This window comes from Sipha flava, unplaced genomic scaffold (assembly GCF_003268045.1).
Source record: "Sipha flava isolate LNK unplaced genomic scaffold, YSA_version1 293_pilon_pilon, whole genome shotgun sequence".
Taxonomy (NCBI): Eukaryota; Metazoa; Arthropoda; class Insecta; order Hemiptera; family Aphididae; genus Sipha; species Sipha flava.
The window spans coordinates 1,448-145,626 of record NW_020272964.1 but is presented as its reverse complement, the minus strand read 5'-3'; the positions used below and the strand labels follow the sequence as shown (position 1 = coordinate 145,626).

Genomic DNA, 144,179 nt, shown 5'->3' with positions numbered 1-144,179 from the left:
ACGAGAAAGATAAACAATCGACAGATTCGTGTAATCCCAAGTCAGAGTTCCATGTCCCTTGTTGTGTAGAACCACGTGTGCATGTTATTACTATTAATGCAATGGGATCGGAACCGTGTGAGTCAACAGAATCGCGGAGAAATCTTCGAAAATAACGGTTTAAAACGTTTTCCGAAGATTACGTCGTTGCACATCACCACACACCCGCCCGCGTTCAATGATAATTTCACGAAAACCTAAGTGCGAATCAGTTTCCGTTTGTTTGTCTTAGTGAGTTTAAAATGTTTGCTCGACAAAAAGTATAAATTATTTATTAGTAAGTCAACCTCGATCGGAATAGTTTTTGACAGGCTATGCACACGTTATCGTCAGTTTAAAATGTTTTAACCTCCATCACGCCCCCGACCACCCTCCCAAAATAGAGTTACTTATACGAAACCACGGAAAACTCCACTTATCATACTCTTATTACATAACTTAATATTATATTGAACTCACGCGACGTACTTCGTTTTTTTTCTTTCTTTTCTTTGAACAAATGTCTTATTTGTACGCATACAATAGTCGTATTATAAACGATACACACCGATAACACTCGGTACGCTTGACACGACGGTAAAACGGTCTAAATAATCGAAACGTCTACGATTTAGCCATTTGTAATGAATTAGTAAATAAACGGTATATAATGGCGTTATAATAAATAATAGACAGTGGTGTGTTCATAATTTTTTACTAGGGTATACGCTCAGCACATAAGCGTTTATTGGTGGGAGGAGGGGTAAACCCCATAAAAACAATCTTCTACCTACCTTAACTCAAAATTACATAATATGATGGGAACGTGGGATATACCCCCTCCAGATTTTTTTCCTAAAAGGGGAAGAGTGTACAAAATTTCAACGAAAGTATTTTTGGGATATTTGAAGAGGGCGCGCGCCCCCTTAGTCCCCTTGGATCTATGCCTGCTATATAGGTTTACATTTTAAACTTATCTTTAATTAACTCATAGGTATAAATCATATATGAAACATAATATTTGTGTAAATATTTATTTTCATGAAACCTAATGTTTTATTATGTGTAATAATATTTTAGTATTAATTTAAAATAATTTGCACAAACATGCAACAAATAAATACTGACTAAGTGACAAACTGACAACAATATAATAATTAATAATCACAATCTATCGAAAACATCATAGATAGATCGGTTAATATTGTGATAAATTTATAAAAATAACTTTTTGACTGTTGATCTATTTTTAACAATTATAATATCCGCTCGACAATACAATATCGTACACGTCTACCGATAATGTTTAAATTCTGATGTTACAGTATGTAAACACTCGGCAGTTTCCGACCGTCTTCGCAAATACCCGAAGTTGGGGAAAATTTAATCGAAGCTTATGCGGCCACGATGCTATTTTTGGATAGTGGCTATAGCATATAATAATAATAATAATAAATTCTATACTGTTGTTGTTGTATAATGTATGCCTTATGTTGATGAAAAATTAGAAGCTTGCATATACCATTATGCACGAATGATTAGTTAGTATTGCTGCCTTCAGCTCTTATAATAAAAATAAATAAGGGTGCCTTAACAGCTATATGAAAATAAAAACATACATAATTTTCATAATAATCAACTATAATAAATAAAATTTATAAATCATATGTGCCACATACAGCACACAATAATTATCAGAATATGGTCTGTTTGACCCAATAAATTAAATAATAATAATACAGTATAAATACAATATATGATAAAATTGATAAATAAATATGTTATATACTGGCCCTTCAGCAGCATAGTTAATACACTAAAATAATAATAAACAAGGTGGCCCACATGTCACACAATAAATAATAATAATACTATAATAATAATTTGCCCTTGACGGCTAGGCCCGTCGGCCTTTACACAAGTATACGAAACAAATATGGTCGACCAATACTTACATGTGACTGTGATTGATGGCGTATTTTATCCCAACGCGACCGCACCAGCACTGTGACTTTACAAATGCCAGAGGATGAACACAACACGGCGGCAACGAAATTATCGGCCATTTTAATTGAGGTACTTTTGTTATCAAATTATAATCAATGATAACTGATATTCGTTATTAATTGTAATTTCAATTATGGTAATTGTTCAATATGTGATCTACCAAACAGTGTGAAACATGGTGACCTACTGGGTACCAATAAGTTTTTACTTGTAGATTATTTTTTAGATAGTATGTCTACCATAATACAGGCCCATGAGCAGGATTTCAGAATGGGAAGTGTTTAAAAAAAAAAATGTATAAAATAGATTCATCGATGATTAAATAGTATTATAAAGGTATATATAAATTTTTTAAGTATATTAAAAACGTTTATATCGATATAATACTATAAAATGCAAATAATTGTTGTAGTAAATTTACAATTACAATTGTAATACATTTACAAAAACACAATTTATATTTTTTTTGTAATGATGGGAGGTTGGGGGTTGACCCATGGTCATACCATAGTACAATACTTATAAGCCCCCCAAATCTCAAACTCTTATTGCACCTAATACCTTGAAAAATAATACTACTATTAGAAACATTTGAAAATGCGCAGTAGCTTATAAAGAATATTACTACCATTTCATGATGGAATAAAATGTTACTAACTTCCTACTGTACCTCAAATAAAATGGCTGACTGATTTCATTATTGTCCTATGCTGCCCATATAATTTGTTATCTGTGTCCATTCTGTTTTATTCTGTGCAAATGTCTACGACGACACACCGCAGTTCATGAAAAAAATAAGTTACAGAGCTTGGTATGTACGACCACCCAAGCACAGTCACCAACGAAGATGGAGGTTCTTCAGCTCAGACAAGACAATACGAATAAAAACCACGTTAATCACGGTAAGTGACCATCCTACAAAACGGTGATTATAAATGAAGGCAATACTATTTGCGCAGAACGACACTTACCAGACAGCCGACACGAAAGAAACGAAAACACAGAAAACGCGGTTTGACAAAAATGGCTTTAGACCAACGAACGAACACTTGAATATAACACAATTGATGTGCACATTACGACGAATACGAACAGAGCGAGACGGTGCCGACGACATTCACTACGAAGGCTCTGGCCGCCGGACTAGGGCTGTGCGATTAATTGAATTAATCGAATATTTTAATCAATTATTAATTGAAATATCCGAAAATAATCAAATAATTGAATAATCGAATAATCGAATAACCGAATAATCAAATAATCGAAGAAAAAAGTTTATTATTAAATTAATTATAATGAAAAACATGGCTATTTTCGATTTAATCTTTGCTATATGTAGTATAGCCGTTTTAATCTGTCATTATTCAATGAAATGTCTTCATTTAAAAGTTGTATTTGGATTTTGTTTTCGTTTATTTTTAGTAATGGTTATTCTTTTTCTGGAAACCGTCGATGAAGGCGACCTGCCGCGATGATGTATTTTTAGTTAAAGTGGCTGTGTATTAACTGACCATAGATCGTCGGTAACAAATCAACATGCAAGCCAGCTAATTTTTCTATCCGCGAATAAAGATGACATAGCAAAACCAGCGTTTTAAATATGTATAATATTAATTTTAGATTTAAGTCGAGACCCAAAACTGAATTTTAAGGTAAACAGTTATTTTTTGTACACAAGATGTTATTTTATTTGTTATATTTTTTATTTTTTTTTTTTTTTAATAAAACTTTTAAATCAGGATAATTATTTAATTATTACTATTATTAAATAACTCAATAGTAAGATTATTCTATTCTAAATGAAATTATGATTATTCTATCAATAAACAATTATTCGATTATTCGATTATAATCGAATATTATTTAAATAATCGCACAGTCCTACGCCGGACACTACAAAATGAAGATAAATATCTCAGTGCCACCACACTAACTCATAAAACATGAGAACTTACGGAACTTTGTGGAACTGAGAACACGACTTTAACTTTTACAAAAACATAACCGGAAAACTCTGAAAACGTGCAATAATAACGAACATTAGCGCGCGATGATAACAATGTGATTACGTACCCGCCGGTCGTACACGGAGGCTTATCACCGCCGCCGACGATGGCTGCGGATACGCAACGCACCGCTATGCATCGCACGAAAATGGTAACATTCATTACAACAATCACGGATAGTAACGATCTCACGCGCGTACTGGGCAGTCAGCCCGCGAAAGCAGTTACTATCGTCGACCGCACGGCAATACGCGTGATAAGAATCGATACGAAAACAAATTTTATATATTATATATAAATAATATAATAATATTTTTATTTATATATTTACATTTAATATAAACACGTGCAATTGAAAAGGCCATATTGACACGAGCAGTTAGCGCATACCCATGATGGACGAATTTTCTTAAAGGAATTCGCAGAAATCCAAAAATTGGGATCCGGGTATACAGCGTATACCCGCGTATACCCTCCAATACATCACTTTTATTATTAATAGAATGCTATATTCTATATATTACTTCCTTGTGGTGTTGTCACACACTTCGTTGCAGTATAGATCCTTGAAATACTAGCAAAAAAAAAAATATATATATTCCTTTCCTATGTGTTTTATAATAATGTTATCACGCAAATGATATTTTGTTTGCACAAGTGTGATACATCAACACGTGCACCTCATCCACTCCTACTACTATTTTTAATTATCCCAAAAGTTGGGCGTATCGTTTAAGATGCAAGGTAAACCTTACACTCCAAGTGCTTCTCAAACTGTGGTCCGTGGCTTTATTACCGGAGGACTGTGAAATATTTATTTTATTTTAACTATTTTTTTTTAGCCTTAATTTATTTGTATTTATGCAAGTTTCATATAATTATAAAGTTTTTTTTGAAAAGTATAAAACATTTATGTACAATACGAGTACATTTTAATCAGTGGGGGTTCTTAGGGTTTTTTCCGGGTGGGATCCTTTGATATTATCTTATAATATATTAATACACATAAATATTTAACCCATTAATAATTTATTACTTAAAATGTAATTCTTATATAAACGAAAAAACATAACATAACATCTCAAACCCAAGCGTCCCCAGCGAACAATATATCACAGTTTAAACTCTAAACCCCTGGACCACTTTCCTCCTCCCACAAAATCACCACTGATTTTAATAATTTAATTGTGTGAAATAGTACATGTAACTTTAGTATATAATCGAGTAAAAATAATTAATGATTTTTATTAAGGAGGCCTTGACAGTTTTACATTGAATTTAAAGAGGGACCATGACAAAAAAGTTTGAGCATAACTGCCCTGGAGCATGTTTGAAAAACGATGAGTTTACTCGTTAAGTTATTGATGAAAATTCATTGTACCTACATTTTTTAATTAACTAACGATTGTTATTAATTATATTTTAGAGCCTCGTGCCCCGTCGCACTGTATAATGAAGACTAGGTGTATTATTTAAATATTAATTATTCTACTATACTTTACCTTTATCCAAGTAATTAGATAAAAGCTCAAGCACATTCTCGAGTTTTACTATTTAACTTCATTCAATTCAATTTTGTTTCATTTTAAATATTCATTGACCTGAATTTCCCCATTGCAAAAACACCATATTTTGCCTTATTGTTATACATAAATGTTCTACAACTCGAATGGGTTTGTGTGTACGTGCTATGCGCAAATATTACTATAATGTACGTATAATACACCGATCGTTTTATTCGGTAAACCATGAAGAAGTAAAAAAAAACAACCTGTTTTAAAGTTTAAAAAATTATTTCGGGCGCACGACGTGCGGAAAGAAATCGTATACCGTACAGAATCGAACTCGACTTTGAAAATTCCTGTAGTACGAACGTTTCGATCCAGATAACGAAAGATGAACGGACAAATTTATTGTATCGACGAGTTTCGACGACCGCGTTCACCGGTGCAGCTCTTGCAATACGATTATTATTATTTACACCGAAATCCTTTTCCCCGTATTCTTCACGAGTCCTATGCGCGATGAACCGCGTCAAAACGAGATTAATCTTATCCTCGCATAACGTTGTGCGCCCATTGCACGTTGTTTTCGTGAAATGTATTTTCCGTTCCCCCGGATCGTTCGGTACTGTGTTACGGCCGTTGTTCCCGAGCCAAGCGATTCGGCCTCGAAGCACTGAACAAATCACGGGACACTTTGTACGTGAAAGTTTAAGTACAGGAATTAGTCGATCCCGGCGCGCGCGGGTCTACAACTCGTCTAAACTATTCCATTAAAATCGTTCTAAAAACGATCAAACGAGCAGTAGTAAATTTACGGAATTCCGTTCTTTCCCGGCGCACCCGGTGAAATCTACGGGGCTCTGTCGAAAAGACTTTGATCCGAAAAAAAAACCCGCAAAAGACTTCACGGCGACGTTCAGACCGGACGCCGTTGAACCGAAAAATTCGGTCGCGCACATGCCACTGGCTATGCATGATTGCCAAAAGCATTTCCCCGTCGTTCGTTCTTATTCGCTGTGTTGACGATTAAACTATGTAAGAATTTCCTTTAGCACAAAGTGTTGACGTATGTGTTTAGTTTAATCGTTGTACCACCTCGTTATTCGTCGGATAAAAATAACGCGAATTACTAAAAGCTCTGCGCGTGTGTAAAAGCTAAGCTCGTCGGAAATAGAATACCGACGAGAAGATTTATACGGTTTTGTAAACCTCCGTAAAGTACATTTCATTGAAATACATTTCAGCGAACCGCGTGACCGTGGGCAATTGGAAGTTGAGATATGATGACATTCATTATGGTGATTTATCACCGCGAAACTCTGCTTGAGCTTACAAGACTAATCGATTTGAAAGTTTGCAGTGGGACAGTAACACATAGCCGGACCACAGATTTGAATGACCAAACGGATTTGTAAATTAGGATTCTGCGAGTAAATGGAGTTTTGCATGAGCTTATACAAGGCCGGATTAAGCACCTATTGGGCCCCGTATTGGAGGAGGGGATATATAAATGTTTTTTTCAGTTTATTGCAAGTTATCAATAATCGAGTAAGACCAACAATAGTTAAAAAACTTATAAAAAGAGATTTTAGATAAGAATGCGGTGAGATGATTTTTTTGTCCAAGTTCCGCCGTAATGAGATCCAGTTTTTGGGACCCAATTAGATGAAGTAGTGCTTGAGGTGGTAGATGAAGAACCATCTATATTAGCATGAGACGGCCGATAAGTTTAGTAAAGTAAATATCTTATTCCAGGTGGCATTAAATATTTACACAAAGATAAACTCGTTTAACTGAAGTTAAAATAAAATCTGTTGCATAAACCATATTCTTAAAAATATACTTTATCGCGAGTTAAAATAGAGGCCCGTTTACCACCGTATGAAATTTCACGGTATTGTAATATTGTATAATACACGGTTATTCAAAATGATTCATCTGATTTCAAATGCTTGAATAATTTTATTTTTTAGTCCTAGAACAATATGTTAGAGTTGGCGGTATGTGAAATTTTCCCAACGGTATTCGGTATGTTTTTACATACCGGTTTTAAACGGTACACCGGTATTTCGGCATATATCAATAAATACCATGTAGACGATAAATACAGCTCGTTTGGTATATATCGCTTGAACAGTAATTACCGCTCGCTCGGCATATACCACTTGCTCGGTATATTCTGCTCGCTCTGAATATACCACCCACTCGGTAAATGCCTTTCAAACAATAAATAACTCTAATACCATTTTTAAGCGACAAATTGATAAAATATAGTTGAGATTTAAGAATATATATAATTTTATTATTATTTATGCTCCCAAGAATAAGAGCCCTCATTATGTGTCCAATTGTATTTTCAGTGATTTATCTTATGATAAACAGATAATATAATTTAAGATGAGCTGGTGGAGTTTAGTGTACTACTCTCATTGTTTATAGTAGTTTTTTCATTCCTTAGCACCAGGATAATTTCAAATAAAATATATTGACTTTTAAAGAGTGCAACCCACAAAGAAGTATACATATTATTTTATGTGTTTACCAGAAACATATTAATTAAAGATAATAAGGGTTAAAAGTAAAAAGTGTTATATTAATTATAAACAATAAAAACGGTCTTAACTCAAAATTTGTAATTTAATTGTATTTTTTTTTTTTTTTGTATTACTTTCTACAAGCAGTTGAAAAAAATTAAGAAAATTGTAATTTAATTGATTAAATGTATAGTACTACAGTTTATACAACTGATTAGTAATAACTAGGGCCCGGATTTCAATGCAAAGTACATAGTTTTTTGGTTGATCATACACAATGCTCTCTATGAATATAATTCGTTTCATGTAATGAGGATTTCAAAACTACAAATTTAATTTTGCATTTTTTTGCATATTTCTACGTTTTTTTATTTTTAGAGCATTTTTAGTATTATTGAGTCATTTTGTTGGTTTTCAATGTATATTTTACATACTAAACAAATTTAGTCTATTCAAAATAAAATCAAAAAACAAATTATTTTCTTGAAATTTAAGTGGGTTTATCGGGTTTTTCCATACACATTATCAATCTTTATTTTTCAATTCAGTTTTTATCTTATTTTAATTTATTATTGACTATGAAACGTCACCAGTATTTGGTCAAATAACAAAAAATCACTGAGTTCGTATTACATCGCAGACGTTACTCGTATTACGTGTGTTTGTGATTTTAATTTATTAAATAGTGTGTTAAATAATGCCTAAAATAAAAAAAAATGTATGTCATTTTTGTGATAAAATGCATTTTTTAAGGACATTTTTGGCTATTTTTTAGAGCATATTTGTATGGATTTAAATGCATTTAAATCCGAACCCTAGTAATAGCTAATACGTTATTCTAGTATATCTATCACCTATGGTCTCTACTTATTACGTCTACTGGTCTACACGAATAGTTCATAAGTACTGTTAAAGTATAAAATATAATTATGTTTAATAAACGTTTTATTCATTTTGCGCTATCGACTGTCCTCTAAATATATATTTATTATATGTCATACCCGCTTGCGGCTTGCTGTGTAAATAGTGTATTAAATTGTCATATTTATTATTTTTGAATTTTGTTTTTCGATAATAATTACCGATCTACAGTAAACACCGATAAAACGGTAAATACCGCACATTCGGTGTATATACTTTATCCTACATTCGGTATATATATAGTATATACCGAATATTCAATAAATACCGAAAGATCTTTATACCGGTTAATATAAGATGCCGATATTTATAAATACCGGTGTTTCACCGGTATACCGAAAATACCGTCAACTCTACAATGTGTTATACATTAAATAAAAGAGAAATATATTAAGTTTAATTAATTTTACCTATAAATGTTCATAAGAATTCCTCTGGTCACACGAACAACATCTAGCCAATTGTCAATCTCATTCCATACTTCTTTCTTATAGCATATCTTTTGTCATTGATTCCAAAAGATACACGGATACACGCAGGGCCGTGGAGAGCGAGCAAGGGCCCCAGGGAAAAATTAATCCAAGCGCTTTTCGCATGAGGTATTAAACTTGCCACTGACATCCAGTGACATCTTTCAAAATGTGTATACTAAAGACAGGGATGGATAAGTAGTTTTTTTTGTTACAGGGAAATATTATTATTTTAATGGGGCCACCAAAATAAAAATAAAAATTTAATCGTTTCGCTCGCATAACACATTCATTATAATAAGATTTAAAAATAGAACATTACAACAATATACAGAAGTATCTTTTAGTACAGAATCTAATACAAGTCATAATTTATTAATATTTTATTTTAAAACAAGAAAATATTTATTAACACTTTACTTTTGGTGGCCACTTTGTCAATTATTTCATCTGCGTCAACTCCATTTAACAATTCTTTCTCAATACTTATGAGCATAAAACTTTCCAAACGGTCTAGTGACAATGTACTTCTCAAATATGATTTGACGTATTTTAGTTTAGAAAAACCTCGCTCGCAACTTACTTGAGTAACGGATAGAGAAAGTAGTAATTTGTAGCAAATATAAAGGGCAGGATAAACGTTAGTATATAAATTGTATTATGACCGAGACGTAGTGAACTTGGTCAGGCCCCGGGCCCTTTTTGAAGCCCGGGCCCCTAGGCTACAACCCCAGCTTCCCCCCCCCCTCTCGTCGGCCCTGGATACATGATGTCAACCTGTGCTTTTGCCTTTGTCCAAACACCCTGTTTCTTCAAACTGTTTATACCATCGACGTATATTCTGAGAAGTCGGTGCATCGATCCTGTAAAGGTGGGTATCGACTGCGTGCGGCTGCCTCGCGCGCCATGTTCGTCTGCGGTAAATCAGACATTTGACGCGAGAGCCATATTTAGATACTATACTTTTAAAGAGCGCGGCAGCCTCGCGCGGCAAGTGATCCAGTTGTTCGCCGAGCGATACCAAGACCCGTTCAGAGATCCATGATCAACCATGGACGTATCACGTGCCTGTGCTGCTGCCGCTTTCATCGTGATACATCAAATTATTAAAAAAAAGCCTAAACGAAAACCACGTTGGTGGATGAAGAAATTGTATTCAAATTGAATGCAGTGTGGGGTGAAACTTATGGAAGACATGAGACATGAAGCCATTGAAGATACAATAAAAATGTTTACAAGATTGACAACTATAGAGTTTGAGCGCCTGAAATCATTAATTGAGGCACAGGTGAAGAAAATGGATACACAATTCCGAGAGGTAATTTCAGTAACGGAAATATTGGCTATAACTTTAAGATTTTTAGCAACTGGTGACTCGTATACAAGCTTGCAATGTCTTTTTTGAGTATCAAAACAATCGATTTCACGAATAGTTCCAGAAATTTGTGAGGCACTATGTAAAGTTAAATTTAATTCCACGCATCTTCCCTTAATCTTTTATTGTGGTAATGTGGAGATTTACTATTCCATAAAAAATCTTTAGCGCCATACAAATGTATTAAAACAAGACACATTTCATTGTCCATGATGTTGCGAACGACAAAACCGTCCCAACTGCTCGCGAACAATTAACTGAAATTCCTTTGCCGCGTGCCTAAATACCGATGCTATTTGGCTCGCCGCACGGCAACTTTTGAGTTGGCTCGCGCGGCAATGTGGTATCCATTTGTCGCGGCTGCCGCGCGAGCCAATGTTCGAGGGTTTCTGCGCGTAGTCGATACCCACCTTAACGACGGCGAAAATCGTGTTGCACGGTTATTACCAATTCACATTTTGAAAATCGCAACACACAGAACGTTTTCTGCTGTTCGGTCGACATATTTGCACAAAATAACTTATCGCTTAAAAGCAATAATTGTAAAACAAACAATCAATGACATTATAAAACTTAGGTATACCCTCTATTAATTGGTATATAATTTGATAAGGTAAAAATTAAAATTAACCATTTTATAACTATTTGAAATCGGATGAATCATTTTAAATAGCCCTGTATTATGGTTAAATATAGTTTACAATGTTTTGTAGTCATTATTTAATATGAATAATTATTTGTTATATTATTCCACATTATGTTGTAAATTAGATTTTTAATAAGTTTTTTTTTGTGTTTCAAACTTGCACTAAACAATCATGGATAGAATTATCTTTAACAACTTATACTGCGGTATCATTTTTTTTAATTACCAGTATAATGATAATAACCTGAATATAAAACCAAGATTAAGAAACACTCTTAAATTTAACACTTGTTTATTATAAAAATGTTAGTTTATCAATAGATAAAAATTTAACAGTAGAAAAAATAATACACTAATAGATAACGACAAGTTTGGTGGAATCTGGTATTAATTAATGTTACCTAGCTGTCCACGATTGGAAGATTCTTGGTAAATTTGACACCTTGGTACCTAGTTTAAAATTTGATTTTCGATACATGGTTAATTACTTCGCAATACATTTTTGAATTGTTTATTTATTACTTTAATGATTGTCACGCGATTATTGATTTCCATTTTGTTTTTGTGTATGGAAACGAGACGTGTCAAACGAATGCGTAAAGGTAAATATTAATCGGTTCACGGGTGGTTTATTGATTGAAAATATTTTCTCCCGATTTATTTTTAGGCAATTAACAGTTTACAAAGTCGTACCCGGATTCACGGAATATTAAACCTATTTAATTATATGAAATCGTAATTCGTAGGCTCGCAACACCTACCACAAAAAAGCTGCGATTTGTGTTGGTTTTATTTAAAAAAAAAAAATACATAAAAACATAAAAATTTGTTTGGATGTAAGAAAAAATTAAGTATAGCGAAAATATACGCATAATATGCAGTGTAACACAATGCATAGTGTTCTTTAACTAACCAATCATGAATATGAATAAGATATTTAAGAAATTTTTACCGTGTACGGTAGGTCAAAAACAAATTAGTATAAGGAAAATAACAATTCATAATAGTAATTATAATAATTCTATAAATATTAGTTAAATAATAACTATGTAGAATTTTGTAAGATAGTAACTAATTATCTTATTCAAACTACTGAATATATTTAACACTAACCAAACATAATATTATAATAAAATCGAAATATTTTTCCCGTCCGTGTTGTGGTCTTGTATATAAGACTTATACTCGTAAATATACAAAGATTTAAAATATTCAAAGAACAAAAAATAATTCCACGAATAAATTATAATTTCTGAAGAAAATCGTGTTACATTTCACTGAAATATTAAGAATAGCCAAATTAATCCCTCGAAAAAAAAAATATTTGAAACATAAATAAATAAATATATATTTATAAATCTACACATCGTATCCAAACATTATTTGAATAATAAACATACGAGTATAATAAAAAATCAGATTAAAATAAAAACTTATAATAACTTCGATGTTGCCTTTCACGTAATTAAATTAAATGTAAATGATCATTGATAAACCAAACATTAATTCAATTTAACCAAATTTGAATAATTTTTATTTGTTTACTCAGTTCAAGTTCTTTATTATTAAATTTTTTTATTTTTAGATAAAGTTATTCTGTACACACTCAATGCGTTTTTACCCAATTAATAATATCAAGAAAATTGATTATTTATATATTTCAACTGGAAACATCTAATTTTAATAATTTCATAATTCGCAAGTGATCTATTTATATTCCTTACACTTTGAACCGTATACAATAATGAATGGCAAAACAATGTTCAGAGGCTAGAATCTATCACGTTTGAACAAGTTATTAGCCGGCCAACGATTTGATAAAAAATCTACAATACTTCTAGATAGTTAATGCTTTGAGAAAAATGTTGAAGCTTACGATCACTAAGAAACGTCCATAATGTAATTATTTAATGTTTCATTGTGGCTTATATTAAACATATATAATAACTGTACAACAACAATACTAATCGATTACAGACTAAATTGTGTTAAAATACACTTTTCGGATATTAACTAGAAGATACTTACAGATTTTTTTTTATGCAAAGAAGAAAAAGCTCTTCTTATATCAATACAAATACGAGAAATACTTCAAATATTTTCTTCTATTGGAGAACTTAATTTCTATTACTGTTCTAAAAATATAATTTTAATTACTAGTCTAGTCTACTGAAAATGTCTTTTTTTTACTATGTTCATAGTTGGCAATAAAAAAAGCTGGTACATTTAATTATATTTACACGTAGACAAGAAAAATCTCATTAAAATGATTTACAGCAAATTAAAATCTAAGCAGTATACAATTTTTAAATAATATGTCCCTCTGTGTTTTAAGTTAAACATTTTCCTCTGCCCAACAACTGCGTTAACATTGTCTGACGTAATTTTTTTAATTATATTTTCATCTAATAAAATTCTAATTTAAATATTAACATTTAGGATTGGAAAAATAATTTATAATCACACAAAATAAAATTGTAAAAAGTATAATACAATATTTTCAATAATACAACAACAATACAATTACAATATAATACAATAATTTCCTATGTTATATGCATGGTTAAATCGTAGATTAATAATATATATAATATGTGATATAGATAAAAAGTAGCAATTGTTTTTATTTCTCTGTATATATTTATAAATACACTAATTAAAAAAAAAAAAAAGGTATGGGTGCTCATAAACTTCCTTTTTAAAGGTAATGATAATGCTATTAATTATTAGTAAATTATACGTTTCATAATGTTTTGTCATTAAATTGCGTTTATTTAATTAAAAAAACTTGAATGTTTATCAATTGTTACGGTTTTTGATTCGAAGAACATTTTTTAACAACCAGTTTGATCTGAGGTACGCTTATAAATTACTAATTACGTTAAAATATCTATTTTTTCATAACAAAACTTTATATTAGACCGAAAAAAACGCCCGTATCCGTGCGTTACCAAAACGATTGAGTTGAAGCAAAGGACTGGAACCTTAAGATTACGGTTTCGGTTTGATTACTAGGAAAAAAAATATTGATTCTGATTTCGTTACTCGTTTTTAAAAAACTAAAATTTCGGTTATGTTTTTTTTATATTAAAAAGAATTAAGGTTTTGTGTTCTTATCGGTTATTAAAAAATGAAAAAATTCGTTTTAAGTGTTGGTGTTACACTTGTGCGAGAAAAATGTAGTTCTGTTTCGATTCTTTAAAAATATAATAAAATATTATTAGTGTTAATCATTACGGTCAATACAAATGTTCAACCAGAGATCTCCCCCCCCCCCCCAATAGCTTAGGACTAAAGAGAGGACTGTAAGGTTAAAAAATGAACTCATCATTGTAATATAATGAAAAACCCTCTTTCAAATAACCTTTTTTTTTATAGTTTATACATGATTATGTATCATTTTCGAATTACCACTTATTGGGGTATATCAGTATTCGGTATTTAAATATTTTAAATCACTAACAACGACAGAAATGTGTTAACCACTCAAGTGTACACCAAATACGTAGTATTCACTATCTTAAAATACCTAGTTATTTATAAACATACTTTTAGAACTTCTCGTTATTAACTAAAAGTCTATGGGTATATACTACGCAGTAAATATATATAACTTTCACGTAAAAAATATTTTATACTCAGACGTCTGAATTCTGTAGGTACTTGAATAATTATTTTTGAATGCTATAAATCCTAATAACAATAATAATAATAATAATAATAATAAAAATAATAATAATAGAACTACGTATTTGTTTAGTTTTTATTGCCTACTAATAAATAAAAATAATAATAATAGTAAGAAAACCGAAATTGGCCAAAAAACCTCTACATCAATGCATTGGTTCCAATGAGATTCTGGTTTTTAAATCAATTCTAATAAGGATTCCATGAGGATCCGATTCTTTTCGGTACGGTTCTTGTCCCTGGTCTGAGCTAAATTGCACATGTTTATCGTTCTCCGATGAAATCAATAAATACGTTGTGCTCTCGGACATTTATTTAACTATAAACTTTTTTCCGGCTATTTGGCCGTTCTTTGATAGGACCATAATTACTTTTATTGAATGCATCGCATAAGATAAAATGTATAGAAGCGAAAACCATAGGCGCAAATAGTGCTTAAGTTGTAAGAAGATGGGCTATAAGTACAAGGATAACACAGGCCCACAGGGGCTACGCCCCCTTATCCCATCTACTAATTTATATACAGATAAAATTTGTCACTATTTACTTACTATAAGTTCGGTTCAAATTTTAGCAGAAGATGAAGAAGCGCGATTTTGTGAACCAAATTTTGATTTTGAATGTTCCAAAGTAAAACGAAAACCGTAATACACTGAATAACGAGTATTGTTAAACTTAATAATTCTTTCGTGTTCTTAGGTTATGGACATAGATGATTAAATTTTATCTCAATCGCAAACACAACATTCTGAGATTCATTATTTTTATTCTGGGGGGACTATGAAAATATTTAGTGGGATAACCCCCTCAGAGTTGCCCTTCCAAGTTGCGCCTATGGCGAAAACATGTACCGTCGAAACTGTTGGGTTAGTTCGTATACATATTATGCGCTAATACATTGTGGCGATCGTAATTTTTTCTCTGGCTCGGGCTAATGTTTTACCGTCATTAACATTAACCGCTAAATCGAATGACCCATACTAAAAATGAGGTACTGCTACTAGTCTTAATGACTTTTTTATCCGTATTTTTACCGATGCACGAACACAATTATTATCTCGTGTTGTTTTTTTCGTTTCATTTCACGGGCATTTTGGCGCCGAGTTGATTAACTAATAGTTCTTGAATTCTATTATACCACATATTGGTTCCTTCGAATTGTGACGAAACCTCGATTCAATTGTCCGATAATAAGTGCCAAGTGACAACAATAACACGTGCATGACGACGAATTTCAAGTCAATGGACCGATTTTTGTGTGCTACTTTTGATGATATGGTTCCTTTTTCAAACTTCTTAAAGCCTGCACAGGGCGATACCGATTAAAACGTTAGATTAGTTGAAACTGTTTAAATGGACATTGATTAAAAATTTTAAAAAAAGGCGAGACTCCTCGGTCTGGTGAGACAGCCCGGTCAAGTATGATACAAGAACGAATGAATGATATTGCTGTATTAGTCTTATAAACTTGAAACCAATGCACCACTTATCACGAAAAAATAATTCAGAGTGAAAAAGTTAGGGTTGATATAATGTTATAATTCTATAGGTGAGTGATATTATAGAAGAATCAAATTTCTTAATAAAGTAGATTGAAATTTTAATGCTCTAACTTTAGGCCACAAAAGGCATCTACAATAAAAAAAATGAAAAATTTCAAGTTTTTAAATTTCAATTTGCAACGTTTATAAATAATTTTTTTCTCTAATCAGTAATACATTGATATATGTATTATATTTTCAAGAATTTCTGTCCAGCACAAATTATTTAGTCGATATCTTCGAAACACAGCTAAGGGAACAAAAAGTTTAAATTTTCCACGAAGAACTTAGGAAAAAAATCTTTTGAAAATCATACCAAGATTAAAATTGATTATATAACATTAAGAAAAAAGGTCATGTCTCAACAATCACTATTTTTTGAGTTACGATGAATTTTATTTAATTATGAAAAATTTTATTTTTTTTTTTTTTTGTAAACTTACGCTAATTTAATAAATATTATATTTTTATCAGATATATTTTATTTTTTAAATTTTTAAGAAAATTTCCGATAAGAGGCGATCGCAGTTTGACCGTTCTAGCACAATAATGTGCTGTGTGAACAACGCGTAGACACGAGATACGGGTGTACATTGTAATTTCGAAATTGAATCAATGTTATAACAATAACAATAATTAACATATCGTAAGGGTAATACACGCTGTCGGGCGTCGAGAAGAGTTGCACGGGTACACCGCCGAAAACCGGACGTAGATAACCACGTGTACGGTTGAACGGGATTGGTAAGAAGAGATTTTCGTTTCTCGCGCACGAAGCCAAGTCGGAACGATGAAAATGGAATAATAATAATAATAATTATAATAATGATTAATCGTGGTTAAAAACTGTTACCGCTCGCATCAGCCGCGACGTAGGCAGAGTATGACGATAACAATAACAATAAAAACGATAATAATAATTACAATATACATTGTTGCACCAACGTCGTTGAGGAGGTCAACAGTGATAAGGAACACCGCGCGCGCCGTCGAACAATAATCTCACGACGAGCACAGTTTTCTACGGTGTTATCGGCCCCCGAGATGTAAAAAAAAAAAAAAAAAATTAATGATTTACACACGTACGCTGCTGCTTATTTCGCGTCGCGCACGGATCGCACCGTTGCCCGATATTTCGGTTATCATATTATTATTACTGCGCTCCGATAGATCGTTAACATTTACATTCGATACCCGCGTCAAGCGAACGGTTCGTCGTAACGGAAGACGACGATTCGTTCATTCGTTCTTTCCGGAACGATGTAGTTGTGCACCCGTAAGCGAATTAGTTCGAATCTCGTTCGCTCGGGCTTATAGTTCAATGGTTATCAGACCGAGCCGGGGCTAGAGCGTAACTGCAACGGGTGCGCAGTCTTGCGGTGCAACGCAAATGTAGTGCGCATACCGTACGGCAACGACTTGGCGTCGAACTAATCCGAGCAATTATTATAGCGCGTGCACGACACACGTTTTCGACTGAAAGATTAAAAGTTCGCACTCGAACAATTAAAGGCAATGCAAGTAAGTTTAATATGCACTGCCCACCGAACGCTGCCAGACGAGAGCACGTTCAACGAACGTCACCTTGAACCGTCCAAGTGTGATTGAAAAAAATAAAACGAAAAGTTGAACAACAAGATTGTTAATTATTTTCGTACGTTTTGCGCGAGAGTAAATTCGTATTAAACGCGGTTCTTGGCTGTTTTTCGAAAACGGTAGCAAAATTTGTCATTATGTCTCTCCGGTCCGGGGATCTAGACGGATGCGTTCTCTAACTGCCAACACCGCTCGCTTCGGACGACTGAGTGGGGATTATAAATTACAACCAACGCACGTGCACCAGGTACGAAAGAACACCGGCGCAAACGTTGTCTGCGTACGTCCGGGGATTTAGCTTCGTTCCAGAATCGTCTGGTGCGCAACATCATACACGTAAAACGTTTGCAGCGAAAACGATGTCCGTAGTCGCGCCCGCGGTTACACCTAAATCTTCTGCGTCATATCATTTCCTTTTTTAATAACATTACACGTTATCCGTGCGTCCGTAAAAAATGTTAACGTTTTCTATTATTCGTACGTCACGGAAAACCCGTCCCGTTTTATTGCGAAATTACAATTATTCTAGATTATCGTTACCCTCGGTAACATTATCTTAGATTAATTATATCCTCTTCAGTGGGTACGATTATCCTAGAAAATTTTTACCTCCCGGTAAAAACATTCTTAGATAATCTTACCTCCCAGAAAGAATTTACTAAGAATATTGGACCTCGAGGGGGATATGATTTTCTTAGAATACGTGTGTTATAAATGCCTGGTATCTAATTATTGATCATTAGTTTCCTTAGATTGGTAATAGTACTGTGACAGCCAAATGTTTATCGATAAACAAGACCATAATTTTGTTAATTTTCTATATTTTATGATTTTCCGGTAACTGGCATAATAAATATGTAAAAAACTTCGGTGTGGTCGATAACGCCTTACAAATTATTTCCAAAAATACTATGATTTCGGTGAAATCGATAAACATCTGGCTGTCACAGTCACTATTTTTCACAGGCCTACAAGCAAAAATATGTAAAAACATCCCCTGGTTAGGAGTTCACCCGTTCTCAAAAATGTTTAACCTATTTTTGCATTAATGACAGAATTTAGATACTTAACCCTTTAAACGTCTGAAACAGTAGTTAATAAATGGGCAGTATTATAATTTATAGTTGATTGGATTAATCAACTTATTACTCGTACACTAATCCACAACGGCACCACCCCCACCTTAAAAATATGGTCTGATCATGATCAGACTTGAACCCCGAACAACTGGCGCGGAATCCTGTTAGCGAAAAACATACCTTAGCTACCGGTAAGTGGTATCGTAAACGATACGGTTCGCGCCCAAGGTCACGAAGAGCGAGCGAGGAACAGTCTCCGTCCGCGGATTGAGAAACCGACAGATGTTCATAAGTAGGTATATAAATAAACGCGTCATGACACACGTGACTTTTTTTCACGAAAACCTAGGGGGGGAATGCTTTTTATCGAAACAAGATTTTTTTCCACCAGCGCGCCCGCACTCGTTAACATTGCTTACTTAAAGACTTAAAGTTCTAGTCACATGTATACAACAAATTATAAGAAAACCTTTTTTTTCCTCCTCGAATAAATATTTCACTTGTATTGATTCAATAAACGTCTCTCTCTCTCTCTCTCTCTCTCTCTCTCTCTCTCTCTATTTATTTATTTTTTCTCTTCCGTTATAAGTGTCGAAAACCGTCGTGAGCTTTCGATATTTTACCAGGTTCAAAATTAATAAATATCATAGGAATGAAAAACTACATATTTTTATCGGCCAATAATATAAATTATTGTTTATGTGAACTATATCTGTACCGCCGTGCATCCAATGCCGTTCAATAATTATTGATTATTAACTATGTAACGTATAATTAATATAAAAATACCTTAACGGTTATGACTTCTCTCGAGACATCTCGTCGAGTTAGCGCAATAATAGACGTGTTATATAAGTGTTTAATTTCCTCATCATCTACTCATCCTCCCAACGTTCCAATTTACGTGCACACATATCGACTCCATATAGTTTTAATGCATTCGCGTTCGGCTTCTACTGGTCAATCTGATAGCGTAAAATGATTATTTATTACCTAGTCTCCTCCATAAAGTGCTTTTAGTTTTTAGACATCTTTGTCAGCAGTATCGCTTTTTCTTCTTCGCGTGCTTAAATAAATTCATGCCGTCTTTAATAATTTTTTTCTACTGACACTTATCGCACATCCCCGATCAGCATTCCTTCCGCCTCTCACACCAACAATATCAAGTATATTTCAACTTTTAAATGTTTTATAAACGGTGAGTAATTAGTACATCGTTTAAGGAATTGAAAAAAAAAAAGTGTTATTTCAATACACGTAACGGACATAAGTTAGGGGTGGATCTGAAACTTATTTAAAGGCAGGAGGGGGAAGCGAATAGGAATACATATTTATGATTGATATATAAAGTACAATGAAGACTTGACCGTAATTTTAGCGATTTATGAAAAATTAAGTACAAAGCATATAATTAAATGTAGATACCAACAATTAATAAATGAAGCAAGTATACACAAGTTGTATAATAAATTATTATACAATTTATTTATAAATATTATTAATAATATACATGAATGTTTCCGAATACCGTTTACCAAACAGTAGGTACTACGACTACTTTTCATTATTTATTATCATGAAACATGTTACCTATACGAAAATACAAGTATACGTAGTATTCTAAAGTACCTAAATATTTTTAAATATTTATTATGTTTATCTGTACGAATGTATACCTCTATCAAATATATTAAATAAATCTGTGATAAAAAAAAAAAATCCCAAGAGGGTATCACCACGTCCCCACCCCCACCATAAATTCACCACTGATTTAATTATTTAATGTATTTAATGTACCTCCTATATACTATAATGGTACATAATATTTTATAGAATAATCAATAGGAACTATTTTCAGCCGTATAATATACTGTATGACAAAAGTCATGCAAGGTGTCAACAGATTGCACATGACCTATAAAGTGTTGTAAAATTGTCGCATAATTGGTTATATTATATTATATTATAATTAATTGTATCTCCAATTATCATTAAATTCTATCTCCATTGTTTTTTTCGTTATCTCATCATTATAATCTTAATATTAGGCACAATATAGCCAAAGAATTTTAATTTTATGTAATTTACTATCCGCTTAGAAGAAAATGAGACATTTTTATAATTATTTCTAATTTATTATTTGTTGCAATTCCATAAAAATTAGATTGTTATTTGTCCGGTATTCAGCAAAGAATATCGTCTCGAACAACAGATACACGTACGTTTATTTTTTAAATGTGAAAACTTTTGGGGCATCAACGGTCCTTAAAGCTTAAAGAATAAGAAAAAAATATTTTGACATTTTATTTTTATTAATGGTTTAAGTATTTAATTATTAGAGTTTTTATACTCAATTCGAAATAACAAAAAGTAATTTATAATATAATTCAAATAAGAAAATTTAATTTCAAATTATCTTTTCTTGAATTCCTCGATGCCTAGGTAAGACGCAGGGAACGTCAACCCGTCGATCGTAACAAATATTAATTATACCATTATAAGTTTTTTTTTTTTTTAATACATTCTAAATCATTAATATTAATAAACACTTGTCGATGACCACGAACTTAAGAGTTCACTTGTTGAAAATCGTTGTCGACCCTTATATCGAACAGACGGGAGGAGGGTGCAATCGCATAAAATTGAATTTCCTCGGCCGTTAGCTCAGGCTCGATATTCGATTAAACGTCTAGGACAAAGTACAATTTTGAAAACCGTTCCGAGAAGTGGAAGCAGAAAAACAATACCGAAAAAAAAAATTAAAATAATAACGAAAAACGTTCACCCCGGCGCGACCACGTTTAATCCGTTTGGCCCGAATAGTTTAGCACGTATCACGTGGAGCCGCGAGCGCGAAAATCGCGTGTCATTTTAACCGACCGCGTCGCTTTCATCAATTATTAGCGAACGCTAATCGGCCTCTGTACGGTTATCGGTCACCTACATGGCCAGGTGTGCCCCGTCATCGTGCGAGTTCGTCCGCGCAGAGCTTATCATTTATTTACTCGTATTTCGTGCAGAGTCGCCGAAGTATGCAAATCCCTGTACGGGGTAGAGCGCCCTGCGAGCGAAATTTTATTTTATTTTTTGTCCTTTCTAGAGACGATTCCATTACAATTGTATAGGTGTTTTAAATTATTTGAGAAATCAATTTTTCCGAACACTCGGTTTTTTTGATCACGATGATCGCCCCGCTTCCGTCAACGGTGTTTTTTTCGTTCGATTCTGATAGGATATTTTTTTCCTAGTCGATGGTGCGTTTGAGATTTTTTTATTTCTCAGCAGTTGCGCGAACGACTAAGAGAAATTGACTGTACAGTTTCGACGGTCACTGACTCGGACTATTTTAATCGTAATTCGATCTGAACTGCGATCGTACACACATATGTGTATAAACAATATTATTGTTTGATAACAAAACTCTTCGTCGCGATCGTGCCACCAACTGTGATGCGCTTATAGTTATTCTTGGAGTGTAAATATTATAAACATATAAATGCAACATTGGTATTATCGATAACGTTAGAGTTTAAAACATGTGTATCAATAACTATTGACCGTAATGTATTCACGTTTCCATTTAATACAAAATTCGTTATTTGTTCGATCGTATTTGATAAAATCTTTTCCAAAAATCTACCTTCCCCCAATCGCAATAAAATCACCGCTCAATGGGTAGTAAACGCTCCATAGCTCTCGCCAAACGTGGCTCTAAGTTTGGACACCAGGCTTGCACGTTCGTCCTGTTGTACATGTTTATTTGCGTGTTTACCGGTTGAATTTAAAAATGTTTTTCAAAAAAACGCGTCTCTCCAAAATTGTTTATTCATTATGTTACACCCGTCGTCGACTTAAGTAGACCTAACCTACTGCGGAACAAATATATCGCCCCCCCCCCCCAATCCATAAAAACTAACAAATATTTTAACTGACCAGTTCTGCACAAATTTCCGCCAAGGTTATTGTAGTATTGAATAACATAAACAATACGAAACTGTGTCTGTAAACGTTTAAGCTTTTTACTTTTATTTTTCGCTACAACTATTAATAAGCCAAAGGATTCTTATGATTAAAAAGTACCCTCCGTGATTCCTTTGTTTTCAAAAGAACGCAAATGACTATGTGTATCGTATCTAGTATCTACGGTGTTCTTAAAAAAAAAAAATTGCAAACGCCATATATTAACACCGACAATATTAATCCATGCTGTTATACATACTCGTATTTTAATGAATAATTACGTGGTGTTTGGAACATGGGGTAAATTTTTTTTTCTTTATTTCTAATTTTTACAATAACTGTACAAATTATTTGTAATAGTTATTTACAATAAGTAAATTAAAATTGATAATATTTATGAAATTTATAGCATGATTGGCCTGAGTTAGGAAGTTACCAAATGATAAAACCAAACATCTAAAGATTTATTTTTATTTTTTAATTACCTAGTTTAAATATGCTTAGTATTGCTTACATTTAGTTAGATCATTGATTAAAGATTTTTAAATCTCTACGTCAACGTCGTTTCAAACGCCTCGGAGGGTCATCGAATATGTTTTGACGGGGTAAATTCATTCAAAATATAAAATATTAGACTTCGATACATGTTCATATTTTAATAAAAAATGATACAGATAATTAATTTATTTCGATTTTTTTAATAATTTTAGCGATTCACGTGACCTTTCTGGTTGTTAACAAAAGTTTTTTAAAAAAAACAACGTAAATTCATAAGTTTTTCTGGAATTAAGTCCCTTGCGAATATTTTGATTGGTGGGGTAATGTATATATAGGTACGTTACAACATTAGTATTTATTCGCCAAGGGAGTATTGTATTATTTATAAACAGGAATTGTCAAAAACAACCGAATTGCAGTACTTCCTGCACGAAATCCATTATTGTTATACTGTTTACATTAAATTAAAATTATTGTTCCGTAAATATATTTACGACAAATTTAAAATCGTGTAACGGTATAATACGAGCAATTAATTATTTCGTGTAAAATTTTCTCGTTTTGTTTTCATTTATGATCACCGTCTATTCGTGCAATTCGTTTGCGTTCACCTAAACGCTTGGTGCAGTGTTAATGTGCGGCGTAAAGGTTTTTCTCGAACAATACACAACGAACGAACGATGATGGCAATATCAATAAGTTGTTGTTATTTAAATAATACCGAAACATTAGAACAATTGCGTTATTCTTTTGATAAATATGTTAATGTGCCGATTCGTAATTAGCGAAAACGAGAGCTGCGAACCTTACGTAATAATTATACAGTGATAAATTACGTTTATAAACGCACAACACGCAGATACCGTACTATAACCGTTGCTGAACGAGCTTAATTGTCGGGGAAATTAAACCAGTGCTTATTATACATTAGTATATAACGCGGTAGCAACGCGCTTACGATCTTACGCGGCTCCCGAAGGAACAAACAACAATATTCATATCCTGGTTCTCGAACACAGCCGTTGCTCTTAGGCCACATGTGTGCATATATACTAATTGGTTCGGTCTGCGCCGTACACACGAATTAGCCGAATAACACTACGAATACGATGTCCACCGAACTCGTGTGCGGATAACATAGATCCGCCGTATGGAAGTTACGGTACCGTCTGCAAAACGTACAATGTACAATGTATACTTAAAGACGAAAGTCAATACCGCTGAATAAGTAATTTAAATTAATTTGAAATGTACCAACCCGACCAGCTATGTGTGCAACAAACTTCGTTCAGAGATTAATAATGTATTTACCGTACTTATACGTTCCTGTATTATAATAAATGTGCTTCTATGATCGCCGACCGTAATATATATAATACCGTGATTTACAGTGCGTTACGACGAATAAAACGTTTCAGACGCTTTTGTTATGTTTTTAAATTTTACAAAAAAAACTACGTGAAAAATTTACAATACTCGGTAGTATATTGTATGGTTTATTTACCAAATTAGGTATTCTGAGGCTCATTGACTTACAATTATAGCCGAACAACTAATAGACATGGAAGTGTTACATTGTTGTTAAAATATTATTGTTGTTTTTCTTTTTACACATAACAAAAAAAAAAAGAAAAAGAAATCCCGCGTTCTTTAATTATAACTTGACATTATTATCTGTAAACTGCTATGGCTTTCTTATAATATAATTTCTTTTTAAATTTTGAATTTTTTAATCAATAATTGTTGTATAAAAATGAATTACTTACTTAGTTAAGTTTCCTTTCTTGAGGTTTAAAGTTTTTTTCACGTGATGTAAATAAACTCAGATTGGTAACACTTTATTATTTTTTAATACTAATTGACATATTCTCTAAACTAGTTTTTCTCAAAGGGGTCGATATCGCCCCCCGGTGGGCGGTGAAGGAGTACCGAGGGGTGGCGAGCTCGTTTTGGGCGATTAGGGGGCGGTGAACTTTTTTTCCGTTCAAAGCAACGTACCAAGATTTATCTATAATTGTTTTTCGTTTATCGATTTCTAAAATAAATTTGTGATTATGTAATATAAACTACATATATATATGTATGTATGTATCAGAGGCAGTGCATTATTATCTAATAACGAAAAAAAGAAATCGACTATAGTCGATTTATATATTTATATATTTCTATAGACATCGTCAAAAGAGGAGACTCGCTTACGGCTTCATCTCACAAATTTTAAACCAAACGTAAAAAATTTGGCCTTGAATCACAAAGAATTTCACTGATCAATATATTTCAAAACATTTATATTATATTTAAACACAAATTTTACATTTTATTTTTATTATATTTACATTTATATTTATATTATTTATTATTCAATTATAAACATTTCATGTACATTATTTTTATTTTTATTTTATTGAAGTGAAGGGTGAGGGGCGTTGAAAAACATTTTGCTTTTTAGGAGGGCGGCAGTTTGAAAAAGATTGATAAGCACTGCTTTAAACCTTTAAATAATACCATACCTATCTCCGATATGTAAATGACCAACTAAAATCCATAAATAACCTAAGATATTCTAAGTGTACACAAATTGCATCCAGTTATATAACCCATTACGGTAATAGAAAGATGTTTAATGAAATTAAAGTTCTCGACAGCATAAAACACAAAATTATACTTAGCGTAATATTAATAAAAATTTAACTCCGTACTGTTCTCAAATTTCTATAACTGCTTAAATTAATAATATACATTTTATAATCCACACGTATAACGATGTTTTAGTACCAATGTGTATGTGTGTGTGTGTGTGTACGGGTTATACGATAGTATAATTTAAGTTCTAAACTATGTGTGTTGTAATAATTAACCAGCGATGTAATATGTTTCGGTTTTTGTTAGCTAAATAATTCATAATTAAAAGAAAGTGTAAAATACATTTAGAAAATATAAAGTGAACCGTGAACAAATAAATCTTTTATAATATTTTGTGAGAATAGCGCCCAACGAGTGTTTGTTCTCGCTTGATTAAATTAATAATTGAAACTGTTTATTGTATGAAGGGCAAACAGCTGTACTTTACTTAAATAACCAGTGAATTAAAAATACCTAGTCAGATTTTAAGTATAAATTACAAATTGCTCGATAAAATTTAAATTAAATTACACTATGATTTAATAATTTGTTAACGTTTTTTTTTTTATAATGACACGCATTTTGCAATTTTTTCTTTCTTTTTTTTTATGATATAGGTTTTAGTTTATTTTTAAAATATTTAAATATTTTACGAACTCGACTAAACAAAGATTACATGTTTACAAAAGGTTATACTGAATTTGCTCCAAGCAAAAGTAGTACTGTCATTTTTAACATACTATCAAATTTATTCAAGCTCTGCTGTAGTGCGAATACGAAATTAATTTTACCTAATTTATCGACTGGGTACCTTGGGTAAACATTTAACCGAGCCGAATGGATGAGAAAACAAAACACAACTTATTTTTAAATTACAGTGCTGTTGGAAAGAACCCACAACAATTACTATAATTTCCATACACGACTTTCGAAAGCGCTGTGTGTTCGCAAATTTTAGCAATTCCGCGCACACAAACACAAAAACGTGTGCACTTGTATTTTTCCCGAGTTATGAATTTAATGGGCTAATTTGCTAAAAGGATTAAATAGTTTTTGAACATTTAAAACTCGACTAATGCTGTTTCTAACTACACATATAAGCACACGTACGAGTACATATATACTTGTATAACTTGTTTTCACTTCGATAACATTAAACGAAAATCTAGTCATATCATAAACAAAAGCGCAACAGCATTAGACAATGTTTATTAATCAATCGGTTGGTAAAATAAATGGAACAACATAATTTAATTAAATTTGTTATAATATTGTTATAATCGAAATTTGAAAAAATATATATATATCACATATACTGTACACTGCAGTACCATATGTAGAATAAGTATTGAAAAAAGTTGACCGTCTCGTATACAGTACTCGAAATAAAAATATTTAATTCAAACGAAGTCTAGGTAAGAATATTCTGAGAAACATAAAAGTAAAAAATAAAAATAAAAATATAACGCAATAAAGTAAAGTATTAAAATATATCGAAATTAATGTAAAAGACGTATAACGTGTTGCGGGCAGTAACATTTTGCACATTTTATTTGTTTCGTACATGAATGTAATATGTAAGAGATAAGGATGTATAATATTATAAATTAGATTTTGAATAAGGGTGAAAGTGCACGATGAAAAATGTAATTTTTCTTACCTGATGAAATTATCCATAGGTTTGGTATCGCACGAAAACAACGTGAAAAAAAACACCGTTTATAAATATTATTAGTACATATATATCATGGGCGTATTTAGGGGGGGTGACGGGGTGATTACCCCCCCTGAATACATATTTTAGGAATTGATTATATGTGAGATACACAATTCAAATTTTTTTTAATGTGGATCATTTTATAACGAAATCAAATTACGCGTGGCTGTGAATACTGAATTGGGCTTTTTGTCGGATCTATACTTAATAAAAAACCAAATAAAATACAAACGTAACTTTCAAAACACAGACAGTAGTTAAAAAATAACTACACAAAAGTCGATTCTAAGTGGATTAAAAAAAAACAACAAATATTAAGAATTCACCTAATTTAAATATTACCAAAAATTTTACTTGTAAATTTTGAGCCTGAATTAAAGAAAAAATTTTAGCCTCCCCCCTTCTAGAAGTCAGTCTAAATACGCCCCTGATATATATATAAGAAATTAATTTATGCGTTTATACATACGAGTTTTAAGCGCTGCATGGGTACCAGGTAGATATTTCCATTGGTTGAATTTTTTAAAACTATGGCACGGTAAAGTAGAAAATGTAATTTTACGAAATTGCACGGGCGTCGGGCGTCTTTGCTCTAACGCGGTCTGGCTGGTTGATTCAAAGAACTCACCTACGTGACGATAGTCGATTTGATACATTTAAATAAGACTCGTCCACACACACACACACATATATATATAAATTATGTGTACCTAAGTGGTTTTTACCAAATTAATTTCGTGCACGACGTATATTTTGCGACGAAATGATGAAACGACGACGGAAGTCAACGTTGAATTTCGGTCGTCGCCACAACCAAGACAATAATTGCGCATTGACGTCGTGCAAAATAACCTAATGGTATTACCGCAGAAACCGTATACGCGCGCGCGAGTATTATATTGCGTATCGGGTACCCGGGTGCCTGCAGTCGTTCTTTCATTGTTCAGCGATTACCTCGTGATTGGGATACGCAACTTCATTTCCGGTAACGCGCACGTAACCACCATTTTTCTGCTACGAGGTTGTAGAATAAAATCGAATTTTCCCAATAAAAGGATACTTTTTATAATGACAAAACGTGTCGTTTTAAAAAATATACGACGCATCGTGTATATACGTATATATTTTTCATCAATCGGTACCACATCTGCTAAATGCATTTCTTTTACGAGGCGTTCTCGATCAACGGGTCGAGACCGCCAACTCCTATAATGGCTTCTTTTTCTTACCTAGAACAAAAATACCGATAAGACTTTCCGAACGTTATCGAAACGTAATTACAATATATCATTATTATGATAATATTCGGTGCCCTTTTTCCGAATAATGAATGGGGAACGGTCGGCAAGCGAAGATGACTTCTTCTCGATATTCTAGACGTTTTTATTATTTTATTATAATAGTTGTGGTCTGAACATGATATATTGTACACAAACACACACACGCATGTACAATCAATTTTTAATCCGTAGAAATAAAATCAGGCGAATAAATAAAACGTAATACAACATACGCGTGTTTGGATCGTATAATTTTTTAAAGGAAATAAATAATAATTACAATTGTGCCGAACAAAAACGATTTCCGCGTAACAGAATTGAATGCATCAAATTATTGTTTATCATCACAACGTACCGTTATAAAAATGTTACTAGTGTATATATAAATATAAGTAATTGTGTGATAAAAACGATTAAAAAAGGGAATGTGTATCAAAGATCAAAATGTTTGTTATGAATAGTGCTCGTTTATCGATCATTACTCTACGAACTATATAGTCCGCAATTATTATTATTCTAATAACTGTGCACAGCAATTAATTCAATAATTATAACCACAATCGTGTATTGCATTACGTTCGTATAAATACTCTTAATCGTTACTCGTATGTGTATAGAATCATGATTTGTCTCGTCGACACGCAGCTGCGTTGAAAAATAAATAATGAAGCATTATTGTAATTAACAATTTATTTATATTCGATTCGTGGTAGAGTAGTGTTAACGAAACAAGTGCACGAGCGTGGGGTACGATAAAAAAAAAGAAAAAAAACAATATAACACAAAGTGTCGTGTGGTGTTTTGAAATATCGAAAACATACTTTGTAATGTAACACACACCGTGTGCGGTAAATTGCTGTACTGTGTTCTGTGAACTTTATACATTACACTACCATATTAAAATAATGAAATATAAATATGATGTTAATTTATGTTGTTAATCGATCGCGTCCATCGTATCAACGTGACAGAAGAAAACGCAAACTCGACTCGCAAACCGAACATCAACGCGGTTCGTCAGAAGTTTTTCCGCGTGGCGTGTATAAAATAGTGATGGGCATATCCGGATTTAGAAAATCCGAATTATTCGGATCTGTTAAATCCGGATTTAGGAAATTCTAATTTCATTGATTATCCGAACTATTCGGATTATTCAATTCGATTTTGCTGTTCAATTACTCATTTTTATAATTACATAATTTAACTTATCTTCAGAAAATCTTATTCAATAACCATTCAAAGGTTATGCAATTAAGATAAGTTAATTGGGTATTCAGTTATGATATCACTGTAAGTCATAGAGGTATAAAGTAAACTCAACAATTTAATAAATTATAATTTTGGTAACTAATAATATATTATAAAAACTGTTGAAATCCTAATAAGTAAATTGAAATTCATAAAATTTAATATTATGTTAATTTTATGTTACAATAAAATAAAATAATTTATTTTACTAAAAATTAAAAATTATTATAAATTTTATAAAAAGCAAATTCATAAATCTGAATAATCCGGATACTTCGGCAAATTCGGATTTAAATATCCGGATATCCGAGTAATTCAGATATTTAGATTTCATTCCCGTACGTGTTTTAAACGTATTATTGCGTTTTGTTTCGTACGGAGGCTCTCTCGTTCCTTACCAGTCATCTAATGATCGTCCAGGAAACATCGGACAAACCAAACGCACACCGTAGATCGTTTCAAGTAAAATAATTAATGTCGTCCTTATACCGCTGCGATGTTCGGTTTTCGTCTCGAACAAAACTTAACATGCATACGTATGTTCTTGCATGGGAAATGGTATAAAATTTTACTTGAAATAAAGGTTAACCTTAGCAGACGCTTTCACTTTCCAGACACTATTTCGAGTCGCATTCAGACGGTTTCAAAAATTATTGCTTCTCTCTTAAACGTGTTGAGAAATCGCTGCACAACAGTGCCACGGGAAATAGCGCCGACGTGCCGCCGTGCAATACGTCTCGAAGGCTAGGGGTTGCAAACAATAAAAATCGCAACGAAAAAAAAATGATTGGAAAACATCGCACCACCCTATTACTTCGTCTACACCTACGAACCATATCAATATTTGATATCCCGTTTGTTTATAACGATAATGAAATGTACATAAATAATACGCACGAGTACGTCACGCGGTTTTCATTCTAGTCCGCGTTATTTTTCGACCACTGCGATACGACGCATTTATATGTGTCAAACAGAATACGTTGTTCAAAGGTCGAGAACCCATGTGTAGTTGTTCTGTACACTACAATCTAGAGTTCATAATATTATCGGTGAAACGTATGCTGTTTTACCTATTGAATAATACATTTAATACCGGCGTCTATTTAACACACACGTATCGATTGAAACCGAAATTCAGACTAGTTGATAATACATTACGGTTTTATTGTTTGAAATCGTACTTGAAAACATCGAATATCTGATCTTTGAAAAAATTCCGTAAAAAATAAATGTTCCGTTCGCGTATTAAAGTTCAACAATATGGAAATGAATATAATTATTCCATTTGAATACGATGTCATTAGTTTTTATGAAATATAGATATTAACTATTACGTACAAGGTCATCGAAACTGTTACGAAATCGTAGTGTTGCATAAGACCATCATATATTATTTTAAACACATATATTCTATTGATCTTATATAATCGATTCGTACATTATTATACAGCATAATGGTTTATGGCATATATATTACATTATTTGAACTAAACATTAAAATTTCAATATTTCAGTAGGTCATAGATAGAAGTATAAATAAAAACCAATTAATAGGAAATAAGGTTGTGTTATACAGTGTAAACGCATGTCCCTTTTGCGATCTCTAAAGTATATATTACTGACATCGTATTGCAAAAAGTCATTAAACTTAACATTATATTGGTATGTATTACGGTTTTAAATTCACTCAAAACGATCATAAACTACAGCATATTGTTTTAAATTATTTTATTGACTATTTAATATCATCATGAAATACATATTTCCTCTACAAATGCTTAATGTAGAATTCTAAGAAGAACACATTCAACGTTTTATTGACTATACGAAATGTAATTACTGAAAAAATGCATTTACACGAATATATCGAATACGCATAAATTTCAGAGTTGACTTAATTCCAAATGCCCCGGAGCTTAGTCCATGTAGTAAAACGACTAAATTCCGCGTCCAAGTTCAAATCCGATTTATCGACGTTTTATTGTTACTATATGTTTCGTAGACGCACTTTAAAATAAATAAAAACTTTCAAAAAATAAATAATCAAGCCGCCCTGCGAAACATTGTAATTTGTGTTCACTGCGGATGTTGGCTTTCCTTAGTAGTTTAATGTTGCTTTCGTATATTTTTTGGGCACTGTCTGCATGTTTTGTAACATGATAAACAGCAGTTACTGCAGAACAGGGACGCATCGTATTATTCACTTTCGTGCGACTGATCGATTGATTAATAATCTTGGCGTCTATCTTAGTGTACGGTTAACGTATTGATCCAAGATTGCGGCACAGACCTATTGTTCTGCAGTACCGTTAAAATAATATACGTTAGGCTCTCTGTATATTTTGTAATACAATATATTCACACGATCGTTTTTATTTTTAACTTGAACAAAGAGCGCTTTAATTTAAAAACAAAATAGTACTGTTGTCCTATTATAACTAATAGTTCGCCCTGCAGGATTATTTCATTGCATTGTATTATTATGGCAGTGCATCTAAAACGTGCCAGAAAAAAATAAAAAAAATAATTCAATTCTATATTTTTCTGTATGCGTTTATGAATGAAATAAAATAATCAAACACAACGCATGAGTGCGTATTCGGTTGTGACCTGTGGATAGATAATTTACATAAACAAAAACCACATTGAACACATAAATTTTAAAAACTTCTAAAGCATATATATATATATATATATATATATATATACTATACACCATATACACCATATATATTCAATACTACTACATACCATTGTAGGCAGTCGGCTTGCACACCTAAACGTATATTTCATTAATTTAACGTTCTTGTCGTTGACTCAGGAGTGCTATCCTTAATTTTCGAAAAACCCTTAGAGATGCGCTCAAAATAACCAAAACAAACGTGTGTATTTAGTTATATATATAGAACAACTGTGTTCTAGAATAAATAAGAGGTAGCCGTTTCGACGTTTTCCCGTGGGCGTCTTAAGTATCCTCAGAATTTATGAGTCTAATTACCGTCGTGGGCCATAGTATTTTGTTTGCTGACTATTTTGACAGGTGGGAAATGCGATTTTTCGTCAGGGCGGCCAGAGGTACTGACTTCCGAAATTAAAGATAAAAACATAAAACACAATGGTCTCGCCGGACGACCATGCGCGGAATGAAAAATAGAAAAATTAATATATTTAATCATCAATGGGATTAAAAAATAACCCTTTTGACGGAAAGTGATGAATATATTTTCATTGTACAAATTAAGTGTGTCACCAGTGTACCGATCACACACTCGAAATCGGAACACATTTGAATATTCATTTCAAACCATTGTGGTAGACGAGGTGTCTACATCACATTTAAAAGGGTATTTCAAACAATAATTATTAATGTACGAATTATATGATCAAACAATATAATGCACGAGAATATCTTTTCTGAATAATAATATGTTCACTCATATATTATGGAATAGCCTTTTATTATCCAGTTTATCCTAATGTACCTAATGTATTATCTAATCTATTTTTTTTTTATTTTTTTTTTTTCTAAAGAGTTAAACATTAAAAAATGTATCGAGTTATCGTGGTATAAAGTGTGCGGTGTACGCAATTATTATATCTCCACTAACGTTATGTTGTCAAAAAACAAGTTGCCTATAATAAATAATAATAACAATAATGTCTTTTAACTGCTGCATTGTGTCGAGGTGTAAAAGTTTAATAAAAAGTTAAATTATGTTCTTGTGATAACGAGTTTCAGTGCGACCCTAAGAAGCACTATAAAATATGTAATCATAACGTTATGTGCCCGTAAACATTTTAAATTATTCGTATTTATCTTGCAATACAGAAATAGTATGTATTATAATAATTAATACGCCTACAGGTATATAATCGGTGTTATTAATTCTACCACGTATTTATAAATAATTTATTTATATCTATATTGTATTTATAAATTTATATGAGAAATTTAAATAGATTTCAAAGATAAACAGTACAAAATGGAAATATTCAATCGATATGTTAATCTCGTATTTATTATATTTTTAACGTATTTTCTCGTGTACCTCTCTGACGTTTGATGTCAAGTTCATCAGTTCCATACAGAATCTGCGTTGCTCGTCTCGCTTTTATCCCGACTTAAGGTATAACAAATTGGTTTTTCTCACTGATCCCATTTTCTCCGCAAACGTTTTCACGTATCGTTTGTAGTTCATACATATCATTTGATTAAGTTATGTGGGAAATGTTCATAATTATTTCGTGAACAAGTTTATTCATCCAAAATCTTGAACTCTGCAATAGTACCTTGTGTTCGTTTCTGTTGAGCATCGTTGAAATGATGTATACTTATCAAATTGACCAGATAACTTTTTACCGATATTTTACGTACTTAAAGTGTAATATTATTTTTATTTTTATTAATAAAACGGGACGAACTCAATATAAAAATAAAGAGTAATACGGTAAATAGAGAAGTTATAAAAGAAAATGGTGACATAACTAATATATATATATATATATTTATGTTATCAATTATTATGCGAATTATGCACATTGCTAACACTGACCCATATTTTTCATTCTAATATTAGTTAGTTAAGTTACTGTACTAATTATAAATTTCAGTTGTATAGTTGAATTGTATATATAACTAAAATTTACTATGAGTAAAGAAACTTTAGTGGCTAATATTAGAAAGAAAAAGAAAGATCAGTGTTGGCAATGAGCATTATTCACATAATAGAAAAGTTGAGAAAATAATTAGATGAAGAGAAAGGTATATAAAAGGAAAGAAAAGAATGAACATGACAGCTAGGGACATTTAAAGAAATACAAGATAATACTTCTGGGCAGTCAATCTTATAAGATTGAAGGTTTTTAAGTAATGATATATTAGCCGAATGTCGGTGGTCTGCAAGATTTTCTAAAGAAATAATTCGTAGGATAGGAGAGTAATCATGAGGGTTATACTTAGGTATACTAAGTTTATGTGCAACAAGGCGTAGGAATCTTCTTTGAACCCTTTCAATCATGATCCTGACTATAGTAATGGAAGGATCACAAAGAACAGAACTATACTCGAGTAGTGATCGAACTAAGGCACAATAGAGGACTTTAAAAGGAGTGACGAGATGGAATTCAGCTAAAATACGATTAATGAAATCTAGGAATTTTAATGCTTCACAACAAATAATTTGAATATATTTAAGAGGACAAAGAGTGCGTGTAAGAGTGAAATCCAATTCTATATTTATAATTATATATTCATGTTTTTACATCTGATACCAAGGATGTGAATAGCATTGCGTTCACCATTCTAAATACATATTTCATGCAAAATGAACACATTATCATACAAAGTTCAATAGTTATTCAGCGTATTTATATACATGTAATATATATGTACATGCAGTTAGTGTCATTCTTATGGGGTGAGGGGTGGGTAATAGGGGAAATACCACCCCTCACGAGGTGGACTGGCTTAAATAATAATTGGTCAATTTTATAATTTATATTATATTTCTTGAAATTGTTTTTTAATATCTATGGAGTCCAGATATCTTGTTATCATAAATGCGTATTCGTGGTTGTAGAATATATACGTATACAATAGACTCATAGAATAATTACAGAATAAGAAGTGAAATGGGCCAAAGTAGATTATTAGGTTTGGTGCTTTTGCATATTCATAGGCAAATTACATTAGATGTAGAAAAAATAATAGACCGCTTTTCGAAGAGCGAAAGATGTAGATTTTTTCCTATAAACCAACAAAATAAATTTGTATATTATGATGACTATAATGTTTGTTTTTAATAATGTAATATTTCAGTGACACAAATATTTTTTAGAGGAGACTATTTATAAATTCCAAAAAATGAAAAATGAAATGGTTCTACACTCTGTATCTGAATCCCACGTAAATTGATATTCATTTTTTTATTATTTCGACCTTCCTCCACAGCCAAAGTCTGGAGATGCCCCTGCTTGAAATGCGTTTGGACTTAAATTGATTCGTCCGGCTCACCGCAATACTCGAACCTTGTAGCCGTCCTTGGTTGTACACCGTTTTCACATTCGTTCGTGCACACGGACAACAATCACCACGGGTATTCGTTCGAAATAATTCCGGATAGACGTGTCCGGTGGAATGGTACTTCCAATATATAATGTCAAACGGATGTCTGATCGAGTGTACGCGTAATGTGATAGTGGTTCACGGCAACGTGCGGTTTCCCAAGATAAGTTTTTCATGGTTATTTGTTTGGATTCAACAAAACTTTTGTTACCTATTTTTTTTTTTTTTCTCTTTCCCTGTCGTTGTCGATGTAATAGAGTTTGTTGGTTTCGTATGATTCATGAATGAAATTACACGCAACACCGGGCATGAGTAACTTGACCATTTCATCATGTTTTGCCCGTCCCAAATGAAATCCGTTCATTAACCTAGAGCGTACACGAGAACATCGTTTTATGTACCTATCCCATGCGCTGCGCAATGGATTTATACTACAGATAAACCTAACCGAGGTTAGGTTATATATTTCATATTAGACTCAATCAATGGCGTACACATAACTTTTTATTGGGGGGGGGGGGGGGTAATTTGCAAATAAATCATTATTTTTATTTTATCATTTTTTTTATTTTTTTGTTTTTTTACGTTTTCTAACCCCCTCACACCGAAAACGTTATTTTATAACGTTTAAAAAAGAGGCCTAGAAGGGAATCTGACCCTCACATCACCCGGCACTAAATATCAAATAAGACATTATAAATATTTTGTCTACACGCGTGTCCGGCGTTTGCTATCGGTTTAATAATTCCGATACGCTGCATGCATACAATACAACTCAAAAATATCATAACTAGCTATTAGATATAAACATAACGTACGTGTTCCGAAGTGTTTACAAAATAGATTTAATTTTCGATTTGATTATTAAGGTGCATTTACATTAAGGCTGTGAACGTGAACGAACGCGATTCGGTAAAGATTCGGCCCCACCGTGCAGACTATTCGTTCGCGTTCGTTCTTCAGCATTCGCTTGCCTTCGCTCGAAATTTAAGTTTCAAAATACTATTTAGTATAAATTCAACAAGAATTAAATTTTTTTAAACGCAAATCATTTAGAATTATATATTTCATTAGCTACAGCTCCAGAATGACCACTAGTTTCTTCTCGTTACCTCTCTCTTAAAAATGAAGCTAGTGAGCTTTCCATTTTTTTTTTTAACAGAAATCACGTCCATTCCCATTTCGCTTGCTATTTCGAGCCAAAAATCGATTTTAAGTTTTGTTAATTTATACTTAGGATTTGATGGGTTCCATAGAATAGGACGCGCTTTGTATAAATTAATTAGCGTGATACACTGATCGTCAGAGAAATCCATAATTTGTAAATTAATATTTAACTACTTATCAATTAATTTACAAATAAATCTGGCACTAAAAAATAGTTGAAGATTAATAATAATAATATTAACTATTAAATTATTTAAACCCTCAAATGCTAGTGAACACAAGCGAATCTGTTGTGACGGACCGAATGACGTTCACACTGAATGTGTGAATTACTTTTGATCGAACCGCTAACCGATCGAACAGCACCGAAGGCGAATGAATGCTACAAATGGCCGTTCGTTCGCGTTCGGCGTACTGTTTACACTTATTCGTTAGTGTACCGAATTCGCGTTCGTTCGCGTTCACAGCCGTAATGTAAACGCACCTTTAGACGAAACGTATAACATATCGATGCAAGATGGTATTCGACTACAAATTAACTATTCGTATACGATTTGCCTTCATCGTTTTAGTAAAATTAATTAACGGTAGATGTACACGTATACATCTTATAGTTTTTTTTTGTGTGCATTCAATTATTAAAATTAGATAGTTCTGTTTTTTTTTTTTTTTTTTGATAAATATGTTGTGCAGAAATATGTACTGTGTACCATAATGTTTAGATTTATTATCACCTAAGTCTTTTGATTACATGATTTCAAAAATAATTACCAGTAACTAATAATTCAATTATAATACTCAATCGAAATTATTTCGCTTCTTAGTTATTTTTAATATAAATATTTAATTAGCAAATTTCATAAATTGATTATGAATCAAATTGACAAAACGATATATGATGGTTTACGATTATAAATAGTCTAATTAATGTGTTGATGTTATTTAAAAACATGAGCTCATTAATAGCGCAACTAAATAAATATTTTTAATGAATAATTCACCAGCATCAATACAATATTACACTCAGTGCCGCATTTAGACATTTTACGCCTCAGCGCAAATAAAAATTGGCGCCCCTCTAAGGGGTATACCCATGGAAAATATAGGAGGGTTAGATCCTCATGAACTTTAAGATATTCTAAAATCAATGCTATTTTTGTGTAGTAGGCATTCCGCACGCGATAACATAATACGCCGTATTATAAATAACTTATGTTTATTAAAATGATCACAACAAATTTGGGAACTAATATTAGGTATAATTTAATATTCTGGACCGCTGATAGCTATATTCCAAATAGCATAATACATTAACATTAATTTATGATACTGTTTTTAAAAACAAAAAAAAATAATAATTTCAAAATAATTTTAAAAGTTCAATAATTCACAAGTGAGCAAATTTCTGACCACAAAATGTTGGTGCCTCCAAAAAACTGGCGCCCGGAGCAGTTGTAGCTAGTGCCCCCCCCCCCTTAAATGCGGTTCTGATTATACTCGTATTTGATATAAAAGTTGAAAGTTGGGAGTTCGTCTTTAATTTTGGCGCTGGCCAATCGCTAATCTCGGTTCTTAACAGTATTGTTTGTGTGAAATATACAGACAGTTATGCAAGATATCGTTTAGAAAATCAGAAAAACACCGTTTGGGTTTTTATACGTCTTGTTTCCAAGACCACAAGGACTATATTGCACAGTACTCGCGGTGGTGGGTACTATAAAACTGGCGTACACCGTTTTAATGCGCATTCTCATTTGCAATAAAATATAATGATAAAATCGGCCGCCGACGTTTTGCAAGTATGCGTTTATATTTTTACCGATGAATATGAGTGTTGGGAGAGGAAAAAAATGATGGAGGAAAGCGCAACCAAATGCAAACGGATATTGATTAAATAGAAGTATCCAAATGCGTGGACTATGGTGTGATAAATATATTCTCGTAGAAAATAAAACCATCTCTCGTTTATTTATTTTTTCAAACCCGCGTGCACCTAATACACACAATAATAATATTATCCATGCGTTATTGTTGCGCACGTACATATCACTATTATATACCTATATATATATATATATATATATATATATATATATATATTATTGAGCCGATACGGAAAAGACGATGACGTAATGGAACGGCTATACGTGCGAAATTGTACTGATAAACCTCAACGCGCCCACACTCGTACGTAAATACACAGTATACGGCATGCACGTATACCGCACACACACTACGTATGGATTGCCTGTGCATAGGCGTGAAAACGGGAAAAAAACGCATACGAGTTTGAGAGTAATCGTTAACGTGATCGAACAAGAGGCGAAGGTTTGAGAAAATAGAAAAAAATTGTATACATAATCATAAAAATGTTTAGGCGAACTCCGACGGTCGGCGTTGTGAATAGTTGGTGTCGCAGCGTGCTGAACGAATCGTATTTTTATTTCGGATAAAACGCACAGATTTCTAACTGGAAATATTGTCTCAGCGACGCGTACCGTCGATTTCCTCAAACGAAATTTTCAGAATTACAGCCGATGTTGGTGTTTTAATTTTTACATTTGTACATTGAACCGCGTGCTAATCGTTCGTTATCGAAGAGACCGCAATAGTTTTTGTTACTGTCCGCAATAATGAGTGCGAACATATTATTGTGTTAGTTTTTGCCGGTTTTAACCGTAACACATTGAAACGAGGCGGTTTTGATATCCGCTCGACTCTATTCCGTTCGTTTTGACACTTTTAACTGTTTTGAACTATTACGGCTGTACAATTATACTATCAGTATTATAATATTCATCCTTATCAAACGTTTATCGTATCTGCATAAGAAAATCATACAAACACTCGTTTTATTACAGTTGTGTATTCATTTTATATTTTAACGTATTATCCAACAACAAATCATCGAACATTAATATTAAATTTATGCATTTTTAGCGCTAATACTTCACTCATTTTGTATTTTAGAGGGTTCACTTGTAAGAAAAACGCTTGTAATATTATATAATGGTAAAGTAATTTTTCATCAGACTAATGTGTAATATTTTATGCAAACATTTTACATAAATGATATTTTGAAATTTAAATACCGTATAAAGTTTGAGATGATCGCGTTTTATTATCGTTGGAGAATAATTGTTATCATTTCGAAAACATTGAACGGAAGTCTTCAAATGATGCATATTCTATTTATTATACGAGCTGATACGAATTAAATGGATTTTGTCTTGAAATGTCCCGAGGAAAAACTTTCATCACATACGCGAATTGTTATTACTTTTTACTTTTTGCGTTTAACATCGCATATAATATAAATTCGCTTGCTTGTATACGTGTGCGAATAAACGACGAATGTCGCTTACCTAATTTATTGTATTCACTCAAAAAGAGGGGAGATAGAGATGTCTGTTCCCCAGACGCAAAAATGAAAAATTTACATTTTATGTTAAGAATTACAACTGTCGATGTTGTACATTTTATTTACGAAAACTTTCACGTCATTTATATATATTGACTGAAGCGACTGTCGAAAACAATAGCTTATGATTGTAAATGTTTTCGAATGAAAAACACGTAAGAGCACGTATTGAAGTTTCGCTCCGGACGCAGTGTTCGGTTGGTACGGCGCGCACTGGATCCGTTCCAGACGTTGCGGACGTACCCCGAAACGACGCGAACGGTGCAAAGCCGAAAATCCCCGGCCGCAGGATCAAAGTTAATACGAGTACACATTCAAGTGTGATTTTTAGACGTTATCCTGCACAGGATACCACTGCGGAATCCTGAAGCGATTATCGCAAGAAAACGCCTGTACGTCGGACGTGCTGCGGTCATATTTGTCACAGACATTTCGCGTACTCACGTGGACTACAGTTAATTGGACACGTCACTCGATATGTTTAACGAACGACAACAACACGCATGCGTGTACTCGTATATAATGTGTGTGTATATAAATATGATATCTCGCAATATCGATTTTTATGGTACGCGATCCAAGACTTGCTCCGACATCACGGTGCACGCAAATGTTTGTTGTTGTTTTTCTCCTCTCTATTCACATCGCTGCTCTCGCAGCATTTATTTATATTTATTTCCTCGTTATACGAGTGAATTCAACAAGAGACGCATACATATTACCGCGCGCGCGCGGCTACACGACGTTATACGTTGCAGTCGTTTCACGTTCGTCGGTATTTTCGAGCGTCTTCAAAGTCTTAAGTGAGTTTAAAAAAATAAAAAAACAAATAAAAATTAAATGTGTATTTCAATTTATGATATTTGCATTACAAACAAATAAAAACGCTGGAAATTTTGATATCTCTCAATTAGAGTGCTCGTATGTGAGGAAACATAAAATTGTTTTTTTTTTTTATATCTATATCACAGAATTATTTTTGCATTATTACCATTACTACTACTGCTACTACTACTACTACTACTACTATTACTACTACCATAACTTCTAATATAACTACTGCTACTATTAACTTCTACAATTGCGATGATCGGAGGAAGACAAACGCATTGCATTGTTTGTGTGAAGAAATTGAGAAAAATGAACTTCTTAGAAACTGTATGGTGTGCTTTGTACATGATTTTTGAACGATGGTGCAAACAACAAAAGTGGAAATTAAGAAGTGTTCAAAGCAAAAAGTTAAACTGTAAGTGCAGCGAGTCTAACAAACGAAATACAATGCACAAAATAAAAATAATAAGAATATCGTTGAAATTAAAAGCTCATTGTTTGATCTGAGACTCCGAACTGGTGGGACGTATAAACAAGGACAATACATAAAATACGAAAACGAGGAAATTTTATTCATTAAAAATATACAATGAAGTTACTTTAAGTATTATTTTTATTTATTTGTGACCCATAATACTAGTGCAGTAGGAATACTTTAATCTAACTTACGGCTCAATAAATGTATTATAATACCAAATATTAACCGATACTGATTAAGATGATTCGATTCTTTTTAATGTGATCCTATTTTTAAAACGAATCATGAATATATTAACAATGTAAATATATAGTACAACCTCGAGCTGATACTTACACATAAATATGTAGAAGAAACCGATGGTATTTGATTTTAATGAGTATTATGAGTCAGTAAATTAATTAAAACTCGTTATTAACAGTGTAAATTATAATATTAAAATCAAAAATTTATTCTCTAGTAACTTCAGTCAAGATTTAAAAAATAAAATTAAAATGTATTAATATAAAGGGCTTGATTAATCTCATTGTATAGCCCTTCGAGTTTTAACTTAATGCTTATCTTAAGAAAAATAAAATGACATTAAATATAATTGAAATGTGTTTATACAAAAATAACAAACTTAAAACATTTATTAGCTATATATTATTATATATTTATATATTATTATATATTATTATATATTTGTTTAATATTTTCTGTAAATAGATAAAAATGTATTAGTATTTTATCTCACCACATGATAACTTCTTATTAGTTTTAAATAGTTCTCAGATAAATTAAAATATTAATTATTTTAAATATTTTTGTTTAAATTAGATAAAAATGTTCATTATTATTATTTAAATAAACGGTGTATTTAAAAAAAAAATATAACTTTAATTGTACGCATAAACATTTAAAATCGAATAAAATATTTTATATATTTTGCTGTTGACCTAGTAGAATAGGTTATTACGTTGGCTAAAGTATCCCATTTTACGGCTACAACTCATTTGCGCACATTTACCTTTTTTACAACTCGTTTGCGCAAAAATACACAACTCGATTACACACATATATTTTGACTACCTGTGACGAAAATCCCTAGTATTAGAACTCGTTTGCACTCATATTTTTATTCTCACTTAAAAGGCTTAGGACTGTCTGCTAAAACATGCGTGATTAAAAATGATAAATTATCAATATTAAAACACCGTTTTCCTAGCCGAGTTTCAAAAATATTAGAAATTTCTACGTCCATATTAAAGTTTACGTCGTCAACACACTAGTCACCCACCACTGTATTGAACCATACCGTTCATACCTACTGAAACTATACTGAAAGTTGTTTGGAAAATTAAAATTTATATAATATACAGTGTACACAGTTGATTATAAGATAATATATTTGATAATTTGTACTACAGTCTGTGACGATATATATAAACACGTGTCGTGTGTGAATGTGTCATTGTGCGCAAACGAGTTATCTATTTTCAGGTAAAAAATGTTGAATGTTCGCAAACGAGTAGCAGCGCGTTATACCGGGGTTTTAGATTCTGAGGGAAACAAAAAATGTATTGGTTTTGTAGTAGTATTTTTTTGCTCTGATCAAACATTCGGATAGTTAATCTGGCCAAAAGTTTCAAGCAGCAACTTTTTAGATTGGAAGTAGGATACTGTTGATACTTTTGTAAGGTAAATTTTTCGATTTTCTTTTTAATTTTCCCAAGTGTAGGATAAAACAATTGTAACTAATGGTACATTTTGTTCCACGATGATTTTTATTTCTTTTATTAAAAAAGGTCAATTCATTTAATGTATTTAAAACTGCATGTAAGACGTTCAATCTATAAACTAGACTGTTTTGTCAGTTTTATTTTTTTTATGACTTATACAGAAAATAAAGTATACTAATACCGTACATCGTTCTAGAAATATTCGGAAATCGAATAGCATACAAATTGAAACGTAGTAATATTATTCGTAAAAGTATAGTTGTAATATAATAATTTTTTTTTTATTTATTTTCATTTTGATACAAATTTTATATTGTACTCTTCTTATATAATATCTAATTTAACCTTTCTTATCTACTCGTTCGATTACAATAACCCTACAATGATTATTCTTTATCAAATGTCATACATAGTATAGACCTTGTGTTAATTGTTACACAGAAACTATATTATGTTTATTAATATTTGACGAAAACAAATAAATCTCTTTATCCTAGCGTTATCAACAATCGAAAATAAACTGTATAAAATCCAATTATGTATCCCTATTGTTCTCTGAAATGTGCCTATGGAAATATAAGTATTTCACTCGTACGTAGCTGAATGTGTACAGTTTAATCAATACGATTTGATTTTCAAACATGACATTTCCGTTCCACTAACTCGTGTACTGTTATACGGAATACAACAAGTACAACCATTATTAATTCTGAATACTATCCGTACACAGCAACTTTCAACAGTAAATTATTTCAACAAATTAATAAAGCGGTTGTAACTGCCTCTCATGATACTAAACGACAACCGCACGCGATGCACCAGAAATGTATTTAACGTGCTGCACCACTACGTAATATATTTTATAATACGTAAATTCACATATTATCCATAATATAATATTCTACTATTGGTACTTTGGTAAGTCGTTAAAATCGTCAACGATACGTGAATAACGAACACATAACTAGTTGTTGTTTTTCTGAGCGATTCATTCATAATTGGTGTGCGTCAACAGACAATGCAAACTTCCGCATAAAGTTATATTATCAAACACTTGTAAGCAGGCGAGACGACCGTTGATACCAAGGTGAAACTGTGAGCGGTAAATAATATAATTATTATTTAAATACGAATGGCGCATACAACTAAATATAAAGAAAACGTTGTGCCTTGTATACGAGTATAAAAAATAATATAAATACCATATTTCGTTATGAAAAAAAATCTAATTCCAAAATTAATAGCACACTTATATTATACAACAAACTTAGTACCTATATTGTCGATACTATCTGATTTTACTATATTTTATTTAATTATTTATCCTTTTTATAATTAGAATAATCATTGCTTTTAATTTAGTATGAATTACCACTATTAACAATTTAACGACTATCAGAATATAATGAATAAAATGTAATAATAATAAAGATTATATAATATTAGAATATAATAATAAAATCCTTTGCATGATGGCAATAAGATATTGCCCTCAATAACCGTCAATGTTCTTTGTACGCTTTAATGCACTCTTACAACTGACCAGGTTTTCGATTCAAGTTTTCTAGAACTAATATTAAAAATCAAACAATGTGTCTGAGTATGAATAAGATGGAGAGCTTAAAAGTTCAATTAATCCTGAAAAATCGTCTGCACCGGTGCACGCGTCCGCCTCCGCAGCGAATACGGGTCCTCCCTAGCTACATCCATGCCTGCGTTTGACGAATCTTATTATAACGTCACGAGATAAAGCGGTCGTTAGCCTCGATAAAACGATGCATTAAGCAAATACCAATGGCCGTTGTTGTCGGTTAATGAGAGTATAAAAAAACATCACATGTCTCCGGTTAAATGTTAATATTATACAGACGGTAAAATATATTGTTTATTTTCCTTTCATCCTGAACTTGTTGGGCAACACGTGACATGGAGAGAAACCTGTTAATTAATAATTTTTATCAGTACGTTTTGCTCATCTGAAAATCAATTTCACTCATCGCTAAACAGCGAACAGAAACTACGTATTACTCTTGATCGGTGTCGAAAATTCTAAACAAACATTTCCGCCTGCGAATACATAAGCGTTTGGTTTTATATATTTTTTCTAGTTTTTATTTTATTTATTCGAATTCGCGTTTACAGCATTAATGAACTAAGATAATCAATTTCGTAGACAAAGCAATAATAATGATAACTGAAGAAGTTTTTATAGGCCAAGTTTTTTTTGCGTACTACTGTAATTCTTAGTGTTGTATTGTAATTTTTGCATTATATAATTCCACAGCCTCCGTCAGAATCTAAAAAACTAAAATTCAAGTTGTTTGTAATTTTTGTTAAAGTTAAGAACAAATTTTAGATGTGCTCTTTTTATTCGGTATTTAATTAAAAAATACTTTTTCTTTTAATAAATTAAAACTCCTGCAGATTTTTGTTTCGGAAATGTTCACCCTAGCTATAGCGCACCGCACTCGTAAAAAGGGATAGCTGAATTCGTTTGTATGCAGTTCAATTAGTTTTTCCCCGAAACCGCCAAAATGCGATTATTATGTACATAATTTTTAGAGCATCGAAAAAACGATTCCGTGAACGGTTGTTATGAACGCTAATGTAGGTAACAAATACGAGTTGTCACCAATTAATCATACCATGGTATGGTTTCAATACGATTTTTGTGTAAAAATATCAATTTACGGTGGCGCCAGGGTGAATGACCTAACATTCACTTTTATTCCGTACACAATAAAACGTTTCAGATGCGTATCTCTACACGGAGACATGTATAATTATTAGTCCATTGTACTGCAATATAACATATTACGGACGGCGACGAAAATAAATACAATTTGAGCCGAAGCTACGTGGGTCCGGAGTTATTGAAAATGATCGCTTTTTTTATACCGTATTACATCACAACAGAATATCGTCGAATTCGGTTAACCACTGCGGCACCGGTGGGTCGTGTGTTACACGACTTTCCGATGTTTCTCGTTCGACGCCCGTGCGCGTACGTTTTATGAACGCGAAAAGTTTTCATTTCCAATGCGGCACACGGGAAGTACCATAGATACCGCGTTTATAGTGAAACGCCGTAGAGTGCGGTTTCTCCGTTTGTAACTGCGTACAACACGCGCGGGCCGGTGTATTGTTTTTATCACTGCTGTGCGCGTTTTATTTCAGCCAGTGTTCGATTTAGTCGAGTACCTGGCCTTCAATTCAGAACGGCATCATACTTTTCGTTTGTTTGTTATTATTTGAAGATACAATTTTTATATATATATATATATATATAGAATTATAAAATAAAAAATTAAAAAAAGAATGATAAAAATTACCATTACTCATAATATCGTAACATGAAAATTATCTTTTGGATCGATGTATGAGTCACGAACCGTGGTCTACTATAGCTCTAGATAATTATTCATCAAACTATATCTATGTAATGGTTTTTTTAACGTAGCATTGAACTCAACTTTACAAAGCATTAATAGCGTTATCAAAGACTTAGAATTATTTAAGACTAATGTACCATCTACAGTTCCTCTTTATACTTCATTAATTGATTTTATTTTAGGTGTCCGGGAAGATCTTACAGTATATGAAGAAAAAGCATTTTAGACATTACTTTTATTTCAGATTATTCATTGAAAAGAAAAATTAAGTATTTGGATGATACAAACAGCCGAAGTTTCGATTTAACGTCCAAAGAAAATTTTATTTTTAATACACATTATATCATATGTGATAAATTAATTTTCGAACTTAATAAATGATATAGCGCTCACTAAAAATAGAAAAAAAATTAAACTTATTGTTTAAAAGCAACACAAAAAAGGCAAAAATTATCAAGTTTACGCTAAAAGATAGGATGTTTTTCCTTACGACTTGGATAAAAAAAATGTTGCTGATGAAGTTCCAAGAGTTAAAAACGTCAATGTTTAATAATGAGACACCGGATGATTTTCAATTTGAACTAAAATATCTAAAATCAACATACATAAAACATATTTTTCTTAAGATTAAGACGGCGCTACAAACCGTGCCTTATTCAAATTGTAGTATAGTGAACGCTCTTTCTCAGCATAAAAACGAGTAAAACTCGGTTGAGGTCGTGTTTATCCCAAGACGGGCTAGATAATCAACATTATTAAACAGTTGAACATGAAATAACAAAAAAAAATCTTTGTACGATGACATCATAGATGAGTGTACGAGAGATCCTAGAAAAAAATCGATGTTATCAAGTCTAAAAATTCTATTACTCGAATTATACATTTATGAAACAAAATAAACGTATTTGAACGAAACGACCAACAGCTTTATACGTTTTACCAAAATCCCAGGTCTCGAAATGTGTACATCGATCTCTGTAACGGCACAAATGTACCTCAGTAGGAAAACACTGCACGCGCACACGAGTTTCACGGTAATTATTATAGATTATATAGATCTAAAAAAAAAAAAACAAGATTGCTACTTTGAACTCAGGGGTGCTAAAAACCCTATTGCGCCCCCCTAATTGCGCCTATGTATGCGGCCAACACCCGTCGACGACGCGTGCGCGTTACCATTCGTTCAACGGTAAAACGATGATCATGTTTGGACGGAAATTGCGACGTACGACCGCGTGCGCTGATCGCTGGAAACCGAATGACGTGCATGAACAAAAAAATTAGAATAATTCGTGTTTGGTTAGCTCCAACGTGCACGGAAATTCAAAAAAAAAAAATCTCATTCGTCCCGGGATCGGTTAAAGTTTCCATTTTTACGGACTGTTGGGGGTCGCGAATATTAAAATGCATAATGATGGGCACCTATATTGTTTTCTCTGTTGTTTTTTTTTTTTTTATCCGACATCGGCAAGTTGAGATTTCCTTTGGCGATGTTTTGTTCTTGTATTTTTTTTTACAAACGTATAAAACAATAATACGTTATTTTTTCATTCCAGAATAATAACGATATAATTTCAAGTCTCCTGCAGATAAAAACACATTCTGCCGGTGTACCTGGAAACTTTCTGTACTTGCATGTTGTTGTGAGCATTTTTTTTTTTTTTTTTGTCTTACACGTTTAAATGTTTAACTAATTATAATAATTATCGATAAACTTCCTAGAATTGACTATATTTGAAATAAAAGTATAATATTTAATGCATAGTTCGATTGGGCAATAAAACTGTGAATAAAATATCAACAAACAATTTTTTACAACAGTAAAAACATTTTTTTCTTAGAATATTACTTCGTTAATTATATTAATCATTAGCATACAGTAAACTCTCAAAAATAGTAATTTTGAGAAATTAAATACTTCTCTTAGTGCATAGTATTCACATTCGTATATAATGTTATTCTTGCTATTTATATGTTATATCAACGTAGTAGTAACATTGAAAGTAAATCATTTTAGACATCATATTGTATAAATGCAATTATTTAATTATAAATGAGAACTTTTCAAGTATAAGAACTGTTCAACTGGAAAAATGCTATATATTGTAAACGAATGAATGGTAATTACTTATCATGAATGTTTTTTTTTCTTTTATACCAACGTATAAAAAGAAATAGAAAATGTAATTATTTCAAGTTTTGAATAACTTACCATGATATGAAATGAAATGAAATACTTCGGATTAATAACTTGTATAAAACAATATGAAATCTTATTTAATAAATTTATACCGGTATTCGTCAATTGCGCCGCATTTGGGACACTACCTGTATAGTATACATTTATTGCGCCTGTATGACAACTATACAGTACAAGTAAAAATCATTAAAAAAAAAAATTAAAATTAAAATCAAACTTATCATTTTATATACTTGGTATTCGGACACGGACATTTCGGCGCGAGGTATGTTTCAGCGCTGGATTACACTAATTTACATAATACACAAATTTACTTCTATAAAATTAATATTATAATTCACTTTTATAGATATTGTCAAAAAATTTAATCTAAATTTTCAAGAGCTCTTTTTTTCATTTTTGTGACTGCAACACTGGCCTCAATTTTTGCTGCTTCAGAGTCATGAGTCATGTGTTAATTTATTTTTTTTACAACCTTTTATATACAAAATATATCTAATATATACATATTACTGAATCGAAAAATTATCTTTTAGTTACAAATATGTGTGAATAAAGTGTATTAAATTACCTCTGATGTTTCAATTGAAGTATGTATTCTAGCTTTACATAAATCTTTATAACGACACCGCCAAAATTTATTTTTGCCGTCCGTACTTAACTTATCAAAAATATACATGTACCCATCGTGAACAAAGATTTCTCGATTGCGAAATGTTTCCATCATAAAATACAATTTACGATAAATAAACGTAAACGTAAAATAATATAACTTCACCGAAGTAGAAGGAATACTGATCAGTGATTACGTGATCACGCAATTATCTTAATATCACCGATTCCAATACAAACAAAACTAGATAATAATATGTGAAAAATCCAAGACGATAAAGCTATTGTGTTTTTATTAAAGTTATACTGTAATAAGGTAGAGCAGTATGAATGTTATAACTTATTAGTATAGTGTATACAATTTTAGAAAATAACACCTGGCGCCGAAACGTACCTCGCGCCGAAATGTTCTAGATCGCTTGGTATTTACACTAATATTATAATATATATATATATTTACACTAATCCTACGAATTTTGAAGTTTTTAAGTCTAATATTAAAATTAGTTATGTCTATATTACTATTTATTTTTTTGTCATAAATTTAGAGTTTGGTCTATTTGTGATAACTAAGAGAATACTTATAATGATTGTTGCGTTACATTATTTTTAAAACTTCATAAAAACAAAAATATTTCCTAAACGCTAAGTGAAATGCCTCATAGGCATTTTTTGTTCTTTCGCCTGATATGTTACATGATAACTAGAGCCCGGATTTATATGCATTTGCATGTTTGTACTAAGTGTATGCACGGCTATGGAGGTTTAAAATGTCCACGATTCATATCACACCGAATTTAAACACCAAATTTTATATTGCATATTTTGCATATTTTGAGGGTTGTTGCATATTTGTTCATAAATGCATATAACATGCATATTTAATGCGTTTTTAATAAATTAACTATTTTAATTTCCAGTAAATTTTGTAATCGCCTCAAATAGAGCATGAATAGACATGATAGGTATTAAGTTTCAAATATTTTATTTTAAAAGATTTGTATTTTTTATCTTTTTTTTTTTGAGTTTTCTATTAGTTTTTTGAGAGTAGATAACTACAAATGATCTAAAATAATTATAAAATTTAAAATATTTATTTTTATTTTTTTGTTATTTGTTATTTGTTTTCTCATTTTTAAGCTTCCTAAAAGTTATAGATTGATCTAAAAGATTTGAAATATAAAATAGTGGATATTATCATTTATTTTTATTTTTGATAAAATATTTAGGATTTTATTTGATATAAAAGTGTGGTTTTTTTTATAAAAAAAAAAAAACACGTTTTATAAAGTAACATAATTCATATAGTTGCATATTTAGCCACTTTTTCTTTGCATGTTTACATCATATTTGACACTTTTTAAATGCATATAAATTCGGGATCTAATGATGACCAAAGATACGAGGGAAAAGTTGCATTTTCATCAATATATATAATATAGGTAGTCGCAAACAGTGTTAGAAATAGATAATGCAAAAATCATCTAGATAAAGATGAAAGATAATATGTCAAAATTCATCTAGATAAAAATAATAGATAAAAAAATTAAAATATCTAGATAAAAATAAAAGATGATTTCATTTTTATCCAGATAAAATAAAAAATGTTATTTTTGGTCAATATTTCATATTCTAATAATATCTATGAAGACTCAATTATAATCATTATTATCAATAGATACCTAGAATTTAATGTTTATTGTACTAATGTAGTGTACCATTAAGCAGTATATATATATATAATGTACAATATGATAGTTTATATATATATATGTACAATATGATAGTTAATCACTAAAATGTTAAATAAAAAAAAAAAAAAAATGAAAATTGCTCTGTACGTATCAAGATGAAAACAAAATACATAAAAAATTATTTTAAGTTAACAATATTGGTTTCCATATAATATTAATTTGAAGATTTTTCATTATTTTAAAAGTAGTTACGACTTTACGGGTTCCAAGAGTGAAGTAATGACTATTCAGCGTATGAGTTACATGTATATACTAAAATCAAATATCTACTATATTTGAAACTTCCGTAAAAATAAGAAATTAAGTTTAAAAATACTAAAAATATTTTCCCGACATGAAAATACAAACAAAATGTCATACCAAGAAATAATAATTACTTATTAATAATACACAAATTATGATTATGAATACAAAATCTATATATATAAAAGAAAGTCAGGTTATTTACAGAATTTATAATTCAAGAACGGGTGGACCGATTTTGATGATCTCTGATTTGTTGATTCGTCTCCGTACAAGAATAAAAATAACTCTAATCTTGGTAAAAATACAGATAATTATCTAGATAAGTAAAAATGTTATCTTAGATAAGTAATTAGATAACTTAGCGTTATTTATCTAGATAAGATAAAAGATAAAAAAAAATCTATCTAGATAAATTTATCTAGATAAGTCCCAACACTGGTCGCAAAATGTATTAATTCGAATATTGACCGGTGCAATAGATGTATACCTTTTTTCCATCCCATAATTTTTCTTTCTTTATTTGCGATTTTCGGCGCAATTGATATAAAACCATTTATACTTGTTGTATTTGATATGATTTAAAATAAAATAAAGTTTAATGAGAGTCGAGATTTCGAAATAAGATTTTGTTTAGCTGGACCTTGTTTTAGATGAGGAAAAAAATTATTTTCTAAAACTGATTGAAATTAATCAATTAGCTACCGTCAAAAATTTTGTTTTGAAATAATGTTTTATATTTCATCTTTTACTGTGCAAAATTTGTCTGAATGCGTATCTAATTTCAATTTGATTACAAAACATATTAACATATAGTGTCACAGAGCTTACATTTTGAAGGGCACTATTAGTATCAATACTACACAAATTCATAGGGACTACGTCCCCATCTATTAATTTACATGCAGATAAAATGTGTCACAATTAACTAATATTGATTCAATTCAAATTTTAGTAAGATTTTAATAAAGATAAAAAAATTTAAAAACTCGATTTTGCTAACCATATTTCGATTTTGGATGTTCCATAGTATATCGAAAGCCATATACAACACTTAATAACAATTTAATAATTATTTAGTGTATTGAGATTATAGACATAGATGATTAGATTTCATTTCAATCACAAACACAAAATTTTGAGATTTATTATTTTTTATCTGGGAGGACTATAAAAATATTTAGGTGGCTAAACCCCCTAAGCCCCCTCCTATTTACGTGTACACAGAGAGTACAATTATGTAGACAAATTTACTCATAAACATATTCATTCAAAATAAATATAAATAACAATTAAATTTATTTTATTTTCTCTGCGAATAGAAAAAACAATGTCGTATTAAAAACCAATAGTTTGAGACTTGTATTAATTGAAATTATATAAACCTAATTTCTGAACACTAGATGTACTCATACAAGTACTTTTTTTATTATTTGTATTGTATAACGTTCAAACACTACCTTTTTCTCTCCTCAGATGTTTCAATTTTAAATTTCTTTTATCTTTTAAAGGTTAGTTATTGTATCTCGCTTTTATTTTTTCATTTTATATTCCTAGCCCAACGAAAAAGCTATTTTTTACAATGGTTTATCGTATACATAAAGACATATACATGTATACACTTATTTTCGGTAAACACTTTTTAGTGTGCAGTTAATGTGTTCCGAAAATCCCATGTAGTACATGTAATCAATTTAAAGTTTTACATCTAGATTATACTCTGATTTAAAAAAAATTGCGAAATTTCCATTATTCTGTAAATGGAAATCGCTAAAAATAATTGTCGTAAAATCATCCTTTTTTTTTATGTCCCTACTCAGTTTTTAGTGTATTTTGTATGTGCACCAAAAGTTGCCCGTAACGTATGTAATCCATCAACTATACACCAGTATCAAGTCTTTGATAAATGATGGATTTAATCATAATATTTCGCGTTACGTACTATACGGTCGAATCGATGTGTAATATGCTCGTTTCATATGTTATATATTTTAAAGTGTAATTGTTATAAATTTCATTAAGTTTCATTTCGAACTCGTTTATTGTGTAAATAAATCCATTTAAGTGAACGGGAATGAATTTTCAATAAATATACACTTTAAGAGCTTTTTAATGTACACATTATTACCAATATGAGTGTTCAATATATAGGTAGTGATATGATATGTTTGATGTATGCAATAATGCGTGTTTTGCCAGTCATGCAAATTGTATACAAATATACGTGTATTTTATAAAAGTATTAAAACGGTATTATATGTCTTTCGAATAGCGCAAAACTGATAATATTCATCAAAACACATAATTTTGTTTTTCATCGCGTAGTGCATTAATAATAATAATTCAATAATTTTTATTTTCTCTACGATGCTTCTGCATATCTGTACACAAACAAATATATTCATATTCATTTCAATAAAATATAATGCATAATTTATGTATAATGTATATATATAAAAAAATGATTTAATTGAAAAGTATATTATGATTTCAGGAACGATTAATATTCGACTGTATGATAACTAATTTTTTATTCGATGAAAAAATATTACGACATGTTTCTATCCTTATTTTACATTTTTTTTTTTTTTTTAAATATTTTTGAATCAGAAGTGTATCATATTTTATCTGGTTCCTTATCCCCACACACGTAGATTTTGACATTTGAGCGTTTTATTTCTGAATTTTATTATTATTCACCTTTTTCACTTATTCAACCTCATGGAATGCTGTATATATATATATTTATGGGCATTATGTTTTGTCCCGTAAAAATACGATTAATGTTTGAACATCATCCATATAATACATATACTTATATTCTTTCCTATTGATGTGATTATCATAATAATTGTCATTTTAAATATTTTTTTCAACACGTCAGATTTATTATTATTAATAATAATAATAAAATTATAGGTTGTTCTGCAAACCATAATTCATTTTATCGTACTTCAATCGAAGACTAACGTCTATGTGGTAAGCATGAAGCATAAAATAAATTATGCGGATAAAATCTTAATTGACATTTTGAATTTTTTTTTTTTTAATAATTAAATAAAACAAAATACCATTTTCTCTGTTTATGAATACTTTTATTACTATAAGGTTTGAGGGACCAGAATAAAAAATATAACAATATCCATTATTTATTTATAGAAACAATATACATTTGTGAGGTAATAAACTAAAAAATCTTTAAAACTTGTCCTAAAATATCAAAATAATAGTAAATAAACATAAAAAGCATTACATTTTTAATTTTTATACAATGAAAATTATAATAACTTGGAAAAAGATGAAAACAAGTTTGATTAAAAATATTTGTAGGTTACTTAATAGTCATTATTATTTTTTAAAATTACCAAAACTAATTTATAAGTTTAAACAATTTATTTATTAACTAGTTCCACTTTAAAAATGGTTGTCCGATTATGTATTCATTATTCAGCATATAATTTTAATTATATTTTTATACACGCATTACACCTATACAGATATTAAGTAATTTAAACAGCTAATTTAAGTAACAGTTTACACACCTTTGTGTTCTTTTTCTGTCTCTCTCTTAACTAGAGAAATAATTATTTAATAATACTTCATATGATCAACACTTTCATTAAAATAAATATATTACGAAAATATGAACTTCTCAATACCATTATAAATTTATTTGAAACAATTTATTATTGATTTTATTAATAATTTAGATGATGCAATATATATTGTATTGGTACGTTATCCTTTAAAAGTATAATTTCTTAATTATTGATTTATTTATACGATAACTATCACTGAGAAAAATATAGCGTAATATATAAATATAATATAAATAACTCACTAAACATTTTTTTTTAAAAGAAGTAAATTTAGATTTTAAAAATGTATTTACATTAGTTTGTATTTATGAAAATTTGAAATGGGTACTGATTATATAATCAAAAACACCTAATGTCTCATTATTAAAGAATCACCACTGTGTTTGTATACATTATCATCATCGTTTTAAAAATATTAATTGTTGGCAGTCATTAGCTAGTTGAAGTAAATATTATTCTTTTGTTAATATCTGTTTCTTGCTTCTTTTCACTAAATATTATTGTTACGTGTCGGAGAATGAAATTGTTTACGTTAACCGTGAAAATGCGTGTAAAATAATAATAATAAAATAATAAAAATTGAATTGGTTCAAAACTTTACAACGCGAGTAGATGAGAAAAGAATATTTGACTTTTTTTTTTTTTTTATCGAGCAAACATCCTAATGACGATTCCGTAAGAATAGGTTCTTTCGTAGTTATTTCCTATCAGCTGACAATTTGACAGTTTTATTAAATTCCACGGCATGATTTTTCACAAAATATAATCCAAAACATCTTAAACCCGTTCGGTTGTATTACCGGTAGAAAATAGTCGTTAGAAGAATGTCCTTGTTTTTGCGGTAACAATAAATTATTATTGTTTATTATAATTTATAACTGTTACTTGAACACATCGTACGCGGCGACATTGAACAGATAAATGGTACATCGATTCGTTGGTCCGTCTGTTCTTGTTCTCAACGTCCGGGGGTTAATCTAAAGATCGATAGAAATCCTACGTACAGCGGACAAGTAGTCAAAAATTCATACCGTGTCGTTTGAAAAAATATTATGGTTTTTTTTTTTTTATACTTCGTTCATTATTGTGCTCTTTCATTTCCTCGCAAAAATTTTTACATTTCGATATGTAAACAAATGTTAAACCGTCGATGAAGTTATGCGTTCGGAACGTTTCATTTTTATATTAGAAAAAAAAAAAAAACGTGAAAAATGTAAGTGAACAATTCGCGGGAAATAATGCTTTTGAGACGATACCGGTATGTTTCCGTGGCACCAACGTGAAAGCAATCGCGGTCTTTTCGTCGACGTGGCTGGAAAATAGTTCGAAAAAACAGCGTTTCTCGAGACAACGCTGGTGTGCGTGGTGGCATGACTGGGACGCGGAGTGAGCCGGTTGCCGCGTCCCAGCGTCGTGTAACATGGTCGTCCCGGCCCCACGTCGCCCTACACCGCGGTCGCGGTCCGTCGTCCGACGCGCACGCACACACGCACACGTAAACGCACCGCAGACGACGACGCCGGCGGTGGCAACCGACACCAACACCGGACGGTTACCGTTCGAGAGTGCGCGGCGGCAGTTCGTCCGGCAACATCGTCGTTTATGGTTGTGTGACGTTTGCACCGCGCCCGTCGTACGTTCGTTCGTCGTCCTTTACCGTTTTCGTGTTTTTTTTCCCTCCCGTCACGAATGCGCCCGCGCTTTCCTCCCGTCAACTTCTCGGTTTGTGGTGTTCGATGTGCCGTGCGTTCGCGAGTGATATCCATCACCGATAATTATTGCCCACGGATCATCTGCTGCTGATTTTACACTCGCACAAATCGGATACATCGATCGACCGCGGTGTTTTATTGTCGGACGTGTAAGTACCTTTTCACATATCTATTACCTATTACGCCCTGGATCGCGGGGATTGTTGGAGTTAAAATATTCCGACCGAGAAATGTGTCGTTATTCGAATGGAAATTAAATCCACCCCGGGAATAAGTAGTGACTGGACGAAATCGTGTGCCAACGGTTGTTGAAACGAGATTGGTGTTATTACCGTTCGACAGCAATAATAACGTCGTCGTCATCGCGGTACGTACGGATTAACACGATAACGAAACGGTGTGCGTCTTCGATGACTTTTACTCCGTGTTTCCGCGGCGAGGCCGAACGAGTCGTCGGTGACGGTGTATTATCGCCTAACCTTGGTACATCGGCCGCGCGCGCGATCCCCGACTATAGATTTCCAGAAATCTCAACGTCGTCGCTCCGGTTAGACGCGGTCTCGACGATAAAGTTATTATTAACGTTTCAATAGAGGACGAAAACCGTTGCCTGTATTGTCAATAACAATAATAATATCTAATGATGTTCGTGTCGGTTTACCCGCGGTCGTCTGTTGCGAGAACACCTGCTGTCCCCGATGTCGCCGTGCCGCCGCGTATGGTAGGAAATAATCGGTACCTAAACGAGGGGGAAAAATCAACAGCATATACCTTATATTTAATTCTATAACCGTTAAATTGTTTTTCGGTGTACCAGTTCACACCAGCGCGCGCGTCCAGTAAGTAGTAGGTGTTATCCGTTAGATATTCGTGTGTGATTTGTATATTTAAACGTTTTTAATTTGCGCTGTTCAACAGCCGCGTCGAGTGGAAATGATCAAAATAAATCAGGTTTTCTCAGATTGTCATTATTTACATTATTGATAAGACAAACTTCGTCGTTGTTGGAGAACATTACAATTCACAAACAATATAATCATATTTATTGGTGCGTCATACTGAAAAATAAAACGTAATTTATTTATAGCTTGAATTGCAGTTACGCATTCGTTGTATGGTGTCTGCAATGTATTTAATGTTGTTGCTATTTTTAATTTAGAAAACGTTTAACAGCATACGACAATACCACTATTGCATTAATTAATAACAAATTAAATTGCAATTATTACCTAATTTTGTTAATAATAAGACTTAACAAATATATTTTCTAAACGACTCGTTCACTGAACCTATTTTTAAAATGTATGGATGAACAAAATATAAATAATTTTTACTATCATAGGATATGAAAATGATATTGTTTTTGGATTATTCTTATTTTTTAATATGGCGTATTAAGTGGATACTTTTAACAGTATATTCTGTTTATTATACTTACATATTTATTTTTTTGTATTATTCTAATTAATTAGTTTTGCAATATTTGGTTAAATAATATTTTTAAATGTTTTAATATTTACACTAATTAATTAGTTTTCGTGTAATTTTCATTCTATGATTTATGAGTAAACAAATGGTATTTTTGGACGATACCATAGATACATCAAATTAAATTAGGATGTAACTTTCGTAAAAAAATTTTTTAATATAATAATGACAAAAAAGATTATATATAATATTTAAATATTTATATGTGCCACCGTGTTATGTCTTACGTACTTACATAATTCTGAACTGAAAGGCTTAAATGGAGAAAAAAGAATACAAATAATATTAACATTTATAGAAGCTTTAAAATAGATTAGTATCTATAATATAAAATTAAAAAAATAATGTATTCATATATTATGTATGTACCTATATAATTTTATTTATCATAAGTTTGTATTTAATAATTCAAAATTTAACAAATAAAAAGATCTGTCGTCTATAAACAATCATTTTTCTTTTATAGGTATCTTTTTTAAATTAATTATCAAACCTTATAATTTAATATTTTATAGGTATTTAATTTTTTAAAAATACCAACTATGAAATATCGGTTCATGATGAATTAAAATGAAGTGTGTAGAAATCTAGTTGCAAGTAAAAGATAATTAGGTACCAAAAGAAATTTTATACAATAGGTTGGTATTATAATAATATATAACTATTTCTAATATAAAAATATTCGTGTAATTCGTTGGAAAAATCTCCGTGTACACGTACAAATGATATACATTTAAAATTAGAAGTACATATATTTAGTTTATTAGCATGTATAGGTGTATATTATAGGTGTATAGTATATATTATATGTGTAGGCTGTTCGAAAACCAATTCAAAAGAATAGCTGACTTGAACCGTTTTGTATATGTTTTTACACTGTTATAGAATTGTTTTTTGCGTTTATTTTAACCAAAATATAATTAGTCATCCGTAAATATTATGTCTTGTGTTACGTGTTTTTAAAAACAAGTAATATTACTGTTATTTTTCATTTTCGAATATGTATATTTATATTTATGTAATCATATAATATACCTATTAGTCCGTGTGTGAAAAAATATTTTGTAAGGTCTGGTAAAAGACAATAAAAACGATTCACGAGTTACTATAATATTAAGAGAGTAGTATAATAACTTACTGTGGCAATATAATAATAATAATAAAAAACACGGTTCAGTTTTTGAATGCAATCAAACAATATTTGTTGAAGTATAGGAAAATACTATCGAGGAGTTGGTGAATCTCTTAATATATTATAAGTATGTATAATATACATTATATAATCAATTATTTTCTCTGCCAAATTAAGGTATTAAAAAATAAATACTTTCATTAAATATGACATATTTTTTTTTGTATTAAAACCTTTAATTGTTATTACATTTTCAATCTAATTTATTATAAATATTAAAACTTTTAAAGGGCTCCACACACGATCAGTTTAACTGTGCAGTTTATCTGTGTAAATTACTGAATATAAATTGTACAGTTATCTGAATTAGAGGTGTATAGGCTACTCAAAGTTTTTTCTCAATTATATCTACAATTCTCTCAGTTTTTTAGTTCAGTATAGTACGGAAATCGTTCGGTTATCACAGTATATAACATATACCAAAAATAGAAGCAGCTTTTTTTTATGTTAAAATGTGACACTCACTACTAGAAAGACAAGACAAGACAAGACTGTGTGAACTGTGTGATTCCCTGAGCTAACTGCACAGTTTATTGGTACAAAGTAGAACTTATTACACAGGTCAAAAACTTGAGTACAAACCTACCAGAACTGCACAGTTACTTCAGTTAATCGCTCAGACATGACGTCACACGTGATAAACTGCACAGTTAAACTGATCGTGTGTGAAGGCCCTTAAGTGTTGTAAAAAACATAGAACTTAGAAAATTAATTTTAAAATATAATATTTATTCTCAATACATATTAATATATACCATATTTATTTACATATTTACATATAACGTATTTTTATAAACTCATTATTTTCTATTGATAAATTGTATTATATGATAGTATTTAAATTTATTGTCCAAAATTAAGTTATTAAATGTTCTATAAAATGGGTACTAAGAAATAATATTATAATTTATTGAATAGTTATTTATTATTTTAAATTTTTTATTTTTTAACTGTATTTTTATTTATTAATTAAGCTAAACAATATTTTAGTATAACATCATGTTACTTTGCTACGTATAATAGTATATTAACTACAAACTACCTTGTTAGAAATAATGAATTTTATGATGGTTTAAACTTTGATTAATAATTTCGCCAAGATTTTACAAAAGATTGGTAAACAACAAAAACAGATTCTTTTAAGTTTTGAATTTTAGAATACAGATACTTTTTAAAGGCGTTGTTAAATTTATCATGCATTACAAATTAATAGGAATAAATAAGGAACTAAATATAAACTAAAAATTTATGAAATTACTTTTGATGAATATACGGAAAGTTTATTTACATTTATTTTAGTACATAGTTATATTTTTAGATTCTGAATAAAACGAAAGTATAATTTGATTTGTATATATAAATAGAATAATGGTATTTTTATATTTATTTTTTATGCGTGTCTAAATATTTTTCGAATAAGGTATAATAAAATAATTCTAAAAAAATAAATATTTTTTAAATTAAATTAAAATATATAAAAAAAAACCGATAAAAAATAAATCTAAACATTATTTATTTATTAGGGTATATTTACTATTGTCAGATGAAATTTAAGTATCTAATTTTATTTTTATATTATTTCTTAGTAAAGTTTATGTTATATATTGTCATATATTATGCTGATTATAATTAATTCCAATTCTAAGTAATACTAGATTGAAACAAAATACGAGGAAAAAAATCCAGATAAATATTAGGAAGTTGGACATAAATTATCTTCGGTTAAGTGAATCAATTTATTAACAATTTATTAAGTTGATTGTGACTATTTAACAATTGATTTAATTAAATTTTATCGACATCTTATATCAATCAAGTGTTTTTGTGTTTTGCCCTTTTTTTTATGGTATAAATTCGGGTATTAGTGTATACATTGATTTATTACCTACTAAATTTATCAGATTCCTATTATGTATCTACGCGTATACCTATTTCATTAAATTTTTATAAAAATTGTATTCCAACTTAAATTTTTAATATGGATGAAACAAGATATAATAATATGAAAGCCATTGTATCTATCTAGGTCTTACAATATGCATTATGTAATGATAGAGGTGTAATCCTTTCTGTAAAAACTAAACTAGTAATGTAAGAGTATAAAGTTGAAATTACTAGTTATTCCCTTAAATATAAAGGTTGGGTAGATCATATTTATTCACAAAATTTGGAAGTTCATCATTAAGTAAAAATATGATATTACTTATATTTATTTATAACTTGTACTAAAATATGTTATTAAACTAGTAAATATGCATTTGTTTTAAGTATATGTCAATACCAATAAGCATAAGTGGGATTATTCATATAAAAAAATAATACAAAATAAGCTTTAGGTAATAATAACTCCACTAATAAATTATTTTTCGTATGTATTTACTTTACTCTTAAACGGATATTCAATTCACATCTGACTTCAAAATACTTTGATGATTCTCCAAGAAAGCATATTTTACAAAACGTGTTTGAATTACAATATCTTATTAGGTTTAACAATTTCTTTGGTATTCCAAAATGTATAAGTGCTGACCATAATCGGATTCTGATGATGCTGTCATAAGCTTGCTGGAAATCAATGAAGATCAAGTGTAGATCTTTGTCATAACTTGAACAGAACTTCTCCATAACTTGTTTAAGGGTGAATATATGATCTGTAGTGGACTTACCTTTCATGAAACCACATTGGTTCTTATTTTATTATTTCTGATAAATACTTTTCAAGTCTATGTAGAATAGCTATTGACAGGACTTTATAAGCAGTGTCTAAAAGGGATATGCCCCGGTAATTTTTTACTTTCTTGGGATCTCCTTTTTTGTAAATCGGGCAGATAACAGCTGTATTCCAATCCTTCTCAATATTTTCTTCCTTCCATATAATTTAGATGGTTTTATGTAAGTTTTTCAAGAGATCCTGTCCCGCAAGTTTAAGCAATTTCGCATTTATATTGTCTTCTCCTGGTGCTGTAGTGTTCTTCAAGGACTCCACTATTGCCTTAATATCTTCTAAAGAAGGTTCTGGTACTCCTGGTTCAACTGTAACATACATTTGGTCTTCACCTTGTTTCCAAATTCCATTTGCATTACCTATATCATAGTGCGTTGGAGTGTTTAGTAAATTCTTAAAATACAATTGGAAATTATTCACGATAGTTTTAGGGTCTGACACATGATTACCTTCGTCATCAATCATAAGGTAGTTACGAGACTTAAAACCGTCTTTTACTGATTTACATTTTTCAAAAAACAATTTCGGGTCTTTCTTATATGCTTCAATATCATTTATATTGGTTTTTTCTGATGATCTTTTCTTTTTTCTGATTAATTTATTTGATTTCGTACGAGACTGTATATTCCTCTATATTTTTGGTTGAAGGGTTTTGTATCATTTTTTACTCTTGCTGCTTTTCGCTTCATTATCGCTTCTTGACATTCATCATCAAACCAGTGATTCTTACTTTTTCTTTTAGTATCTCTGAGTGTTACTGCTGCCTTATTTATTGATTCTTTTATTTGAGTCTAATTACGTTATTCATTTCGTTTTGTACTAAAGTACAGCAGTTCAAACCTTACTTAATTTTTTTTTTTTTTTTTTGGTATTTTCTGATTGCCTTTTGATATCTTAATTTACACCTATCCAATTTATGCATTGTGTTCAATTGTCGTTTCTTTTTCCAAATTGCTGATAGATTTAATGAAAGATTTGCTATTACTAAGAAGTGGTCTGAGTCCCCATCAGCGCCTCTATAACTTCTGACATTTTTTATGCATGTTCGGTAACGCTTGTCAATAATTATATGGTCAATTTGGATTTTTGGTTTACCGTCTAGGGCAGTCCACGTGTGCTTGTGAATGTTTTTTCTGGGAGAATAAGTGCTACTTATGATGAGGTTTTTAGATTCTGCCAAGCCAACTAATCTAAGCCCATTATCGTTGGATTGCAGGTGCCAGCTTTCTTGGCCTATAGTTGGTCTAAGAAAATTTTCTTTACCAACTTGCGCATTAAAGTCACCAGCAACCATTTTGATGCAGTTGTTTGGTAGAGAATCAAATAGTCTCTCTAGATCTTCGTAGAAAATATTTTCACTTCCTCATCCTGACCCTCTGTAAGAACCTAGCAATTAATTATAAATACATCGAATTTTCGTCCTGTAACTCGCAGATAGCAAAGCCATTCTTTTACTGGAATGAATAGCTTAATACTTGGCATAATCGAGTTATTAATTATGAAGCCTACTCCTTGTTCGTGTCTCCTTGTCTTTTTGTCACTAAAGAAGATAGTCGAGTTCCCAAATTGCACATTTCCATTTCCAAGCCTCCGAGTTTCCTGTATTGCGACTATTGGTACTTTGTATTTTTCAACTTCTTCCACAATATTTTTTAAAGCTTTAATCATTAATAGCTTAATCCCCAAAACTGGAGAACTTTTTTGGGCCAACTAGATTAAAGTTAGCCCACAGCTCGGGGCCCCGGGTGCGCTAAGCCCGTAGCACTAAATATGTATTTTATTTAGTGTCCCTCTGAGGGTTAATATCATAATATTAAGAAATATTAATGTGTGAATAATTTTAAAAAACGACATTAAATGTATATTATTTAACTGTATTACCTAAGTTTGAATAGTTAAATGTATTATTTTTTCTTAATCATCGCAGATCGTATGAAACATCTATTAGTTTGAGTCGGTATACACTTTATATTTTATTTATGGAATTTAGTAAACTCTTAATATTATAGGTTGTTGTTGTTTTTTTTTTTTTTTTAATCAACCACTAAGTATTATCTTGATATATTAAGCTAGATATAAGAGAAAATGAAAAACTACTAAGAATAACTCACATAATTTGATATCAATTATTATTACAAATTAAACATAAGTAATTGACTACAGCGGATCCTTAATTATTTTCAATTTTTATTCAAAAATATACTTGTTATATTATTTGTTTTATTTTGTATTAATTGCTATATGAAGTAAAACAAATTTAAAACAAGTCTTTCTTTTAAAATTTAAAAAAAAAAATCGTGAAATGGAATGAGTTTTGTGCGTTAATTGATTGTTAGATTATGAATAATTTTTTTTTTATTAAGTAACATAACTTACCCAAGTATAAATTTTTCTTAAGGATTTTTGAAGTTCTTTTGTTTGTGATATAAACCTAATAACCACGTTTTTTTTACATATATTTATACGTAGATTCAACATTCCGTGTAGTTGTTAAACATGGCTATCATGGTGTACTTCCAAACATTAATCCTGTCCAAAAGTTTGCTATTTTGTTATAAAGAATTATACCTTAAATATATTCTTATTTTTATAGGTTAAATATAATTCTGCTTATTGAACTCATTTAAAAAATATTTAACAAATAAGCTTATTTCTAAATATTTTAAATTCGAACATTTCTCTATTTTTTTTGGAAAACTTATAGCAGTGTTTAAAAATCTAAAATTGAATTATAAATACAATTTAAGAGGAATTTTTTCTATTAGATGCATCAATATTGAATAATTCCATTTTTTACAGAGAGAAATATGTTAATTTATCAGCCAACGAGTTTATAATTCCATTTTTAAGTTCCATTTTCTTCATATTATTTTTTTTCGTCCTATTTGAAATTTATTCTCTAGTTCAATAAATGGAAATGATTTATTGTTCCTGGTTTTTGATTTCATATACATTTTCGTCACTGCTGGACGAAAAAAAATATAGCATGTGTTTTTAGAGCAATGAAAGTCAAACCCATTGAAAAAACCCCCATTTCGTTTTTTTCCTACCATATAGGAGTTTATAAAGAATATTAAAAACTGTTCTATTTACAGACATACACGCAAATGTCATGTAATTGGAATAATAAAAAATTACCCAAAACATTTTTACCTAAGTCGAAGTTATTTTTTACATATAGATACAGGATGTATTTAAACTAGAATAAAATTTGGATTTATATTCCTTAGTAATTTTTCAAGGAATGTTACTTAAATATATTATAGCTGTAAAAATCATGTTTAAAATAAAAATTGAAATTATTTAAACAAATATAAGTACTATTTTAATAATTCAACATATATTTTAAAATATTTAATCCAGTTATATATTAGTTGCATAAAATTCGTATATTTCCATTGCATGTAAAAAATGTATTATTATTTTGTAAATTTTTTTTACATCACGCAAAAAATATTCATTCAAGTTTCGTATAAAACTTTTGTAATAATTCACTTTTACAGGAAAACAGCTTCGTAGAAAGTTTATTCCTACCCTTGTAACGCAGTATTTTACTAAGATAATGAAATATATTATTTCCTCTCTTAACATTTATACTGAGCTTAAACTAAGATCTTACTATCACTTATATTTTAATTTTATAATATAGATTATAAAAATAAATAAGTTAAATTTAGAGAATATAACAATCACATTTTCCAGATCTTCGTATAACTTTATTGGTCGGTTATTTTCTCATCAGTCCACTTTTAACTAGAAAATAATTATTTCAATAATTTTGAATCTAATTTAATTAATTTATTTATTTATTTATTTTTTAAATAAAACGTTTGCACTATTTATTCATGGGATATTATTTAATTTTGCCATCTGAAATTGTACTGTTACCTATTTATGAAGTTTATAGTTGAATTTATCATAAGCTGTAAAAACATTAGTATTTATGCTCATGGGATTGGTGGACAAACTACTTTATACTCTGTTGAACCATATTTTAGAGTACCAACGTCGAAACCAAAAGCATTCTTTCAAAACCCATGCAACAATTTTACCATACTTTCCCTAATTTAAACGATTTTTGGGGTTGTTGCACACAATACCAGAGAAAAGGGTTAAAGGACCAGGGAGTCCATTAAAATTCTAACGTGAGAAGGATTGTAAACCCCCCAAAAAGCATTATCACCACATATTATGTCCACTGTAAACACCAAGTGGACTCGATGAAATATGATCAAGTTTTTTTTTTTTTATTTATTTCATTTTTATTTGTAATAACAGTTTTTTAAGCATACTGGTATGAATCGGTGCCCATGGGAATGTTTGTCAGCGTCATTTGTCCCAAGTTATTTATTTCTCTTGATAATATAGTTGTATTTTCATTAATGATAAAACCTACAAGACTATTTAAAATTAAAATAAAAAGATCTTTTAAGTATATATTTAATTTTAAAAAAATGCTAAATTAATTGCATTATGTTGAAATTATTGTAGAAATATTTATGAGGTTTAATTAGGTAGTGCTAAATGCCAATATACTTAACTATTTTCGTAATTCATTTTTTTTCGCAACAAACATTTTACCAAACAAACATTTTTCAAAAATATTCATACTTAATTTTATATGTCAATATACTATTTTCTGATAACAATTTTTACTTAAATATATAGAAGTATGTAATTCAAATTAATTAGCAATTTTAAAGTGCAAACATAAAAAATTAACCCATAATAACAATCTTATTAGTTGAATTAAATTAAAATAAATTTATGATCATAAAATAAAATACATATTATTGCCTATTTAAATTTTTTTTATAAAATGTACTGTTAAATAAGATTATCTGTTTCATTATAGGTAGTTATAAATATAATTTATGTATAGTATAAGTACATAACTAACTTAACTTTATTTATTTTTTTTTTTTTTTTTATATTATTAATAAATATATCCTTTTTATTTGTAGATATTTATACGGGATTTTTGAAAATCAATCAGGAACATTTTTTGGTAAGTAGTAATAAATTATCTGTCTATATTTTTGTTTAATTTTTATTACATTCAGGCATACTTTTTTTGTATCAACTTAAAATTAAAATTAAAGTATATATATATTAATATTAATATTAATTCAAAATAAATTTTGTCCAAATTTAATAAATTTAAAACTAAGTTAGTTTCGTAATTTCTAGAAATAAAATCATTTTTTTCGAAATATCTCATAAAATAATGCATAATAAAACAGTAATGTAGTCGCAGTATATTCTTGGATGATAAAATATTGTAATTATATTTAATTAATAAAGTTGTATACAATTTTTCTGTGTATTAATGATAATAACAAATACTGCAATTATAGCAACAAATATGTGATTTCATTTCCGACTTCCTTACCCCAAACCTCGTCCTAAACGTTCTCTTATTATTCTAACTATGACGTGAATCGCTAAGAGTTGTATACCACTACAGTTAAAATATAGCTTAATCGGATAAATAGTGGGAAAACACAAGTACGTATGGAATTTGATTAGATAAACCGACAATAGTAATGAAGAAGCTTTCTCCTCTAATAATATTTTGATGCTCTCCTACCAGTATATTTAGTGTATCATGTTGTACAATATTCGGTGCGCCTGTTATATTCATTTATTGTTGTACATGCCGAAAGAGCTAGGGGGAGTCGTGATCAATAAGATCAGTGGATAATGCACAAAGCACATAAACATATGTTCTTTATATGCTTTGCCTGAGTACATATCGGACCCGCCATCGATTCTCGATACTATAATATTAAATAACCAAGGTAAACTGCATTATCAAAAAGAAAATTATTATCGTTTATCACTGAAAAATATCCCATGTAGGTACGCGTTTTAATAGTATTCTATCCGCAGTATTAGGTATCACTAATCAGTAGATTTCGGATTTTGTGGGTATTTGCTTTATTTTCTATTGGTCTATAAATGAAACTCTAATAACTATAAATCGAATTTATATTACATAGAATAAAGTAACAAAAATGTACTATTAATTTGATTTGGATTAATTTACTTGTTATTGTGTTTACATTCAGATTTTTATTTCATTATTAATTGGTTTTAAACTAATATTTGATTCAGATCAGTACCTCAACCTACCTCAATATTAGTTTGGATATTTGAAATAACTGAGGAAATAGCTAAAAGCTAAACATTTGCAAAAGTGAAAATATGATGTTGAAAATAAATTATGTGGATAATTATAGTGCAATTAATGATATTAAAATAGTTAAATCATTTTATTTTTTATTTGTTTTATCACACAACTTTCTTATCCTAACTTTTTAAAGTATACGATACTTTGGTCTACACCGAACCTAACAATCATTCTCGCCATCTTCGCCACCTCCTTACATTATAAATCACAACTCGTTAATCTTAATAACAAACTCTTCCTACACAAGCTACTCCTCAAACCACTCTGAGCCTATGGCATCCAGTTATGGGGAACTGTCAAACCTTCAAATATTAATATGATTTAAATGTTCTAATCCAAATGTATCCATCAAATTATCAAAGCCCCGTCTATACTTTAAATTCTGCTTTAAATGAAACACTCCCGGTTGACTTCTACATCGACACAGTATAAAATGTAACTAAATCATATTAAAAATGCCTTAATACTAACAAACAAAACCATCAAAATCCCCTGATCTCCGAATTATCCATTTCTAATATCCCAAGTGTCCCCAGAAGTCACCTAAAATAAACGTGATATTGTGAACTTCTTAACTAAAAATTATAATTAATCACTGTATAAAGTGCCACCAATGGGTGACAATTTTAATTCAATGTTTTAAAATTTTAATGATTGTAAATGCTAAAAAGAGTTAAAAATAAATCGTATTATCATTTTAATTTCATAGTATATTTTTGTTATAAAATGTTTGATTACGTTGTACTCTAAGATTATGATATATTATTTATTATTATATTTATTTGTATTATATTATTTATTTAAATAGTTTAATAATGACCAATTGGTGTTTAATTTAACTAGCCTCTCATGTTTGTATTATCATTTAAAAAATTGTATTTAATTTAATTATATATAAAGTTTTGAATTTTATGTAGCTAACTAAATTGAATTACTTCTCAAACCTATAGTAAAAATTCAATAATTTGAATTTCACCCAGAGTTCATATCTTTAGAAAGTTCATGTATAATAATTATAAGTTGAGTTCATTCCATTGCCACCTCGAATGCAATTCTAAGTATATTTATTGACTTAAATTATGTTATTACATCGATGTCCATAGGTATATATTATAATAAAATACCAGTAAGTACTCCTTGTTATTCATCAACTCCACCTTATGTAGAAAGTTTTGACAAATTATGTGATTAATAACGTTATTATTCAAACAAGAATGTTACCACCCGACAATGATTGCACGTGTTAGCGCGATGTTAACAAATCATGCGAAGTCATACCAATGAGCGCATTACCGTGTTAAACGTAACCATCGTAAAAAAAAACCAACAAGTATTAAACATGATATTTTAGATATTTTTATGATACATTTATTTTTTTATGAAATAATAGTAGTATAAATAAAAAGTTGACAATTATTACAAGCAATGTAATACATATAAAGTAGTTTTATAACGTATCTATAAATTTAATATATTTAAAGAAAATTAATAAATTAGTTAATACATATAATTGAATAAACCAAATTAACATTGATAAATAGCTCCAAAAAGATCAACGTTTATTGTAATGTTTTTAATATTCTGCCAATTTTATTTTCATCTATTAAACCAAGACGGTGACGGTAGACCCTTTATATTCGATATACCCTCCTAAATTCAGATGACTCATATTTTTCCCTCCTATACATGGTCATTTCCCGTATACGTTGAGGGGTAATGTGTGTGCATTTACTTTGAACCCATAATAAGACTTCTCCATCAGTTTCTTTTGTATTCTCTATTGACTTATTGCACACAGTCATTTGCAGGGAAACGATAAGACCAAACCAAGAAATGAACCAATACACACTCTCATAAGTTATAAGAGGTTTTGTCTTCTGAAAAACAAGTGATTTGTGTCTTATTAATTTTCTCTTGTATTATAAATCAGTATTTATTGCACCTCTTTATATTTTACATTTAAAATAAATTATATATTCTGATTAAAAATAATACTTTTTATCGAAAACTTATTTTAACTGTCCGAACCATGTTTTATGCTTAATAATTTATTTTATAATAAATAAAACGTTGTCTAATTAGGTATTATTCTTATTAAATGTTAAATATTAATTAATTAATTTTACTCATAGAGTTACGTACTTAATAATTAAACGTAAATATTTAAATAATTTTGAAAATTAGACAACCTTCGGTAAACTGGGCGTAAAAATATATGTACTTAGGTACGTATAATATAATGTTGGCAATATGATTGATTGACTAGTTATAAAAAACTAAAATCAGTATTCAGATTAGTTGGTGAATAATTAAAAAGGTACTTCTATGAATTATAAACGATGTTCGTTAATTTGGACATTTTTGGTGCCTTCTGTCGCATTTTTTCGTTGTAAGATAACCAATTTAAATATAAAATAATTAGTTTTATTTATTTTTTTGTATATAATACATTTTAGCATTTATAAAATGATATGTCGTGTATTTTGTTAAAAATATTCCTAGAATATAAACTTTTTTTTAATCAAAATTCATAAAAATAATTGTAGTACATTTTAAAAAAAAGTGTTACAAATACTTTGCATCTAAATATTATAGCCCGTTTATACTATTGTTGTAATCCAAAAAATAAGAAAAATTGCCGCTACATCTACTTACTTGTACCATGTAAAAAGTAAAAAAGTATGGGATAAGAAAAAGTACTGTTTGACCTAGACAATCTATCATTTTCAAAACCATGAACGTGTAAAGAGGAACGGCAATTGTCGGCACTAGAAGTAAACAGGAAAAAATTGGAAGAAAAATCAGTTTCTGTTCATTTTATTGCTGTCTAGTTGATTTGTTGCCTCCTTGGTGTAAGAACCGGAGATGGTTTTCAAGTTTTTGGAATTTTGACAAAACTAAACCATTAAGAAAATGAAAGTTTGATTTATTCAGACAATGGCGGCACTACTAGAACCGTCTTGTCCCATGAAATATAGCAGTAGATTCTGTTTAGCTCCCTTCAACTATTCTGCAAATAAATAATTTAACTCTATTGTCTCTCTCCGACCAATTTCACCTCTTTTTCACATTGTCGTTTTTTATAGTGACCATAACTACTGGACACGGGTAGTTAGCCACCACACCATAAAGGCTTAGAACTTTAAAAATAAAGTAAAAACCTTCAATAGGACAATAGCACATTTCGAGTTGTTTTCTAAATATAATTGTTTAATAAAATGCATTGAAATCTTAAAACCATTGTTTCAAAATTCTTAAAACAATTTATTTAATTTCACTAATTAGATAGATTAAATAAAATAAATTTTAATTAAAGTCAGTAAGTTTTTGTAACAATTAATAATGATAATATTAAAGTTATTATTAAATTCACAAGTAAATATTAGATTTATTCTTATTTTTTTATTCTTCAATGATTGAATACATATCATTTTTAATCTTTGAACTCTTATATCTATATAATAATATTAACTATTATTTTTTTTCTATTTGAGTAGTAATTGTCTATCGTGTAGATTTTATCTGTTCATGCAAGTATTACGACAAAATAGCGTGTTCAACGTTGATGGTGCAACATAAAACATCTTTTATTTATTTAATGCACCAAAATAGCCTTTCTATTATAAAAGAAAGCGATAAACGTTATAATATATCTCTCTGGTTGTAAATTTGAAGTGTGATTTAAAAATATGTAAATCAATAAATTTTTGATTGTGTAAAATATAATTTGTTTCATTTTATCTAAAAAGCTTAATATTTAATAAACATTTTAATAACATCAATTATCTTGAAAATAAACTTAGATATATTTTTAAATAAATACATTCAGTTCATTCAGTTGTCTAAAGATTGGTTTTACTTATCTATACATAATAAAAAATACTATTATGGCATTAAATATAATACTTATGAAATATATTTAAAAATAATTTTGTTTTCCATGATTTATGGATAAAAACTAGTTTTTTTTTTTTTTTTTTATTAAATCAAATGTAAATAAATTATATAAAAATGCATATTTTCCCTTACACTAAGTATTAATATTTATTAATTATATGAATATTACTTAAACGTCTTACAAACGTTTTAAATGTGCTACGTTCTTAAATATGTTCAAATATTTTAATGTAGAAAATTAATTCTTTAAAAATATATTTTCGTGCGTGTAAAAATATTTACGTAATTCAATTGTAGAATACGTAAGGGTTTGGACAACCATCTTATAAACAACATTATAACTTTTAAGGTTTATGTTTTGCTATCGGTGATTATCACGTAATATTTAAAAAATATCTTAACATGTTTAAAATTACTTATAATACTGCCAACTACCACGCAATACCTAAGCGTATCTGTTGGGTTGGATCTTCAAATAAACCAAAAACTATGGAAAACCTAGTTTTTGTGTTTAAAATATTTTTAATTTATTCTATTTAAAAATATTTTTGATCTTGTAATTTACTCTATATTCATTAAAAGTGTTATCCTAATAAAAAAAAATTATAAATATTTTAAATTGTACATTTGATAGTTATTATTGAATTTCCTAACAATATCATTTTCTTAAATGCTTGTAGTCAATATTGATATTATGAAATAGAACTGACACCTTATAACCAATATATATATATATATTTTACCATTTTATGTAAATTACTACAGTAAATAAAATATAAATACTTAGTTATATTTTGTTATGTTTTTAAATTATACATCGTGGTTTTATTGAAATGTATTTAAGAGTTTTTGTATATTTTTTAGTTTTACTTTATACAAAAAATAAATTAAATTTAACTCAATGATTTATTAATTAAATTCATAGTTTTATTCAAGTATAAAAGCCCTCATACACGTCAAACAAATTCGCGCAACGTCTGTGTTTGTGCAAATATCATGATCGCACAAACTTCGGACACACACGTTCCAATCGTTTGTTCGAATTTCTGTTTTAGTTTTGATCTTGTCAAAATATATTCAGTATACATATATTCTACAAGAATATGTCTAACTCCAACGATATTTATGCTGCTGTGGTAAATTGTGTTTGACGAAAGAAAAAAAAGTAAAGTGGAAAATAAAGCAGAGGGTATGGATGAAATAATGGTTTAGGAAGAGTGACCAACTTAATGATCGATTAGTAGCAGAGCTTCGAATAAGTTAGCCGTTGGCTATAAAAAATATCTAAGAATAGATGCAGATACGTTTAGTGAGCTATTAGAAAAGATACTACCTTTAATTGAAAAAAATACGGTTTTTCAAGTGTCTGGAGGATTTTGATTGCCGATGCTAGTCAAACGCTGCTATAGACGGTCCATAGATTGTCAATCATGAAGTTTTTGCGCAACAAATTTCAAACTCGACTAATTTGTTTCAAACCGTTGCGTAACTACTCAAACAATGCTCAAAATATTAGCACAAACACACGTTGATTACATATTTGTACGTATATCAGTACATTAGTATAACAAATTACATAGTAATAAATGTTAGTACACATCCAAAATACATAAATTTAAATTTTATGCATTTTGTACAAAATTGTAATACATTGCATGTAGGTAATCAATACTCAACTTAATTTTTTGTTTTTTTAAATTTAAATACATATAAATAAACTAAATCAATTTAAGTCAACTTATTTTTATTATTATATTATAGGCGTTACAACCGACTGAAAAATAATTATTTTTGTGGTTTTTATTGTTACTTTGATATTCCACATTCTATGTACATTAAAATATTTTGTGAATTGTAATTCACCTCTTTTTATCCTCAAATCGTCGGAACAATTACAATAAAAATCGGACTGTGTTTAAGTACCCCATATAGGTTAAAGTAATTGATTATATTCGTTTTGATACGTCTAAAATATATTTAATTGATTTTTAGATTTCAAATTATTATTATTTTATAATAAAACACAAACATAGCTCATCAAGTTAGATTTATTTAAACATTATTTTTATGTCCATAGAGGAATTTATGAAATTAAGTGATAAATAAAAAATGTTTAGTCAATGAACCGTTTTCGAAGAATTCCACATTTTATGTGGAAATGTTGGAACACCGAATGGGGTCATGTGTAGAAACCATTGGCCCTACTATACCGTGTTCTGAATTGAAAATAATATGAATTTAGTCCCTCCGTCTTTCGTTTATATTATGTGTAAGTCGATTTAGTATAATCGGTTGGATTCGAAATTATTAAAACTCTACGACTTAATTGGATCTACACACGTGATACTCCAAAATAACAGTACAAATTAAATAGTAATAGAATAATAGTCTAAAAATAACCACGATTTTAATCATGTGTTCCATTCTAGTATTGGTTTTGGTTTCGACTTTTTGCAAGTCTTTTAAAAACTTATAATTGATTAATTGATAAGGCGTAACAGTTAGTATTGTAAAAATTACAGAAACGAAATGAACTTAGGGATACTATTTGAACTATACGTTATAATCATTATGTTGACATTGTTCTATACACATATTTATACGGTATGTGTGTGCGGTATAATGACACTGCGAAACGTATTTCCATTAAGTCCTGCTGATTCGATCGGGTGAACCTGATTTAAATAAATCGTGTCGAACCCGATTTGAATTCGTTAGTATACCTATTACCAAACGCGTTAGTACACATACACCCTAAGTTCTTTAAATCCGATTCCAATTCGTATATTATCAACGTCGCGCATGACACCGACGCGCATACATGATAATAATAATATAATATACACTTGTTCGCAGTCCATCTAGTGCGCGCGTGCCTTTGAGCGTACATATTTTTTACGGTGTTCGTTGTTGTGTTTTCTCCGCATATTTCTTCCCCGTGCCCTATCGCCGCCGCAGCTTTGGATCGTGTACACGGTTAGGTACGTACGATTGCGGTCACGTACTGTTCCCGTCGTCGTCTTCGCCGCCGCCATCGACCTTGACCTGATCGTGTCTAAATTATAGTCGCTTTAGCAGTGGCAGCTCGTGGTAGTTCGATACGGTAATACGATAAAAAAATGTTGAAGGGCCACTAGCCTCACGCCACCGCCTATATCTTGGTAGAACACTACATTTACAATTGGTCACAACTGTAAAAACTGATGCCATCGAGGCACTGACCAAAAATAATACTTCTATTATTCATCAAATTTTATATTTATTTACCAAGGAGATTCATTAAAATAAATTATTTATATATGTATTATAATTTGATTGATACCGATAGGTACGGAATAGTGAGTTCCGTCCACTTTGAAAGCCCAATTGTAAATAAAATATAGATCTTCTATAATAATAATAAAAACAATATGAAATAAGATTAATATCACTGATATGGATAAGTACTTAACAGTAATTGCTGTCGATTGGAGTTTTCTAAGCTATTATGCCGGTAGTACGCATTCGCAGAGACATCGAGAAAGTGAACTTGATGCGCTCGACTACTTTTACCTAGTCTTTTTTTGTTTTGGCTACACTCGATCAGAAGACTGGGTTTTTTGTATCCTAGTCAAAAGACACGAGAACGTTCGAGACGCGAGCATGAGAACACACCTAGTGTATACTCGTGCATTCTGGCATATTCGTCGCTGTTTTTCCGTGCGATATGTGTGCTTGATCAATTTAATTGATATTAAAGTTTTTGGAATTATACAAAAATAAACTCGTTATACGGACCCAATCTATTCATTCCACATGGGCAGGAAAAAAATCAACGTTGGATGGGTTCGATTGAGCGAACAACAAGAACCAATGTTCAGTAACCAACCTGAAGAAGAAAAAAAACTCAACCCTGACTACATTCAGGGACCATTTACGGAAAAAAAAAATTTCAGTCAAATTATGAACGGGTGCAATTGATATTTACAAGCCAATATGGTTTGCTTTTGAATATATAGACATTTTTTTTAGCTCCAGTTTATAAATGCCAGACAAATTATAAATACTCAAGATAAAAAATATGTTTAAAATAGTTATAATAAGCAAATGCACAATACACACAGCCTCAACTTCAACAGCGTCCATGTTGGTTCAAAAGTCAAAACTGGAGTACTGAACACAATAATGCGAGTGTCTGTTAGCCGAGCACGTACGGCGTGCACCGGCGCACCAAGCCAACATTTTCGCCGAGACTGTCTCATCAAATATTTACTGCTCTGGCATTGTACGTAAATATCGAACTAGTCGCGCGCAGGTCGTCGCCGAAAATGTGCAACAAGAATTATCGCACCCGTACAAATATATATATATATATATATATATATAATATTATACAGTATGTAAATTAATTGGAAAGTCAATAATTATTACTCCTAATATATTGTAGATATTGAAGTTCCGTTTTTTTTAACATAATATGTGACTTATAGCCCATCGTTTACCTCGGTCAAAAATAATCCAAAATTCAAAACCGCCAAAAATTTCGAAAATAGCCACTTTGTAGAATTACTTAAAAGTTAATCAGAGAAAAAAAAATTTGAAATCTGTTGAATTTTGAATGAATGAGAACATTTTATATTTTCAAAACACACAGCAAATTTTAAAATTGTATGGTTTTTAAAGTTTTAAATAAATAACTAATAATATGATATAAGGTAATGAACTACACACAACTCATAAATATTTTTTGTTTTTTACTGATTGTTTTTGAGCTTTCATTTATTCAAAATTCAACCGATTTCAAATTTTTTTCTCTGAGTTACTTATAAGTAAGTTTAGGGACTTCTAACATTTGCATACTTTCTTTAATTATTGTTAAATATAGCAGTGTGCGAAATAAATTTGTTTCTCGGTGCCATGATATCAGATCTAAAATTTGAATGTACATATTTTTGCATGTTTGATAGATTTTGCAGGAGAGTGCATATTTTAAAATTTTTATGCTTATTTTGCATATTTTAACAAATTTTTCAAATTTAAAATTAAAAACAATAGATACCTACATATTTCAAGCGATCGAAAAAAAAATGTACTAAGAGGACTTAATACTTTCAGTAATATATGCTATCTGCAAACTACCTCTCATAAATCGTTATAATTTTTGTGCAAGTGTAAACAATACTATAAACCCGTATCGACCGTATATAACCCGCTGGATATTGACCGGATGTCGATAAACATAATATTCGATATAGAATAATAGATTATTTGTTTAGTGTTCAATTCTTTCGATTATTATCCGTCGTTGTTTTTGCATCTCGCAACCACGCAACGTCAAATCATACGTAAAACGTCATACGAGTATATTTTGTAACATTGTGTAATGTCGACAACAGTATACGAGTAGCAGATTACAAAGTTTTGTTTCGGAGTTTAAAGATACATTTACATCCGATGGACACGTTTTATTTTATGCATTATATGGTAATTTTTTTTTTTTTTAATGCATATACATGCATATTATAATGCATATTTTAATGATCTTAGAAGCATATTTGCATGCATATTTGTGTATTTTTTAGAGCTATAAGTTCCTAAGCCTACTTATAAGTAATTTTACAAAGTGGCTATTTTCGAAATTTTTCAAACATTTTTTTTTGAAAAATCAAAAAAAAATTTGGCAGGTTTGAATTTTGGATTTTATTTGACCATGGTAAAAGATGGGTTATAAGTTACATATTATGTTAAAAAAACGGAATTTCAATATCTGCATTATATTATGAGTAATAACAACTGACTTTCCAATTAATTGACATACTGTATAGTTCTCGATCTATTTTTATAAAATCCAAATACAATTAATTCGCTGATTACTATTTTTAAAAACTACTAAACGTTCGAACTTGAAATTTGGAATAGTGGTTCCTCTAATACTATAAATGTGCAATAAGAAAAAACGTTGTATTAAGTGAATGAATTTATAATAATAATTCACCACCATAACATATTGTGCAGCAAGGCGGCACATGAGATTCCAACTACTTGCGACTCGTCCATTTTGTAAAAAGGTTTGAAATAAGTTTATCAATAAAAATGACCTTGCATATTTCACGTACATTAACCCTATGTATACGAGTACTCGTATTAGTAACTATATGTTATACAAGCTGTGGTACGGGAGAAACAGTTTCCCTACTAAGAATACCATTGATTCCATCTAACTACCACTTTCAATTCAAACGGGTACAGTTTCCCGTCAAGATCTGTTTCGCCATGATAATTAACAAAGCTTAAGAACTGTAAAAGTCTTTGAAAGTGGCAGGAATGGATTTTAAAGAATGACTATTTCTCCCATGACCTATTATATATTATACGTTGCCTCTTCATGTGTAAGATCTTCTAATAATCTGCTAATACTGCTGCCTGAAGGAAAAATCAAAAATGTTCTATTCAAGGAGATAATATAAAAAAAAAAAAAACAAAATGCCGACCAAGCATGAAAACTATTTTACACTCAACAGTGTTATCAATAATATTCTAAAATAATACTGTAAATATAAAAAAAAAACAAAAAAATATACAAACGGGCAAAGCCAGGGAAATTCAGCTAGTATTATTATATTATAAGTACACATTTGTGACCACCAGACACGACACTAATACACGAGTAAAGTAATAACGTTACAGGTATTGGTTGCTTTCATTTAAGTTTTAGATTATACTTATCCAATTGGAGTAACAGCCGCAATGATATTTTTCTTCAAATATAATTTTCCAATACAATTCTAAATCATTTAAATTATTTTGAAAAAATATAGACTATCGTGATTTCTATTTACATACAATGACAAGTATAGTTGCAAATGAATTTTTTTTTTGTTTAAGGGAATTGGAAGCGGCGATTTTCTTTCTCTGCCTAATTTGTATTTAATTTTTGGAAAATTGGAACTAGAAAACGTCGAAATTGCTATGCTGCACGTGTGTTAGACAGAGAAAGAAAATCGCCGCTTCCAATCTCCTTAACTCATATACTTATGGTCTTTCAAATTGTATTTTTATTTTCTAATACGTAACTCATAATTTACGCTTATACTCATACATACTTTATTCACTAATATTTTTTTTATAATATCTTATATTCATGTATGATTGTTATATTAATATAATCTATAATAGGGCCTCAATATCAAATAAATAAATAAATATTATTTTATTTTAAAATGTACATAGGGAGTGCCACATCATACGAGTCGCTACTGGTTGCTAGTAATTTTATATACCCGGTCGCAACGAAGCGACTTGGCGTTAATGGGTGGGATTAATATACACACGTTGGTGGCGCGACTTTTTGTGTGTGTGCGCGAGAGAGGATTATCGAAAAACCAACACCAAACGGGGCTGAGAGCAGCGATTGCGAGTCTTTAGTGTAGTTAGAACGCGACATATCGGTGTGTACTATCAGCTTGTGTAGATGTACGTGTTTGTTTGTGTAACACACACTTACCATGGCTGTTTTTTAAAATTGATTTTCACTGGGGTAGGTCGATCGCAGCAACATGGTACAACAGTCGTGCAACAGTGTGTGCTGGGAGATACATACTTGATACACATGTTTGGGATCGAGAAAACAGCACCTAAATGATAAAACGATATTTCAAAAGTAATTTTATTTGAATTGTATTGTTACAAAATTGTTACAAATATTACTGGGTTAACTATGTTATATATGTGTAAATATAATAGGTATACTATAAAAAGAGTTTTGAGATGCTGTGCGTGAAAACGTGAAATATTTTTAGTGGTATTTGTTCCATAATACATAATATGGCTCCGAATCGTTTTTCGCAGAAATTTCACTTCTAATAGGGCGCATAAACAAATATCTCCACAAATATGTTGTACTTAAAATATTCATGTATATATGTGTATATTATACATAACAAGTATAATGTAGTATGCGAGAATCAACCATTTCAAAATTAACTTGATTTAAATGGTATATTTTATAGACCTTGGTTTCTTGTTTTCTTCTTTGCCTAATGTATAGTTTCTTGAGAATTAGAAAATTACTAACAGTTGACAGAGGTGTTGAATACAAGGCTATTAAATAACGAGATTTTCTCTATAAAAACTTTTTATTAATACTTTTCTGTGGTTTAAAATATTTCCCCTTCTATATACTCCCCTACACGTTTGACGTATCACTTCATTCTAATTTTCCATTGGTTAAAACAGCGTTGGAAATCCTTTTCTAACAATTTCTTTAACACCCCCGTTACTTTTATTTTTACAGCTTCAACTGACTCAAATGTGTGCCCTTTAACGCACTTTATAGGTTTGAAAAAAGCTAAAAACCACATAGAGCGAGATCTCTGATGAATATGGGAGATGTTGAAGCACCGGAGTTCGATTTTTAACTAGAAGTCGCTTGACAAATAAGGCACTGTTAGCCGAAAAATTTTAAATTAATTATTTGTTCAATTTTTTTGCCCGGTATAATGTCGTCATTCAGTTCGTAAGAGGTAAATTTTAAAACGTAGACTATACGAAACGGAAACTAACCAAACTGGTATTCTTCGATGCAGTGATATTCATAGATTTTACATAAATATACCAACTTTTTTCCCTTATCACAACTTATCACTAAAAGAACAGTCTTGTTAATTATTAGTTACACCCCGTATAAACTTAACTATTTCTAACAAAATTATTAGATTATCATGTAAACTAATTTTCTTTGTTTAATTGTTTTTTAATTTAAATTATTAACCAGACAATTATAATTGCATAAACGCAGTGACATTGAAAGGGAACTAGAAAATATCTATAGGAATTCTTTTATAGTGTAAGTTTTGTACATTAAATTATTTCTAACTTCCATTATTAATTTGTGAATTGTATTCTTTAAATATAGTTATAATACATTGATTCCTATGATGTTTCATCTCGTATTATTTCTTTTTTTCTAACAATTTAGGTAATTTTAAATATATTTAAAATGTTTTTCAATATAGTTCGTGTATATGATATAATGATTATTTTCAGCATTAAACATAAAGCTTAAACATTTTCTGTCCTCAATTTAACTAGGTAAATAAATTTATATTTAATTTATAGCCTTAAATGTAGAACTTGTATAACGAAATTTGTGTGTGTGTGTGTGTGTGTGTGTGTGTGTGTGTAGCCATTAAATGTTATAGTATTATATAATTTAAAAAAACATGCACTTGAATTAGAAATAATTTCTTCAGATATTTAATTGTTCCGAACAAATATTTATTTATAAAATTAATTTAATTGAACCAAAAGAACCAAAATCGGTTGGGTGATGCAATGATTTTATTGTCAGGTGATTTTCGCCAAACACAACCAGTAATACCACGATCAACGCCAGCCGACGAACTTAACGCATGTTTAAAGTCATCCATTTTATAGAAAGACGTTAAAACGCTCAAATTAAATATAAACATCGAGTCGAATTGCAGATCTGGAGAAGTTTTTTTTCAAAAAATTACTCGATATTAGTAATGGCAAAATACCTAATGACTCATCGTCTGGATACATCATTTTTCCTACCAATTTTTGTCGCTATACTGAAACTAAAACCGAACTCATCAAGAAGGTTTTCCCAAACATTGCTCAAATATACAAAAATCATGTATGGTCAAGCAAAAAAGTTAAATTGACTGCAAAAAACGTTGATGTTAACAAATTAAATTTTCAGTTTCAAAATAAGATAGCTGGCGAATTAATGACATACGAATCGATTGATTTCATTACTAACCGAGATGATGTGGTCAACTATCAATTTAAATTCACTGGAACTGCCTGGATTACTACCTCATAATTTGCAATTAAAAATCGGATCGGTAATCATTATGTTGCGAAATAAAAACCAGCCACGTCTTTGTAATGGTACCCGATTTGCGGTGAAGAAATTAATGAACAACGTCATCGAAGCCACAATTTTGAAAGGAAAATACAAAGGCGAAGACGTTTTGATTCCATGGATTCCTTTGATTCCGAACGACATGCCATTCGACTTTAAATGGTTACAATTTCCAATGCAGCTAGAATTTTTTAATGTCGATAAATAAATCTCAAGGGCAGTCGCTAAGTGTTTGTGGCATTAATCTTGAAAATCCATGTTTTTCACGTGGCCAGTTATATGTCACCTATTCCCGTGCTGAAATACCAAAAAAACTATATACCTATGCGCAAGAAAAAAAAAACTAAGAATGTTGTATATCATAAAGCGTTGGAATAATAAATATTTTTTTTTAAATATTTTTTTTTATTAATTATACCGATTCGAATCCAATATTGTAATCAATACAGGACAACGTCTGTCAGGTCAGCTAGTATAAACAAAAAAAAAAAATGAAATTTTCCTTAAGTGTCCATCTGTTTTACACCAGTAACGGACAAATAGTTCGTGGTGTTTTCATTTTTAAAAGTCCTCGTCGTATTCGGTGGATGTAATGTGAATAACGTTTTGTCGTCGATACTCCTACTATTTGCGATTTCGTCTCCTACCTCGTTTAAATGTCGTGTCAGCTATCGTTGAACCGACCGAGTCACCGCATGTCGTCGTAGTAATTACAAGCGAAATCGTAATAACAACAGCGAACACTTGAATTTTGTTAACATATACAGGTCATCAAACCTTAAAATAATAATAACAATAATTATTAACGTGTATGAAACGTATTCTCCTTTAATTAATGTTTGAAACTTTTCTCATATAGTGGTCCATTCTTATTTTTCGAAAAAACAATTTTCCTGTTTACTGTGAAATTTGTGAATAAGCATAAATGCGAAAAAGCAAAGCAAAATTTACTATTTGTATAGCACAGAAATCGAATTAATAGTATAATAAATTAATGGTTTGTTTTTAAAAAAATTGTGTAAACTGTGTAGTAAACTTAACTCGTTACAGTGATAATATATAAACAATTCACTTGTCACTATTTCATATTTAATATTACGAGGAGTACCATATGTCAAAATGAACGAAGCAAAATGAATTGTCCAAACAATCTGCACTTGAGTTTTTAATTTTAAAACTCAATTAGTTTTTTTTTATTTATCATAACAAAAAAGTTCAGTTTGGAAGTATTAAACAAAAATCAATTTTATACTAGTATAACAAATCATTTGAAAACGGTTTTTTTATAATTAATATTTTATTTCTTATATTATACTGTTATTTAACTTCTTCGGAATAAAAAACATTGTAATGTCGCCGTTTTTTTTCACCGCATGTATTACAAATATTTATGTTTTTGTAATTTATTTAGAATTTATATTATCAAAAAACATAAATACAGATTTTAGTCACGTGCAAAATAGCAACTAAATTAATCATCACATTTCGTAGTATGTTTCAAAAAAATAATTAATTATTCTATGAACATTATCTATCATGATTTATCTATTTATTTATTCATTTATTTATGAATCTAAAACCTACAATGAGTTAAGTTGGAAAAAGCTTAAAATTAAAATAAATCAGTAGTTGAGAAAGTTAACAATTGCTTAATATAAAATGTAGTAATTTATAACGTAGTTCCATTGATCTTTAGCCAATGGTCTAAATTACTAATCTACTAACTTTTAAATTCACGATTATTTTTAATATATCTATGATATTATAATACGATTAACTTAGTTAGTAATTAAATTACTAAAAAAAATATTTAATGAAAACTTCAATACCAACAGTAACTTTAAATGATCCATTGTGTTTCCTGGAATACTATTCACTACAACTCTTTTATTAAATTTGTACTCTTATCTCAAGGACTCAAGTATAAATAGTAACTCTCTATGATTAAAATTGTACATATGTACCTCTAATAGGATAATTTCATAATTTAAATTAACTTAATATAATATACTATAATCAATTTCATTTAAGTATATCGAAGGTGATTATAATTATGGTTGAAATTTTTATTTCATTGCTAATTAATATATATATATATATATATAACATGGTTTATGTTTTATATAACTTAAGTATTCTAAGTTTATAATATTTCTAGAAATGTTGAAATTTCTTCAAGATTACCATCTCATAAAACACTGTCTCACAGAACTATGGGTTGTATTTATGCTGATTTTAAAATTTAAATTTCAAATTTACTATTTTTACCTACTATATTTATTCTCTAATTTTATTAGGTTCAATACAAATGTTCACATTTTAAAATCCTGCATAAAAATATACTATTTATTTTGGAAGTATATGAATGTATTGAAATATTATATTTGTTCTCAATTTTAAGATTAATATGTTCACTTTTATATAAAATTATATTACAATATTATGGTATATATATAGAATTATAGTGTATAAAAAATTAAGTATTTTCATAAAAACAATCTTTGAGAAAATTTATTTCAAGTGTTCTTGTAGTTAAAGACATCGAAAACAACCAAACACATATAAATTTAAACTTTTTACAGCACGCATCTGCATAGATAAATAAATGTATACTTTTCATATTTTACTTTATGTATATTTAACATAAATAATAAATAACTATCAGTACCTACGTCACGATAATAAAGAATAAAACATAACATGCTTTTATTTAACATTAAGTTATTGTTCTTGAATCAAATTTTCTTTAATATGAGTGTTATCAATTATTATTTATTAGTGGTACCTAAGGGTTACATAATTTTATATATAAAATAAAAAATGAAGTTTTAAATACAATTTCATTGAATTTCATCATGAATTAATTCTCGCTATCTTCCTGTGCATGTATAAAAAAATACGGTTTTAAATAATAATTTTTTTTTAAACTTACAAAATATTTTGAATTTCTAATTTTTATTTTATGAATGATATTTATTTATAAACTCGTTTTAAAGTATATTTTAGTATTTAAAAAATATATATATATATTTTTGGACTTACTTTTTTACTGTTGCAACTTTGCTGTTAATTATTAAATATAAGGTTCTCGCTTATTACTATTGGTATATTTGTTTAATATTCTACCTTTATGGATATTTGTCATGCATTTAAACGATACGCTTGTATAATTATTTTTCGTTTGATTTGTGCCACATTTATTTATTATCTTCGGAAAACGTGGCTAGAATTAAAAAATTACTAATTATAATTATATAAAAGTATTAACGTGTTGCCATACTTCCCAAAAAAACTAATTTTCGAAATACTTTATTTATTTATTATTCTCTTATAAATACTGCTTGCTCAAAAATTGGCTTATTAAATCTCAAGTAATATTACTGATGGTGGAAAACCGAGTTAATTATTCATCAGACTAAAATACATCTACTATTTCTTAGAAATTATAAGTATTTTTATTACACCAGATGAATTAAAATGTACCAAAATGCATATAAAACAAGTAAAAACAAATAATAACCTTCGTTATAACTTAAAACATTTAAAATCAAACCATTTTTTTGATATAAAGTTGAAAGTAAATTGGTTTATAGTTTTTATATAGTAAAATAAATAGCATCACCATATTTGCGTGTAATAACTTTAAATTATTTAACTACCTATCAATTGACTTAACATTTCTTTTTGTATTTAATAAAATAACAAAAACATACTAACATGTACGAAGTTAAGTAATCTGGAAGTAGTTTTATAATCCAAGTTATTCATTAAAACAGAAAAATGTAATATTCTTTAAATATTATTTAAAAAAACACATCAGTAAGCTTTGGTTTATTAATAATAATTATGATTATGTTCAATTATTTACTTAATAAGCTAATTGATGTAATATTATAGTTAAAAGAAAATATTAAAAAAAAATCAAGTATTATTTTTAACTATCATACCTGAATACATAATAATTATCAGATCAAATTACAAAATGTATTGCGTAGTTAATTTAAATTATTTTATAAATTAGTATTTTTAATTTTATAAACTATTGTATTAACTGATTTTCAATAACAATCTACTGACTGATATAATTCATTATAGTTATTAACGAACAATTAATATAATTAGTATTTAATTTATATGTATTTATATTTATAGATAAAAATGACTGCTTCGTTACAGTTGAACTACCTACTCTTAGATTCTATTTAAAATTTTTTTTAATCAACTGTTAATAATTAAAACTATTATTATTGAATTTCTAAAATTAATTAAAGTAATAACTTTAATGTTAAATTTGGTTACGTCTTACAAAACCAATACCTACCGACTATATTATGCTTTAATAGAACTGTGAAAAATCTAAGGGAAAATCGGAAATTTAATATTAAGCTACAGTGAGTTGTTTGTAATGAGTCGATGAAGGTTTAACTAAAAAATATTTAACTTTCCATAACTTATCCGTTGAAGTGTTTCTTCATCCAGTTATACCAAGTTACATTTCATACAAAAAAAAATAGTTCAGTACTATTTAGGATACTCAATACTAAAATAAATATCCTTAAATTGTTATTATTTTTATATTCGTTTACTGTAAGTATATTTTTAATTTCATTTACCTGTATATTTCTATGACTTAATTTTTATTTTTAAAATTATTTTAATTTATTTATTTTACCATATAATTAAAAAGGTATAAAATAGTTTAAATTTTAACCTAAGTTATTGAAGCATGTTTTTTTTATAAATGTTTCAAGTACCAATATTTTAAGTATTAAAGAACAATGATATATATTCTGTATCTATTTTATTGTAGCTTCTTATAAATGTTAAAAGTATTTTTAATTAATTTTCTAATATTTGCAAATAATATAATATTAATAATTGAAAATAATTATTATTATTAGTCATCATTACTTGTAAATTAAATTACGTGATAAAATGAATAAATAAACATATAAGTTAACATAATTTTTTGTTTGATTTAAAACAAATAAAATCTTTATATTATTCGTATGTACACAAAAATAAATTGTTGTATACTTTATTTAAATAAATATCCTAACAAAAAATAAGTCGAATATTTACAAATATTATTTATATTAGTTGAATAATATTTAACATTTTGATTGTAAAATACGATTATACTTTACCTTAATTTAATTTATTTCACCTGATTTTGAATAATTTTTTTCCTTTCTTTATTTCTAAAGACTATTACTTACATCAATCACTTTTATGGAGTTTATAGATAAAAATATATAACCTTTTATCGATTTTTAATTTTGAACTCAAAAATGTATTGGTAAGAAGACTAAGATTATTATCTATTCACAGTAAACTAATAAATTATAATTTTTTATTTTGAAACAATTATTATATGGTTTCTATTTTATGATCCATTCAAAGTAAAAATATTAGTTATTAATAATAACTATTGGATAATAATTCTTGGATGTATAATAAGTTATTATACATCTAAGAAAACAAGGGATCCCTAGTTATTTTTCTAAGTTTTATTTAGTATTTTAAAAAAACCTGTTACTTAACCATAAGACTACAATGTTGTTACTATGAGTTGTTTAAATATATTCCATTATAATTAATAAATTGTAATGATATACATTGTTAATCGGATCAAGCTGTCAACCTATATTCAATAATAGAAAATGAAAGAAAATATACGATATTATCGTATTGTATCGTATTCCAGTGTCGAACTACTGACAGCCGTCAAGCTTTGATAAAGTATTTTATCATTCTGTTATTTTTATCAATTCATGCACTAAGATAAAAATCTAATTTTTAATTTTGAGTAATATATTGTTATTAAATATCATGACTAAAAGAAGGAAAATGTTCTATATTATATGTACCAATATTAAGCATACAAAATGTCCTAGGATGATTCGACAAATGAAATAACTTTCGTTCTGTTTATGATTTTTAATTTTTTTTTTTTTTCTAAATAAATACTTAGGTCCTGTGCTACAACAAAATTGAATTAAAATAATTTTTTGAAAATTTTAAATTTTATTCTACAGTTTAAAAAAAACCCAAAATAGCCATTTTGTAAATCAGATATTCTTTTTTTTAGAAAAATTATGGTTTTAAAATGACTTTTTAAAGATTAATCATTGATTTATTATGAATTTTTGAATTTTTAAAATATTTAAAAAGTTATTTTTATAATTAAAATTATTGTGATATGTTTTATTATGATTAAATTGGTGGTTGCTATTAATTTTTCCATAAAATCATGTATGTGGTTTTAAAATATTCTGTGTATTTGATATTTAATTCAAACATAATCAAAACATATTATCAGTGTCATTATTATTAAAGCAAGTAAGATTTTTCAAATTATCAAATAAAAATTTGAGTCATTGAACAGCAAAATTGAATAATCCGGATAATCTATGAAATCCGGATTTGCCCATCACTAGCTCATACCACTTTAATATAACACCCTAAGCATATCAATGTATTATAAATATTAGGAATATTTTAAAAAAAAGTAAAAAAGGAAAAAGAAAAATTGTATACAAATTAAGTAGAGTAAGATAACAACTAGCAATGATAACAAAAATCTTGGAATAAATTAAATTTCAATCAGTCATTATACAATGATATACGTTACGAGTATAATAATTATGTAGTACAGAATAATATTGTTAGCTTTTTCACAAAATTTAAAAAATCTAAAAAATTAACTGATATTCCTTTATTAGATTTTTAAACACCAATATATTTTTTTTAAGCTCCTATTTACAAAAGGCTATTTTAGATTTTTTTTCAAATTGTAGAATAAAATTTAAAATTTTCAAATTTGAATTCTAAAAATCTTAACAATCTTCTAATGCAATTTTGTTGTAACGCAGGATCTAAGTATTTATTTTAAAAAAATATACTTAAAATAAACAGATTTTAAGCTATTGCATTTGTCAAATCATACTGGGACATCCTGTATATAAGGTACATTATGTGTGTGTAAATATTTTTGGTGATGTGCATATTTAAAATATTTGTGTGACATTGATTTATTTTGACATACCAAAACGATAGAATTTATAATTGACTGACTGATTCGCTGGTATTAAAAAAAAACAGTTCTCATAATTTAAAGTATAGTAAACGTTCTTTCAAGTATGTAAATATTGTTAAATATGATTAATTAATAAATAAATTTATAAATTATATCACTCAAATTATTAAATTTATATTGTTTGTTGTGACTCACATAGAGTCGTATGTCTTAGGTTCTTATTGTTATAGGCCTAATCTGAATTATGCATAATAAAATATTTTTTTTTATATTCATAGTTTGATAAATTATTATACATTTGAAATATTGTCTTTGTTAATATTATGTTTTCAAATAAACGAACAATTCATGGTCGACTGCTCTTACTTATTTTTCTTTTCATGTTACGTTTCTACTATTTATTGGACAATTTAAAAAATTAAACAATAATAAATAATACATATTATGTTATCATAAACTTCACTTTTTATATTTTTAAGTTGTTTTTATTATTCAATTGCTATTGTCAGGCAGTTAGTTCAATACTGTAATAAATATTTTATTGCTTGGTTATCTAATTCTAGTAAATAAACGCAACAAAGTCTGGAAGAATTTTCAATTTTTTCACAATACATAATACACTATACTCTTCAGTTATTCCTAAAAATTTAAGTGCAAAATATTGTTCACATTATAAGTAAGTCAAAGTATAAACTGACTTGCAAAGAAATGCGAAATAAGCTATAACTAATTAATGCAGTTGAGCGATCTTTTTTCATGGGAAGTTTAGTGACTCATCGGCTTGCACAAAATTTGCTGTTAATAATATATAAACAAAAATACACAGGTAACAAGTAAATTTAATTTTAGCTATAAACACCCATTCAAATAATGTTCAAATAATGATCGTATATAATTTATACATTATACATTATATATATGAAATAAGTACTATTTTTATTTCAAGACACGTTTTATGTTAAAAGACCTTTAACTTAATGAAAACAATCGATAAAACCTATAACATTACCCAGGAAAACAATATATATATAGTAATAATGTTTTGGTACAAAATATATATTAAATCTTAAGATAAAACTATTTTATAAACTAAATGCTTTTTTATGATCTATCCTTTTAGATCATGAATTATAGTTTTTTTGCCACATTAAAAACTTTAATTTAAATATATAACAATCAAGCATCTGGTATATATGTATTGAATTGAGAATTTTATTCAAAAGGGTTTTTTAAAACCATTTTTCATTTTTAATAATTAATTTATAGGGAAACTACCAAGTAATATTGCTGCTACGATAGGCGTAACATACTCGTTATTATTGCGTCCTACAGTATATAGATATGATTTATTTTGCTAGGTTTTTTCACCAATTCAAAATTAATAGGACCGGCCAATAATGAGCCCACACAGACTTAATGTTTACTTAATGTTTTAAATGAAAAATAGTTTAAATAATAAATCAAAACCATGTAACAAATTCTAAATAATTTTAATTGACAAAACCATTATTATATAAAAAAAAAAAAAAAAAAAAAATGAATAAAAGTTTTTGTTAACAAAATTCCTTTCAAAGTATCGAACCATACAAATGAAATATATTATTATGGTTACCTAAAAAATAAATATCTGGATGGTACGGCTTTTTGTGCTCTTACAAAAATGTGTTTAAAAAAATTATAGATCATCATAAAATATATTCCAAAACGTATACACGAACACTTTCTCTCTTTGAAACCATCCAAACCCCAGACTTATAATATTTTCGCTAACGTCTGCGAAACGCTCAAAGAACATTAACTGATTAATGTGCACGGGCTACATGGTGAAGAACCATTCTATAAAACCTAAGACACAATATCTCGGTCACTATAAATATTTCTTCATTAGTATAATAATAATATTCAGTATTCACTACTCTTAAAATCAGTTATTAATTATGTATATTTCAAAATTAGTTTAAACTAATATAAAATTAGCCAATTACATATTGTAAGTATTTATTGATAGTCATTAGTTATACGTTCTTCCTAATTTGATTCAACAATATGTAAAAATTATAAAAATAAAATAGAAACTATACAGAATTGGGTTATATTTTACTTATGCTTATAGTTCTAATAACATTTAACAATATGTCTACTTTCTTGTAGGTGAAATGTTTTTAATAAAACACTTATTAATGATTTAATATTTATTACTGTAAAAAAAAAAAAATTATAAACTTTTTATTTTATGATATATATATATATAAATGTAAAAATCATTTATATAATGCATTCGTATTTTTCTAGTTGTACCTTCATATCACATTACGCTATGTTTGTATGATACTATGAAAATAATAGTCGTATGGGTTATATTAAATATTGTAGTATTATTAATGAAGAGAAATTTTTTCAAAAAGTTTTAGAGACATTTTATTCAAGAATATTTATTTTTCAGTTTGTCTATCCTAATAGCCTATTTCTAAACGTTACAAAAAAATATTAAAATATAAGATTTATTTTTATGTAGTAACGTCTAAAAGGTATAAATCACATACAACTCACACTTCTTGTCCTCCTCCTCTTACTCTTACCCTTTCTTTTGAATCTACCGTTTTCTACTGTTGATGGCGCGAAAAAAAGCTTCGACCTTATAGTCACGCAGACCTATCTGAATACACAATAACCTAGTGATGCAATTTATTTTTCCGTGTATTATACGTTAGAATTACGACAATATTAATTACGTGACCTTTTGTATGTACACTGGCGCTTTGATGTTAACCAAATTAAAAAAAACGAAGAAATGGGGAAGGATACAGAAAGTTCCCGAATACTTTGACAACTAATTAGTGTACTTTGTACAGTTATTATACTTGTATCGTTAAATTTTTTGGCAATTTTATATCATCTTGTGCAAAAAACATAGTTTCGAATTGAATCTATTCATTTATTGAAATATATCTATCATTTCAATCTTATTAAATTAATTATAAATATCATAATCATAGAAGCAACCAAACGCAACGATTAATTGATGTTTTTTTGTGTTTCAGAATAATAATACTGTGAGAAATGATACCGAAAACTGTTGGATATTCATTTGATGCGTATAAAAAATTATAATTAGTAAGTTATCCTATTTTTTAAAACTTATGAAACCAATTCATATATAAGGAGGTTTTATAAGAGTATAAAATTATATCTCCTTCTTCTCGCCAACATTTTTTTAAATTATTTGGTTAGAATAAGAGATTGAACAGGAATAAAAATTTGTGTTTAATAGTTCTATATAGAATTTACTGCCCGTAAGTATTTGATACACCTTTACAGTTGAACTGAAAAAAATTAAGTTCTATAAATATGTTTTGATTCACGAGAGGGTTACCAATTAATTTTCCTGTACCTATAAGCAATATACATCGAACTTGAGTACTGGTAATTATATTATTTTAAGCATGTTAAAAAAATACTATCAGATGAACCTAGCAAAACCGCGGTACTAGTTTCCTTCGGTCAATATATAAATTGTTTTATTTTTACTTAAAGTAGATAGTGATGTAATTGTGATGCCATAATAATACTAATTTTATTCTGTAACCATATATTTTTATTAAAAGCTATAATTTATTAAACTAAAGTTAAATCTATGAATATTTATCTATATTATCATATTATCTTTATCAATTTTTAATGAATAAAAATTAATTGTAAATTACACCTTTTGTGTGAATAACTTTTTAAAAATAAATTATCTGCAAAATATAAAGAAAGATAAGACAATAACTTGAAAAGTTTAAAAGCTTCAATTCGTGGGATAATTTTTAGTAGATTCAGCTTGAATACATCTTGTGGAATTCTCATTTAGCGCACCAATGAAAACCAAATACAATCATTGCTCTGTAACTCAGTAACACATTAGAAAATGTGATCAAGAATGAGGTAAAATGGTGCAATACGTTGTTAAAAAACTAAAATTATTGACTATATACATATCCCTACTTATATTTAAACTACAGGTTACAGCGGTACTTTTCTAACAATTAGTTTCACCAAACTTGATAATATTATTGTGAACCGTATAGACCACAAAACACCTATTAAACCGTATAGAATCGATTGCAAGGTTACGACGAACTAAGAAAATACAATTTTCGGTGCACATTTCGTTTTATAATATTGACCGTTGTCATTATAAAGGTCTAAACACGAAATATGTTTGCTAAATTGTTGTAGCCCATTCACTATAAAAGTATTTATTAATAACCATACAGTGTGAACATTGTTTAAAATATTTTAGTTTCACACGTACTTTTAATTTAACTTATACCAAATTATAGGTTAAATACTAACTAACATCGTTTTAAATGTTAAATAACATTATCTTTACTTGAATACTTATAAAATTATATATATTATACATGAATGAGCATTCATTATCATTTCTTTTTTTGTTGTATTTTAGTCAACTAACAAACTTTAATATTTGCAACCTATATATCAAAATTAACATTAAAATTCTATAATAAGCTCTAAAATCTAAATTTAACGTACACAAAAACTTATGTGGTATGTTATATATAAATCAATTTAATTATTCATTTTTATTGAGTTGCATTTTATCTGACATTTTGTTATAAGATTCAAAAATCTGTTTTTCGCAGTTATTCGAATAATTAGGATTTGATTAGTTTTATGAATGTGAAATATTATTCCGAAGTAAATATAGCACACATAAAATAGAAGCTATCGAACTAACCAAGAACTATTTTTTCTAACAATATACATATATTCACTTATTAATTGTATTGTATTATTAAACATGTAAAACAATTAAAACAAGAACAATTTCATTCAAAATATTTTGAAATTTTAATTTAATTTAGAATTATAAATTAATACGTTTTAACTTTTTTCCGTTCTACGTAAACGTATTAACGCTTGTGAGTCATAATTTATGTAATTTTATTACAAGATGCAAATTTATATTAACACACTTTTTGACAATTTATAATTTCTGATATCTTTTTATTTTTGTTACATACAAACCATAAACGTTATAACTAATGAACATTAATTAACGACAAGTCAAATAATAATTTTAAAATTATGTTCTCACATTTCCAAAATTAAAATATTTTATACGACAACAATAATAGAAACTTACCAACTCATTTAAATCAATGTTTAAACAATTTTTCGATAATTAATAATTTATTAATAAAACCTGTTTTTTTGTTGCCAAAATTTAACATTTAAAAGCTTATTTTATATTTTGGACAAAAACTGTATTACATTATTTTAGATTTCCATAAAAATTGATGAATTGCAATTTTTAATCACGAATTTCAATTATTTTAATCGTATATACTTATGTCAAAATGCATATTTAATTTTGCCTATTATTTACCAATTTTTTTTTCTTGGATTTATCCTTTCTCATCATTACTTATATGTATGCTATTGGGTAGATCAATTAAAACTCCGGTTGAAACTGTCAAGGAACCTGTGGTGACGTAAACAACGCACCGCGAATCGTCCAAGTTATTTACAATATTGTCAGTGGATAAGGGGAAATCCCATGTTCTAGAATATGCGATGATTATCTCGTTAAGGTAATTTCGAGAATGTTGTAGACAATCGACGCCGATATATATATATATACCGGCTGGTCAGACGCTCATTCAATCAGTCCGTGAGTACAATCCCCGACACACCGTGAATTACACTCCTCGATATATTCGGCAATTCCTCCTCAATTGTAACGCGTATCGATATTTGTACATACATATTTATATAATATAGTGTCTATTTTAATTAAATTAAATTGTGAGTGATTTTTATTACTTAAATCCCACAAACTTATTTCTTTTGAAAAGTTTTATAATTTTTTAAAAACAACTAAATAATTGTTTTTATTTAATATTAAAACGTGATTTATTGTTAGAATGCATCCAAAATAACTTTTTTGAATATTTAAAAACGCTTGGTATTTCTTATGAACAAAAATAAGTAATTGTATAAGTGATTTGTTCGTATAATTAATATTTGTAACTTATCTGTCTGCTTAAGCAAAAGCTTTATTATATTTCTGAATAAAGGGATTGTAAAATTTATTCTCAAATGTCAATAATTACCATTTCCCATACAACCAGCTTCCCTATTCTACAAATAAATCAAATAAAATATATCAATGTTGAAGTGGTTTAAATACAATTTATTCAGCCCTATACGTGGCTTATTTTTATAATCAATCAAACAAATACATTTTTTTTTTTTTTTTTTTGTTTTTTTAACTAGCTTAATATGATTTTCAATTATTATTTGATTTGAGACTTCGGGAATCGAGAATCTTTCACTATATGACATTTAAAATACGCTCACTATCCTTTGAGAATAAGTTAAGTGCTTATGTGTTCCGTCAAAAATGTATATGCTTATGTATATATTCATAAACACATAAATATACATACACATTCAATTGTGTGTGTATAAAATTGGAAATTATTCTATTGACATTTTAGATACGATGTATTTATTTATATATTTTAGATGTATTGATTATATATGACCTCTTCCTCACTCTCTATCTTGCTGTAATTCGTAACATTAATTCATAAATATCTTTTTTTTTTTTTTTTTAACACACTATAATCATTGACATGTTTAGATCAGAATCTCATCAGAATTTTTCAGGAACTTTCAATTTGAATGTTAATACATACCTTCAACATTTTTAAATAAAAATAAATAATTATTTTATAAGTATTAATTGTCAAAAAGAAAATTTTTACTTTAGTTCACCCTCCTTCAGTAAATATGAAATTTTTTTTTTTTTTGTATTATTATTATATAAATTAATATCAAATGATTACTGGACCTCACTGAAAAAAACTCGTGTGGAGGCCTAATATATATATATATATTTATATATTATAGTGCTTAAGATATATATTGCTCAATCCAAAATGATCTAAATGTTAAAAATAGTACAGGTAATGTTAAATTTCATTATAATCGATTTCACACCAAACTAAACTACTAATCCCCTCACCAACAACATGACTTTTTCTTACATTCCCGAATGACCTCCTCGCAGGCCCAAACGTAATTGAAATCGTGATCTACTTTATTAATGAACGAAAATTATTAAACTAAATGTTCATAGGTGGGTGTTATCAGTGAGTGACTTCCTCGAAAGTTCTTTTTAATGTTATGCTTATTACTACATCAAAATAACTAAATGTGCTTATTTGTGCAGATTCTTTTATTTTTTATTTTTTTAATAATAAAAAATATATATATAAAAAAAAACGTTTATATTACTTTATTTTGATACATATAAGAAAACATTGACATACATTTTTCTTTTGGATTTTTGTATCTTGTGTATTTTGAATTAACATAAATGTGTGTAAGTCTTTATAAAAGAATTTCAAAGCAGTGTAATTTTAACTACAGATAGAATATTCACATTATCTAATAATTGTTAATTATTAATTCAATATAACTCATTAAATATTTCATATTTTAATATCATAACTATTCCGATGACATCATAGTCATCCTTATAGTAACCAGTGCTTTGTAGAATATTGATTAAAAATAGTACTATAAATTTTTTAGGTAATATGTTTTAACTTTTGTTCAATCCCTATTTTAATCAGAATATTTTGTTAATATTACACGTATATAAATAATAATAATTATAATAACAATAAAATCTATTTAAATAGTTAAATCTAAAGACTCTTAAGTCTACATAATTTCTAAAACATAAGAAACATGCTTTAAACTCTCTCGATTCTCAAATAAAGTTTTGTTTAAAAACGTTTATTACCTGTTCATATATACATTTTGACTTTTACCTTCAATAAACTAACATGTTAATTAATTATAATCTAGAGAAATAATTATACATTTTTGAATACGTAAATAATTTAAAATTATAATTAATAACGCAGACTTACATTATTAATTTATTATTTACCTTATATTTCACTCCGCAAAATTACAAATGTCTCTTTTTTTGTCTCAAATCATACTCTTCATAACGATCTTAATATTAAAACAATGAAGAAATCAAAACCTTCTACAATAGAATTCACCTCAAACTTTCGAATCACTTCAATCCACTCATTAAAAATTTTTCCATCCCAACCCTTCCTGGAAATCTTTAACGTAGATTGAAAAGAACATGGTGTTGGAACCTTCTTTAATTTAATTTAACAAATTTTTTTTCCTATTCTTATTTTTATATATATTTTTTATTAACTCTTTATTTACATAAAAACACCTTCAATATTTAATTAATATACAACAGCTAAAGTGTCAATAATGGCTCTTTTAATCACTTCTTCCACGTCTGTTGAATTGTTTATTGTTTTTATTTTCTTTATATCGCACTCATATGCTTATTGTGCCTAATAAATTGTACTGATTGCATATTAATAAAAAAAAAAAAAAAATTTAAAAAATAAAAAATATTTATCTTAGCTTTTTGTTTTTCTTGTCTAATACTTACTACTAATTTATGTTTTTTTTCGTTATCATATGAAAAAAATTATTGTCAGTTTTTTAAATATTAGTTATCCACGTTTATAACCATTAAATGTTTTTTAACAACAAAATTAATGATATATCTATACTTGTTTAATATTTTGAATATTTACAGACAAATATTGAATTTTAACTATAGTTGATTTTTAAATTAATGTTTTAAGTTGTCTAAACAAAATATAGATCTAATTAATATTCTTAATTAAAATACAATTTATGCCTCCAGAATTTTAGAACTTGTATGTTAAAATTAATGAGAGATGTAGACTCTCTTCGGAAAAGCTAATTAGAAATATAGATACAAAATAAATAACTTATGATATGTGTTATAATCACCTAAATAATGTCGCTATATGATGACTGACGTAGGTATAACTAATAATTCACAAACACAGCCATGCGCGCGTTACATAAATTTAGTATTTAGTAATTTTACTGTTAAGTTTACTTGTTACATTACAAAATATGATACTAAAATTATGCAAGCCAGACATGTAACAAAGAATAAGAGCTGGAAAAACTAAAACTTCCTAATGATCTTGAAAAAAAAAAAAATTAAATTATATATATTCTTTGACAAACGAATTAGAATGATAAAAGGCCCCTATACAGGGAAAAATTAACAGAGAAATTTACAATAACCAATTTATTATTTATTATTACAATTTACAATAATTTACAGTACACATTATCCCTATTTTTTCAAATCAATACACGCATTATTCGTAATTAGTATTCTCTGCCTATAGATTACGGTTTATGTATATTATCATTTATTAACATTATAAATTATTACAATATGATAACTTTTATAGTATTTATAAATATGAATACCGTTCCATAACTACTAGGTTTATCATAGAAATCACCTTTTAGTTATTTTAGTTACTAAGTATTTAGTCATTTTGGTTATTACATTATTAATTGAAAAAACTATCTTACAACCACTGACAATCATTTTTTTTAAATAATTTATTTTTTCTATTATTTCTGATTTTTTTTTTTTTTAATTTTTTTTTGATTTAATATAAATATATTTTCAGAAAGCTTAAAAGCAAAAATTGTATTAGACTATGACATCAAGGTTAATTGTAAATTAATAACTTTCAATAATAATTTAAATATTTAAAAAAACACAATCCTCAATAATTGAAAAAATAATTGTATAATCTAAAAATAATATATTACCAAATGTCAATATCTGTATCTTTTTATAGCTTAATGTATACGAATTGTACATATGTATATTATGTAATATTTTAATTTAATTCATATCAGAAATAGCAAGTATAGTTTATATTGAATAACTGTTCAAAAGCTAATTCTATTTTATCTGAAAGTTAATATAAAAAAAAAAAATTACAGTAAAAACATACAATGAAATTTCACCTGAAAATACTATTTAAAGGGTGCGTAAGTATGAAAAGGGGTAATTTGTATAATATGTGTACATAAATTCGTTACAAGAAAGCCACATTTATAACCATTTACTTTTATATATATAATACATGTACCATTCAATCAACAAATATTTATGTTATACAATTATCCTTTTATATGTCGAATATCCAATATTCAACATATTTAGTATAAATATGAATATAATCGTTTCATGATTATATATTTCTACCAAATTGTATATACTTTTCCGTACAATCTTGTTTCAGAAGCAAATTTTTCTTTATCTTTATTTACCCTGAACACTATTTTTTGCTTCGCCTCCTATAAAATGTAAAATTAAAAATCGTATTTGTTAATATATTGAAAGATAATACATATTGTGGGTTTATTTATTTAATGCTAATATTTTACTATGTACGGTAGCTATATACTTATAATATTTATTATATTCTTTATATAATTAATTTTACAGTTAAAATAATTGATGCCACATTTTTTTAAAAAAAAAAAAAAATAATAATAATAATAACGACATATAAACAAAAAGTACCATTCGTTTGTTTTTAATAATTTTTAAGTCATATACTTTTACTTAAATAAATTTTGAATACAATTTGAAGCTTGATCACAGTAAAATTACAATAATTTTTTTATTTTAACTTTTTGGATCCACTACAATTTCAAATAAAAATTACTATAATATAAATACGGTATTATATGTTTATATTTGTAAAATATGCACTTTTTTCAATGAACTCCCTTGCTCCTAGAAAACTTGTTCAGAGAAAATTGAAAAATAAACTGTTTAAAGTATCTTTTGTGTCCAATTTCCAATCTATAAAGTATGCTATACGGATCTAGATTAAAAAAAAAAAATCACTGTAAAAGCAAACATGAATTAAAATTTATAAAAGTTTATAATTTCTTATATATCATTAGTAGCTCGGATAGTACTTAAATTAAATTATAATTTATTATTTGTATTAAGTACATATATCTTTTCTGCATTACATATAGCTGAATTTTAGAAATCTAATAACATCTTGCAAATTCATTTTATTTTTTATAAACAAATAAACCGGTAAAGCGAGTTTTCTTGACTTAATGAACTTCATATAATACAATACTAATAAATAAAAAGAAATCTTTTGAAATTGTATTATTCTATTTGACATACCTGAAATAAATCTTCCATCACAATCATGTGGTTTATAAAGCTTATATGTTATTTGAAACTTAAAAAACAACGTAAGTTGTACAAAAGTATTCAAGATTAGATGAAATCAAAGACAGAATAAAAAATATGTCTGATAAATATATAAACAATTATTAAGTAAAATATATTATGTCTAAATTTTTATATAAAATATATAAAATATATTATTTTTCCTGGTTTCCCAAAGTATAATTTATATGATTAAACGAGATATTTGATACAATGATTTTTGTTTACTAAATCGTATTTATATTTTGTTTTCATTAATTAATTATTGTTTCTTATTGTTCTATCTTTAATTTATCTGTTGTTTATCTTGTCATAGTTCTACTCTTATAAAGCTATTGACTATTTAAGAATCAGTTACCTAAAAATATCTGATAAAATTATGATTAAGGAAAAAAAAAGGTAAATACTCGTATATACACATAGAGTAATATGCTCGGTAATATGAAATACAAAAAAAAAACTTATTAAAAGTACAATTTTATTCCAGTACAGTAATATATACTAGAAAAATTAATTTAGTAGAAATATATAGAATATTGTCGTGTTTATAATTTTCTTAGGATTTTGTATCTGTAAATATAAGTGATATGTATGAAATACGGTTTGCGATTATCTATTCTATATGTATTATATTTATCTTGTAAACAATATAAAATAATATTTAGAATTTTGTACAGTGCAAATTCGATTAATATTGATTGTGTATATCACAGACTACAAAACATCAGATGAATATTAGATTCATTTTGATGAATGAAACGTTTTATGAACTGTAAATTGATGAAAATAATTATTAACGTAGTGTGCTTGAGGACTAGTTGCACTACAAGTGTTGAAAAAATTATATTAACTCTTAAATTTTTAGTACTAACAAATTTATCTAGAAATGAGTATAATAATAATTTACACAAAAATAGTTCAACACTCTTAACTCAGAGTCATCAAAGAGTTTATTATTATTCAACAATAATCATTCTATTGTTGAATTACAATATTTAAATTATACTATAATATAATAGCCAAATAAGTTAATTCTATTCAACCTTTTTAATTATTATTATTATATCATACAATTATTTCTAAGTAAGTAATATATTTTAAACAGTCAAATTTAAATTTTCATTATGCCTTATCATTTCAAATATGTGATTATAATATTATCCGAACCATATATTATGTCTGGTGTTAATAATTATATTTATTATTCTCTAAAATGTATACAGTGTATATTATACACTTTATACGATTTTAGTTATAAATTGTGTATTATTCGGCTATTTTTTACTATACAAATACAAATTATAATTTTAAAATATTTACTTGATATAACGTTAATTTTATACTAAATACCTATATATTAAAAATATAAAATACCTATACTAATGTATGCATTCAATACTGGTCGATTTAAAATGAAAGTATCGCAATTGTGCGTTGTGCTTCAAAATTTATTTCTTAGTCGGATGTATAATGTTAAATAAAAAAACAAAAAAAATAGTTTTAACCAACTACAAAAATTCCTTACGAAACACGCAATGGGAGCACTTATTTTTTTTTTATTAAAACTTTTTGTACAATTTTTCCTTTTAGATCTCAACGAAAAATATATTTTTACAACAAAACATATATTTAAGATTATTTTAAAAAGTATTTAAGTTTCATTGTTTTTATTCGATATAGACAATATAAAATTTAAAAATAACTTAAAATGAAAATGCTATTTTACTATGTATTTCATTCGGCATTTATTGACCAAATATCACATAAATAATTGTTTGTATCATTGTAATTGACATTTCTACAAAACTAATGCGTATCACGTTTTATTTTTTTTTTTAGTATGGTTTGTGTTTTACTATCAATTACTTTGTTACCTGCTGAAAGTAATATTTACGAATAATATCTATACAGTTTATATCCAAATATGATTGAATCTAAAAACTTAATTCTATTTTTACTATACTATACTTATGATTATGTTGAACTCAATACTTATGCATAGAAAATAAGAACATCTAACACTTGTACATAAAATAACCCTAGCTAGTTATCCTTAAAAAAATCTGACAAACATTTTGTATTTGTCCACTCTACACAAAGACTATGAGTATATATGATTGTCATATTTCAATATAGTTCATCTCACTCGTGTCGATACAATGTCTACAAAACAATCACGTTAAATATTTGCGTTTGGTGTACAGGATGTCAGCTACACACATCAACCGGAAAACATACTTCGGTAGGATTGTAATTGAAGAAGAAAAAACAATTTGTTTTCAAATATCCTATATAATTATACATGTATGACGTACTTTTGTGTATATTTAAAACAAGTTTACTATGCTAAGTCATTTGTATCTAAGATATTACATTTTAATTTTAATATTTTGTTTTTAAACAATTAATGTATTTCTTTATTCTGGGACTATGCTAGCACAGAACTATATGAGTATACTATTAATTAGCAGCTATTTTCGAATTATAATTATATTGTCCAAAGCCCTGAAGTTTATCTTTATATGCATAAGTTCTATCATTCGTGTTCTTAATCTGTCCTGTTTCTTTTATTTTATCATGTCTATATGAGTTATAGCAATATATTGCTGAATTCTAACGTAGTATATTTCATTTTTGATTGGTTTAAAACATTCAGCATTTCGACAGTTTTTAAAATTTCTTCTAGTCTGTTGCACCTCGCTAATACTATTAGTCTGTTCAAACCATACCTAAGTATTAAATACATTTTAAAAAGTAATTGTATATGCTTTTATTATATATCCTTTTAAACTTAGTATTTATTCTTTGATGTTGTATATATATATATATATCTTTATTTTAAAGACATTTGTAAAATGTCAACCATTTATTAAATATATCATGTTTCACATTTTTATATGCCGCAAACGGTTAGTATTTCAAATTTATTTGGTCGTTCTTTTAAACCTTGATTATAGTTTTTGACTGAAAATATTCTTAGAACATGTGCTTTCAATTTGTTGCACTTTCTCTCAGATTTATTTCACTGTATTTATTATTCATATAGTAAATGTTGACTTCTAGGTACCTAATTAAAATAACCTTTTTGTTCAAAAGTATATTTATTTACTAAACTATAAATTTAACAACTTCGCATCTTAGATAGACAATAAATTATTTAAGTTATTAATGTTTTCTTTTAAAATGTTTCTAACGTTTTGTACTGGCCATTAATCAATAATGACAAATCGTCTGTGTTAGTCAAAAAATACGAAAAAAAAACAAAAAAAACGTTTAGTCACCCTTATATTTGTTCGGCAATGGTTTTTCGTTTAATGAAATTCCTGGACAGTAGATCTATAACAATGTAGTACTCTTAATACGCCACTGGAAATCGTGTTGAAAAAAATCATTACAAGTGATGAAATCATTAAACCGACGGCAATATACTGTGATCACTAGATATACGTTCAAAATGGTTCCTTGTGGGAGGGAGGAGATCAGAAAATAACAACATAGATTACTTTTGAGTTATTTTGAAACGAACATTCTTCAGCTACTGGTGGAAAGAATTTTGTAGGAAACTTTCGGGAATGAATTTCAATGGAAATGAACCAGAGAGCAACAGATTTCATTAAGAAAATACCACATGGCTTTTTCAGGGCACGTGTTATTGAAATCCTTAAAAAATAGCCACAGCACACTGCTTAAAACCGTCATCATCAATATTTATCACCGGAAATTTAAAAAATCGCTATTATATAACGTTTAAACAGTATTTAAACTATCAGTATAATATATCAAATCTATCTCTTTATCTAATTTTTATATTTTTCTTAAGTTTTTCGTCATAAATTAGGCATATATTCTAATATTAGTAATACTATTTAAGCGTGAAACCATTATGTATAAGAATGAGGAGTAAAAAATCACGATACAATTTATCCTAACCATGTGTAAAATACGTAATCACTAAAATACGAACATTCATGTAACAATAAACATCTAATTATTGTGTCAACACCTATATTAAAATTATTCGCCAAAAGTGTAGACTATTTTACAACTTTGATATTTGATATTAATCAAAACACTAAATTTAACGTATCTCGTATTATACTGTATCATATAAATTTAAGTTAAATAAAATCAACATTATTTCCAGTTTGAATATTCCAAATCAATTACAGATTGATTATACAATTAAATAATAATACTATTTTTCGTTTGTTTGAATTTTGTTTACATATTGTAATTCAGTTATAATTAATTTAATAATCTTTTCTAACTATTAGAGGTTTATTTTATTATCTCATTTTTTTTTTTTTTAAATCCAATCCTTTTTTAACAGAAATTTTCCAAAAATTTCACTCGGAAACTAAGTCAATACCCCTTTGTTAATAATGTTCCTTCCATGAAATTCTCTTAAATTATTATACAATGGATTAATAACAATAAATAAACCGCACTATAAAAATGATTGCATTATATTGTGTTTATTCCATTTCTTTCGATTGTTTAATAATACTGTGTACATTAATTGGTGATAAACTGATAACCAAAACAACAATATTGCAAAATATTGTAACATATCCGTACTCGCGTATAAGAGAAATTAAATCAAAAGTGAAATAATTAATAAGATCAAAGTAGCGATTACCAGATAACATTTTTTTAAAAAATCTAAGTAGATTTCTGAAATAATAGTATTAGAAGATATGAAGATAATTAATAACAGTTTATTAAAATATTTGGTAAATTATTTATTATTGTAATTATAGTATGTATATATTCTCTTTATGACAAAGTACATTCATTATATAGCTGATTGAGTGTGACTAAACAAAAGCCATTTATTGGGACGTGTTATTTATTAGGAAAAAATAATAAAAATTTGATAATCAATCGTGTTTATCGTTGATAAATAAGATAGCAACTATAATTTTAACTTGTGATCGTTTAATAAATAAAAAATTATTAAAATCTGTTACTGGTGTGATATTTAAGTACATAATAATAATTTACATTTTATTTATAATATTATCCTTTGATTTTATTTTAAAACCACTTACGTTGTAAATTTGTTAAAACTAAATTATAAATTAAATAACCTCTTATATATATAACTTGACTGTTAATTTTTTTTTTTTTTAAATAAATATAAGAATTTGTCAGTCTTTCTTCGATATTAAAAAAAAAAAAAAATCGTTCACTTATATTTTCTTTATACATGGTTTATATTGGCATGATACTAAATATACACATTAATTAATAAGCATAGCATTTTCGATTCTGTTAACATATTCTTTCGACTAATTATAGTTTTTTTTTTTTTTTATACATATATATAATCATCTGTTATTAAAACTAACTAAAGGATAACAATAGTTAATTTAAAATATTGCTTATTATTGAATCATGCAATTATCTAATTGTCTCATGTCATTTATTAATAGCTTATGCGTTAAACTGCTATCACTAAACAAATGTTTTATTTTTCAATTTTAATTATTAAACTGATATTTTGTTTTTATATTTTACCTAATAGTATTTATACTTAAATTTTTTGTTCATGATCTATTACTCAGATTACGGTGTTATTCCCATTGATATCACTATTTGTCTGCAATAATGAAAATAAATATTTATTTAATTATTAATGTTGTTGTTTTCTCTTCGGTAATAATTTTAAATAGCCCTTTTTTTTTATTAGTATTTCATCTATTAAATAATATTCTTTATTCAAAATATTATAAACATAACCAAATTTCGTAATTCAATATACTTTTGAAAAAACAATAATTCAAAAAATTCAAAAATAGATTAATAAAAAAAATATTTGAGCATTAAGTTCCATTTTAATTAAATAAGTATTTAAATTAAAATCATTGAATCTTAAAAATCAATAATTTCAAACAAATTTTTTTCCTCTTAGTGTATTTTTCTCTTGGCATTAAATTAATTGTTATTTTTCCTATTGCCTATAAAATACAGCGTACGTGTTAAACATATGTAACTCTCATATGTGGTATAATGCCATAATCTGTCTTGTCTTGGTCATTTCGTTTCCTAACCTATTAATTTGTTCTTTTTTATAGTAATAAATACATGGTAATCATTAATATTAATTTTACATATTTTTCCCTCTTTATTATGATGAAAAACTTTAATAATATTATACTATTATAATAGAATCAGTTATTTTTAACATGGTAAAAATAAACTGGTGTATTACTTTAGAAACCAGTTATTGTATTCTATTATTATAAAACATATCATTGTATTTCCTTCCAAATGGCTGCTATTAATAAGAGCGGTGGGGTAGGAGACAAGTTCAGCTGTATTTTGTACAAAAAGCCTGAAATCCGAATGGTTAATTTGAATAGTGTTTTGCTGATATGCGAGGTCTGAAATAAAATATATAAGTTTTTGTTAAATATCATATTGTACCTATTTCATTATTATTTTAATTGTATCTATAATTATCATATTCAGTATTAAGTACATTTTTATTTCATGTAAATAAAATAATATTAATTTTGTACCTTATCTTGAATAAGAAAAGAAATAAAAAAATGTAGTTTTTTTTCATAGTTTCTATTACATTGTTTCGCATTGAAATACTTAATATAAATTACTGTGAATGTGTTTAAATATAAATTCAAGAATATGTTTAAAAGTTGTGTACATTAAAGTTTATATTCAGATGTACACGAACTTTGGTTGTCAAATATTCATGTCGAAAACATTTCTGTTTTTTACTATTCAACACTGAGGAATATCATCAATATACAATTAACAAAGAAATTCTCACTACTTATCTTTCTTCCCTATAACCTAAACTTCGAAATTACATTTTTTAAGTTATTTCAATCGGAGCAAAACCATTGAATCGAGCACTTGAAGTATTGCATAATTATAGTTATGAAGCTAATAAGTGCATTTGAATAAATATAATTCATATATTTCTTGTGGAATTCAAGACATCAAGATAAAATCTAAATTCCACTTTCAATTGTAAACGTATTCAATGAATCGTTAACAATATCACCAGTAATATTGAGTATATAAAAATAGTTTATGAAATAGTATTTTTATATTATATGCATGGTATTAACTAATAAATGTCTATAACATATTAATCACGTATTACTTTTGTCAAACGTCTTTTATCCTGTAATATCTGACTTGATATATACAGGCCAACGCATGTGAAACAAAATTCTCAAAGTCCATGCTTTTGGCACAAAAAACAAAAAAATCGCTTACCAAGTTTACAACCGCTATATCCACCCAGTCTTTATAAGTTATCATTACGAAAACAGAACAATTGCTTTATCATCCCCAACATTCGCCGACGGCTATATTCCATTTGGAAAGTGTACCTTCGAGTTATTTAATGACAAATTAGTGATAAGCTCAATCTCAAAGTTTTAGCGCTAGTTTGGAACACAAAAGAACTTAGTAGAAAACTTTTTTTTTTTTTTACTTGAGGACCTACTTCTCTGAATTTATTTAAATAAAAAACGACTGAAGAAAAAATTTATAATATATTTATTATCTCGTAATTTATAGATTATATATTGGATTTTAATTGTATTTAATCAGAAAATATAACATAATCTTATTCAAAGGTGATCAATACATAACCAATATAACTAATTTAATACGGTATTACTTGTAATATTTTTAATATATATTATCAGTTTAAATATCTAAGTATCCATTTTTTATTCATGTTTTTAACTTTCACGTGTATAATGAATACGTAGATTCATAGAGTATTATAGTATTACACTGTGCTGTTGATTACTATCTCTTTAAACTGTACGTGGCTCATCAATATTTTACTTCGACCATTTATTATTTTTTTTGAGAATTGGCCCCCACGATAATATAATTAGATATGTTATATCGTACTAAATGGTTAAGATTTATATTTATCTACTGTATTCGTTAAACAGCGCCGAATACAAATAATTTGTTGAATACGAAATCGATTGTTACTCAACATGCTAACAGCTTAAAATTAAGTCTCTGGACGTATGCGGACAATTTATATTTGTCTTATATACGAATTGAGAGTACAGTGTTGTGTAATTTACGATGGCAATAAAACATCAACGGCTGACACAGCGACTGTTCAGGATGCAAAACGCGTGCAAATGAAACAGTATATGAATACCACTGTCCGGGGTCTATTACTATAGTTATTATTATGTTCTTATATATTGTGGTCGTCTCTGTGACGTTGGACAACACGTCTATCCCGTGGGGCTGCAGTAGCGGGCTTTTCGTTAAACCGACACACGTCATCCTACAGTGCGTTACATATTATATTATGCACACGTGAACAATCCTTATAAATTAATTATTGCAAGTAGTCACAACAATAATAATGTCGATAATTCATTTTTAAAAAACGAACACGGACGTGATGAATGGGTTTTCGTTGCAAGAAAGATGTATTTCAACTCGGCTTATCAAAACTATAACCAAAATTAGTTTGCTCTACTTGAAATGCGAAACTGAATCATTATACGAAAATATTACATCATGGTATTTATATTTATTTCATTGTAATCGATATTTTATGTAACGCAAATTGACTTATTAAATATCTACCTTGTTTTCATATTTAATCGCATCATTATTAAGATGTGTTAAGTGCGATAGAGTCGTTTGTGTGTCAATTGTACAAGATGACAGTATGACACTATTATGTATGCAAGTTGGACGAAGACGATATACATTATGTACAGTTTAAGTGTTTGACAGATGCAGTTTTGTATTAAAATTCAACTCGCTATTACATAATCTTAAAACATTATTCGTCAATCATTACTCATTAATACATCAGTAGTCAAATACTTTACGTATCTAATTCTCTGAGACCAATTGACACGATTATCATGGCCTCGTTTGTGCTATGTTCGTATGTCCAATTGTCTAATAGTATTTCGTGTGTATAAACTGTTTTGTAAACTATGGTTTTCTAAATATTAATGGAATTCTCGAACGTATTTATTGCTTGAGACTCAATTTAAAGACTCTTTTGAAAAGATAAATAAGAATATATTACATTATATTTATTGTATTGCATTTTTTTTTTATTCTTTTTAAGTCATTTCTTTAAATTTCGAACAACAATTCGCTTAGAATGTTTGGACCATAGTAGGAATAACTAAAGAAATTTAACATTAAAAGTAAACACGTAATGAACCGTTTTATTTTTATACCGCCGTATTTCATAAATGGTGATACTTCCAATCCCCCCTAAAAAAAAAAAAAAAAAAAAAAATGTGATTTAGATTTAACAATGTAATATACATTTCCTTATGTTCAATGTAACATCGCCAAATACACCTAAACAACTCTCATCGAACTACCAATTAAGTGGTTTTCTTTCTTTGTCAGAATATGATATTAACCATTTTTCTTTTCCATTTAATAATTATACTATATCTTTAACGTATACTCGTAAAGTTTAATTATTATTTGCTATGGTAATTCCATTCCATTACATCAATGTGTTAAAATGTTATTAAAAGGTAGTTATTCTCTAATGAGACAATACATTTTTTTCTTATTTCTAATATTTAGTAATTTATAATAATTTTGTCTGTCCATTTTGATGTATATATACACAAAATAAACATTTTTCCTGTTAACTACATGCATAATATATTATGATACCTGTGTACGCTAGTATAGTAACAAAAACTGACGAGTACCTACTATATTTTAAGGTACATGAGTCTTAAAACACGAAAAGCGATTTTGTAACTAGATCTGAAATCTCCTAGAAGGCGAGAAGGTTTCTATATTATGTTTCATAAGAGTCAGATTTCATTGACCATATATAAGAAAGACCATTTACAGTGTATCGGAAAGCTGATTTTCCTAATTATACGCGTAGATGTACTGGAAAAAAAATGTCCGATCGCAGCGATGGAGAGCTCGACATTCGACAGCTGCACAAATGACCCCAGGAACCATATTTTTGAAGACTGGTCGTACTTCAACCGAGAAAAAAGGGTTATAAAGTATCGAATTTAACTTTAAAATATTGACCAAATATTGATGGCGTGTGCGTATGTGTGTATGCACGTTGTTATAGGACATCGTGCGTATATATACCGCATAAAACGACAAATGTACGACAGTAATAATAATGCATTGGAAATAATATGTAAAAAATTGAATATTCATAAATTATTATTATTATTATGATAATTGTATATCGTCGTTGTAGATGTACAAAACGCAAATGAAATAATAATATTTTGCCTTCATCGTTCTCATAATCATTTGCTGACCTATCAGAAACTCGCCAACGATTTATCTGTATGGTACAATGTGTGTGTTAAGAAATGATTTGATGGAATGATGTCGTATACGACGAGGTGTAAGATATTGAGCGAAATTTTTCCGCAGTCTACCGACTAAATCTCTCTTCCACATTTTTGATTCGGAAGATTTACATTCGAAAACCAAATTCTAGGTATTGAAACTAACCATCCCTATCATCACATACGTATACACGCAAACGTACACACATGTCATTTAACGTTTTGTTGGGGTATGGTGGTTATAAAATAATACCTAGTGTATATACATACAAACTCGTTTGTAATATCCAACATTAGCATAACGCCCGCCATTGCTGAAAAATTGGCCTCCGACCGAAGTAAACGTATATGTATTTTTTAAAACGTACTGTGTGTATGTATTAAATCTGCGTGTTTTATATACAGTACCCTATATACATTGAAGTAAGATGTGCACACGCTTCTATTCATGTGCGTATATTTCGCGTGACTTTTGAACTTAATTAAACGTCCGCTACTTTTGTTCTCCCCTCCTTACCCTTCGACCATTTCGTTGTGTGGTTCACATTTTCCTACGCCTATGCAATTACACAGGCCCGGATTAATACTATCGTAGGCCCTAGACCCCTAGTCCTCGCAGGGCCATTGTCCAGTATTTAAATGGTTAAGAAACCTTCTCTTTGGGAAAGAAAGTGTAGAGTCTCATACAGTAATAAGCTTTTAAAAGAAATAATATTTACAACATAAAAATCAAATCTAAACTTTTATAGCAGTAATTTAAGTATCATACATTTTTATACGGTATAAGTTTTAACAAAAGTTAAAAAAAATTCATTTTAATCCAATACATATATAATATAAATTGTCAAAATCCATAAAAAAATTGTTTATACCAATTTGCATACTACAAAAACATCGTAGCCACACATTTTCGTAGGCCCTAGGCATAGTGCCTATAGTGCCTATGCGCTATACGGCCCTGCAATTACAGAACCTTCTCTCGCTCATATATATTTCTTAATATCACACTAAACGATTTACCTATCAAACTTACAATAATTCTCGCAATCAACTTCCATTCTGACAATAATATTAAATTTTAGAACTACCGACGCCCCATCACCGATGCGCATCTACCACTTGTATCGTAACCTCCGTAGAAAGAGAAAGAGAGTGACCCTGTGACATAGACTGTGACTGTCTGAACGATTTATATTTATGTATAACGTACGTACGTCGGTGTTGCACGCGTGTCGCAAACGCATATAAATGAGATCAAGTCCCGTTATATTTTACTTGTCTGCCCCGAAGTGTAACGACCGCGTTCTGAATGCGAACCGTATACAAATTATATTACTGCACAGCAATTGAATCGTAATATTGAAACATCAGTACACACGTTTGAAATACTTTTTGTAACCAATGAAATAATCTATACTATTACAGTTTCTCGTCATAATGATGATAGATGACAACAAATATAGACGGTTATATATTGTTTTGTTTTATTTATGAATTTAATACGAAATCTTATTTTGCATATTCTTGCATATTTAGAGGATATGTCATATAAATGTATATTTTCACGAATTCGTGGTTTTAATGATTTTTTTATATATATATATTTTAGTAAAATTTACAATTTGACACGTTATTGACGAATGTTTTTATGTTTATTAATTTTTACTGTCGTGTTAAAAAATTCAAAAATATATTTTATAATTTTGTGATAATATAGAAATAATTTATTCATAAAATAGGGATATATATTATTTATACCTAAAGTATGATGAAACATCTGTGGTTTTTAAAAAAACTTTTTAATCTATGATGCGCGATTGGATTATTTCCATGTTATATGAACGTACTCGTATAATACCATTAATAGGATTTTGAGTTATTACAATTCTATGTTGATGGTACCTTGGTATAATTCATTCAATAAAATGTACTTACATTGCCACCTGACGGAGAATATTAAAGATAAAGATAATCCTGTTTTGTTGATTTATGTAATTTCGTTTATAGAATCCGAATATACGTTTAACTAAAAAAACCAACTTTTTGAGTTGTTACTGTTTTGATATGGATGTACGATATGGTACACCGAAAGCATAAAAATATCATTCCATCAAAACTTCTTGCACCAATCATAATATTCACATAACTGTGCGTACTAAATGGTACATATTTTAAAATTGAAAACTACTCCACACCAAGTAACACAATAGTTAGGAAATTATCATACTCTGAAGAAGACGAGGAATTTATCAATTTAATATGATATGGTTGATACAAAATACAGCTCACCTCGAATAACTATCCCAAGTGCTTTGAGTTTGAAGAATAATCCTTTGTGTGTTATTGTTAATACAGTATTAATGCTTTAGTGAGCATTGTAATTACGCATTGAAAATCGTAGGCTACGAAGGTTGTATGTTTATATTATCTTTATAATATAGTATATATTATTCGTATGTCAGACCATTATATTGTAGACGTCGTGTATTATAATTTTAGATTAATTAAACTTCCGAAAATTCCGATGAAGTTTTTACAGTGACAGAGTTCCTACGAATATAATCCTCACCGCCAATAAGAACATGAACAAACAATATAATGTTTGAAAACTTATGTGGGCTTCAATCAAACTTCAATTTATTTATGACAATAACAATAGATATAACACGATTTATAAATGGGTCTCCTTGAGAAAAAAAAATGAAACGAGCAAAAGTTGATAGTAACAACGTTCGCGATTCCTTTAAAATTATTTTCTCGATAGTTTTCAAAGCTTTCATTCATTAATTTGCCAATTATGACAAAAGTATGACGATAACCCTAACGGTTATTTACAAACTTATTGAGAAGTTAAAAATAAAAGTGAATTTGTAATTTTAGAAAATTAATAAAAAAACTTCTATGTTACCATCAATACAGAAAATATTTTACATTTTTTCTAGGGTTTTCAAATGTTAACAATCTCTACATCAATCATCTTGTGTCCTAACGTTAGAAATATTTTAAAATTCAAGGTAAAATACAGTTTTACAAAAAAAAAAAAATTACTCCAAATATCTTTCGTAGTTAACATTATTTCATTACAAATATTTTAAATTATTAATTTCACACCAATCTTAAAAGCAATATAAAAATATTTCTGAATTATTTTCTCTTTATTATTATTGAACGTTATATATTTTTTTAACTTTTTTAACTACAATAAAGGTATAAGAAAACCCAAACTTTCAATGAGTAAAAATAGTGTTTTCGTTAAATATATTTTTCACTTCCAATGTTCCGTGTCATTTGGGAATTTCATAATAAATACTTTTAATTAATTTCAAAGTCTACTCTAAGCATGGTGGACGTCAGTAATTTTCCGCTTGTTTGCAATTTTCATAATAAACCTACTTTTAGAACGTCGGGTCAAAAATAAATTAGGTAGAATAAACTTTCACCATATAACGGATCATAACAGTGTCGTTCATTGTGAAAACCTAAAGTTTTGATGGCCTCGTTAAACAAAAAAAGTTACATTCATGCATTTTTTTTATATACTGTTAGTATTTTTCTTAAACTTACCCGTTAACCTTTGAATTCTGACCTACAATATCAACAAAAAATGTAAAACCCGGAAAACCCTAAGATTTTCTTTATAAAATAATACTGATTATACCTACACCACCATATTGTAAATATATTTGATTTACATAATTTATATTTGCATAAAAAAGTAATAATTAAAATGCATACATTTTACAAGTATTAATTTATTTCTTTCTTCGATTTTTTTTTTCATCGCTTATTGCAATAACTTACAAAGCAGATATATATGTATAAAATATAAATCTCTCTGAAAACAATTTTAATATTTATACAATTAATAATTATTGTTATAATTTACGAATCGTGATTGAATATAGTAAGAAACTCGTACGTGAAATGTTAATTTAATATTTTATTTCGCATAATACCGTATTTTTATATACCCCTTGAAATCATATACATATATAATAATGCATTTTTAAAAACTACCGAGTTTTTAAATATTAAATCAAAATTAATGTTCTCGTATTTAAAAATAATAAGTTTGTATACACTTACCTAATTGCCCCAAGAGTAATCCTTTATATAACCCTTTTAGATTTTCTACATTTATAAAAAAAATTATCTGACATTTTGTAGATTCTGAATGTGTCACAAATGCAAGCCTTTCATGAATTCTTCATGCATATCATTTTTACTAGTTATAACATTTCGTACTTAGTGCGAAATAGATAATTTGATTTTTAAAAGTGGTTGGCATAACAGTATTACGTATAACACTCTAGAGAATTTAGAAAAAAGAAAGGACAACTGAAATAAATGTAACATACCGAGCTCGCGTATAAACTTTATTATTTCAAGCTCGGATGCGTATTTATTCTATAATTTGTTTGATATTTCCTAGCGGAAGTGCTAACGGTATTTACTTAAACCTCACGCCACATTTTATATGTGTTTGCAAGACGCATCACGTAAATCTGTTTTAAAAAAATCATCATCCACGTTGTGTACGCGTTCAGCAGGTACTATGTGTACACACATTACTGTTTACTTTTATAAGATTATCAATACGTAATCCCCATTTAACACATAGACTGTGTTACAATGGAAACCCTAGTGCTGCGATTATTTTATATTTTCAGTCTACACATACTATGGTGCCGAGAAAATCATTCTTTGTGGTTTAATTATTGCTAGTTATTATTTACTTTTACGAAAATAGAAAACCTAAGGAAGTTACTTGTAATATACGTGTTTTTTTACAGATTTTCTTTTTTCCTTACCCAACATGGATTTAACCGGAAACAATTATTGTTGTGCTGAAAAACCAAAAGAACGGTTTATTTTCGAAATCGCAAACGTAATATTTCATGCCGATTTGTGTTCAGAGCACCAAACTCTGTAGAACTGTAATATGCTACGTATTGGTGCACGTTATTGATACGACGTTAGTGGTAATTGCATAGGCGCCCGAAAGGGGGCAAAATGGAATGTTTACCCCCCTAGCTTTTTAAAATCGATCATACAACTAAAATATATATAAATATGACAATATATTAAATTGAACAGTTTAATATTATTTTAAATATTATTGTACTTAGATCGAGGAAGCAGGGTCGTTTTATAGTTAAAGAATTTTCAAAGTACAAAGATTTTCATGACTCTGTAAAAAAACATCTTAAATCTAAGTGGCATTGTGAGTCAACAAATAAAGCAAATGATTTTAATAAAATTGTAAAAAATAAAGACAAAAGCAATGTGCAACTAATGAGTTCTTTACTGCAAAAAAAAAATTGAATCTAATCGGAAAAAATTAATGTCAATCTTAAAAACCATTGTTTTTTATGGTACAAAAAACATTCCTCTCAAAGGAAATGCTGGAGATATGACTCTAAATAACCACTTACCGAATTCTCCAGCAAACGCCACTTTTATTTCCCATCGGGTGCAAAATAAAATTTTAAATATACGCAATGATATAATTAGATTTTTTTAGAGAAAAAGATATTTCTCGTAAAAAATAAATAATACAATATATATATTATTTTTATGTGTATACTTGAATTTGCTTATATTGATATGTATAGTTGTATTAGTCAGTGGCTTTCAAACTTTTATTATAGACGTGTCTCAGCCATGAACATTTTTATGACCTTTATTTTCGGCCATTATTTCATATTTCATAAACCTTGTCCCTCCCTAGGAAAATTTCTGCGGGCGCCTATGGTAATGGGGAAAAGAAATAATGACGGCCAATACTTTGTCGCGATGTAATATCGTTGAAAACGAACAAGTGCAAATCGCGGACCGCGCAGCCATGACTTTCTGGTCGTTTTCTCTAAAGGCGATCCTTTGGGACCTGAGTTTATGACGGTAAGGTCCGTTGATGACTATTGATGGAACTACATGAAAATCGTATTATTTATTAGCGTTTAGCGCGTGCGTGCGTATTCGCTCAAAGTGTAAACACCATTCGATATCCGTCCGCCGAGCGCAAACACTACAACGTTACGTGTGCGGGCGTAGACAATATTACTCGTATGCGGTTTATCCGAACGGTTGACAATGCAATAACACGCGTCGTGTCGTACTTGATTTCCGTTAACCTGCGACTATATATAATTACGGCGATCGTAATAATATTTGGTTAATGTTTTCAAGACGAATTTCGCGCGTATCAAGTTCAAGGTTTGGCTCAGAGAACGTATCGCCGCTTACGCGTGCGCGCACAAATACAAACATCCGGATCGCGCAACGAATCTTACATCTCAAGGTTCGCGTAAATAACAATACGAAACTCGTATACAATCCGGCGCGTCACCGTCTACGGGTTATAACGACGAGCACTGGACATCTATTATTATGGTTTATTTTTAGCATCGTAGTCGAATTTTACAACCGCACGATTTCGGCGCAAAAAAAATCGTTCGCAAGTGTTTTTTTTTTATTATTTTTGCGTTACATTTACCCGTCCCGTCTGAACCATGTTCGGGTGAATTGCACTCGCGTAATCCGTCCAATGGATGCTGTGCAACGCCGCCGCCGGTGTACTTCTTGCTCGCGCACGCACACGCGGCGCACACAATGACTTGACCTTTCACTGAGATCACCCTGAACAATGAGCAACCGGTTTGTTCACGGCCGACGATTCGCTCTTTGTTTTGTCTCCGACAGCGCAGCACCAATCGTACCGGCGGTCACCGTATATGAAAATGGAAAGAAAAAAAAGAATAAACGAACCGAACGGCGCGCGCGGACGGCTCTCCCGAAGAAATCGCTGTACATTTTCCACCCACTAATTGACACGCGTCCACCGCCGTAAGTCGTCTTCGACACACCGCCGCGTTACATTGTTGCCAACATAGCCGTTCATCGTCGTCGTAGGTGCAAGTAAGGAGCGCGCCCGTTTCTATACCTGTAGAAGAACGCTATCGCGTCCGGTCCCGTACGAAACGTGGCTGCGCTGGAGGAGACTTGAACTTGCCGCCGGGTACACCGTAAACATTGTGTAGACGGAGGGAAAAATATCAGTGTTTATGGAACAGATGGTCATCGTCATCATTATAATAAAAAATTCCCCAGAAATATTCCCTCGCGTACAACCAGCAAGCCCATGTTTTACTTCGCTTTCGTGTACGAAGACCGGTTATCAACATAACAATGATGCGTTTTCGTTTGTAATACGATCGAATTCTAATGTACCTCAGCGAATTTGATGCAAGGCGCAGACGCTGCAATTATTTAATTAGCTGCCTGCTGTCCAGTGACGTTCCAGAACTTTTCATTTCGACCCTCGTTGAATTTATCCACCGCATTATACGCACATATTTCCGCACAAATATTACAATACGGTCTTGTCACTAAACTCCAAGTCGCCCTTGTTGCAAAACTTTTTCTTGGACAAGATTTTGATTATGATTTTTTTTTTTTTTTTTTTGTTCCTCGTATAGAGTTTCGGCCATAAATCATTTCTCGTATATAATAATTTGTTATGGGTCTTACATTTTGAAACCGCTTCGGATATATATTTGATACTCGTAGAATTTCTTCCGTTCATAAAATTCTTGTAGGGTTCGTAACATTCTTTAGACTTTTCGAGAAAACCACCCTTAACGATGATAAAACTTCAACCCGAACCAATAATAAAAAATAAGCGAATATGTTATATAAAAACTATTGTTCTAAAATATATTTTTCGTCGGCACGTTTAATATTTTCTTAATAATTACTCGGCTACTATTAATTGTTGTTTATTGAGTGTTCCTAATATACTACTTGTTATGACAGAATCGTGATCGATTAATTGGCAAATAATTATCAACGTTACTAGTAGATTATTAAAATACAATATTGTGGTATCTATTATGATACGTATTGACGTCACTACTCGAATAATGTTAATTATATGTATTATCTCTTTGTATAATAAAAGCCGCTGTTATAATGTTATTTGATGTAATTCGTTACATAATATTAATTTTTACTCTAAAATAAACTAAAATAATTTATTAAACTATTACTGAATCGTTTAAATGTACAAAGTTGTTTAGCAGGAGATCTCATGAAATTTGATATTTCATCATGTACTTACATCCAATAATTCGTCATAGCCCGTGGATTTACTTTTGCCCATAATCTCTCGTAGTATAGGTATTACCCTCGATATTACCTCCAACACGAAATGGAATTGTAACTTTATTAGAAAGCTTACGAGTACTGCGCATCTAGACATTACTCAATTTCATTTTTGATGTGCAAACAAAGTGTTTTAACTCGCAGTACATTGATTTATCGTGTAAAATATTTATATTGCCTTATCAAACTTAAGGGTTGTAAAGTTTTCGACTTCCGACTCGATGCTCTCTAAAATGTTATTGGTCTACTTCACCTGTTTACGAACAGTCTGATGGTCTCTATGCGGAAAGTGTCCCCAGAATTAAATTGATACTTCCGCCTTCTGTTCGATGTTAAACATATTAGATTAAACTATACATCTCCACCATAACTTAAATCTTATCTTCGCTACACAATTCAACTTGGGACGGATATCCCTAGAATATCATATCGGTCGTTTGCTCAAGACCACTTTGATCAACACTGTCACCTTTTATATTACTATAACCCGAACTGAGCCTCAGTTCAATTTAAACTACGCATTTGTGAGTCACTTATATAGGGACATTATCTTGGTATATATTTTTCCTTTGCATTATGTTTATACTTTAAGTTTTCTTTTAAGTATTATTTCTATGTAAAACATTTCAAATGCCAGAAAAGTCATTGCACTTATTTATTTTATTTTGATGTCTAAACATACAATTTCTAAAATATTATTGGATACCTAATTATAGTATAATTATGATCCGCACACGGTGGAATATTATAGTTTTATATATAATATTATTCTTTTATAAGCAAATATGTAATAAGATTTATTTCTATTGAAGTTCTATGTAAAAAATTATATATTCATTGAATCTTATAGTTTTCGATGAATATTTATCGAACAGTTTCAAATACGTATACTTAAAAGTGATTACAAGGACATAAAATTGTTTTACGGTCATAATAAAATAAACTGTGCTCATATTTCTACCTTTTACCGAAACCCTGAAGGTTAGATTGCAAAATTTTCACTTTACAATAATTTTAGTTGGTCACGAGACAGCAATTTACAGTGAAAAATAAAACAAGTCACATATTGCCGACCGACCGCGTCATTTCGAATTAATACTTATGTGATATCTCTCCGCTTTTTATAGTGTTTTAATCAAATGTGACGTTATAGACGGTTTCCTAAAGTGACAAAGACACGGAAAACGATTAACAATCAATTTTCGACTATAAACGCCATATATATATATATATATATATAAACATGCATATTTCATTATCATTAGTAGTCCCAAAACTTCAATTACATTTCAATATTTTTAGCGAATTCGGTATCTATTAATTTTTGTTACCAATTTAATAAAACCGATTTTTAAGTTAATACTAAAAGAAAATTAATTTTTCATAAGTGATTTACTCATCCAGTCTATGTATGTATTACATATTTATTTATGCTGAATAAATCCATAATGTTTATGTATTTTTTAGGCGTATGTAATATAGTGGTAAATGAAAAAAAAAGTCCCAGTTAATTTCAATCTGGGTAATTTACGAAATAAAAGTTTTTTTTTACTTTATCTAATTGATATAGGTTGTTTATACCTACCTGAACAAACGATTATACAAGCCTATAAAATAACAAATAGAATAAGAACTGATGATGATTTAAGTATTCGGTTTCGTCGACTTCCTCCTCAATTCCCGTCTTCGATGTGGGATTTGCACCTAAGTACCTTACTGGCTTGTAGTATAACGAACAACGTGTGTAAGGGTGAAATAATAGGTTTAGTCATTTAGTAACGCATAAAAATCCATCGATTTGAAAATTATTAAAAAAATGTAAAAATGAAGTAGAGGCTTATAAAGCGAAATTAACATCGAGTGAAATTATGTTATCAACTTCTAAGCGATTACATGAAGGACATATAATACAAACCCAACTAAAAACATTATGTAAAAAATGAACAGGAGGAAAATTTGAATTGAGAGCATTGATTTGTTCTTAACAAATATAGGGTATAATGAGTGTATTTTTTTGTATTTTTTTTTTCGGATTATTGTTTATAAAAAATATATTATTCGAAATATATATAAATATATTTGTTTCATACTTAAAATAAATGCTTTATATTTGAATTTTTTTTTATATATTTGTGAAAGAGTCATCATTTATGGGTGGCTTCTTTTATCAACTATTTTTCATATACAAATAATATATCGAGAATTACACTCATATGGTAACTATGTTATTATTGTACTACTGTATTTTTTTTCCGGAGACGTTTTTTCCGCAGACTTTTTTTCCTGGCACATTTTTCAGAAATTTTATATAATTTATGAGCGGAAAACTACATACACAAGTGTATGAAAATGGTGCGATTAGTGTAAATAACTTACCGATTACGTATGTGGTTAAGTATGTAATGTATTTTTGCACTGGTAACGAGGAATAATATATACGAGGGTATAGCAGAAATCGGTAAAATATGAATTCAATTCAGACTTGAAAATTAGAATTGGTTAATATCAATTATTCATTCTAAAAATAAACACTTTCTTAAATATGTAAGTTTAAAATCTTATTGAAGTGTTTTTCCTACCTAGATGTGTGATAACCCAAAAGGAAAAAGAAGAAACATAGAGGTAAAAATTATTAGGTGAATGATTTTGTTGGGTAAGATGTACCTATATTTACTTTTTTCCTTGTTTAAGGAACGATATTAGACGTTAAAAAGGTTCGAAAACTGATCATTTCAACTGAGTAATCTTGGAAGCTAAATAAAACAGAAATAGGTTGGTCGTCGATCATCGGTCTTCGGATGTCGATGAACTGGACATTAATGATAATTAAATTATCAACATGAACATGTAACATTACCTTATTACTATTGGATATTCTAAAATAAAATAGTTAATTAAAGAATCATTGTAACTAATTAAATAATATTTGGTAACGATAAATTGCTTCATACACCCACTGTCGTTATATTGTTTATAGATGTATTATATAGTTTCATGACAATTCAGACAAGAGTAAAAAAATAATGTATAACAATGCCGGGAACAAATAATTATTGTTCATTTATGACTATTAGTATAGTACGAGACAACTCTTCGGTTACGCGTACTGCAACTCTACATATGTCATCATCTACCTAACCTCATCCGGTCAGGCCGATTCCAGGTAGAAACGACGTGTGACAGTGATGTAAAGCGTAGCATCGAGAGAGCAAATCGAAAGAAATCGTGTTGACGATATATAATATAATATTGTGGTGCGGGATGAAAAAGGTTGGTTTTTAAGGAATTCGGTGTGTAAAAAACTGCAATAAACGTTTCTTTCTTCTTTTCGAAATTCAATGCGTTTCGCGTGTACAGCACTGCAGTGTTTTTCAATCTTTGCATACGACGGCACACCGCATGAAACATTTGACACGGAACACCAGAAATAATAGCATGTAAACTAGAGATTCAAATACGTAAACTCAACGGAGGTTAATTTAATACTCGTGAGGTCCTATGTACAAGAGACGTTTATATATTTTCATCCTACCACTCTTACGTTATATGTTTAACAATCGTATTCGACTACAACGGGCTCTTGTACCGATGTACCATTCCAATTGCATCGATGGTAAATAGTTTTGGATAACTCGCGTACAACCGATACAGCTGCATTCGCGCGACAGGCTTGGTAAACTTGATGACACTCAATATACGAACGTTTGCAACACTACGGCTACCATAAAACATGTAAACGTTGTACAACATATAAGTACATTTGTCAGTTTTTCCTAAACTATAACAACCGTTTACGTTTTGTTGACTCGACATTCTTGCTACGCTGACTTAGTCACGAGTAGATGCTCATGGAAGGGAGTATATATATATATATATTTATTCTAGAATGAGGAGATTAGAGAACGACACCCAACCTTATTTGTAATAAGTAAAATTGACGAACAAACGAAAACGTGTAAATATATATATATTCATTTAATAGTGATTTACAATGTTCTCGTGTCGATAAATAATCATCGCAAAAATTTCACACCGCTCAATTGTATAAAACGGTATGTGGAATTTCGTGTACGTGCGTCATGGCGGTTATCGGTAATTTATATATTTCTAAATGTTTTCCAACACGTCTACCGGTGGCTTTAAACGAAACAAAAGATGTGCTTATGAAACTTATCTATCGACTCTTCGAGTTGAAACTAGGGTGATCGCTAATAGCAGTTACATTCAGCAGTATAAGTGTATGGCCCTGTAAGTCGGACGACGATTCTGACGAGTCCGCTGGCGCAACACGTTCTCGGCAGAGCCTTGAAAACTATGTACGATGTTATTTGTAACGCGCAAACTCCGACCGACGAGATGCATATTATTCTACCGCGCGTGAGCGGTGAGCGCACACGGCGTGCACGCGCCGAACAGGTTCAGTCGGTGTATGCACTCGGTAACCGTCGGTCGACACGGCGGCGGTGGTCCTCAGCGGAGAAAAGTGTGCTCGGCCGTGATGCGATATTAATAATAATATTACGATCGTCATGTGTTAAACGTACCCGCGTGTACCTGTGCGAGTCCGACAAATCGTAACAAACGCGTTTGTGGTCGGTTTTCGAATGGAAAAACTTTTGCCCGTCGTCGACGAAGTTACTCAGCGATCCCGCAGCGTTGTTTTCGGCCCGCACACGACAGGTATACCGTATACCGTTGGACTGCCGGCGGGATTTGGAACGCGAGTCCTTTCCTCCGCCGGTCGCCCCAGCGAATACGTTCGCCGTACATGTTACGTATTTAATTATATCAGTGACGTCAAACCTTTTTTCCTCGGCGGGTCACTTTGGTAAACAATTATCTTAGAACGGGCTACCGAATATAAAAGTACGGATAATATCGATATTAGTTTAATAACGTTATTTCGTTACACACAGTAGGTATAAAATGTACGTGTTGAATTCGTTTTCAAATATTTTATTGATTACTGAAAAGATTACAGATCGAGGTACACATTAATTTGATCAGTACACTCTTTCAAGTACTCGAGTTATATCGTGAAATTTCTTTTTGAAAATGCACGAAAATCAAATTATTACATTTTTTATATTTTGTTTCGTTTTAAAAAAATTGTAACGGATCACATTGATTACCTTTGAGGGCCACATGTGGCCCGCGGGCCGTGGGTTGGGCACCATTGTATTATATCACAAAAAGCACACGCTTTTATTTATTTTCATTTTTCCTACATTTTTCCTTCGCGCTGCTCGAATTAATGACCGCCGTCGAGCCACATCGCCTTAACACATTTCTTCGTGGGAAAAACGAACAACTGGTTCGCGTGCTTTTAATCTTATAATAATATATGTACCGTTTACACGGGTGTATAATTAATATTCACCGGCTTTAATGTATATAAGAAGTTTTCGTCTCTCTGCAATTTTAATATTTTAATACCGTATGCATTATGAAACGTATAAATGACAATGACGACGCGCGGAGTTAGCCGTTTTGATGTACTGTACGTCGTTATTATTTGGTCGATTGACCATTCTTATAAAAACTTTCAAGGTTTGTTGTTCGCACAGTGGTATATAAGTATAATATTATTACTTACATTTATTTGTGGCGCGGAACGACGACACAATGTTTACGTAATACATCGAATTCATTTTTACGGCCATTATACAAATTTCGACGTCCGGATACCAGGCTAAACAATGGATGTTATTCGCGAATTTAATTATTTTCAGACGTCCCCCTTCCATCTCTCTGTGGCCATTGATTGGACCCGGTGACGACAGCCTCTTAAAATGCTAATCGGTAATTCCCCATATAAATTACACTTTTAAAATACGAGCTAACTGAAAAAATGCATTTCGTAATTAAATGATTTCAGCTTCATCCGTGTTTCTTTATTTGCTTCCCGGCTCGTTAAGCAAAACTATTTTATACATCTTTTATGAGAAAACGATTTTCTCTTAATCATGTTGAACAACTATACCGCCTAAGTTTATTGCGCGTTATTAAAATCCAAATAATTACTTATTTTTTTTTTTTAATGTTTTCATTATTATTTTTTGAAAATTAAAAAGCTTGAATTTTTTTTAAACGTTTTAATTATTGGGTCGCCACCACACTATTTATCATACACATTACACTTGATTTTTGTTTGGAGCGTACACGTACAGTGTTTCTTTCAAGTGGTCACATCCGCATTTTCACGCAATAAACGCTCGTGAATAACACAGCGCAATCGATTAGTATGAATATGTGTGTTAAATGAACGCCGTTTGCTCTATACGTCGTTGTTACTAAACCATTGTTTCTTCTAGTGATAACGCAATTTTTTTTCATTAAATATTTTTGATAATATTTTTCCATTTCTGATTAGATTGTTTGTGTATGTTTCAGAAGTATGAGACTTAACGAGATCGAATGGCACGGAATGCTCGACGTCATTAGATTGTCGGACCACGCTCACCGGGTTTGAAACGTTGAAGTAAGTTTAAAACCTAGTTTTATATTACTTAAGTTTATTTTTTGAAAATTAAAAGTTTTTCTCCCATCAACATCAAGCATATGAATAGCTACGATTTTAATCCTATGTATAACTGTTATCAAAATATACAAAAATAACTATAGTTTCACAGTATTTCGTTATCAGTGTTATTATAAATCTTATACAACACGTACTTGACTTACCCGATGTCTAACCTATATCGAATACTTATAAGCTCATTATTAGTATTAATTTGGTTGTTGATTTAACTACAAATTTATAAGTAAAAATAATATGATAGTAATTGATTTTCGATTTTTTTTCATAATAAAACCAGCATTGCAACTCAAAATACATTATATCATTAATTTATTAAAATATTCTTACCAGATTTGAAAAAAATATTATTATTATTATTATTATTTAAAAATAATTATTAAAGGTTTTATTTTTATTTATCCTTAGAATATAATTATTTTCATTGTAAATTAACTGCACATAATTATTATTTCAACAATATTTAATTTGGTATTAGTTTAAATTAAGCTCATCCATAGTGGTGTGTGCGCTAAGGAATGGGTAAATATGGGGACAAATTCTCCTGAGCGTAAACTTACAAGAGGCATTATAATGGTTTAATAAAATATTTTTTAGGTATATAACTAAATAATATATATGTGCATCATTTAGATAAAACCAAAATACGATGTTCAGTGCTTGTTATTTATAATATACAAAATAAACACACATTGACTTCCTTAATATTTCTGGTAACGAGAAAGAAAAAACCAATACATCCCTAAGTCCGAGAACCCTTTATTATGTTAGGATGTATTATGTACACAAATAATCATTAATAATCGTGAACGTAATCAATGATGTTATATCTAGAATTTAAAAACAATTTACTGAAATTAATTTCCAGAATTTTGTAAAAAATAAAATAACCGTTATTACGCAAACGGTAAACTAAGTACTAACGGATAGTAGGAGGATCTTTTGCGTCACTAAAAAACAAAAAGAAACTTAAAATTATTATATTAGGTTACATTTGAATAGATATCTTTGTACTTTTAATTATTTTCTTGGCTATAGTTGTATCGAATACATATCTAGACAATCTAGATAGATCCATTAGTTGCATGTTATCGAAATTATAAGATTAGGTTTAAATCATCTAGTATTATGTTAAATTACTGAAAAATTTAAAAAAATAAAACAAGACATATATAAGTAGATAAAGGAAAACACGGTGCATCCGCAATTTACTCGGGACGGTGAGGATTTCTAAAGATAATACAAATGTATTTGTAATCAAATTTTTTATTTTTATTATATGTAATTACATATATATATATATATATTCTTTAAATATTCCTGATTATGATTATATTGATAACCACCATTTAACGTAATCAAAATTAAATGAATAAAACGAAAAAAATATGTATTTCCATGTTTCATCAACATTTATGATATTTATCAATGAATTTCCTATTATTTACATATGTTATGTTGAGAGAAAAATAATTGTTTTTATAACTAATTTTATTGTATATATAATACCTTATAAGTTATTAAATAAGGTAATAAACGGTAGAAAAATTCATGGGGAAAATTAAATATTCAGAGTTATTTATTGGTTACAACACTGTGTTAAATGTTTATTTTTAATTGTATTACATCTGCTCATAATATAAAATATTAATATAAATAATACATAATATTATGCGTTTATAATAAACATGTTCATTATAATGTCTTCTTCCGTTTGAACACAAATAATTAGATAAGATCTAAAGACTAAACGTCTTTAGATCTTTAGATCTAAAACTAACCTAAATGTAATTCAACTAAATGATTTTAAAATTCTTCAACTAAAGAAAACATTTTATTGCAATTCTTTATTAGAGATTTTCTATTTTATTTCTATTTAAACGCGATAAAAATAAAAGTATTTTTATTTTAACACTAATTAATTTATATACTAAAACATTGCTGTGTTATTTACTCTTAAAATCCGTACACTCTAAATAATTAATTTATATAAAAAGAAGGCAAAACAAAATGAATTAATTTGTGTTCTGAGCTGTTTGATATGCCTGTCATTTCAGTATTGTATTTATGGTATATATTTTCCGGTTACGCACAAAATGTGTTATATTATTTTTGCTTTACTTTTGCGTTTTAAATCTCTGTTTTATTAATTGCCAATAAATGTTGTCAAGTTAGTTTAATAGTTCATATGAACCCCTTTTGTGTATCATCCCAAGTATCAGTAAAATAAAAACATAATTAATGCAATATTTAATAATTATTATGGACAACATACTGAAAAAAAAAATTTAAATTTAAATGAAAATTCATTGAACTATAAAGGGTGAATATTAAAAAGATGGATTTTTTTCCATGTAGATGAACAAATTTATGAATATATATTTATAGCTGGGACTGTATAAAATATGCTTGCAGTATACAATAGCATCGTTTCATTACTAATATGGCTAAACCTCTTTGTATGCAAGCTATTTGTATACACAGTTTCAAGATTTTTTTTTCTAGTTACCGTTTACTCACTTTTTATTAATTTGAAAATTGCCATTTCAACATTCTTAATGGAATATTGTGCCTATGTGTTTTATGAATTTATTTTGTATGTTAGTACAAGTATGTGAGACTACCGTGTAGGAAAATGAGTCATACTTTAGAATACGCAACAATTATTAATAAAATATTCGTCATGTAAAACGTAATTTTAAACATATGCATAGTGATAAGGATTATATACTCGTATATTAACTGAATTACATGGCCTTGCCTGAGAGATATTTTACTATTTTTGATTAAAGCAAATACCGCTTACCTACTTCGTTGTAAAAAAAAATGCTCAATCGTGTTGTAGTTTTAAGATATTTAGTTTTTTATTTAACCTATATTTTGCATATATCTAAAACGGTAATTACCAAAGTCGCATCATTAAACAATATAACATTTCCTAGATAATCAAAAATTGAAAAAATTTATGCATCTAGATTAAAGCCCATTATCGTATCTACCCTTTAAAATTTTAGATGAATCTGTATGGTAGTTTAGACTGTACGCAGATCAGTGAATGAATGAATGGCATTTTAATTAAATATAAACCGTTGATAAACAGTAGACAACTACTAAATAAAACAGTATTTTTTAAATTTTATTTTAATTTATATCTTCAAATTGTTAATTATATATATATATATCAAACAAATCAATATTTTATTCTGCCTTATTATAAGTGTACTATTATTATAGCACTTAAATTCAAATAAATTACCAATACATTCGTGTTACAAAAGCAAATACTAATAGTAATCCTTGGATATGATAAATGTTTTGTTTCCCAATGTTCAAAATGATTATATTATTTACTCATGACTACACATTTACCTAGCAATTGAATATATATGTGAATTACGGTTTTTGAATATTCAAACAAACTATTCAGGAGAATATTGCGTCGGTATTCTAATTTCATATGCATTTCTTCGTTAATGTACTAAATACCAATCATTCGGATTGTATTCCTTCTACTTTTTAAGCTTTAAAATAGGATGCGTATTTTGGTTAAACATATTTTGAGGATAGCCTAAATAACCTTTATGTAAACATATAAGTAGTTTCTAATTTAAGTAATTTACTCGGAACATTTAGTTTTTGTATAGAACATTCTCGAACCATAACTGTAAATATATTTGTATTTAATATATAACATTATTATATAAGCTAGGTATTTAAATACATTTTACAGTTGTTGTATACTGAATCATACTATATGCTAAAATTATCATAATAATAACGAAAATTTTTTTCAGGTGTGTTATGCGTAAACAATGATTGGTCCATATTCACTGATTATCGTGGCTGTGTTGCTGTCCATTGCATCACATACAGTGACCGACTCACTAGACTGGGACACTAAGTGCCACGAGATGTGTAAATGTAAGTGGGTAAGTGGACATAAACTGGCAGATTGCACAAACACGAGTCTGACCAGCATACCCAAAAACCTAAGTGACATGGTGCAAGTGCTTGACCTGTCCAACAACAATCTAGTTAAACTCGAACAAGACGCGTTCAAGTCTGTGGGTTTGATCAACTTGCACAAACTGCTCATACGCAGTTGTTCTATCGAAAATGTCGATAAGAACGCGTTCCGCAGTTTAAAAATTCTAATCGAATTGGACCTATCAGACAACAAAATCCATGTGCTGTATCCGACCACATTTCTCGATACTATCCGATTGCGAAAAATCAACTTGAACCACAATCGTATACAAACATTGCAGAACGGACTGTTCAGTAACATGTCGTTCCTACAAACGGTTGAGTTCAAGGATTGTCTGATATCAACTATAGAGCCGATGGCGTTTTACAACGTCACTAAAATCAACAAACTAGAGCTGAACGGAAACAAGTTGGTCAATATTAACTCCGTAGTTTTGAACTCGATGCCCAGTCTGATGGACTTGGGAATCATGAACAACCCTTGGCGATGTGATTGTCAGCTTAGGCCTTTCAGAAACTTGGTTTGTATATTATAAAAATATAATGAGTAGCATGCATGTTGTCCTTATACATAGTTAGTCGAAACTTATTGTCAGTGACTCGTTATACTATGGTTTTTGTATATTCAGGTCATGGAAAGGAATCTTTACTCGAAAACGGCATCGTGTACCGAACCCGTGAGACTCCTGGATAAACTGTGGGGCGACCTCAAATCCGATGACTTTGCTTGTCAACCAGTCATCCAATATCCCGCTGAGAGTTCAACATTCAGTCTAGACGACGAAGAATTAACAATCGGCTGCAAAATATATGGCGAACCTATGCCCAGTGTCCAGTGGGTATTCAACAATCGTCTTATATCGAATTATTCGCACGGTGATTACAAATTCACGGTTTACGAAAGCGTAGACAACACCATGGCCAAATGGATAAATCTGACCGTGTCCCGGTCTCGACTAATGGGAAAGTCGGAATTTAAATGCATCGCGCAAAACCCGGCCGGTCTAGAAGAGCGTAAAATCACTGTAATTGTTCAGGTAAAAAAAAAAATAAAATTTCTTTGCCGCTCAGTACGTCAACTGATTAAAAACACCTAAAGGGTTATTATGAGTATTTTTTTTTTTTTTTACCATATTATATTGTTGCAAAAATAATACTACTAAAAATGGACGTGTTTAATTTGCAGAGTAACAGTGGAAAAGGTATTCTTGGCACTACAGTGAGCGTAAAAGAATCGTTACCAATCATCATAGGTTTGGTGGCTGGCATTTTCATAATCATCCTGCTGTTGATCGTGTGTTGCCTTTGCTGTTGTCGACGTCGATCCATGATGCAACCGAAAAAACTACACACAAACGGGTTTTCCAACGGTGACGTGCCCAATCATGTAACATCGTTGGTATCCGAGCCGTCCGAACAACAAAAGAGTCTTTTGGCTGTCGTCAATCCAGTGCAGAAACCACCTAGGAGATACGAATCGTCGCCAACTGGTACTGAGATGACCGAGCTGAAAAGAAACTTGTTGGACGAGACGTCCATTAGCGGTCAGTATACGTCATTTAGTGTTCTGAAGATAATTCGCACAGATCGTTGTTTACCATTTTATATTATAACTGTTGTTAATATTAAACCATCCGAGTATATTGTAGATACCATCACGATATAGATATAGCGATAGCTACATGCACTTTTTCACGTGTGTTTTCATCGAAATGGCACCGTCTCGCGCACTTTGCGTATAGGTAAAAGCGAACCGCTATAAAGATGAAGCCAAAGGTTTATCGTTTAATGTGCCTCAAATGAATAGATGCCCATGGCGTTACTTTGTAACTGGGATTAGATTCTCTGCCATTTTCCGTGAGGAAACCTACATGCGCGTCACATAAGAAAATCAATATTTCATCTTTTAAATTTTTTTATTTTTTTTTATATATATTTACGATTCGGATATTCCACGCGATATTAGGGGTCTCTATAAACTTTAATATTTGGACTTATCACCCGGACCTCCTACGTAATGCCTGCTTCTCACAGCTATAGGATGATTTCAATATAACCAAGTCGCTACGCGGTATATATACGAATAGTGTTATTACATTCTACCGGTTCGCAGATCCTTCGGCGACGCGACCGTATAGCAATTATAAATGCCGACTGGGTGACGCGAAGAAATCGAGTTTTCTAAACGAATCTGGAAACGGAATGGATGTCGCGAGAGAAAAAGCAAAAAGAAAAAAAAAAATCGCGAGAGCTGATAGAATAGTAGTAGGGGGCGGGCGGTTGCGCGCAACAGAAACCCGACACGTGTTCGAATCGCGTTCGTGCCGCGAAATAACGCTCGCGCGTGCAAGACGTGCGTGCGCGCGCGCGAGCGTGAACGCGCGCGTTACCGGTACGAGCACGCGAAATCGGTTTCGCCCGTTGTTTACGACGGCGACGATACGTACGTGTGATACCACTACGTGCGACGATCGCGTGTGCGTGCCCGTCGCTCGCGTTATCGTATTATGGTGTGTTATGTGTGTAGGTACGTTTACCGCCCGGTCAAACGTGTACGTGTAACGCGTAATGGGACGTGTGTGTGAAATTAATATTCTCGTTTCGTACCCCGCCCGGGGTGCGGCGGCGGCGATACGTTTCCTCTCCGTTCTCGCGCCAACAGCGGGTCGCGGCCAGGCCCGAGAACCGCCGCGCCTGTGGCCACGGCCGATCCGGATCGCTGCAGTGGCCGGCAACCCGACACCTTCGGCTGTGCACCGGTGACGGTTTTTTCCGTCTCGTCGAACGCGCCAACGCTGTCCTAGCCGCCACGTCGGTCCCGCCCGCGCCCGCCACATTATGCGTATACCGCCGGAGTATGAATCGCCTTTTCGGCTAGGTAAAACGAGACGGCCGTTGTCATCGCGTATCATACAACACGTCTTATGTAGTATAATATACTATGTTGTGCACGTTCGTAGTTGTTTTTATATCATTTGCGCCCTCTCCGCCACCCCCACCCACGGGAGGGAGGAGGGTTGTTTAGATTCGCGTTTCAACACCTCCTGCCACTGTATCTATTCATTTGGAAACGACATTTAATAAATATTCTGTTTTCGGGAATGTTTTCGACGTCTGCAGCCCTGCGATTCGGTCCGCCAGTGTATAACTAACGTTATTTAACTATCGGTTCAATTATTGCTGCCGTGTAATACATCGAAAACGGATCGGCGCGATTGTACATGATAAATTTATAGTAAATATGATTACTTTATCCTGTAACTAAATTCGTGAAACATAGAAAATGTATTTATCGAGACTTCGGTGATGATACGAATGCTTGTTCGACGATCAAAAACATTTTCAAATACTGCGGTACCACACGCTCCTCCACACTTCTTCCGTCATAACAACCACGACTTCTATTATTTCCTCTTATCAACTCGGCGCCGGATTTGAATTTCAAAAACGTATTCAATAACGTCCTGATTTTCCGGTGGAACACTGTAGACAACTGCATAATGACAACGGATTTTGTTATGCTTATCGATTCAGGCCCCCGCGAACGGTCTCGGAAAAATCGTGTTCTATAAAACTATACTTTTTATTCGAGTAAAATAAATCTAGTCACGCACCATACTTCTCCTGTTCAGTTGGGTTTCTACGTGGCTTTAAAGGGTAAACGTTTCTGGAGTTTCTCGGTTGTTAAAAAATATTTTAACCGTCATTGTTGACATTGTTCGATCCTTTTTTATTATACCTGTTAGAATCTAATTATCATCGAACGTTTCAGTCGACGGGCCGGTTACCTTTCTTCGGCATAAACGTCATAATATAATACTCCGCTGTATAAATAAACTCCCCTCCTACGCTCATCCCACAAAAAAAGTATGTCATGATTGATAACGAATAAATATTTCATATCCGATAAACGCGCGCACGTACGCATGTCCAACAAGCATTTCCGACGTGTGTTTACGTATATTACGCACGAAGACATAGGTTACTCGTACGTAGTCGGAGGCACGACAACTGTAGATTGACGGTATATTATTCGTATTGGTAGCTGCATAAGTAATAGTGTAGAAGAAATTTTTACAGTAAAAGTAGTATTATTAGCAATTGTAGTAGTTGAATAATAAATTAGGTTTGGCAGTAGTATGTGGTACCAAGTCAGCGTATGAAAAGTGGATCACGACCACCGTCGTCACATCCAAACGAAACGACGAATAAGGGTGCGTGTGACGTGAATTATAATAATGATGTATAAAAACATGTCTGAAATAAATCGGTTTATATTATTTTATATTGTTTGCATTTTTACCGAAGCAAAAACTTATAAGACAATATATTTAAAAAAAAAGAGAATAATACTCTAAAACTATTCGGTTTCCTTCTCCGTGTACTGCTGACACAGGATTATTCTAATTGGAAATGTTCTGTTTATTCACAATTCATCTGCCGCTTGGGCGAAGGAAGTCCATTATTATTGTAGTTGTGTTGTGCTACGGTCACTGATGTACATTCATATTATTGTGTTGCGAGTTTTATTATTGTTTTTCATTCCGTTTTCTATTGTATACTCTGACTTTGTTGTGCCTTTTCCGTTCCAAGTTCAATAATAGAAAATTTCATAAGTAACGCACGGCACGCTGTCATATCGCCTGGTAATACCGTCCGAAATAATGACCCAAAATCGAGACCGATCGAGACTTATTAATAACAATGATAATTAATCATTCGTAGGGGCAACCCGTGGTATCAATCAATATAGCGCGTCAATTATATACCTTACCGGGTGGGAAAGGGTCGCTATAACGTTGACTCGTTTTATGTTGATTTGATATAATTAATACGGTATTTTCCGGTCATGCAAATTAAATATAAATATTATATTAATATTGTTTTAATCCTACATGAAATTATTACACGTTCTGTGGTAATTGTGTAAACGGAACCACGGTTCATCACTTTACGTTTACGTTAGAATTAGTTCAACATTTTATATTACTCTATATTCGTATTATTTAAACTCGGAATAATTTATAAACTTAAACAAATCTGCATTAAAAATATTGTTAATTACCTATCGATATTAAATTACAATTTATAGTGCAACTTTAATAACTAAAATTATCATTTTATTGAAAACGGTATGCATTTATATATAATCCTTGAATATTATAACTAATATGCTACAATTCAACAAATATTCAATTAAAAATTAATGAAAGTAAAAATAAAAATAAATGAATAAAAACAAATAAACAATAGATGACGGTCAAAAAGATATATATGAAGAAAAATTCTTATTTCTAATTATTTCTGATTTTCTAACTTAATCAATTTATTCTTGATCTTTTAAAGAATAATTTAAAATGGAAGGTGATCGGTTTTGTATTGTTTCTTCTCTCGCTATTTCAACCGCCCGTACATGGTGTGAAATTCATTAAGAACTTATTATTAAAACTGGTCTTTATATCAAAAATTATTTCTATATTCACCACGCTGTTTAACATCAGATTTGTTTGAAATTTCATTACCGAGGCTGGGCTTAAAAAATGCACATAAAATTAATACAAACATTTTGAGATTCTTAATTATAGCTTCGATTAGTATTGCCGTTTCCGTTGGACTTATTTCAGTACCTCGGCCCGCTTGCTTACCAATATTCGTTAATAAGGAAAGGCTTAGATAACAGCCGTTCGTTTTAACCCGTCTAGCGATTGTAATTTTCTTCTAATTGCAGCTAGGGTATCGTTTACTAAAGAAATTAAGTTTAGTGTCCATATAAATGTAATTGAACGATAATCAAATTTTAAATGGACTACGAATGATGACACGTGTTTAACCGCGTCCGTCATGTATACGGTTTTAAGGTGTTAACAATTTTCACACAATAAAAAAAAAAAAAAGCGATGTATCTCAAAGTATGGGATTCGTCTAAATAATAATGATTTTTTTCTAATATTACTATTGTTATTATTTCCTCCTGTTGAATTTATCGTCAAGTGATAGTAGTTCACAATTACGATTGTTGTGCGATACCGAAAAAAAAAATCGTTTCTAAGACATTTCGTTCTTGCTAGCAGAAATAGTGTATTTACATAAACGCCACAAAACGTTCATTAAAAGCTGATGATCGCGTGTCTTTGTCATGATTCCAACTATTTAGCTTGCTGTGTCCATCTTTCGAGATTAATATCCGAGAAAACCAGTTGAGCCGAAAAATGTATCCTACGGTAGGTTGAGCAAAAAACATCAATAGCTGCGGTACCTATTTAATTCTTTTGTCGAACAACACTTGGGTTACTTTTTTTTTTTTTTAACTTCCCTCGGTCGATTATATTATACCAATGTTATTATTCAAAAATGCACGTATTCTTTTTGTTACAAACACGTTTTTCTTATCGTAAATGTCACTAGGCCCCTTTCGGGTGTATGTATTTTATTATTTATTGTTTTTCCTATTTCGTTTATCATTATTTTCACATACGACGTACGGTACTGTATTTGTGCGTAGGAGTGATTTGGAAAAGAAATTATTTTTACGACTTCACAGGCTATGAAAAATGATTTTATAATTTAATGTTCTATGGATTTCTCACATGACAAAGTACAAATACATAATACGCACGTTCTTCATCGAAAAAATATTTATATAATCAGTGTTGATTATGAACACATTTTTTCAAATAGATTGTAAACCATTAAAATGATTGGAGGACAACATATAAGACATTTTGATCAGCAAATAACTGTAATGTTTATACAATAAGATTTGTATAAACTAAAAGAAAAACATTCTTCAATTGCATGAACAGAACATTTTTTTTTTTCAAAGCACAGATTTTGATTATTTTTCGTCTCGCCTGTTTTATTTAGTTGTTTTTTCTAATTTTTTTTAATTCCATCAATAAATAATTGGTGCACGGACACAATTCTTTCCCTAAGTATAATGCCGTATCCGCTTCTTGCCAGCAGCAAAGCACTGCAATACGCATTAATATTGTTATTATTATTATTAGAACCACACCTCTTGAGATAGTACTCCGTTGGATAATTCACCATCACTTGATTTCATGGTATGTTTTTGGTTTGCAGGCGATCCGGAAGAACAGTGTTACGGCGAGTCGGGTGACGAGCAGGGTAGCATCGACGGCGGTTGCGGCGTCGGAGACGGCGGCAGCGGCCACGGTGGCAGTTCGACACTAGGCGGCCGTTCGTACCGCAAAGGCACGCACCCTCCGGACCTGCTGGCGTTTCCCCGCGGCGGCCACAGCTCACCGGCCGGCAGCATAGTGTCCACTATCCCGTCGTTCCAGTCGCCGCTGCACAGCCCGATCTACTCGGGCACGTTGCCCTACAACCGGTCCCAGTCGCCGTTCAACTCCCGTCCAGCGCAGCCGCCCGCCGGCTACGTGACCATACCCAGACGACCGCGCGTGCCCAGCTGGGCCAGCAGCGCGGCCGCGACCACGCCCACTGGCCACCTGGACGACCCGCTAGGCGTGGGCCGGCTGTGCGAGCCGGTCTACGACAATCTAGGCCCGCGCACCACGGCCGACGGCAGCTCGGTGCTGTCGCTGACCAAGGCGGTGGCCGAATCGCAAAGCCCCGTGGTCCGGCCCACGCCGCAGTACAGCCAGACGCTGCCGCACAAGACCAAACTGTTCCACGGCGGCTCGGGCCCCGGCCCCGCGGTCCGTCCCAGGTTCAACAACGCGGACGCGGACAGCAGGGTACCGTCGCCTGCTCCCAGGTCACCATCGGACAAGGGTGGACAGGACGCGCAGCCGCAGATCGTGCACAACGCACTGCCGCCCAACTACTCGCCGCTGGTGGAGATGGACACGCGGAACAGGAGCAGCTGGGCGCCGAACCGTGTGGGCACACCCGAATCGGGTGTGCTCAAGCCGGCCAGCCAGACGAACATCAAGCGCAAGGTGCCACCCAAACCGCCCCCAAAGCCCAAGATCAAAGGCGGTCCGTTGTTCGAAGATGAGGGTGAGGACGGTACCGAAGTCTGATGCTTCACGAACGGTAACGATCCATCCGCATCCGGAGACTTGACTACTTCAATTCTTTGTACTTCCACGATGATTAATATGTTATTCATTTTTATTTGCCAATTATTATTTTGATTTGTGTTTTTGTATGTTTTCGTGTAACTATTAATTGTAAGTTAATTCATACATTGTTTTTTCATACTTTAGATATTTTGTGATTTCTTATGTTTGGATTTGTTTCTTTACCAATTTTTTTTTTTTTAAATTATTATTCTCCATAAGTAACTTATCTATACATGACATTTTCATTTATCATTTCAAAAATATTCTTATAAATTTTCTGCTTCTTTAGTCTGCCTTGTGTCTTTCTATTATACAGAAAACAGAGAAAAATAAAAAATATATGAAAACCAGTTTGTCATATAAGAAGACCCGCCACGGTTGAAAGGGTTCGAATGAAAAATTAATGAGATCACTCCTTGTTGTTTGCTGTAGCTGAAGATTTAGAGAGGAATAATGTACAGTGTTTGAAATTTCAGAAAGAGACTGTTTTTCATAAGTCATGTATACTATAAGATAGTATATTATACATTTTATTGTATTATTTTACATTATACGTAATTATTATTTGTTAATATATTTCAATTTGGTTACTATCATTGTCAATCAAATCTAAAACATGCAACTGTATATTATGATATTATAGTCCTATTTTTACCTTATAAAATGTATGTGTTAGTTCCCATTAACCTCACATTGTCTGTATATTATATATCGTCTTATTGATGTTATATAGGGTTTTCTATAATCTGTTATCTAAAAGAACAAATATTAATTAACAACAATTATGTATAATTACAAGTTTTGTTTATTTTGAATACTCCTTAACTATTTTATTTTATAATATGTACTAAGTATTTGAAGATTTTTCATTTATATCAGGACTATTGATATTGAATATTTTTCAATTATTTTGTTTTGAACATTGTGATGATACATGTTATAAATCAATATTTTTTTATTATCTAATTCTATTCTTGTGTATGTTTTAATGTTTTTTTAACAGATTTTTTGTTTTTATATTTATATTTAATACTATTATTTATTGTTTGTACAGACACTTTCGTTATATGAATAAATTTTTTTTATATTGTATTATGTATTATCTTAAAACAAGTGACAAATTATAACCATGTAGTTATTGTAAAAAAATATTATTTAATATTTTATCCTCTCACAATTGTTTAACTTTTATTTTTTTCCAAAATTAAAATTTATAAAAAAAAATTTATATTGTAAAATAATTTCATTATATGTGTATGAATAATGTATAAAACAATTTAAAACAATTTAAGAAAACATTTTAAAACCTTTTTATGACTCTTGCCAATACCAAATTCCAAATAATTGACAAAAAGGTTTTTGTAGTAATCATTTGAATTTGTAAAAGTTCCTGTATTTATATTTTATTATTATTTTGTATTTTGTTTTGTTTATAACTATTATTACTTAAAATACTAAATGGTTAAAAGTTGATATATCATTTTAAAATCGTTCAGATTAGATTAGTGTCTAAGGTTGACCATTAAAATTAGGTACCATATTGGACAAAGTATTTCTCTATTATTATTATTATAAATAATAATAAATATTATATGATTGTGCTCGCTAATGACTGAAAATGTGGAGGCAAAATTGTAATTATATAATTTATTACTGTTGTATAAGTAAATTAAAAAATTGTTGTTTCAATTAAAAACTAAATTATGATACTTCAATTATTATTTTTTGTTTGAAAATGTATATTAATTTAAAATTAAAATAAATTATTATTATTTGTGTTAATTTAATAGTATATTTTGTATGAAAAATAAATAAATGTTAAGAAAAACATTTTGCATAAAATTAAATGTTGTGTTTTATTATTTTACAATGTTTCTAAGTTGTTTTTTTTTTTTTTTTTTTTTGTGAATTATCTATCATTGATTAAAACTTAATTGTTGTAAACTGTTTCACTACTGAAGAGAATAATATTATGTTTTTGGCAATGTGTAACAATGATGAAACAAATAGCATTTAGATGTTATATTGTTTATTATTAATAATCGGAGAAAAGATATTTATTTTTTGTGGGATTTAAGTAATAAAAATTACTCACAATTAAAATAGACACTGTATTATATAAATATGTATGTACAAATATCGATACGCGTTATAATTGCGGAAGAATTGCCGAATATATCGCCGAGTGTAATTCACGGTGTGTCGCGGATTGTACTCACGGACTGATTGAGCGTTTGACCAGCTGGTATATATATATCGGCGTCGATTGTCTAGAACATTCTCGAAATTACCTTAACGAGATAATCATCACATATTCTAGAACATGGGATTTCCCCTTATACACTGACAATATTGTAAACAACTTGGACGATTCACGGTGCGTTGTTTACGTCACCACATCACTCCCCTACCAGTGACGGAGTCAAACATAACCTACTTGAAGACGGTCTGGAAAACGAACTCTTCTTCCGGAACGTGTCCTTTGATCCTCCTTTGTAATGATATTCGGTGTAGTTGTCTGAATTTCTCTCGAAATATCTTCCTTAGAATGGTCGTCTACTATGATTAGGCCGGTTTAAGTCTATCAATAGTTACTCTAACTTTTTTCTTCTTTCTATCAATGACAAAAGTTTTTTTATTTCGACTTATAACTCGGTAGGGACCAACATAGGGCATTTGTATTCCATTTTTGGGTCCGTCATGTCGAATGAATATGTACTCTGTGGTTGCAAGGTCCTTGAAAACAAAGTTTTTCTTCTCGCCATGTCGTGTACCATTGACAGATCGGATCTGCTGAATGTGATGTCGAAGATCTTTGATAAACTCAGCTGCGTCGTCGAACTTGGCAGCATTATCTTTTGACGTTAGGAATTCACCAGGGAGTCTAAGTGGCTCTCCATAGACTAATTCTGCAGAGATGGATTTGAGATCGTCGCGCCAAGCTGCTCGGATGCCCAATAAGACTGTCGGAAGAGTTTCTGTCCATCGATTATTTTGATGACATTTAATGGCGACTTTAAGCTGCCGATGGCTTCGTTCCACCATGCCATTTGCTGACGGATGATAGGCCGTGGTTCTAAGATGGTTCGTGCCAGTCAAGTTATTAAGTTGCTCGAAAAGGCATGATTCAAATTGTCTTCCCTGGTCTATTGTGATACGAAGAGGGGTACCATATCTTGCGATCCAATGCGTATAGAAAGCTTGTGCTATGGTTGCCGCTTCTTGATCTTCCAATGGAATTACCTCAGGCCATCGAGTAAATCTATCGATACACGTGAGGCAATAGCAAAATCCTTCAAAATAAGGCATAATGATTAGATCTAAATGAACATGTTCAAATCTTTGAGATGGTAAAGAAAATGAACCAAGAGGTGCTGTGACATGGCGCGTGATTTTGGCTCGTTGACATTCTACACATGCCCTCGCCCAATGTCTGCAATCTGCGTCAATTGCTGGCCACACGAATCGCTGTTTAACAAGCTTCGTCGTGGCCTTGACACCTGGATGTGCAAGGCAATGTATATTATTGAAAACTTTACGTCGGAATGGCTTTGTGACAAAAGGCCTGGCGATTGAAGTTGATACGTCACAGAACACTAAGACATTTGTACCTGGTAATTGAACTTGCTTGAGTTATAGTCCAGTGTTTTCTTTTTCGTATTTTTTTAATTCATTGTCTCCCTGTTGTGATATCGCTAATGCAGTGTAGTCTATTGTCTCTGACAAGGCGTCAACGCGAGATAAGGTATCAGCCACGATATTCTGCTTATCTGGAACATACCTAATATCCGTGGTGAATTGTGAGATAAAGTCTAGGTGTCTGAATTGTCGTGGTGTGCATTTATCCGATTTCTGCTGAAATGCAAAATTGATGGGTTTGTGATCAGTGAATATAACTAAATCGCGTCCTTCCACCATATACTGAAAATGCTTGACAGCAAGGTAGATCGCGAGAAGTTCTCGATCGTAGACTCCGTATTTCGTCTCGGTCGCTGTGAGCTTCTTGGAAAAGAAGGCAAGAGGTTGCCACTCATTATTGATGAACTGTTGGAGAGTTGCGCCAACTGCGGTGTTTGAAGCATCACTTACAATAGCCAGTCGAGCGTTGTCGCATGGATGTGCGAGAAACGTGGCTATGGCGAGTTTCTCCTTGCATTTTTCAAAAGCCGAAATAGCCTCTGGTGTCCAGTTAATAGGTGACTTACCCTTTAAATTGGATACCAAAAGATCACTTAGTGGTGCTTGTGCGTCTGAAGCTCCAGGTATAAAACGACGATAGAAGTTTATCATACCCAAGAACTGTCGTAGACCCTTAGCGGACGATGGCCTCTTGTAGCTCAAAATGTCAGTGACTCTATTAGGTAGAGGACGTGTTCCTTCTCTAGAAATCATGTAGCATAAAAACTTTACTTCTGACTGTCCAAAAACGCATTTTTTTGGATTGACAATCAGAGAGTATTCGCGTAGATGCTCAAAAATGATCTGTAAATGTTTGATGTGCTCTTCTTCAGAAATAGATGCCACCAATATGTCGTCAATGTAGCTGTAACAGAAATCAAGTCCAAAAAGTACTTCGTCAATAAATCGTTGAAACGATTGTGCTGCATTTCGAAGCCCAAAAGACATAAAGAGGAATTCGTAAAGTCCAATTGGTGTCACGATTGCGGTTTTAGGAATATCTTCTTCAGCTACAGGAATTTGATTATATTCTCGGACTAGGTCGATTGTTGAAAAAATCGTTTTACCGTGGAGAAAGTGTGCAAAGTCCTGAATATGACGAACCGAGTACTGATCTGAAATAGTCCGAGCATTTAGAGCACGGTAATCCCCACAAGGACGCCAGGCGTCCGTTGTGTTCTTTGATACCAAGTGTAATGGTGATGCCCAAGGTCCCTGGGACGGTCGAATAATGCCTAATTGGATCATAGCTTCAAACTCCTTTTTTGCTGCCTTGAGCTTATCAGGTGCTAAGCGTTGTGGTTTACAAGATACTGGGGGTCCTGGTGTCATTTGAATATAGTGTTTGGTGCTGTGCCTAATGTCTTTAGGCGCTCCATATGGTCGAGTGATCTCGGGAAATTTCCGTAGTAAACAGTCGTATTTTGTTTCTCCCACGACAATCTTTATGGATGGTATAGAGGATTCAGCAGCGTGACTATGAGAGGTGAGTCGTGTAACACCGTCTAAAAGACATTGGTTACGCACGTCTATCAATAGATTGTAATGAGTCAAGAAGTCCACACCAATGATGGGTTTGGATACTTCCGCGATCACAAATCTCTAAGTGAAATCTCGACGAAGTCCGAAGTTGAGGCTGAGCGTGATAGTACCGTAGGTGTTAATAGGAGTGCCATTGGCTGTTGATAGGACGTAATCGAATTTTACTCGTCGGTCTGGAACAGCACTACGTGGATAAACACATAGGTCGGCACCTGTGTCGATGAGAAATTGAGTTTGAGAATTTCGATCAGTAATGAATAGACGGCGCGGGGACGGACTGGTCTCACTGGCCGTCATCAGTGATGACCTGTCACGTTTCCCGAATTATAGGTACAAGGTTACTTGCATTTTCGCGATTGTGATCCATAACGCCAATGATACCAGCATAATCCATTTGCACCATGGAGAGG

At 30.0% G+C, this 144,179-nt stretch overlaps 1 protein-coding gene across 4 annotated transcripts; it reads left to right on the top strand.

Moving 5' to 3' along the window:
* The first annotated feature begins 57,754 nt into the window (after window positions 1-57,754).
* LOC112685815 lies at window positions 57,755-139,323 on the top strand. 4 transcript variants are annotated; one of them, XM_025557830.1, is made up of 8 exons: window positions 57,755-58,056; window positions 68,277-68,320; window positions 93,351-93,423; window positions 126,367-126,454; window positions 130,306-131,019; window positions 131,128-131,535; window positions 131,685-132,042; window positions 137,582-139,323. In XM_025557830.1, the coding sequence occupies exons 5-8, from the start codon at window positions 130,324-130,326 to the stop codon at window positions 138,505-138,507; spliced, it is 2,388 nt and encodes a 795-aa protein (XP_025413615.1). In that variant the 5' UTR covers window positions 57,755-58,056; window positions 68,277-68,320; window positions 93,351-93,423; window positions 126,367-126,454; window positions 130,306-130,323; the 3' UTR covers window positions 138,508-139,323. The 4 variants fall into 4 exon arrangements, with proteins under 4 accessions (XP_025413615.1, XP_025413616.1, XP_025413617.1 ...); XM_025557831.1 differs by lacking the exon at window positions 68,277-68,320; XM_025557832.1 differs by lacking the exons at window positions 57,755-58,056; window positions 68,277-68,320; window positions 93,351-93,423 and adding an exon at window positions 124,352-124,653.
* The last annotated feature ends 4,856 nt before the right edge of the window (window positions 139,324-144,179 follow it).

Coding starts and splice junctions, on each gene's coding strand:
- LOC112685815 (XM_025557831.1), top strand. CDS start 130,324: ATGATTGGTCCATATTCACTGATTATCGTGGCTGTGTTGCTGTCCATT. Junction 131,536..131,684: donor AAATCACTGTAATTGTTCAG/GTAAAAAAAAAA, acceptor TTTAATTTGCAG/AGTAACAGTGGAAAAGGTAT. Junction 132,043..137,581: donor GGACGAGACGTCCATTAGCG/GTCAGTATACGT, acceptor TTTGGTTTGCAG/GCGATCCGGAAGAACAGTGT.